Source organism: Ranitomeya variabilis, chromosome 5, assembly GCF_051348905.1.
Source record: "Ranitomeya variabilis isolate aRanVar5 chromosome 5, aRanVar5.hap1, whole genome shotgun sequence".
NCBI classification, from domain to species: domain Eukaryota; kingdom Metazoa; phylum Chordata; class Amphibia; order Anura; family Dendrobatidae; genus Ranitomeya; species Ranitomeya variabilis.
In genome coordinates, this window is record NC_135236.1 from 637,370,326 (window position 1) to 637,514,504 (window position 144,179).

A 144,179-nucleotide genomic window follows, 5' to 3' on the forward strand; every position below is an offset into this window, starting at 1 on the left:
TTAATTTCAAGACGGCCTGTTGATTTTTGGCCACAGCTGTGCTCATGTCGGTCGTAACAGGTAAATGTTCACGGGTCCATGTGGAGGTGGACTGTGATGGCTCCTGCAGCGATGATTCTGAGGAACTTGTGTATGAGGAGGAGTTAGTGCGTACAGACTGGATTCCTGCAATCCTTGGAGTTGGCAGAACACGTCCTGCGCCACTCGCACGATCTGTACCCAGCTCAACAACATTAACCCAATGGGCAGTGAGGGAAAGGTATCGCCCCTGTCCATGGTGACTGGTCCACTCATCGGTGGTGAGGTGGACCTTGCTACTGACGGCGTTCAGTAGCACGTGTTTTATGTGTCCCTCCACATGCTTGTGCAGGGCAGGGACGGCTTGCCTGCTGAAATAAAAGTGGCTGGGCACATTGTATTGTGGGACTGCCAATGCCATCAAGTTACGGAAGCTGTCAGTCTTCCCCAGCCTGAATGACAGCATTTCAAGGGACAGTAGTTTTGCAATGCCAGCATTCAGAGCCTGTGCTCGGGGGTGGTTTGCCAAGAATGGCTGCCTTTTATCCCATGCCTGTGCTACCAATGGCTGTAGACTGGGCTGGGAGTGTGAGGATGACTGGGAACGTGGTGCTGTGGGTGGAATTACAGTGGGTCTCTGGACAACAGTGCCAGAGGTTCTTCCATGGCGTTCCTCTGAGGAAGCCGAACCAGATGTGTGTGAACTGGAGGAAGAGGCAACAACACGAGCTGAAGAGGTTGTAGGTGCTGCTGTTGGTTGGCCTAGGTCTTCAGTGTGTTTTTGTAACTCCACCGCGTGCTTGGTCCCCACATGTTTCCACATATTTGTGGTATTGAGGTTGCTGACATTTTTCCCTTTTTTGACTTTCTGATGACACACCTTGCATTTGACAAAGCAAATGTCATCTGCAACTGTGTCAAAAAAGGACCAGGCACTGCAAGTCTTGGGAGCGCCCGTTTTGGCTTTTGGCAGAGGCATGCTCCTAACGGGTGCCGAAGTAGAGGCTACAGGAACCGCAGTCTTCCCCCTCCCTCTCCCTCTTTGGCCCGTTCGGGGAATCTCTTCTACAGAGCTGCTCCTACCACCTTCCTGTACCTCACGCCATGATGGGTCAAGGACCTCATCATCTACACTACCCTCTGCCACCAACTGCTTCTCCTGGGTAGTCTCGGCAGCACAGTACGCACCAGAAAGTGGCACCTGAGTCTCATCATCAGATGCATACTGCGGTGTGGTGACCGGAGGCACTGGCCCACCCGTCTCTTCAGAGTCAGAGAGACAAAGCTGTTGGGCATAACTGCATACTGCCTCTTCTTCCATTTCTCCAATGTTGCTTGTTTTTCCACAATCTAGCAGGATAAGGAGGGAAAGCCACTAATAGGATAAATTTGACAAAATGTGCAACAGGCTGCACTAATTGAGAAACAGACAATGGAATGGGGTGAGGCAGTCACGCACCCTGAGCTGACTACAAACGGCTGTGGCTGCCGACAGACTACAGAGCAATGTGCACTCACACAGAGACCGTGCAGACAGCTGTAAATGGTGCTGCAAGGCCAAAAAGAGCTTCTCTATGTAATCCTGTGTAGTGTTTTTCCACAATTTATCTGGATATGGATGGAAAGCCACTAATAGGAAATATTTGAAAAAATGTGCAGCAGGCTGCACTAATTGCAAAAAAGGACAATGGATTGAACGGTATGAGGTAGTCACGCACCCTGAGCTGACTGCAACCAGCTGTGGCCGCCGACAGACTACAGAGCGATGTGCACTCACACAGAGACCGTGCAGACAGCCGTAAATGGTGCTGCAAGGCCAAAAAAAGCTGCTCTATGTAATCCTATGTAGTGTTTTTCCACAATTTTGCTGGATACGGATGGAAAGCCACTAATAGGAAATATTTGAAAAAATGTGCAGCAGGCTGCACTAATTGCAAAAAAGGACAATGGATAGAACAGTATGAGGCAGTGACGCGCTCTGAGCTGACTACAACCGGCTGTGGCTGCAGACAGACTACAGACCGATGTGCACTCACACACACAGAGACCTTGCAGACAGCTGTGAACAGCGCTGCAAGGTAAAAGCAAGGATCTCACACAGCGGTTGCTAAATTAGCCTGGGTAAAGCACAATGAAGCAAATCGCTATCTCTAAACTGGCCCTCAGTCAGAACGCAGCATCCTGTCCCTAACTGAATTCACAGCAGGGTGAGCCCTAAATGGCAGCAGCGACTTTTATAGTGCATCATGACATCATTTCAGCAGCCAATCACAGCCATGCCAGTACTTCCATGCCCACCATGCAGAACAGGATGTGCCCACAACTAATCATTCCTCATTGGCTGAATTAGGGCACTTTGAATTGTGGGAACTTCCGATTCCGGTATCCGATATACTGAAAATATCGGAACTCGGTATCGAAATTCCGATACCGCAAATATCGGCCGATACCCGATACTTGCGGTATCAGAATGCATATCACTAGTATTGAAACAATGCAAAAAACCCACAGAAACAAAGCCAGATTGGACATGATTTCACTCAAAAAAAACCAAATGGGCTGGACAAAATTGTTAGCAACCTCAATTTAATATTTAGTTGTACACCCTTTGGAATAAATAACTGCAATCAATCACTTCCTATAATCATAAAAAAAAGCTTCTTACACCTCTCATCTCAACTGGAATTTTGATCCTTTGATAATCTTCACATTTATTGATGCCTTGCATAAAATCAAGGCACCCATTGCCAAAGGCAGCAAAACAACCTCAAAACATCTTTGAACCTCCACCATATTTGACTGTAGGTACTGTGTTTTTTTCCTTGTAGACCTCATTCCTTTTTCGTTTAATAGTAGAATGATGGGCTTTACCAAAAAAGCTGTTTCTAGATCTCATCTATCCACAAGATGGTTTTTTAGAAGGATTTTGGCATAGTAATGTACATTTTGGCAAACAGCAGTCTAGCTTTTTATGTATCTGTGTCAACAGTGAGGTCCTCTTGGGTCTCCTGCCATCGCGTTTCATTTCATTCAAATGTTGATGGATTGTTCACTGATGCACCCTGAGCTTTCAAGACAGCTTGAATTTCTTTGGAACTTAATTGGTACTGCTAATTCACTATCCAGACTATCCTGCGTTTTAACCTTTCATCAATTATTCTTTGCTGTACACTTCCCGTCCAGGGAGATCAGCTACAGTGCTACTTGAAATAAAGCTGTCTATCCACAATGTTGGAAAGGTGCCAACAATTGTTAGATATATGTACTGTATAACACAACAGTGTACTTGCAACAATTTTCTGGGAGAAACATTTCATTTTCATGGGACAATTTCTGGTGCCAACATTTTTGGCTATGAATGTATGCTAACCATTCAGAAGGGATTATAAAAGTCTGCATAAAATTTGAGGAAAGGAATTCAGCAGCCATTACTCCAGAAGTAATGTGTTGTACAACTGCAGCACTGAAGATCTTGTGTGTGATTTAACCCCTTTCAGACATCCGGTAAATTAGTACGCTGATGTCAGACTCCCTTCCTTTGATGTGGGCTCAGGCGGTGAGCCCACAACTTTCTCATCAGCTGACATGTTCCCACAATAGCTGCGATTCACTCAAGGCTATAACCCAGATAAATGCCGCTGTCAATAGCTATTAAATTGTGCTTTTAGCAATCGTGCCTGAAATACGCACACCGGTGAAACCCGTCACGTGATCGCGGGTCACTGGTGTGTTGGCATGACAACCGAGGTCTTCTGGAGACCTCTATGGTTGTCAGTGCTGGCTTAGTGTGAGCACCACCCAATAGTCGGCGCTCATAGCAAGTGAGCAATTCTGCTATATACAGGCGATCTGAACATCTATCAATAAAAAAATTAACCTGATCCCTAAACGGCGTAGCGAGAAAAAAAGTCAAAACGCCAGAATTACGTTTTTTGGGCAGCTGCCACATTGCATTAAAATGCAGTAATGGACTATCAAAAGATCGGATCTGCACCAAAATGGTATCATTAAAAAGTCAGCTCGGCGTGCAAAAATTACGCCCTCACCCAACCCGAGATCATGAAAAATGGAGACTCTACGGGCATCGGAAAATGGCACCATTTAATTAAGTTAATTAGAAACAGTTTGATCATTATGCCTGTAGGATGATGCATCTGAAACGCTGTCCCCTGCTTGTGGCGTGATCTCTGCCTGCTCTGCATCACCCCACCCTCACTCTACACACTGACTACTGGAGAATTGTGTCCAATGTCTTCCTCCTCCTTTGACTCCTCCTCATCCTCTTCACAAAGTGTCCCCTGCCTAGGCCTTTGTGAGGACCCACGTAGCGATGACTGTCCAGAAGCTGATGGAATTGGTGACTCCTCATCCTCCACCTCTTCCACAACATCATCCCTTAGTGCTTGCAGTGTTTGTTGAAGCAGGCAGATAAGGGGGACAGTCATGCTGACTAGTGCATCATCTGCCCTCGCCATCTGCGTGGAATCATCGAAGGAACGCAAAACCTGGCAGATGTCCTTCATAGTGGCCCACTCAGTGGTTGTGAAGTCTGAACGGCGCGGAGTGCGATTTCTTTGTGCCTGATGCAGCTGGTACTCCATTACTGCTGGCTGCTGCTCACACAACCGCTCCAACATATGTAACGTGGAATTCCACCTGGTGGGTAGGTCACATATGATGCGATGTTCCAGAAGGCAGAATCGGCGCTGCAGAGCCGCAATGCGTGATCTTGCCATGCTGGAACGCCGCAAGTGAGCACACTCTAGGCGGACCTTGTGCAGCAGTGCATCAAGATCCGGATAGTCCCTCAAAAACCTCTGCACAACCAAGTTGAGCACATGTGCCAGACATGGGATGTGAGTGAGGTTGCCTAGGGCAAGAGCTGCCACCAGATTTCGGCCATTGTCACACACTACCATGCCAGGCTGGAGATTTGCTGGCACAAACCACACGTCGCTCTCCTGCTTGATGGCATTCCAGAGCTCCTGCGCTGTGTGGCTTCGATTCCCCAAAGAAATTAATTTCAAGACGGCCTGTTGATGTTTGGCCACAGCTGTGCTCATGTCGGTCGTAACAGGTAAATGTTCACGGGTCCATGTGGAGGTGGACTGTGATGGCTCCTGCAGCGATGATTCTGAGGAACTTGTGTATGAGGAGGAGTTAGTGCGTACAGACTGGATTCCTGCAATCCTTGGAGTTGGCAGAACACGTCCTGTGCCACTCACACGATCTGTACCCAGCTCAACAACATTAACCCAATGGGCAGTGAGGGAAAGGTATCGCCCCTGTCCATGGTGACTGGTCCACTTATCGGTGGTGAGGTGGACCTTGCTACTGACGGCGTTCAGTAGCACGTGTTTTATGTGTCCCTCCTCATGCTTGTGCAGGGCAGGGACGGCTTGCCTGCTGAAATAAAAGCGGCTGGGCACATTGTATTGTGGGACTGCCAATGCCATCAAGTTACAGAAGCTGTCAGTCTCCACCAGCCTGAATGACAGAATTTCAAGGGACAGTAGTTTTGCAATGCCAGCATTCAGAGCCTGTGCTCGGGGGTGGTTTGCCAAGAATGGCTGCCTTTTATCCCATGCCTCTGCTACCGATGGCTGTAGACTGGGCTGGGAGTGTGAGGATGACTGGGAACGTGGTGCTGTGGGTGGAATTACAGTGGGTCTCTGGACAACAGTGCCAAAGGTTCTTCCATGGCGTTCCTCTGAGGAAGCAGAACCAGCTGTGTGTGAGCTGGAGGAAGAGGCAACAACACGAGCTGAAGAGGTTGTAGGTGCCGCTGTTGGTTGGCCTAGGTCTTCAGTGTGTTTTTGTAACTCCACCGCGTGCTTGGTCCCCACATGTTTCCACATATTTGTGGTATTGAGGTTGCTGACATTTTTCCCTTTTTTGACTTTCTGATGACACACTTTGCATTTGACAAAGCAATTGTCATCTGCAACTGTGTCAAAAAAGGACCAGGCACTGCAAGTCTTGGGAGCGCCCGTTTTGGCTTTTGGCAGAGGCATGCTCCTAACGGGTGCCGAAGTAGAGCCTACAGGAACCGCAGTCTTCCCCCTCCCTCTCTCTCTTTGGCCCATTCGGGGAATCTCTTCTACAGAGCTGCTCCCACCACCTTCCTGTACCTCACGCCATGATGGGTCAAGGACCTCATCATCTACACTACCCTCTGCCACCAACTGCTTCTCCTGGGTAGTCTCGGCAGCACAGTATGCACCAGAAAGTGGCACCTGAGTCTCATCATCAGATGCGTACTGCGTTGTGGTGACCGGAGGCACTGGCCCACCCATCTCTTCAGAGTCAGAGAGACAAAGCTGTTGGGCATAACTGCATACTGCCTCTTCTTCCATTTCTCCAATGCTGCTTGGCTGGCCCCCTGTTTCCAAGCCAAGAGATTCAGAGAACAGAAGTAGAGATGGCTCCTGTCCTGGGCTCTCTGACTGCCTGGGTAATTTGGCAGGTGGTGAAGAGACAGATGGGTGCTCTCCAGTGCTCTGTGCCTGAGAGGATGTGGCACTAATTGAAGTCGATGCATTAGCTGCGATCCATCCGACAATGGCTTCAATTTGTTCTTCACGCAGCAGTGGTGTACGGCGATCTCCTACAAAGCTGCGCATGATCGCGGGTCACTGGTGTGTTGGTATGACAACCGAGGTCTTCTGGAGACCTCTATGGTTGTCAGTGCTGGCTTAGTGTGAGCACCACCCAATAGTCGGCGCTCATAGCAAGTGAGCAATTCTGCTATATACAGGCGATCTGAACATCTATCAATAAAAAAAATTAACCTGATCCCTAAACGGCGTAGCGAGAAAAAAAGTAAAAACGCCAGAATTACGTTTTTTGGGCAGCTGCCACATTGCATTAAAATGCAGTAATGGACTATCAAAAGTTCGGATCTGCACCAAAATGGTATAATTAAAAAGTCAGCTCGGCGTGCAAAAATTACGCCCTCACCCAACCCGAGATCATGAAAATTGGAGACTCTACGGGCATCGGAAAATGACACCATTTAATTAAGTTAATTAGAAACAGTTTGATCATTATGCCTGTAGGATGATGCATCTGGAAAAGCTCAAACATTCCAGAGGGTGGATTTATTGCCTGGCCACAATAGTATAGTATGGGATAGTATAGTATAGCATTGCATGGTATAGTATAATATAGTATAGTATGACATACTGTAGATTAAATCTAATTTATTGTTTGAGAATTATTCCCCAAATGCAATAAGTACTTAGTACTTAGCACTTGGGCATATTTCTCAGGCACGTTGAGGCTGGACTCTGACACACCAAGATGTTATAATAAGGCCAAGTGCTCCAAAATGTATGTCCTTTGGACACCCTTTTTCAAACTGTAAAACAAACTCAACAATCTACACTGTTATGGCCCATCAATAAATCCACATTTTAGAAAATGTGCACCTTTCAATCTCCATCATCCACCAGGATCAGAACTATTTCAAGTCACAAACCAGGTCAAGGCATTTTCCCTATTTCAGATACTGTACACAAAAGGACAGTTTTATAAGAAGGAGGATCACCTACCCTAAGTAGGTTAACCTTAAACCGCCATCCAAAAATAATCCCAATTATTTTTAATTTCCATTTTTACATTTTCGGCAAGTGATTTTTTAATTTCAGGTGAGAATGAGGAATGGGGTAAGAAGACTAAATGAAAAAATGATCCAAAACAATTATGAACTTGTACATTTATTTTGTTTAATAAAAGCCTGCTAATAATAGTGCTGCTACCCCCTATCCCTGTCAGCTCCTCGCTCTGTTGTGCTGCAGACTTCAGTACATTAGAAATTGGCTTCCATTCACAAGTCTATTTTTGTCATGTAGTGATATTCCATCACAAGATTTGCATAGTACGTACTTTGGGACATATGCCATTTTACCTCTACAGTGTTCGAATTATTCTCAAGGTTCCTTGTTCCTTGCTCTCTCACTTGCAAAGCCATGCAGAAAAGCACTATACATGAGATATAAAATTCACTGGGACTTTCTCTATTCTGACAATTTTCTTTAGAAAGGTGTCTAATTTTCTGTTAGTAACTAGTTTTAGGTTCAAAATACAATATATAAATTTTTTAGTTGTACAGATTTTGAAGTTTGTACAATTCATGTCTGTGCCACTCCACCAAATCTTTTGGTGCCCAAAAATATTGACTTCGCTTTATGCATGATATAACCCTTTTGGTATGTAGATTTGGATAATCAGTTTGCCCTCAAGTCTTTAAAAACTATCTGGATGATAATGCTAAAGAGGTTGCCCACTACTTCAACATTGATGACCTATCTTTAGGATCAGGCGAAGCTTCTCCATCTACTGATTGTGGCCAAGTCCGGATACTGCACATCCGCCCCTCAGAACAGCTGATTGTTTGGGTGCCAGGTGATGCACCCCACACAGATCAGATATTGATGACCTATCCTAAGCAGAATATACCCATACAGAAGTCAACTAGAAAGTAGTGGAAGGGGGATTATACAAACCAAGGTTGTACAGTAAGAGTACACAAGCTTACATAGCCTGGTCTCCTCAGTAGTAACCTACAGATGCAAAACCTGGCTGATAAAGAAACAAGGCAGAAGAAGAATCAATACCTTCAAAATGGGGTGCTTGAGAAGAATTAGCAATACCTTGGATGGCAAAAAGAACAAACAAATTAAGCCAGACTTGTCACTTGAAGCAAGGATCACCAAGCTACGACTTGCCCACTTTGGACACATTGTAGGAAGAGAGTAATCCCTAGAGAAGGACATCATAGTTGGAAGAATAGAAGGAACAAGATGAAGAGTAAGACAAGAATCTAGATGGCTTTATACAATCAAAATAACAGGGAAGACTGGTCTCTCATATGACCCGTCTCTGGAAGGCAACTCTGTCTTGTCAGTCACATTATCTCAGGATCACGCTTTCCCTTCTTCTTTTGGTCTCACTCCTCTCACTCAGGGTCACTCATTAGTTGCAGCACTGCTCACTTCATGCTCCAAATCCTATCTCACTAACTAGCAGAAAGCAGTCACTTTTTCATAACACTAACCTCTCCCACTGTGGGCTAGTCTCAAACATTCACTCTCATCATACTCTCTAGTCAACTATATACATCACTATTCCTTATACTACCTATCTTATAACACTATACTATGCACTATTCATTACATCAGCATACATTGTATTAACTTACATTATACTAACAATAGTTACTCTGCACCTTACATTGCAACTCAAACAATATGATATTTACAAAACACGCAGGACATTTTTCACATTACAATACAACACAAAATGCGATTGATGTCTTCTGAGGTAGGTACAAAACAGCAGAATTATCCACCCTTACAAATTAGGCTGGAGTCACACTAAACATGAAAAATTGGTCTAAATCTCTCTGTCAACTGTCGCACAAGTGTTTTCCGTACGGTCATACGTGTGTAATGCGTTTGCAATACAATTATGCGGTTTTACACGTACGTCGAATAAGCCTGAGAAAAAATACAGTGATTTGAGCTGCCCCATAGATTAACACTGGTCCGAGTGCTACGCAATGTTTTCGACGGTAGTGTGACTTCGGCCTTACTCAAACTATAAACATATAGGCACAAACGTATTTTAAACAACATCAGAAAAAGATTTATTAATTTGTTAAAAACTTATAACCATTAAAAAGTAGCCAATCTACTATATAATTGTCTAAGGGTCACTTCCATCTGTCTGTCTGTCACAGTTATTCGTTCGCTGATTGGTCTCGCCAGCTGCCTGTCATGGCTGCCGCGACCAATCAGCAATGGGCACAGTCCGGAAGAAAATGGCCGCTCCTTCCTCACCGCAGTCAGCGCCCGCTCCGTACTCCCCTCCAGTCAGCGCTCACACATAGTTAATGGCAGCGTTAACCGACCGCGCTATGCCGCGGTCGGTTAACGCTGCTATTAACCCTGTGTGACCAACGTTTTACTATTGATGCTGCCTATGCAGCGTCAATAGTAAACATATCTAATGTTAAAAATAATAATAAAAAAAAAAATAGTTATATACTCACCGTCCGTCGGACCCTCGGATCCACAACAAGCCTTCCCTGCTCACGACGCTCCGGTAACAGGTCCATGCTGTGATCTCGCGAGATGATGACGTAGTGGTCTAGCGAGACCGCTACGTCATCATCTCGTGAGACCGCAATGCAATCTTCAGACCAGAGCGCGCGAGGAGTGGTAACCGGCTGCTTCAATCCTGAGGCTCTGGAAGGTGAGTATATAACTATTTTTTATTTTATTTCTTTTTTTTAACAGGGATATGATGCATACTACGTGGCTCAGCAATATACTACGTGACTGGGCAGTATACTATGTGGCTGGGCACTATACTGGCACTATACTACGTGACTGGGCAATATACTACGTGACTGGGCAGTATACTATGTGTCTGGGCACTGTACTGGCACTATACTACATGACTGGGCAGTATACTATGTGGCTTGGCACTATAGTGGCACTATACTATGTGACTGGGCAGTATACTACGTGACTGGGCACTATACTATGTGGCTGGGCACTATACTATGTGACTGGGCAGTATACTACGTGGCTGGGCACTATTCTACGTGGCTGGGCAATATACTATGTGGCTGGCCACTATACTACATCACTGGGCAATAAACTACGTGACTGAGTAATATACTATGAGGCTGGCCAATAAACTACGTGACTGGGCAGTATACTATGTGGCTGGGCACTATACTACGTGACTGGGCAGTATACTATGTGGCTGTGCACTATACTACGTGGCTGGGCACTATACTACATGGCTGGGCAATATACTACATGACTGGGCAGTATAATATGTGGCTGGGCAATATACCACTACGTGACTGGGCAGTATACTATGTGGCTGGGCACTATACTATGTTGACTGGGCACTATACTACATCACTGGGCAATATACTACGTGACTGGGCAATATACTATGTGGCTGGCCAATAAACTACGTGACTGGGCAGTATACTATGTGGCTGGGCAGTATACTATGTGGCTGGGCAGTATACTACGTGACTGGGCAATATACTACGTGGCTGGGCAATATACTACGTGGCTGGGCAAAATACTACGTGGCTGAGCAATAGCATATTCTAGAATACCCGATGCGCTAGAATCGGGCCACCATCTAGTAGTGCTTATAATGAGCCAAAAGAACACAAAGGTGGCATCACCATAGGGTTGGCAGAACTATCACATCAATAAGTCTGTCAATACATAGTGCAACGTATCCATACATTTATAATAGAGCCAGGGACAGGAAGAGGGCACTGCTTAATACCTCAAACTCTATAGGATCAATTATGCCATATTGCATGCCCAAATCCCATGACTCTGTATCGCTAGTCCTCACTTAATACATAGACAATTTGCACAAGCAGTAAAGTATGAAATAAGTATAGATTTACCTTGCCAAAGCCCAAATGATGGTGCCACAGCCCCTATGCGCGTTTCGGCAGTGTGCCTTCGTCAGGGGAAGTCAAACTACTATTCTCATCTTTTTTATTGCTGCAGTTGCAAAACTAGAGTATTTGCATAATGTTTTATAGCTCTGTCTTCCTATATCTATTGCTGAGCTCTGAAATCCTCTCACTATTTTAAATTAACCTAAATAAGCTGCATTCCCTGCCAAAGCTTTTATTTAGGCTATGATGATCCCTCCTGATTGGCTGCACTGTTGTATGGCAGATGCAATCTTATGCAATGTGTAAAAGTTCGGCAGGCATTTTTTTTTTACGATTGCGCAAATTGAATCTCAAATTGTTTAAATTTTATAAAATTCGACACAAATTTGATGTGCATATAATACTATTGCTAATCTTTAGCCTTTTCAATTTTCAAATGAGATTGTGTATAGTAATTAGAAACTTTAACATTTTTAAACTTTGAGAAAATCGACCATATTATTATCATAGACATCTATTTCTGAGTTGATGTTCTGTATTCCTCCATAATTATAATGTTTAATGCTGTATAGCTTCATTATGTGTTTGAATAGAAAAATTAAGTTACTTAAAATACCATCTATAGGCTAAGTGAGCGACTAGCATGTTAAATTACAGCTTCTCCGCACATCTTCTATTATCCTCTATGACTGCAAACAATGTGCTCCTCAAACAAAATGTTCTATGCTGCATAACTCGTGTTTTTTGTCAGTAAAAATGGGATATTTTTATACAAAAATTAATTTTAGTAACACGTAACACTCCATGCAAAACTAATTTGCATACCTTTTTCAACAGGAGCTTATAAAACATGCTACGCCAGCTGGCAGTCTGAACAAGAAGAAGCAGAACCGTCTAGACTCACATCAAAGGACCTTCACTCGGCCAACCAGTATTCTGCTCTGCACTGATGAGGATCAAGAAACATGAAACATCTGTTTGCAGATGTTCGGGCTTATATGATCACTGATCAGTGATATTGCATGGCACTTTAAAGGGTCGAACATTCACTTTTATGATAGTCAATTCTTTAGATGGCACTAGAAAGACAGAAGAGAAGGTTCTACCTTCAAAGTCACCTCTTCATCACAGATTCTCTTACGTATATCCAAAATCAGAGTCCATTGTATTTTGCAAGGCCTAAGTTCAGTGTCAAAGGAACATACTGTACACCTAGAACACTATATGACCTGATTAGAGACTCTTTTGTGTGATTTGCCTTCACTTTTCTTAAAATCAAATGACATCGCTTACTTTATCAATGACTACAGTCTCATCGCAGCCCTAATGGTTGTGTTCACAGGCAAAAATTCAAGTGGAGAACTAGAAGAGAACGCGGAATGTAGGTTTTACCCATGAAGACAGAAGCCAAAGTGTTAGATGACTCCCAGGTCAGGAATATATTTAGTGGTTTGGTTTGCTAGGTTAATGGTAATTTTGTGAGATAAATTTACTTTAGAGAAACCTGGAATAAGAACTGATATACAGTATGGAAGTCTGGCCATTATAACTATACAAGCTTGTTGGATTTTTCATTTCAGAGTCAAGCGTGAAAAATGTTGACTTGGGTACTCTTTTGCGCTGTGTTAGACTTCACAACCATTTATAGCAGTTTGTATGACTTTTTATTGAGCAGAATAGAGTATGCTAACATCTTCCCATATGCCGTATGAGCCCACATACAGCCTCTCTATATACTGTATGAGCCCGCATACAGCACCATGTATACTGTAATAGCCCATGCACAGCACCCAATATATACAGTATGAACCGCCACATTGCCTCGCTATATTTAATATGAGCCCTTACATAGCCTTAAATATTGTATGAGCCCCATATAGCTTTCTATAAAGAGTATGAGCCCCCACATAGCCCCCTATAAACAGTATGATCCCCAACATAGCCTCCTATGTATAGTATGAGCCTCGTATATACAGTATCAGCACCCACAAAGCCTTCTATATACGGTATGAGCATCTCACATAGCCTTTCATATAAAGTATGATCCCCCTTCATAGCCTATTTACAGTATGAACCAGACACATAACCTCCATATATACAGTTTAAGCATCACATAGCCTCCATATACACTGTGATCCCACATTGCCTCCATATATGCAGTATGAGCCCCACATAGCCTTCATATATACACTGTGAGCCCCACATAGCATCCATATACAAAGTGTGAATTCTACATAGCCTCCATATACACACTGTGAACCCCACATAGCCCCCATATCTATATATATATATATATATATATATATATATATATATATATATTTATATTTATATATACTGTGATCCCCAAATAGCCTCCATACATATAGTGAAAGTCTCACATAGCCTCCATATATTAAGTGTGAGCCTCACATAGTCTCCATATAAACAGTTTGATCCCCATGTAGTCTCCAAATATACAATTTGATCCCCACATAGCCTCCATTTATACAGTGAGAGCTCCACATAACCTCTTATAAACATACAAATATCCCATACACATAAAAAACAACAAATACTAATCTTGCTCCCGTGCCCCCTGTGCTCTGCTTCTGTTTCCTGTGCACTGAGTCTCAGCTGCAGTGTGATGAAAGGACATCATTGTGTCTGCTGTTTCACACTCTGATTAGTGGGAGATGAAATTGGCGGCCCCGACCTCCAATGTATTCACCACTGTCTGCATCCTGTAAATGCAGATAGCGATGACAGCAGGCGGCGATGACAGGTAGGGAAGGGCATGGTGTGGCCCTTGAACCACTGTTTTAGTCCTTCGACTTTCTCAGTTCGCAGGCCAGACTGTTACAGTTAGAAGAATTGATGTTTGCCCAGGTCTGATTTAAAGAGTGTTTTAATGGAAATTGGGCTGAGGTAGTCTAGCAAAGCCAGGTAGGCTAGGGTTCAATCCTAACTCTACAGGTTTTGATTAGACCACCTGGCTAGCCTTGCTAGCTGCTTTCCTTAGTCAGCATTTTGAAGCTATTTTCGGTGAATTACATGCTTCTTGGAAAAGAGCGCTCAGTCCCAAGTTTTGCTGTATGGCGAAGCAGTATAGTTATACAAGAGGCTTCCTTGGGTGCAGAATTTTCTCTGATAGTTTGAAGACTCCATATACAGAGCACCTAAGTACTAGAAGAGCAGAATCCTGTTTCAAGTGACCCCATTTTGGAAATGATACACCTTTGTGAAATTATCTACAGGTGTATCGATGATTTTGAATCAATGGGTGTTTTCCAGAAACTAGCAGCAATGGATGTTGCTAAGTGAAAATTGCAAAACTGTCATTGTAGTGAGCAGTACACATTGTAGTGCCCGTACATTGTGCCCAGCTCATGCACATGTAAATTAGGCGGGCTCTCATCGCTACAGAAATGCCAAACCTTAAGGTACAAAAAACTGGAACATATCAACAACCAAGAGAAGGCATCTTGGCACCGTCCAGGTTAAAAACTATTAATTCCCCAGACATGGATTACGGCGTGTGACAGAATGACAGACAGGTATTGTATATTGTTGTTTTTTAATTTTAGTTTTATTACAAGAGAATGAGGGGTTCGGGGGAATAGATGTTAGGTGAGTACACATGTGTTTGTTATTTTTAAATAATATGGAAAACTGTGAGTAGTCTTATTTCTAATAAAGAACTTTATTCTGGCTATGTGTCTATTTACCATACAATTATAGGATTAATAATGGATAGGTGTCTTATAGACGCCTCTCCATTACTAATCCATGGGCTTGATGTCACCTGACAATGCAAAGGTGACATTAACCCCACAAATATGAACTCCACTTGCCACCGCTACAGGGCAAGTGGGAAGAGCCGGGCAAAGCGCAAGAATTGGCACATCTAATAGATGTGCCTTTTATGGGCAGTTGCGGCTGCTATTTTTAGGCTGGGGGCAATATTCATGGCCCTTACCAGACTGAGAATACCAGCCCCCAGCTGTCTGCTTTAGCAAGGCTGGTTGTCAAAAATGAGGGACCCCACACTGTTTCTTTAAAATTATTTAAATAATTAAATTTACGGCATGGGGACCCCTTTATTCTTGATAACCAACCTTGCTGAAGCTGACAGCTGAGGGTTGCAGCCCACAGCTGTGAGTTTTGCCTGGCTGGTTATCAAAAATACAGGGGAACCCAAGCAGGTGTTTTCTTTAAGTTACTTATTTACAGCGCAGAAGCGGCTGATGAATACTCCCATCCTGCTCCTGCTATCACTGTTATTAGCAGCAGCAAGTGTCATCTGATGGGAGCTGTAGTCCCATCAGCTGACACCAGCGACCGGAGGTAAATTTATACCTCTGATCACAGCTGAGCACTCACGTTGTCTTCTCACAGCATGGGAACCATGGCTCTCTGACCGGCGGGGATGATTTCACTGCCGATCAGAAGTGCTACGCCCATGTTTCCCACACTGTCACACAAGGTGGGAAACACCAGCTTTTGTGCTGTGTATGTTCGGCTACATTTGGTGATTTAATCGATAATTAAATCTGCAAATAGTGCAAATTTGTTGATTGTGAGTGAAACCGAAATTGAAATTTTCGCCATAAAAACGAAAAATAAAATGTATTTTTTAAATTAATTGTTATTTATTATTATTTTTTTTTTATTTTATTTACATTTTATTTTTTATAGTGATTCTTTAACTTTCTATTTTTACTGATTGAGGGAGCACTTATTAACTGGTTCCTTCACTCCCAATCATTCACTGCCAGGACTCTTCTTGGAGGCAGTTCCTACAGCATACCAGGTCGGCTGCGCTCATTTGATACGCTTCTCACATACATGTACATGGAGTTGTGCCCTACATGCACAACTTTGCCAGACGAAAAGTTTCCTTTTTTATCGTCACATCAATTTTAATCATACTACGCTGAGAATGCATTTCTGTCTGTCTCAATAGGGTAGGTACACACAACCGTTTTCTCTCCAACCAAGAAAAATGATTCGATTAATCTGATCAGGCTGTTTAAAAAAATCTGTCCAATTTTCATTGAGGAGAGCGGGACAATTTTATCTCACTTTTCATCTGTGAGATGTCTGTTTTTTTACTCAGCAGATTTTAATCATTTACCATTTACAGTTTCCTATGTCAAAGAATTGCAATGTATCCGTAAAAATCGGATGCTGCACTGATGGTCAGAATAGCATGTTTTATCGGATAGCGCTCGGCTCCTTGTTATACTATGGGTCAATGCAGATCTGTGATGTTTTTTTGGATAACGCTTGGCCCAATGTTATACTCTGGGACAGATCTGTGATTATTTTCTTATTCGGATTCGGCATGAGAAAACAATCACAGCATGTTACGAGTGCATGCCTGAAGAGGATCACACGCACCCATACAAGCTGGATCACAAGCACCCATGTAGAGTTTGAGTCAAGAGTCTTTTGCCTTCTCTCGGAGAATCGACAACTGTTTGACCATGGATAACGCTCATCCAATATAATGGATTGTGAGCACGAGCCCTAAGGGAATTTCAAATTTGATATAAGTAATTAAAAAGTAGATGAGTTATGGAAGGGTGTACTGTATCTAATACAAAGAAAGGGTTTCCTTATAGTCACAATCCATTGGCTCACATTGATCTGCATAGGAGTTTTAGTCACAAAAGTTTTGCTTTCTTTATACTGTTTTAAAAGTTTCTTCATTTTCTTAGATTTTTCAAGGAAGTTTTACAATATAAAAACATTTTTCAAAGACACAGCATTTCCCATCTTTGTCAGTAACTTTAATTATTGCTTCTTTTGGCAAACATGGAGCATCAAAGATGACACCTGATCCCTTTTTTGGAGCTGGACCAAGTCCCCAGAGGCAGATTAAAGTCACTATAAATACAAAATCACATTGTTCTGATTTTCCTTAGTAAAATCATTGAACGTTTTGATGGTTACCCCGTCAGACATAAAAGAGTACTCCTGTTGTCAAAAAACTATCATGTTACAAAACGACTAATGAGTTTAATCCACACATAAAAATGCACTTTGCATAGATTCAGATTCCCCACAAGCGTGCAGTATATAAAGGAGTCTCCGCACTTCCTTCCCGGATTAACTCTGCCCAATCTGTATGTTTGCCTGCGTTTGTGTCTGGAGTGCCTTCATTTGAAGTATATGTGTCAGCTGTGCCTTGAAGATCCTTAGCTGTGATCCTCTTTCTGTTTGCTAAGACTAACCCTTTTCTGCCAGGACTTTCATCATTTATTTTGCTCTTGGCATCTCACAGGGAGTCTATAAGTTTTCTCTGCAACTCGAATAGCATTGTCTGTAAGAGAGGATTATATTAAAAAATAAGGCTGAAATAAAATCTAATGCACTGGTTTTAAAATAAAATGTAGGTGATACTGTGTTGGCACAATGGAAATAATTTCATTTATTTTTTATTATTTAAAAATGTAATGAAGTTTGGTTTCAAAAGAAGAAATAGAAGTTCATTCACATAACCATATTATCACTCCATATGAGCCACATAAGCCTTCCTCCAAGCTAAAAGGTGGCCTTATTGACTGGATTCTAACTCTATCTACTCACTCAAATGTCATCCCCTTGACCGTTCACCCCATCCAACCATCTTTTCCAGACCGAATATATTTAGACCTAAGCTGGATTCTATCTCTTCCAAACATTACTCGAGGCCTGGTTAGGTACATAGCATTAGGTTGGTCTCAAATGGACCATAAGGTATATTGGATGGATGTCGTTGATTAGGATTGCTCGTGCAAGGATGGATTCACACGAAGACAGATTGCATCTGCATAAGAAGCCATAAAAGTTTATTGAACAGGGTCTGTCCTTATATACCCCTTTTAGAATGGGCGTACATATTCCTACTGTGTGCATACTATTGATTATCCAAAGTCTTTATTCATGTGAAATGTAGATAATTAATATAATTAATATGGACAATGATCGTTATTCATTGCTACCTGATTGTTCCCAGCACCAACACCCATATAAGCCTCCCTTTTGAGCAATACAGCACTTGGCAACAATTTTAGTCACGTGACCTTATGCAAGATCACAGTGATTCAGCAAGGGAGATGAAAAAGTGCTGCCTTCTATTGAACGCAGGTAAATCCGCATGTGTTCATCCAATACATTTCTATTGATGTAATTTCTCTTGGGAAGACTAGTGTTTCCACAAAAGAAATTGACATGCTGCGGTCTGGAAAGACGTGCCACATGTCGGTGTCCGTAGGTGATCTGCGGGCGTCTGTGGATGCATAGTGGACATGGGATTTCTTGAAATCCCAACCACTACGCTGTCACATCTGGCCACTGCAGGTTTTCAGTTCCTGATTTTGGGTACGTACCCAAAACTCTAATCAATGTGATCAAAGTGTGATGAACATAATGTGACCAATTTTCTCAGATGAGAGAAAACACTGTTGTGTGACCCTAGTCTTACTTTTGGTCTCAATTGGGAAAATAATTCAGGATTTGTACTGATTATGAGTGACATTAAATGTGGAAAAAATTCTGAAATGATTCTTCTTGGTATGTTTTTTACATGACGAAAACCTAACATTTTAATAGGGGCATGTAGACTTTTTATATCCACTGTATACAAAACAAGTAATTAATGTCCAATAGATTCATGTCACTCCTTTTGGACCAGCATTAACCGAAATGGGGTCTCAGAAATTGAAAGGTGGCTGTGCACATGCAACTCTCTCCATTTCTGTGGGAGATCGGAAAAAATGATGTTGGGATTTTTGATATTCTATCTACATGCTATAAATGCCCTGGATGGGAACACCCCTTTAATGTTCACCAAAGAAATAATATAATTTCTAAATAAACTTATATAATTTAACAGGAAGCTTTTTAACACATGGTCAGATTAAGACCACCAGCAGGAGGATCATTTATCTGTTCTGTCTCATAGGGGGATCCCTATGGAGGATCTTGTCCTTATAGGGCTCATGGACAGGGGTGTCTTAATTATTTTTTCCTAATATCAGAAGAATTGGACAATATGGTTCTGATTTATAAGAGTCTTCTTCTCCATAAAATATACTGTAGAACCGAAATCGACAGTCAAATCCCCGTAACCTTCCATTGCACGTGTAAAGTCTGGTAATGAGAAGGTTAACACTTTCGCTTGATGAAAATAAGAAAAGAGTACATTTTGTAAGAACATACAATTAGGGGTCAGTTCTTGTTTTAAAGGTAATCTTTCTGCGGCTAATGTGATAATCTATGGATAAACTCTAACTAATTGACCTGGAAAGCAGTTTGTTTAAGTGTTTTCCAATATCCTCTTGTGCTTTCTTAGGTGAGCACCGTGCCGAACAGATGACATATGGTTGCTAGGCCTCATTACTGGACAAGCAAGCTGACAAATACAAGATGGACACAGGCCTTTGCACCTCCTATGGGGCCTAGAGAAATGGCAAGGTGCCTCAAGTGGGACTTACTTAATCATGGCTAATGGCCTACAGGCTTGCCCATTTAGTTACATCTCTAATGAGAAAACAGATCTTTAAAAGTATAGACAGATCAAAGAGACCATGCTGCAGAGGCTCCTTAATGAAAGACTTATTGTTATCATCAATCTATAGGGTAAAATAATGTGTAAAGGAACCTAATGGATTATTGTATTCCTTATGGCTCATTTACTAGTTAGGCTGGAGGCAGCTGAATGTAGTGTCTTGCTTTATCTAGGACTGGAATGGAACAAAATATTTTTCTATACTTTAAAATACAAAACAATTAGAAACAATCCCAACGAACCCCCCCAAAATATTTCTGTCGACATGGCCATATGAGGGCTAGGTTTTTGCTGAATGAGTTTGTATTAGTTATAATTTTGACTCCCACCATTCATCATATAATGTGCTGGAAAAAACGTAGAAAAATTATTTGTTGGGTGAAATTGATAAAATAGAAAATTATTCTACTATTGTTGATCAGGTTTCATTTTTACGATGATTATTGTGCTGTTAAAACTTGCCCACAGTATCTTTCTTTCTTCCCTTCTTTCTCTTTCTTCCTATCTTTCTTTCTTCCTTTCTTCCATTCTCTTTCTTTCAGTCTTTCTTTCTTTCTTTCATTCTTTCGCTTACTCTTTCTTTCCTTCTTTCTTTCTTTCTTTCTCTCTTTCTTTCTTTCTTTCTTTCTTTCTTTCTTTCTTTCTTTCTTTCTTTCTTTCTCTTTCTTTCTTTCTTTCTTTCTTTCTTTCTTCCATTCTTTCTTTCTTTCTCTCTTTTGTTCACTCTTTCTTTCCTTCTTTCTTTCTTTCTTTCTTTCTTTATTTCTTTCTTTCTTTCCTTCTTTCTTTCATTCTTTCTCTCGCTTTCTTTTTTCTTTCTTCCTATTGTTTGTCTTCATTTGTATCCTCCTTTCTTTCTCTCATTCTTTCTGTCTTCCTATTTTTCTTTCTTTCTTCCTTTCTTCCTATTTTTCTTTCTTCATTTCTATCTTCCTTTCTTTCTCTTTTTCTTATTTTCTCTCTTTCTTTCTTTCTTTCTTTCTTTCTTTCTTTCTTTCTTTCTTTCTCTCTTTCTTTCTTTCTTTCTTTCTTTCTCTCTTTCTCTCTTTCTTTCTTCCTTCCTTTCTTTCTTTCTCTTATCCTTCTTTCTTTCTTTCATTCTTTTTTGGGTTCAACTGAAATTTATTGACTCCTATTTGAATTTTTGACAGAAATTCGACATAGCTATTGAATTTGAGTTTCCAATAATCAGTTTATCTGTAATATTAACATTATACTTTGGGTCAGTAAAAAAATAATAACCTGAAGATATGGGGTTAATCCCGTTAATACCGTTTTGACGCCGTGCGACGCCCACACTGTGAGACCCCTGTTGGGAGGAAATGTACTGCACTCTTTTCAGTCATAGGGATAGCGCCAGCACTGATTTGTCACATATTTATTGCCCCCAAAATTCGACAGTCTCATAAATACCTGTGAGGCTGTCGAGGTCGGAGACCGTCATGCACTGTAATCTGCAGCATAATCTTTACTTCACAGATTTCCTCCAGTGTTTTGATCTCTATGTCAAACTATTTTATTTCTTGCCCCAAATTACACACAACATATGTAAATTTTGCAGCAAATATTATTTTATCTTTAAGGACAAGTCCAAATGGAATAAAACAAGTGTGAATAGGAGCAAGCTGCTGTGACTGCATTGCATACAAACCAAATCTGTTAAAGGGAATCTGTCACCCCAAAAATTGTATATGAGATAAGGCCACCGGCATCAGTGCTTATCTACAACATTCTGTAATGCTGTAGATAAGCCCCCGATGTAACCTGAATGGTAAGAAAAACAAGTTATATTATACTCACCCAGGGGTGGTCCCGCTGCGGCCAGGGTCCGATGGGTGTCGCAGAGCAAAGTACTGCAGTGCGCAGGCGCCGGGAAAGGTCAGAGAGGCCCGGCGCCTGGGCATTGCAGTACTTTGCTCTGCTCGCAACAGGGCAGACAAAGTACGCCTGCGCCGGAGCCGCGGCAGGAAGTCAAGAAGAGGACGTCATTGTATGAAGATAGGAGGCGCCGGACCCGGACCGCGACGCCCATCGGACCCGAAGCGAACCGGGACCGCCCCTGGGTGAGTATAATGTAACCTGTTTTTCTTACCTTTCAGGTTACATCCGGGGCTTATCTACAGCATTACAGAATGCTGTAGATAAGACCCTGATGCCGGTGGCCTAATCTCATATGCTATTTTTGGGGTGACAGATTCCCTTTAAGAGGTGCTGGGCTTTTTCTTTTTTTGTGTAGTGTACCTACTATGCTGAGCTCTTCTCCAATGAGCATAAGGCTCTTTTGGAGGATTCAACCTGTGCTTTAACCCCTTTACCCCCAGAGCTTTTTTCGATTTTGCGTTTTTGTTTTTCGCTCCCCTTCTTCCCAGAGCCATAACTTTTTTATTTTTCCATCAATATGGCCATGTGAGGGCCTGTTTTTTGTGGGACGAGTTGTCCTTTTGAATGACACCATTGGTTTTATCGTGTTGTGTACTAGAAAATGGGAAAAAAATTCCAAGTGCTGAGAAATTGCAAAAAAAGGGCAATCCCACACTTGTTTTTTGCTTGGCTTTTTTTTTACTAGGTTCACTAAATGCTAAAACTGACCTGCCATTGTGATTCTCCAGGTCATTACATATTCATGGATACCGAATATGTCTAGGTTCTTTTTTCATCTAAGTGGTGAAAAAAATCCAAACTTTGTTAAAAAAAATAACTAAATCATTTGCCTCATTTTCTGATACCCATAGCGTCTCCATTTTTCTTGATCTGGGGTTGGGTGGGGGCTTATTTTTTACACACTGAGCTGATGTTTGATACCATTTTGATGCAGATACATTGTTTTTGATTGCCCGCATTTTTCAATGCAATCTTGCGGCAACCACAAAACGTAATTTTGGCATTTAGACTTTTTTCTAGCAACGCCGTTTAGCGATCAGGTTAATCCTTTTTTTATTGATAGATCGGGCGATCGCCTCTATGTAGTAGAATTGCTGACTTGCTGTGAGTGCCGACCACTGTGTGGCACTCACAGCAATCCTGCACTGACAACCATAGATTTCTCCAGGAGACCTTGGGTTGTCATGCCGACACAGTCCATCTAATCTGTGTAACTCCACCCATACCAGTGATTAGCAGCTTGCTCATTACTCACAATGCACACAGGAAGCCTCAAATCAGAGGTGTGGGTGGGTTTATACACAGCTTAGCATTAATAGCACTGCTACATCTACTGCAGAGAAAACAGGTATTCTATCAAAACTGTACCATGCAGTACAGTGATACAGACACATACAGGCACATCACTGGAATCAGTAGCTCTGCCTCTACAACATGCAGGTCTAGGGTCCTACCAGAAAAAGGTCACCTTGTCATGGCTGGAGGGAACATATGAATTGGTCAATTTGTGATCTAAGTACGTGTCAGGACTCGAACCTCTGTGTTGTTTCTGATTGACTCCACCCTGTGTTTCTGATTGGCTACACTCTGAGTTCCTGACTAGCTTCACCCTGATTGAAAACTCTATTTAAATCTGGGATAGCACTCCCTTCCTTGCAATATTATTGAGCTACCTGACTCTAGTCAAGCTTCCTTTCACCTGCTGCTTATCCTCAAGATTCTACTGCAGCTCTGTGTACCAACCCCTGGCTATCCCTGACTACACTATGTGCTGCTCATTTGAACTATATTACTTCCCCTGTGTACCGACTCCTTGACTATCACTGACTATGCTAATTGCTGCTCATTTAAACAACATTGCTGCTTTTGTGTACCAACTCCTTGACTTTCCCTGAGTATGCTACCTGCCGGCACTGCCCTAGTGGTTGCAAGACCACTACTCCAACCCATGTCAGTCCATAATAGTACCTTCATTTTATAAATGTATGTTAAATAGCAGTTATGCCATTTTCTTTTTTTCTTTTTAATTGTTGAATACATCTTTGAATAAACGGAGTGCTGCTGTATCCTTTGGTTTGTATATTATGCGGTCACAACGGTTTGCACCTGTTCACACTTGCTTTATTTAGGAACTGATGGTACGTTTTGGTTATTTATTTTTATTTTGTCTTTCTCAAGTTTGCCAACTTTATCCTTAACCTGTCCGGTGTGTTCCTTGGCTTTCTTGATGCTGATTGATCATTAATGTTCTCAAACAAATCTCGAGGCCTTCACAGCACAACTGTAGTTATACTGAATATAAATTACACATAAGTGGATTCAGTTTACTAATTATGTGGTTATGGAGGCAATTGGTGGAGAAGGATTTTATTTAGGGGTATCAAAATACAGAGGGCTGAATACAAATTCACATCATAATTTTCAGATTTATATTTCTAAAACAATAAGTAAACCATATATAATTTCCTTTACACTTTACTAATACATGTTTTCTTTGTGTTTATTTCTCACTTAAAATCCCAATAAAATATATTTAAGTTTGTGTATCTGACATGAAAAAAAATGTGGAAAGTTCACGAGATATGAATACTGTATATTAGAGAAAGAGCAAAGGGAGAGCAAGGGTCTATACCCTATGAGATAGGGACTATTTTTTAATAATTTCTCCATTTCTAACGAATATAGATATTGTTCCTGATGTAACTCAGTGAAGCAACAAATTCCTTACAACTTTGCATAAATTTGATTATTTGCTTACCTACTCTGACTATTATCGCCTTGACATCTAAAACTTTCCAGTAAAATTACACATAATTAGCGTGAAGTAGAAGAGTTTGGTCGTTCTCGTTTCCATGATTGTATCTCGGCTGATTTTCTTCCTTGTGTTATCACCTTTCTTGTCTCTCTCTCTCACCATTGCAAAGCTAACCAGTTAAGCGAAGAATTGGAAATTATTTTTAGTTTGAAAAGACAAGTGTTGCTTTCTTAAGGATTGTACCCAGCCCTACATTTTACCTTTAATTATGTATCTGTAACCAATTCGGAAGGAAAGCCAATTTAAAAAGCATGTGATTAATGGCCCACGCATTTTCACAGGCACCTAATTTAAATGTCTATATAATATATATCCGTACTTTGAATCTACTTTACTTCCTATTACGCCTGTTTGGGCCAAGTAGGAGGTTAAAAACAGATTTGTATGAAAATTTGAGCATTAAATTATTATTATTTTTTGCTCAGATTACTTTTTCTGCCACATAATACAAAGTGTAGCTTTCACCTACATTTTTTTACCATATGTCAACAGCAAATGCAAACTTAAAAAAAACTTAATTATGCTTGTTGTTCAGGAAAAATACATCTTTTCCCCTACATTTGGCTATGTATATGTCAGGACTAGTGATGAGCGAGTGTGCTCGTTTCTCGAGTTTTCCGAGCATGCTCGGGTGTTGTTCGAGTATCTTGGGTGAGCTCATAGATTATGTTTATGTCCCCACAGCTACATGATTTGCAGCTGTTAGACAACCTGAACACATGCAGGGATTGCCTGTTTGTTAGGGAATCCCCACATGTATTCAGGCTGTCTAGCAGCCGCAAATCATGAAGCTGCGGGGACTCAAACATAATCTATGAGCATGCCCAAGATACTTGAAGAACACCCAAGCATGCTCGGAAAACTCAAGTAACGAGCACACTCGCTCATCACTAGTAAGGACATATTGCCAAAAATTAACCCCTTTCTGACCTCGGACGGGATAGTACGTCAGAGGTCAGATCCTCCTCTTTGATGCAGGGCTCCGGCGGTGAGCCCGCATCAAAGCCGGGACATGTCAGCTGTTTTAAACAGCTGATATGTGCCCGCAATAGCGGCGGGTGAAATTGCGATTCACCCGCTGCTATTATCTAGTTAAATGCCGCTGTCAAATGCTGACAGCGGCATTTAACCGGTGCTTCCGGCCATCCAGCCGGAAATGAGCGCATCGCTGACCCCGTCACATGATCGGTGATCAACGAAGCATCAGAATGGTAACCATAGAGGTCCTTGAGACCTCTATGGTTACTGATGCCGGCCTTCTGTGAGCACCACCCTGTGGTCGGCGCTCATAGCACACCTGCAATTCAGCTACATAGCAGCGATCTGATGATCGCTGCTATTTAGCAGAGCCGATCGCGTTGTGCCAGCTTCTAGCCTCCTATAGAGGCTATTGAAGCATGGAAAAAGTAAAAAAAAGTTTAAAAAATGTGAAAAAATAAAAAAATATAAAAGTTCAAATCACCCCACTTTCGCCCCATTCAAAATAAATCAATAAAAAAAAAATCAAACCTACACATATTTGGTATCGCCGAGTTCAGAATTGCCCGATCTATCAATAAAAAAAGCATTAATCTGATCGCTAAACAGCATAGCGAGAAAAAAAATTGGAACGCCAGAATTACGTTTTTTTTGGTCGCCGCGACATTGCATTAAAGTGCAATAATGGGCGATTAAAAGAACGTATCTGCACCAAAATGGGCATGAGTAAGATCCATAGTGATCGAAACGCGTTGCCATAATCTGTGCAATCACCTGTTTTGTCTACAATCTGTAAGGATTATCCTGTTATGACTACGTTGGATCAATAAAGAATTTCATCATTTTACTGAAGCTGGAGTACCCACGTTTTTTGTATTTGCTGCTGCTTGGTGTCCGGGTCAGGACGAACTCTCGTGCTCCACTTCTGATGGCCTGGTTGGTGAGAAGGCTGCGGCTTTTAGCCATTTTTTTTCTTGTTTATCATTAAAAATGCCAGCTCGGCACGCAAAAAAAATAAGCCCTCACCTGACCCCAGATCACGAAAAATGAAGATGCTACGGGTATCTGAAAATGACGCTTTTTTTTTTAAGCAAAGTTTGGAATTTTTTTTCACCACTTAGATAAAAAATAACCTAGACATGCTAGGTGTCTATGAACTCGTACTGACCTGGAGAATCATAATGGCAGGTCAGTTTTAGCAGTTAGTAAACCCAGCAAAAAAGCCAAACAAAAAACAAGTGTGGATTGCACTTTTTTTGAAATTTCACCGCACTTGGAATTTTTTTCCTGTTTTCTAGTACATGACATGCTAAAAGCAATGATGTTGTTTAAAATTACAACTTGTTTCGCAAAAAATAAGCCCTCACATGGCTATATTGACGGAAAAATAAAAAAGTTATGGCTCTGGGAAGGAGGGGAGTGAAAAACGAACACGGAAAAATGGAAAATCCCAAGGTCATGAAGGGGTTAATATGTACATCACAGGAGAGGATCAACACCATTAAGATTTTGAGAGTAAGAGATGGAGTCAAAATGATGGTTAAGAAGAACTACAAAGGAAGTATTAGATAGTTTGAAAAAGCAAAGTAGGAGCTAAGGTCAAACTAGAAATCAACGCAAATCTTTGGCAAATTGTGCTTTCTTTCGAGTTAGTATTGCGTGTCCTAAAGGACCTGTTTCCTTATGTCCGCTCATCACTGACAATGGCACTGGCCTATCCGAATCCATTAAATGCCTCTGACCCGGCAAATCAGCATCCTCCTATACACTGACAAGGGACAGGACCTTCAAAATATTAATTTGCAGATTAAGGTCTTTCCTTTGGAAAGGATTAAAATCTTAAGTCACGTGCTGAAGTGAAGACTGTTATAAGGTAACACAGGAAAGACCATTTTCTCAGTCTTCAAAGAAAGCTAAATTGCAGGTTGCTTGGCTAAAAGTTTCCCCAGGAAAGCATGGCACTCGTTAACTGAAACAAACAATTACTCCCTAAGGCCTGTTTCACACGTCAGTGGCTCCGGTACATGTGGTGTCAGTTTTCTCACGTACCGGAGACACTGACACACGTAGACACATTAAAATCAATCTGTCTCTGCACATGTCAGCGTGTTTTCACGGACCGTGTGTCCGTTTGAAAAACACGGAGACATGTCAGTGTTCGTGGGAGCGCACAGATCACACGGACCCATTAAAGTCAATGGGTCCGTGTAAAACATGTACCGCACACGGATACTGTCCGTGTGCAGTCCGTGTGCCGTGCAGGAGACAGCGCTACAGTAAGTGCTGTCCCCCCAGTATGGTGCTGAAGCCGCCATTCATTTCTTCTCTCCAGCAGCGTTCGCTGGAGAGAAGGAATGAAAAATCATTGTTTTTTTATTTTTTTGTGTTTAAAATAAAGATCCTTGTCACCACCCTCCTCCCACCCCCTGTGCGCCTGCCCTCTGGAAATAAAATTCTTACCCGGCTCCCTCGATGCTTCCTCTCAGCATCACAGCTCTTCCTGTATGAGCGGTCACGTGGTGCTGCTCATTACAGTGATGAATATGCGGCTCCACCTCCCATAGGGGTGGAGCCGCATATTCATCACTGTAATGAGCGGTGCCACGTGACCACTCATACAGGATGAAGCTGCGGTGCTGAGAGGAAGCATCGAGGGAGCCGGGTGAGTATTTTATTTCCAGCGGGCGGGCGCACAGGGGTGGGAGGGGGGAGGTGACAAGGATCTTTATTTTAAACACAAAAAAATAAAAAAAACAATGATTTTTCATTCCTTCTCTCCAGCGAACGCTGCTGGGAAGAAGGAATGAATTCCGGCTTCAGCACCAGATGCAGGGGACAGCGCTGTCTCCTGCATGGTCCGTGTGGTACCCAGTCGGCACACTGATGTGCCAAGTGAGCACACGGACACGGATAACTCCGGTACCGATTTTTCCGGTACCGGAATTATCTGGACGTGTGAGACTGGCCTAAAGAGGAGGAAAGAACTGCAGATGGAGGTCTTTCCTTTTTGGGAAGATTCTGTTTTGACATAATATCCGAAATCATGTGGCAAGGCTTGTTTTAGGATCCATATTGACTTAAAGCATGGTTTTGGATTAGGGTAAGTTCATACTAGGCATTATTTCAGCGGGTTTTTTTTCTGCAGCAAATCCTGATCTCTTTGCAGGAAATAACCTGCAGAATAAAACATATTTTTGTTGTTTTATCTTGCTTTTTTTGTGGTGTTATTTTTGTGCAGCGGTTTTGGCATGCTAGATTTGTATCTTGTGCATGCTGATAAAGTTTAGTGCTGATAAAAAAAAAGTCCTATTCCATAGAATCAGGTTTTGGCACAAAAACGCAGGAAAACATAATACCTGCATTATTAGTGCATTTTTTTTCACCACCCATTCAAGTCAATGGCTGAAAAATGCTGAAAAACACTGAAAAAACGCTGAAAGAAGTGACATGCTCTATGTCCAAAAACCATGCAAAACACAAAATCCTGATGACATAAAAGCACTGTGTGCAGGAGATTTCTGAAATCTCATAGGCTTTGCTGGTACTGTACGGTACTTTGCTGAAAATTAGAATTAAAAAAATAATTATAAAATACAGCAAAAATGCCTAGTGTGAACTTAGCCTTAATATCTTATGGCATGAAATAGAATAAAGCTTACTTTATATTGACTTAGAAAATTTTGATCAAAGAATGTTTATAGCGTTTGAATCATGTTGATAATCAGAATACACTAAGCAATTTTCTAAAGACTTCGGATGTTTGAACTAATTTTGAGCTATTTGTATCGAGCTGAATAAACCCACCTCCTTTTTCCAATTGATCCCTCCTTGCAACTGCTTCTATTCCAAACTCTCCAAAATCTACAGTTAGAAACACAGTTGATTTGATGATTTCACGTTTCACTTAATATTGACTTAGGGTACGTTCACACAGGACTTTTTTGCTGCTTTTTTTTGCTGCTTTTTTTTATGCTAATTTTCAGCTGCTTATAGGTGCGTTTTTGGTGCGTTTTTTTGGTGCGTTTTTGGTGCGTTTTTTGGTGCGTTTTTTCATGCGTTTTTTGTGGTATATGGTGAATCAAACATGTTTGATGACTACACCAAAGACACTCAGTTAGTACTGAAGCACGCTCACATAACACGTTATCAGAGCACGTTCACATCACTAGTATTTACCTACTACCTGGTCATTTAATTTGTTAGAAAAGGACATATGTTAAGTTTTTTATTTACCAATCTCCCAGTGGAGCTTAGCATCGCCTTCATCCCAGCGGGGGAACAATTTACGGCAGATTACATGCCATGCATCTGCCTTTTTTTGACGATCACTGTAGTTTGGGCAAGCTAAATCCCAAATTACAGGCATTGTTTCCACCTTGCAAAAATAAATGAAAAAGTAATTACCAAATGCAAGATGAAATGAAGCCAACATTCATGACAAGGAAGATACAGACATACACATGCAGAACACATGAACATGTACATAACAGCACATGAGCATCGCAAAGTGTACCATTGCAAACAATCGGATAGATAGATATATCACAAATTAAAAAAAATATTACCTCCATGATTAGTTGGGAAACATTAATGCCCATCCTCCTATACCAAGACATGGCTAACACCTCACTACCAGAAACTCCCTCACAATAGATCACAATCAGGACACCTCACAATGGCTCTTCACACCTCACAATGGCTCACAATGGCTCTTCACACCTCACTACCAGGAACTCCCTCACAATACATCACTATCAGGACACCTCACAATGGCTCACAATGGCTCTTCACACCTCACTAACCACACCCCTAAGCTCTTGGCTGTGAGATCCCTTCCTGCTGGCCATGATTTTCTGCACAAAAAAAGCAGCAAATAATGCTACATGCGTTTTTTCAGCGTTTTTGCAGCGTTTTTTTCATCACCCATTCAAGTCAATGGGTGAAAAAACGCTGCAAAAACGCAGCAAAAACGCTGAAAGAAGTGACATGCCCTATGTCCAAAAAAAGCAGCAAAGCAGAAAAAACTGATCAAACAAAAAACCAACGTGTGTGCATGAGATTTCTGAAATCTCATAGGCTTTACTGGTACTGTAAAAAGCAGCTGAAAATTAGCATAAAAAAAGCAGCAAAAAAAAGCAGCAAAAAAGTCCTGTGTGAACGTACCCTTAATTGTTGGCTACATCAAACAGGTGGCACTAAGGAGCTAGCGTTTCTTCTTTTAGAGGAAGGCCAATTTTGTTCTCCCTGACTTATAGGTTCTTTATGCAAGCTCAGCACTTTTCAGAAAGAATTGAGTCAAAATTAAAGTCAGATTCCAAGTAAAGAAAGTATAACATGTACATCTGACAGAGCAAAGTAAGAACAAAGGTCTAGATGTAGTAACGAGAAATCTAGTCTAGGGGATAAAGTTACTCCTTGTGTAGGGTCCATATTGACCTATGGAGTGGCTAACTCCAATAGTTGATGTTAAAGACACAACCTTTTTCCTCTTGAAAGATGGGATGGCTAAATTGCTTGACCAAAAATGAGGAAATGCAAAGTATAAGGAAACGGTGGAACCCCCCCCCCCCACAAGTGACCCCATCTTGGAAACTAAACCCTTCAAGAAATTCATCTAGATGTGTGGTGAGGACATTAAACCCACAGGCACTTCACAGAACAGAATGAGGACAAATATTTTTTAAAAAACATGTTGTTTTAGCCCCAAATGTTTAGCAGGAGAAAATGAACGCCAACATTTGTTGTACAATTTCTCCTGAATACACCGATTCCCCATATGTGGTTTAAAACTCATTTTGAGGCACAGTGCAATGCGCAGAAGGGATGAAGCGCCATACTGAAGTTTAGATTTTGCTGGACTGGTTTGAGGGTGCCATATTACATTTGTAGAGCCCGTGAGATGCCAGAACAGCAGAACCCCCAATAACTGATCTCATTTTACAAACTACACCTCAATTAATTCATCTAGGGGTGCAGGAATCATATTGACACCACAGGTGTGTCATAGAATCGCAGACCATTCAGCAGTCCAGAAAAAATAATTACATTATTTACATTTTTACCACCAAAATTTTGTTTTAGCTCCTGATTTTACATTTTCACATGGAGAAATTGGTAAAAATGACACCAAAATTTGTCCCACAATTTTTGCTGAATGTAGAAGTACCATATATGTGGCTGTACGGTACTGATTAGCCATACAGCAAGACTCATGAGGGACAGAGCGCTATTTGCCTCCAGGAGCGCAGATTTTCCTAGAACAGTTTTTGGACTCCATATACAGAGCCCTTAAGTGTTAGAGGAGCAGAATCCACCCTCAAGTGACCCCATTTTGGAAATGATACCCTTTTGGGAATTTATATACAGGTGTAGTGACAATTTTGACTCCATGGGTGTCTTCCAGAAACAAGCAGCAATGGACGTTGTTGAGTAAAAATTGGTATAATTTTTCTATATTTCAAAGTCATGTGAGGGCTTATTTTTTGACATTTTTATTTGTATCATTTTAGGGCAAATTTCATTTTTTGATTGCTTTCTATTTCTAATTTTGGCAGGCAGAATGAACAAAAACCAGCAATTCAGGATTTTTTTATTTATTTTTTATTTATGATAAGGCAGGTATATTCTTTGGGTCAGTACAATTACAGCAAAACCACATTTATATAGTTGTTTCATGTTTTGGTGTTTTTGCACAATAAAGACTATTTTATAGAAAAAAAGAATTATTGTTGCATCGCTTTATTCTGAAAGCTATGACTTTTTTTATTTTTCAGCTTATGGAGCTGTTTGACAGCTTGTTTTTTTGCGGCACATGATGATTTCAGAAATACAGTTTTATTTACATTCATCTTTTTGATCGCATATTATTGCACTTTTTGTTCGGCGGTATGATTATAAAGCATAGTTTTTATTTATTTTTTTATGTTGAGCACTGAAGAGTTTTACTAGTGGGACAGTTTTATAGGTCGGGTCGTCCCTGATGCGGCATTATTAAATATATGTACTTTTTTGGCTTATTTTTTGTTTTACATAAGCAAATGTAATTATTGGATTAATATTTTCTCTTTTCTTTGTTCGTTTGTGATTTTTAAAGAAATACTTTTACAATTTTTAACAACTTTTTTTTTTGCTTTTTTACATTGTCCCAGGATGGGACATCAACTGTATAATGGCAGATTGCTGATCTAATACTCTGCCTTGCTTCTGTACTGCAGAGCATCAGATCAGCGTCTCAGAGGAAGGGAGGAGGCATGTCAGCTTCTGCTCAGAGCAGGACCTTACGGGCCACCATCCCAGGGTGACCCCATGGCCATCTTTTTGCCTGAGGTCACCATGGAGACCATAGGTACAACGTGATCACAATTGCATTGTACAGATGAAAGCAAAGAGGGAGCTCCCTCCCTCTGCGATGCCCCTTGAGGTCGCTGTCACTATTGACAGCGGCATCAGAGGGGATAAATGCCCATAATCAGTGCTAGCACTGATTGTGGGTGTTGCTGCACATAGCTTTCATATAGAGCTGACACCTGAGCCCACGTGATCATTAAGAAGTACATGTATGGTGGTTTGCAGGAAAGCAGTGCCCGCAGCTCCGTACATATACATCAAACTAGATTGTGGCCCGATTCTAACGCATCGGGTATTCTAGAATATGCATGTCCCCGTAGTATATGGACAATGATGATTCCAGAATTCGCGGCAGACTGTGCCCGTCGCTGATTGGTCGAGGCAACCTTTATGACATCATCGTCGCCATGGCAACCATTATGACATCTACGTCGATACTGTGCCCGTCGCTGATTGGTCGAGGCCTGGCGGCCTCGACCAATCAGACGTGGGATTTCCATTATGACATCATCGTCGCCATGCTGTGCCCGTCGCTGATTGGTCGAGGCCTGGCGGCCTCGACCAATCAGAGATGCGGGATTTCCAGGACAGACAGACAGACAGACAGACAGACGGAAAAACCCTTAGACAATTATATATATAGATGTCATGAAGGGGTTAATGTAGTAGGACAGGAGCTCTACTGTGATAAGAATATATGAGGAATACTGTTTCTACTCTTTTAGGATTCATTCCGACATCCATTTTTTACATGTATAAGAAAAACGGTCCAATTGCATCTTTGAATTTGTTCAGAGTTTCATGAGATTTTCATTAGAATGTCATCTGAGTCTGGCCTGAATTTAAGCATATTTTTTCACAAAAAAATAAAATGTTTTTCTACCTTCTATCTAGCAATTTGTTAAAAATGGACAACATTCAAATGGCATCCAAGTGCTGTCCATTTTGAATTAATATTGGATGTATCTCCGCAGTTTTGCAACAGTTTCTCGGTCCGCAAAAAAAACCTGGACATGTGGACAGCACCATAGAATATACTAGGTAAGAGTGCTATCCAGAAAATATGCAAATTGCCTCTTCAGAGAGTTCTTGAACTTTAGTGCCGCTTATTGAATATTTAATATAAGACTTAGGACCATCCCGATTAGGGTCACCGTGAAGTGATGGGATGGCTTTTGCATTTTTTTAATTAAAAAAACTTGTTAAACAAGTACCCTATATTATTTTCATGCACTATGCTGTTTATTTATTTAGTGCAGGGTATTGAATCATTATGTTTCTGCCTTTGCTTTTTTTCTGTTCAGTGGCCAATGTGAACGTGTACTTACATGCTGCATGCACATCATTCTGTATCCCAGTTCATATATTTGGAAGTAGCAATCCTAAAAGTCACTATTGACCTTTTAACGAACCATGCCACATGACTTAGAAAAAAAGTCAATTTGCAGAAACGTGTTTCAGGGTGTTGCCCCTCCTCAGTGCAAAGCATGAGATCTGATTTGACTGTACGAAAGGCCTCTGACCCTATCTGTGGAAAGCAAGGATAGAACTTATGCACGTAAAATGGATGTCTGTTCAGATATTTAGGTTTCTTGACAACTATTAGAAGCAACAATCCTAAAAGTCACTATTGACCCTTTAACGAGCCATGCCACATGGCTTAGGAAAAAAATGTCAATGTCACCTGTTTCAGGCGGTTGCCCCTACTCAGTGCAAAGCAAGAGATCTGATTTGACTGTACGAGAGGCATCTGACCCCCTCTGTGGAAAGCACAGTATAAGGTAGCGCTTACTGCATGTGTTGGGGGACACTCAGTTAGCAACGGGATTCAGTCACACATGCACGATTTTTTCCATTACACAGTTCATGCGGTTTATTTGCACGTCATAAACCGCCATGTTACATATCACACACATATAGTTCATAGTACACAGCTACCTTCATTTGACAGACACTACACCCGCCAGTCCTCTTCTGACCAGTTCCCGAGGTTGTCCGTGCACCGTGTCAATGTCTCTACTCACATAGCATTACACGACATTAGGTTGCAGTCTCTAAACACACCGGACCACACTCCATCCAGTTACCATGGGTGACCACACAGTTCAAAAACATCCATGGAACATCATAGGCACTAACAGTCTGTTCCACTGGCAGATACTCATCTGCACATGACCCCCTTTATCTGGAATTACCTTACAGGAGCTCCTGATCCACATGCTAACTCCTAGTTAGTCCTCTCTCCTAGGGAAGCTGCCTAACTGGGATCATCGATCTGGCAATGCCTTGCTCACCAGGCCACCCGACAGTTCCAGACCCACAGGGCGGTAGCTTCCCCAACACAGTAGCCATCACAGGCTCTGCAGGACCATTGTTGTGAATTTGCTTTTTGCTCCCTCTAGTGGTTACTAGTTTTTTGACTCTGGTTTTTCTGTCATTCCTTTTATCCGCACCTGGGTCGTTAGTTAGGGGTGTTGCTATATAAGCTCCCTGGACCTTCAGTTCAATGCCTGGCAACGTAGTTATCAGAGCTAGTCTGCTGTGCTCTTGTCTACTGATCCTGGTTCCAGTTATATCAGCTAAGTCTGCCTTTTGCTTTTTGCTATTTGTTTTGGTTTTGTATTTTTGTCCAGCTTGTTCCAAATCTATATCCTGACCTTTGCTGGAAGCTCTAGGGGGCTGGTGTTCTCCCCCCGGACCGTTAGACGGTTCGGGGGTTCTTGAATTTCCAGTGTGGATTTTGATAGGGTTTTTGTTGACCATATAAGTTACCTTTCTTTATTCTGCTATCAGTAAGCGGGCCTCTCTGTGCTAAACCTGGTTCATTTCTGTGTTTGTCATTTCCTCTTACCTCACCGTCATTATTTGTGGGGGGCTTCTATCCAGCTTTGGGGTCCCCTTCTCTGGAGGCAAGAAAGGTCTTTGTTTTCCTCTACTAGGGGTAGCTAGATTCTCCGGCTGGCGCGTGTCATCTAGAATCAACGTAGGAATGATCCCCGGCTACTTCTAGTGTTGGCGTTAGGAGTAGATATATGGTCAACCCAGTTACCACTGCCCTATGAGCTGGATTTTTGTATTCTGCAGACTTCCACGTTCCTCTGAGACCCTCGCCATTGGGGTCATAACAGTTTGCCAGGCCAGTATTAAATGTTTAATGCATTGCAGAAGAGGGATTATAAGAAAGAAGATTCTGAGTTTTTTTTTTTTTCTCCTTCCCCTTTACCTCAGAGTGGCTATGCTTGCTGCAGACATGAATGTCCAGACCTTGATTACAAGTGTGGACCAGCTGGCTACTCGTGTGCAGGGCATACAAGACTATGTTATCAGAAATCCTAGGTCAGAACCTAAAATACCGATTCCTGAACTGTTTTCCGGAGACAGGTTTAAGTTTAGGAATTTCGTGAATAATTGTAAATTGTTTTTGTCCCTGAGACCCTGTTCATCAGGAGATTCTGCTCAGCAAGTAAAAATTGTTATATCGTTCTTATGGGGCGACCCTCAGGATTGGGCTTTTTCGCTGGCGCCAGGAGATCCGGCATTGGCTGATCTTGATGCGTTTTTTCTGGCGCTCGGTTTACTTTATGAGGAACCCAATCTTGAGATTCAGGCAGAAAAGGCCTTGCTGTCTATGTCTCAGGGGCAGGACGAGGCTGAAGTGTATTGCCAAAAATTTCGGAAATGGTCCGTGCTGACACATTGGAACGAGTGTGCACTGGCCGCTAATTTTAGAAATGGCCTTTCTGAAGCCATTAAGAATGTTATGGTGGGTTTTCCCATTTCCACAGGTCTGAATGATACTATGGCACTGGCTATTCAAATTGACCGGCGGTTGCGGGAGCGCAAAACCGCAAATTCCCTCATGGTGTTGTCTGAACAGACACCTAATTCGGTGCAATGTGATAGAAAAACCGCAAATTCCCTCATGGTGTTGTCTGAACAGACACCTGATTTAATGCAATGTGATAGAATCCTGACTAGAAATGAGCGGAAAATTCATAGACGCCGGAATGGCTTGTGCTACTACTGTGGTGATTCTACACATGTTATCTCAGCATGCTCTAAACGTATAGCTAAGGTTGTTAGTCCTGTCACCGTTGGTAATTTGCAACCTAAATTTATTCTGTCTGTAACTTTGATTTGCTCACTGTCATCTTATCCTGTCATGGCGTTTGTAGATTCAGGTGCTGCCCTGAGTCTCATGGATCTCTCATTTGCTAAGCGCTGTGGATTTACTCTTGAACCATTAGAAAATCCTATTCCTCTTAGGGGTATTGATGCTACACCATTGGCAGCAAATAAACCGCAGTATTGGACTCAGGTTACCATGTGCATGACTCCTGAACACCGCGAGGTGATACGTTTCCTGGTTTTACATAAAATGCATGATTTGGTCGTTTTAGGGCTGCCATGGTTACAGACCCATAATCCAGTCCTGGACTGGAAGGCTATGTCAGTCTCAAGTTGGGGCTGTCGTGGTATTCATGAGGATTCCCTGCCTGTGTCTATTGCTTCTTCTACGCCTTCGGAAGTTCCAGAGTATTTGTCTGATTATCAGGATGTCTTCAGTGAGTCTGAGTCCAGTGCACTGCCTCCTCATAGGGACTGTGACTGTGCTATAGATTTGATCCCAGGCAGTAAATTTCCTAAGGGAAGACTGTTTAATCTGTCGGTACCTGAACATACCGCTATGCGTTCATATATCAAGGAGTCTCTGGAAAAAGGACATATTCGTCCATCTTCTTCCCCTCTTGGTGCGGGATTCTTTTTTGTGGCAAAAAAGGACGGATCTTTGAGACCTTGTATTGATTATCGGCTTTTAAATAAGATCACTGTCAAATTTCAGTATCCTTTACCGCTGTTGTCTGACTTGTTTGCCCGGATTAAGGGTGCCAAGTGGTTCACCAAGATAGACCTTCGTGGTGCGTACAACCTTGTGCGCATTAAGCAAGGTGATGAATGGAAAACCGCATTCAATACGCCCGAAGGTCATTTTGAGTACTTGGTGATGCCTTTTGGGCTCTCCAATGCGCCTTCAGTTTTTCAGTCCTTTATGCATGACATTTTCCGGAAGTATCTGGATAAATTTTTGATTGTTTATCTGGATGATATTTTGGTTTTTTCTGATAATTGGGATTCGCATGTGGAGCAGGTCAGGTTGGTCTTTAAAATTTTGCGTGAAAATTCTTTGTTTGTCAAGGGCTCAAAGTGTCTCTTTGGTGTACAGAAGGTTCCCTTTTTGGGGTTCATTTTTTCCCCTTCTGCTGTGGAGATGGACCCAGTCAAGGTCCGAGCTATTCTTGATTGGACTCAGCCCTCGTCAGTTAAGAGTCTTCAGAAGTTCTTGGGCTTCGCTAACTTCTACCGTCGTTTTATCGCTAATTTTTCTAGCATTGTGAAACCTTTGACGGATATGACCAAGAAGGGCTCCGATGTAGCTAACTGGGCTCCTGCTGCCGTGGAGGCTTTCCAGGAGTTGAAACGCCGGTTTACTTCGGCGCCTGTTTTGTGCCAGCCTGACGTCTCACTTCCCTTTCAGGTTGAGGTGGATGCTTCGGAGATTGGGGCAGGGGCCGTTTTGTCGCAGAGAGGCCCTGGTTGCTCTGTTATGAAGCCTTGTGCCTTTTTCTCTAGGAAATTTTCACCTGCCGAGCGAAATTATGATGTGGGCAATCGGGAGTTGTTGGCCATGAAATGGGCATTTGAGGAGTGGCGTCATTGGCTCGAGGGTGCTAAGCATCGTGTGGTGGTCTTGACTGATCACAAAAATCTGATGTATCTCGAGTCTGCTAAACGCCTTAATCCGAGACAGGCCCGCTGGTCATTGTTTTTCTCCCGCTTTGATTTTGTTGTCTCGTATTTACCAGGTTCAAAGAATGTGAAGGCCGATGCTCTTTCTAGGAGCTTTGTGCCTGATGCTCCTGGAGTCGCTGATCCTGTTGGTATTCTTAAAGATGGAGTTATCTTGTCAGCTATTTCTCCGGATCTGCGACGTGTGTTGCAGAGATTTCAGGCTGATAGGCCTGAGTCTTGTCCACCTGACAGACTGTTTGTCCCGGATAAGTGGACCAGCAGAGTCATTTCCGAGGTTCATTCCTCGGTGTTGGCAGGTCACCCGGGAATTTTTGGCACCAGAGATCTGGTGGCCAGGTCCTTTTGGTGGCCTTCCTTGTCAAGGGATGTGCGGTCATTTGTGCAGTCCTGTGGGACTTGTGCTCGAGCTAAGCCTTGCTGTTCTCGTGCCAGCGGTTTGCTCTTGCCCTTGCCTGTCCCGAAGAGACCTTGGACACATATCTCCATGGATTTCATTTCTGATCTTCCGCTATCTCAGGGCATGTCCGTTATCTGGGTGATATGTGATCGCTTCTCCAAGATGGTCCATTTGGTTCCTTTGCCTAAGCTGCCTTCCTCTTCCGATCTGGTTCCTGTGTTTTTCCAGAACGTGGTTCGTTTGCACGGCATCCCTGAGAATATTGTGTCAGACAGAGGATCCCAGTTCGTTTCCAGGTTCTGGCGATCCTTTTGTAGTAGGATGGGCATTGATTTGTCGTTTTCGTCTGCTTTCCATCCTCAGACTAATGGACAGACGGAGCGAACCAATCAGACTTTGGAGGCTTATTTGAGGTGTTTTGTCTCTGCTGATCAGGACGATTGGGTGACATTCTTGCCGTTGGCTGAGTTTGCCCTTAATAATCGGGCTAGTTCCGCCACCTTGGTTTCGCCTTTTTTCTGCAACTCTGGGTTCCATCCTCGCTTTTCTTCGGGTCATGTGGAGCCTTCTGACTGTCCTGGGGTGGATTCTGTGGTGGATAGGTTGCAGCAGATCTGGAATCATGTGGTGGACAACTTGAAGTTGTCACAGGAGAAGGCTCAGCGCTTTGCCAACCGCCGCCGCGGTGTGGGTCCCCGACTACGCGTTGGGGATTTGGTGTGGCTTTCTTCTCGCTTTGTTCCTATGAAGGTCTCCTCTCCCAAATTTAAACCTCGTTTTATTGGGCCTTACAAGATATTGGAAATCCTTAATCCTGTATCTTTTCGTCTGGATCTTCCTGTGTCGTTTGCTATTCACAATGTATTTCATAGGTCCTTGTTGCGGCGGTACATTGTGCCTGTAGTTCCTTCTGCTGAGCCTCCTGCTCCGGTGTTGGTTGAGGGCGAGTTGGAGTACGTGGTGGAGAAGATCTTGGATTCTCGCCTCTCCAGGCGGAGGCTTCAGTACCTGGTCAAGTGGAAGGGCTATGGTCAGGAGGATAATTCCTGGGTGGTCGCCTCTGATGTTCATGCGGCCGATTTAGTTCGTGCCTTTCATGCCGCTCATCCTGATCGCCCTGGTGGTCGTGGTGAGGGTTCGGTGACCCCTCACTAAGGGGGGGGTACTGTTGTGAATTTGCTTTTTGCTCCCTCTAGTGGTTACTAGTTTTTTGACTCTGGTTTTTCTGTCATTCCTTTTATCCGCACCTGGGTCGTTAGTTAGGGGTGTTGCTATATAAGCTCCCTGGACCTTCAGTTCAATGCCTGGCAACGTAGTTATCAGAGCTAGTCTGCTGTGCTCTTGTCTACTGATCCTGGTTCCAGTTATATCAGCTAAGTCTGCCTTTTGCTTTTTGCTATTTGTTTTGGTTTTGTATTTTTGTCCAGCTTGTTCCAAATCTATATCCTGACCTTTGCTGGAAGCTCTAGGGGGCTGGTGTTCTCCCCCCGGACCGTTAGACGGTTCGGGGGTTCTTGAATTTCCAGTGTGGATTTTGATAGGGTTTTTGTTGACCATATAAGTTACCTTTCTTTATTCTGCTATCAGTAAGCGGGCCTCTCTGTGCTAAACCTGGTTCATTTCTGTGTTTGTCATTTCCTCTTACCTCACCGTCATTATTTGTGGGGGGCTTCTATCCAGCTTTGGGGTCCCCTTCTCTGGAGGCAAGAAAGGTCTTTGTTTTCCTCTACTAGGGGTAGCTAGATTCTCCGGCTGGCGCGTGTCATCTAGAATCAACGTAGGAATGATCCCCGGCTACTTCTAGTGTTGGCGTTAGGAGTAGATATATGGTCAACCCAGTTACCACTGCCCTATGAGCTGGATTTTTGTATTCTGCAGACTTCCACGTTCCTCTGAGACCCTCGCCATTGGGGTCATAACAACCATGGCCTCACCATGTGCTTTTCAGGAATCTGATCCTACTCCCAGGATCTTCTAACACAGGCCACTCAGGTACGCGGCCTCTCCGTGTGCTATTCATGGATACGGTCCACACTCGGGATCTCCCAAAACACAGGCCTTCAGGTCCCTGGCCTCTTCATGTGCTTTTCAGGAATCCAGTCCTACTGCCAGGACATTCCAACACACACCGGGCATCCAGGACCTTACACACTTCGACCATGTGACCAGACCTCAGTCACATTATATCCCTGTAGCCACCCCCACAGGCGGGAGGTGTGTATGGTTCGTCAATCACACCCAGCTCTCCGACTAACCCTGTAAGCCACCCTTTTCAACTACACAAACACTTGTGAGACTGCAGGTCCCATAACAACAACATTACTGGTTTACAGCACAGAGGATCTCCTCTGCAACACATACTAGCCATTTACAATAATGCCGGTCACTGCCTCACCATCACAGTTACGGCTGCGACGGCCATGCACTCCCATGGCCTCAATATGCCTCCATGCGTATCCCGAGGAGAACATACAGCGCCCCCTAGCTGTAACAGGGGTCACTGCCTCAAAATGGATAGAACTCGTGCACATAAAACGGATGTCTGAATAAGCCCTTGTTCTGAAGTTTATGTTTGTAATTCTAAAGATTAAAAAAATTATCATCGATTTTCCAATAGACATTGAGTAACTGTGGTCTATTAAACCTCATTACCTTATTTTTTAGTATTTCTTTTTTTTTTTTTAATTTGGTAAGTCATTACCTGATGAATCGCTATTAGTCCCTGTGATTTTAAGGCTAGAGATTCTGAGGAGGCACATGAAAGAAGGTTCAGTCACAGACCACCTACGGAGAAGGTTTAGCGAGTGTTTACCCTATTGGATTAACAAATCCCTGCGGGGGACAGTCATTAGCATTTTACCACATTATAGATAAATTACCCCCAAAAATCATACATTCAAAAAATCCTCATGTAGAAAGTAAAAGGAAAAGAAAAAAAACAACTATGAGTCACAGCAATTTTCAAAAGTTGTAATTTGACCCAAGAATCAAAGTAGACATTTCAAAGAGAACATTTTTCTAATTTTCAGTTATCGGTGATATTTTAATTTCAATTAGGATGAAATTAAAGTCTCATGTTCCTTAAATACTCCTGTTCTACCAATTAAAATACATTTTGTAATAAAAATAAAGTGACAGTAAATGAAAAAAATAAATTGGAATAATGATTCTAATATTTAAACTATAAATGTTATTTTATGATTTTTTTTTTAGAAAAACATGGTCTTCTTATCCTTCTTGAGCTAAAATCCCTTTTGGTGCACTTACCCGATTAAAAAGTCAAGACACTTCCCCATAGCTTATGACCTCCGAATTGCTATCCACTCTTGTTCAGTGGATAATTATTTAGCATTCTGCCAGCATATTAGGTGCTGGGACTTTCTTTTGGTTACTTTTTAGCCTACATTGTACAACGACAATGCCTGATCTGTGCTGAAAACCCACCACTTTCTTACACCTGTGTACAGTTCGGAAGACTGGAGTGGAAGAGCAGGGAAACAAAGACCTGGACTCATTTCCTGTCATTTATCTCAAGATTTATGTTAAGATTGTACATTACAACAGGCAGTGGACAACAAATTAAAAGAGAGGCCCTTAGTGGTCAGAACTTTGGAGTGATTTTTTTTTTTTTTCCGAAGGGGGTAAACAGTATAATTTTTAAATAATGTGATTTGCACATTGCATACATAGCACATCATCTATTAAATGAGATGAAGATGCCTGAAAAGTACAAGGGTCACTTAAAACGGAATATTTGCCAATGATGATTGGAGAGAACAGTAGCCCTCTCTGTCATCCTAAATGGGTTCCTGTAGTCTCAAGATTAGAGAATGGTTCCTTTCAATCAATGTGCACAAGATAAGATTTTTTTTCAGAAATCTACTTAAATAAGATTTTGTTTTCAGAAATCTACCTAATTTAAGAAAAAAAAAATATCAAAAAAGTTATCAAAAATTAGCATACTAGACGCAATATCTTTATAAAGACAGGAGCAGACAGCCGTATTTTTGATCTGAAGGCAATCAGACAATACATCAGATCGCACCCGGAACCGATGTTATTTTGTGACGCCGTTGGCATTTCCTATTTTTTAAATCTATCCAATGATACAAATAACAGTATGCTCGATTTGCATCCGATATTCAGTTCGCACTCGGCCATGTAAGTCAATGAGTCCATGGAAAATATTGGACTGCGCTCGAATGGCATCTGAGTTCAGTCGGATGTTCACGGACTAATAGAATGGAGAAGTTGGAGGGTTTTTTTTTCAATCTTCAATCAGATCACACTATGATCACACTCTAATCAGAGTGTGATAAGCATGATCGGCCCAATTCTCTTGGATGAGAGGTGGTGTTGTGACCCTAACCTAGCAGCTTGTTATAGATTGAACTAAGGCCTCCTTCAGATGTCCATGTTGCACATTCGTGTTGCATCCAGTCTTTTTATGGATACCACAAGTACCCATTATAATCTATGGTGTTATTCACTTTTTTGTGTGTTTTTTGATGGATCGTATATCCATGTAAAACTCACGGAGATATGCCCAATTTTTTCCGGTATCATGAATGAAAAGGGCCAATAGAAGTCTCTGAGACCATCCGTTTACAATTCGTATTTAACATTGCAAAGGATAGGAGAAGTTTCCTAATTTATTTATTTATCCATGAAAAACACAGATAACACACTGATGGTAAAAACCAACACACGGATGACACACTGATGGTAACAATAGACACACTGATCCAAAACACTGATGACACCAGTACCATTTTTTCCCGAACATGAGAATAAGTCTTTAGAAAGAGCGTCTTAAGTGGACAGTAAGATTTCCATAAAATTTGCTCTGGAAATTATGCGTAGGGCACAGTCAGACGGCTATATAATACAGATCAACTATCGCAATGCTCGGACTGCCCGTTGACTCTCCTGACCAGACCGTGACAGCTTGTATGTCTATTCAGCTATCACGACCGGTTCAGGAAAGCCGACAACCAGTCGGAGCATTGCCATGCACTTGTCATCCATGTTATACTGCCATCTGCCTGTGCCCTTATACAGATTTGCGTAGAACAAAATCCTCAAGGAGTTTCCATGTTCTCCCCATGTTTGCGTGGGTTCCCTCCAAGTATATCGGTTTCCTCCCACACTCCAAAGATATACTGATAGGGAATTTAAATTGTGAGCCCCAATGGGGATGTAGCGCTAATGACAATGTCCCTGCATGTTCCCTCTCATTTCTCCTGGCTCGGATGCCAACATACTCACCTCCCCATTCGTGCTGCTCTTTCCTCATTCCTTGCCATGGTCCATATTATCGTTTAAGCCTTATGGGCGACTTGGATAGGTAGTCATATATTTATGCACAGTGGCACTTTAACATTGGGGATCTTCCTCTCAGGCAATTCATTAGACATATTACCCACAAATTGGTCTAACAATAATTAACAAATAAATTATTTTGGTATTTACTTTACTATAAAGTTCCTACTGTTTGGACATCTGTACTGTCACATTAAACCAGTTATTGGATTGGAGGCATTCTGTATATTAGGAAATTGCATATGTTGAAGGATGGAATTTTTTCATTTGTTATAAATAAATTTACATGTTTGAACTAAACATTCTGGCCTGGTTGTTAGCATGGGGGGCCTCTTTTGTGAACTATTGTGTTGAATGTGTTCTTTGGAGATTCAATTATTGGACTAATATGTATAAAAGGTACCTGAACCATGAAGCTGCTCCAGCGGTACCTGATCCTGACACTGCTCCTGCGTTACCTGAGCCTAACACCGATCCCACGGTAACTGAACTCTGAAGTCACTAAAGCAGTGCTGAACCTGACATTCCTCCTGCAGCTGCAATACCAGGGATGTCCTAGGAGTGGTACATGGCAGCTACCGGCAACTGAAGTCCAACTCCACCATCAGGTTCTCTGGTGAACGCCAGGTGGCTGCTTAGCTATGCCTCTCCTAGGTAAGTCCGGATCATGGCACAGTGAGTCCACAATCCACGTGTGTGACAGGGAATGGCGATATTGATGACTGTAAAAGCTGTGGAATGTAATGGTGCTACAGTGCCTTGCGAACGTATTCGGCCCCCTGGAACTTTTCAACCTTTTTCCCACATATCATGCTTCAAACATACCGATACCAAATGTTAATTTTTGGTGAAGAATCAATAACAATGGAACACAATTGTGAAGTTGAACAAAATTTATTGGTTATTTTAAATCTTTGTGGAAATTCAAAAACTGAAAAGTGGGGCGTGCAATATTATTTGGCCCCTTTACATTCAGTGCAGCAAACTCACTCCAAAAGTTCATTGTGGATCTCTGAATGTTCCAATGTTGTCCTAAATTCCTAATGATGATAAATATAATCCACCTATGTGTAATCAAGTCTCCGTATAAATGCACCTGCTCTGTGATAGTCTCAGGGTTCTGTTTGAAGCACAGAGAGCATCATGAAGACCAAGGAACACAACAGGCAGGTCCGTGATACTGTTGTAGAGAAGTTTAAAGCCGGATTTGGATACAAAATGATTTCCAAACCTTTAAACATCCCAAGGAGCACTGTGCATGCGATCATATTGAAATGGATGGAGTATCATGCCACTGCAAATCTACCAAAACCCGGCTGTCCCTCTAAACTTTCATCTTAAACAAAGAGTAGGCTGATCAGAGATGCAGCCAAGAAGCCCATGATCACTCTGGATGAACTGCAGAGATCTACAGCTGAGGTGGGACAGTCTGTCCATAGGACAACAATCAGTCGTACACTGCACAAATCTGGCCTTTATGGAAGAGTGGCAAGAAGAAAGCCATTTCTCAAAGATATCTATAAAAAGTGTTGTTTAAAGTTTGCAACAAGCCACCTGGGAGACACACTAAACATGTGGAAGAAGGTGCTCTGGTCAGATGAAACCAAAATCAAACTTTTTGGCAACAATGCCAAACGATATGTTTGGCATAAAGGCTACACAGCTCATCACCCTGAACACACCATCCCCACTGTCAAATATGGTGGTGGCAGCACCATGGTTTGAGCCTGTTTTTTTTTCAGCAGGGACAGGGAAGATGGTTAAGATTGATGGGAAGATGGATGAAGCCAAACACAGGATCATTCTTGAAGAAAACCTATTGGAGTCTGCAAAAGATCTGAGACTGGGACTCAGATTTGTCTTCCAACAAGACAATGATCCCAAACATAAAGCAAAATCTACAATTAAATGGTTCACAAATAAACGTATCAAGGTCTTAGAATGGTCAAGTCAAAGTCCAGAATGCTATCCAGTCGAGAATCTGTGGAAGAAGCTGAAAACTGCTGTTCACAAGCGATCTCCATCAAATCTCACTGAGCTCGAGCTGTTTGCCAAGGAAGAATGGGCAAGAATTTCAGTCTCTCGATGTACAAAACTGATAGAGACATACCCCAAGGGACTTGCAGCTGTAATCGCAGCAAAAGGTGGGGCAACAAAGTATTAAGTTAAAGGGACCGAATAATATTGCATGCCTCACTTTTCAGTTTTTGAATTTCCACAAAAATTTAAAATAACCAATAATTTTCGTACAACTTCACAATTGTGTTCCACTTGTTGTTGATTCTTCACCAAAAATTTACATTTGGTATCTTTATGTTTGAAGCATGATATGTGGGAGAAGGTTGAAAAGTTCCAGGGGGCTGAATACTTTTGCAAGGCACTGATATGAGTAACGTATATAAATAAGTAAGTATAGGTTCTTTAAACTTAATTATACTTTTGCTCATGTACTTCCACTAGTGCTGGGGGCAGGCAATCAGAATTTGTAATTTTAAATTTATAAATAGGTGAAGGAAAACCAAATATATGGAGTTGATTATTAGAAAATAGAGCAGCTCTATGAAGTTATTTATTTATTAGCAGAAGAAACAAACATTATATTTTTTTTGCCCCTTGTTTATTATCCTCAGGGTCTTGAGAGACCCCAGAGCATAATAATGAACATTTGATGTGTTTACCTAATTTGATTGTACTACCAAAATTCTAATTTGGCAGATTTGCTCATCATTAGTACTATCATGACCTGGTGATAAATGGAAGCTAATCATTAAAAAATTATATTTAGAACCAGAAAAAATTATTTATTGTTAAATGAAAAACCTTTCACATCGTACCTAATCTGAAAGCATATTAGAACAAAGTGATCTTAAAAGTGGTCATGCCTAAATTTAATATCGCATTTCAAAGAGTCAAAAGTATGACTTAGACTTTCAGCAAGCTTAATGTTAAGTGAATGAAAATACTTGTGGCGTAAAATTTTTCATTACCGATATCAAATTCACAGATGGTATTTAGAACCTTTCTCGGTTTTATATTAATTTGAATACATACCCTTTTAACACATTTTTTTGAAGTCACGATTGAATAGAAGCCAATGTAACAGTATGACAAGATTTAAGGGGAGTCTGTCAGCAGTTTTGCTATGAAAAACTGCCGACAGTCTCAGATAGCAGAGGTGTAGAGTTGTATAAACGGTTCTTTTTGAGCAGAAGAATCAATGGGAATATAAAGTTTTATTCCTAAAGTGTGTTATGGAAATATTAGGGTTGGATAAATATATCCCTGTGTGTGCTGTGGCCGCTCCCAATTAGACTGAGTATTTTGAGCGCTCATCAAGAATGGACTGTACACAACTGTGACAGAACAACATTCCATCAATACTGATACTTTATTGTACATACATAGTTTTATATTTTCACATAGAAAGGAGTGGTTAGGGGTTGTCAGGGGTGGTTAGTTAATTACCATATTGTCTAGCTCCTCTGTCATTGGTTATCTAAACATATATGGAATATTGTGATTAATGCTCATATGACTGCTGATTAAGCAACCGAACTCGAGTTCTGTGTCTAGGACAAAGTGGAGAGACTTGATCAGCAGTCACCAAACATCTGACTCTGTTCTGCTTTAGGGATGGAAAACCCCATATGATCTGTCTGGGTTATATCAGTTTGTCAGCCATTTTAAACCATTGATTATAATGTATATATTCGCTGTGAGCATATAAGTATATATTTGATTATAGAGGAGTATACATGCAAGTGAGATCTACATGATATATATATTTCTATCACAAGCCCCCCTTAGATATCACTTGCCCTAATCCTAGCCTCCTGTCCCAAAGCACTGCAACTCTTTTGTGCTGTCGGCGAACTGACACAAGCCTAACGCCTGTGCCCCACTCCGTACAGACTTTTCGCAAATGGGCGGTCAGGAGATCTGTCCCTAACGGGGGTTCGTTGCAATCAGTCTCTTAGTCAATAGCATGTGTAGTGAGCGATGTGTAGTCTTTATCAGGTAGGTCATCTGTTCGGTCAGGCAGGGCATCCACGACATCATTCTGGCTTGGGTGTCATCTTCTGGTAGGGGAGCTTTCTTGCCATGCGATGAGTGGATTCAAGTGGGTCTTCCCTCCAGTTTCACAGAGTTTGGTGTCATCAGCAGCACTTGAGCAGGATCATCAAATCTGGGATCGAGTGGTGTTCTCCTTACAAGCTTTTTCACCAAAACCCAGTCTCCTGGCTTCTAGGAGTGCATACCGGACACTGAATCTGGATCTGGCAATGAAGAAAAAAACTCGAGAATGGATGTTAGCAAGTTTCTTGGTGATTTCAATTACATAAGCAGACAAAGTATCATATTACATAATCAGCTGCTGAGGGAAAGGATACCCCTAACCTGGGACTAGACACAAACAAAATTTCATATAATGACAGCTTTTCTGGGCCTCTGGGAGTGTGCCTAACACTGAGTAGTGTGATTGGGAGTGTGTAGGCCTAAGTCTGACCTTACTGCTGACTAGATCTCTCATGTGAGGTCTGCTGTGAATGAAGGTCCCTGGTCACTCTCTATCACTTCTGGGACCCCATAGCTGCATATTTCATCTCTGAGAGTAGCTTCTTTGCAGTAGTCTTTGCTGACTGGTTCTTCACTGGGAAAGCTTCTGGCTGTCATCCTGAGAACATGTCAACGACCACAAGGACATATTCGAATCCTCCACTTGGCGGCATCTGGATGTGGTCTATCTGGATCCTCTGGAAGGGGGTACAGTGGTCTGGCAAGATGATGTGTGGGAACTTTCTTCATTCTTCCAGGGTTGCATTTGCCACAGGTCAGACAGCTGTTTATGAACTTGGCTGTTAGGGTGGAGATTTCTGGAGCAAACCAGTAAGCACCAATCGGATCATTCATCTGTGTCTTTAATCTGTGTGTGGGCCCAAGTGCCTACTGGACCACCATAGGGTGCATGCTTCGGGGTAAACAGGGTTTGTAGTCCATTGAGTATACCCTTCCTTTTTCATGTGTTGCTCACTTCTGCATCCAGCATTCCTTCTTGTCCTTTGGGGCTTGCTCTTGCAGCTTTTTTGAGCAGATCCCAGGATGTCATCTTGTCAGGTTTCCTGTCTTCAGCCGTCCTGTAGTAGCCGTCCAGCTCTACGACCTCTTCCACTTGTCCATATTGTCTTCCCTTGACTGTTTCTTTGGCTGCCATATCCGCCATGTTGTTGCCTCGTGCCCCTACTGTGTTCAGTTTTCCATGCGCTTTGACTTTTAGCATTGTCACCACTTTTGGAAGTTGAAGTGTGTTCAGCAGGTCCTTAATGGCTCCATTGATGCTTCACGGTTGTTCCGCTGGCTGTTATGAAGTCCCTTGCAGCCCAGATGGGTCCGAAGTCGTGTGCTATGCCATGCAAGTACCTTGAATCGGTATACATTTTCTCAGTCTTGTCTTCTGCCATCTGGTAGGCCTTCATCAGCGCTATCAGTTCTGCTTCCTGGGCTGACAGACTGGGCGGCAGACTTCTGGACCACAGGATCTCTTGATTGCTGGTCACTGCACATCCCGTGTGAAATATTCCTTCATCATCTGCGAATCTGGAGCCATCCACATAGAGGATCAACTCTGGGTTGGTCAGTGGCTCTTCTGCCACCTTGGGTAGTCCTGCTGTTTCCTCTTGCATGATGCTGAAGCAATCATGGTCATCCGTCCGGAGCAAATTCAGATCCCTGCAGAAGGTATCATGCAGATTTTGATCAGACTTTTTATCTGAGGATCCGTATCTGTATCCCCCCTTGGGAGTGGGAGTAGAGTGGGCGGATTGAGGACTGTGCATCTGGAGATGGTGACATTGTTGGGCAGGAGTAGAGAGCACTGGAGGCGAAGATGCCTGGCGGTGGAGAGATGTTTTAGCTGGGTTTGGTTGAGGATTGCTGAGATGTCATGCAGAGCCAGGATTTCCAATGGTTTTTCCACTGATGTCAGTAGTCCTGTCCAGGAGGGCGTGTGCTGCAACTGCTGCTCTCATGCGGGAGGAAGAGGCTTCCCTTGCAACTGGATCCAGGCAAGCTGAAAAGTAGTCCGAAAGTCTCTGCTTTCCCCCCTGAAGCTGTGTCAGGACTCCAGTAGCAAGGCCTTCTTTTCTCATTAAGTAGAGACGGAATGGCTTCTCGTAGTCAGATAGGCCTAGTGCTGGCAGAGACTACAGAGCCTTTTAACTTCTTGAACGAACTGAAGGCCACATCTCTCTGGAGGAACGGGGTCACGCTGACGTATTCACACAGAGGCTGCATTAGGACGGAAGCATCAGGGATCCAGGCTCTGCAATACGAAACTAGACCAAGGAAGGCCTGTAGCACCTTTGGAGTTGTTGGAGGAACCATCTTCTCCACTGTGGTCCTCCGGTCATCTGTCAGGTGTTTCGCCTGGTGAGCAATACAGTGTCTCTGGAACGTAACTTGCTTCAGACACCACTGGACTTTGTTCTTTGAGATCTTGCAGTGCTGCTCCGCCAGGTAGAGTAGGAGATACAAGGAATGGGCTTTACACGTGTCAAAGTCAACTGCACAAAGGAGTAGATTGTCCATGTATTGTAGCAGGGTTACCTCTGCTTGTTCTGTGACTCAGTTGGTGAGAACTGTGGACATTGCTTTGGTGAACTGTGAAGGGCTGTTCTGGGCCCACTGTGGCATCACTGTCCATGTGTGGTGTCCCCCCTGGTGCATTAAGGCAAACAGGAACTGGTCTTCCGGATGAAGGGGGAACACTGGAGAAAACCTTAGCCAGGTCGGTCACTGTGAACACTTTTGCTGTGGCAGACATATTTGAGAGCAGAGTGTGTGGATTCGGCATAATTGCAGTTTCAAACACCGTGGCGTCATTCACAGCTCTCAGGTTATATACCATTCTGAACTTGGCTGGCTCTCCTTTTACAGTCTTTTTCTTGACGGGGAAAAGCGGGGTATTGCAAGGCGATGTGCGAGGAACAATTATTCCTATTTCCAGGTAGACCTTCAGTTGGTCAGAGGCAGCTTGACTCTAGGCCTGGCCTGGGCCTTACGAGGGTACGGGGTACATGGCTTGAGTGACACCCGTACTGGGGCAACTTGAGGTTTTCTCACGTGCTGGGGTCCCTTAGACCATAGACTTTCTGGTACTACATCCAGTACCTCCTTGGGTAGGCCTCGATTGTTTAATGTTCTTGTAGGGCCGCCAGCATGACTCTTCTCGGGTCAGGGATGAAGAAAGTGTCACTGTCCCATCTTCCTGGAACACTGTGGTTGCCTTCAGCTTCTGCAGTAGGTTCGCTCCCAGCAGGTTGAGTGGCAGGTCCTTTACACCACAAACTGGGACAGGATAGAGTGTCCTGGCTGAGTGCACACGCTCAGTGGCTTTGTAAGCTGAGAATGTCTGACTTGACCATCAATGCCCATGCGAGACACAGAGGATTCTGATAGGCAGGTGGGATCAGCGAGTTCCACAGGTGTCATCACACTTCTGGCTGCACCACTTTGGATCTGACAACGCCATCCACTTTAAAGGTAATTTGAGGTATTGGTCCTGCAGATGAAGTTTTACATGTCAGGAGCGTAGTGTCTTGCGAACCTGGCTTGCTTGCCCCTGTCCTTTGGATGGGGTACTTCACTGCTTTCTGCACTTCCTCCTTGACCTGTTTCTCTGGACCAACTCTTGGGTTGCATGGGTCCAGTCTCTTCGGGGGCGTGGGTGCTTTGCACTGGTTCTGGTAATGGCCAAACTTGCCACAGATGTAACACTTGACACTTTTTCTGTCTTTGTAAGGTGGTTGCGCTTCCAGGTCAGTAGTCACCATGAGAGGGGCTGTCTTCTGCACCCCTGGTTGAGACTCAATCCTTTTGGCTACTGTGGACAACGGCATGATGGGTACTGTAGCGGCAGCGGGGTCCGGCCTGCTGATTGAAGCTGCAGTGGTAAGACGGGGCCTGCAGGTGCATTCGTGACGAGGCCCGGGGTGCCATGAGACCGGCGGCTGCATCCAACCCAAGGTCTTGGGGCATTACAGGGGCTGCGGCTGCATCTGCCGTCACTTCTTACCCCTGGTCTGACATAGCTTCTCCCCTTTGCTAACCTTATTGAGGTCGGTGTCTCCTCTCTGGAGTCTGCAGCGGTTCTTCCGGTGTGTTGATCGGCACTTTGCAGCATCTTCACCTCTGGCTTCCCTTCTGGCGTTCTCAGCAGCATGGCACCCTTTTCCTTCTTTGCGCTCTTTGTGGTGCTATAATGGCGGCAGTTTTGGTGACAATCGGCAATAAACAGTCTCCTAGGCGCACATAAAACATTTTGCTGGGTCAGTCCACTGCTATTGACCTGTTCTCAGGCCTAGCCACTATCAGTGGTTTCCTGATTGGCTGTCTCAGTCCATGCACAAAGACCTGTGTCAACATTTGCCTGTGTATCTGGTCATGAATGGTGAAGCCCAAGTCTTGGAATACTTGCATTACTCTGCAATGAAACTTCTTTACAGACTCTGTCTTATCTTGGCTCATGTCATGGCTTGTCCTGCCAATCTGCCTTTGGCCCACTCTCTGAGCTGTTCAATTAGCTGTGGCTCTGACTCCCAAGCGTGTACGTCTGATTCTGCTGGAGGTTTGAATTGTTCCTTCATGATTGGCCAGAGTGCATCACCTGCTTCTATTTTCATTCATGGCCCAGAGATCATTCCAGGTGGCTGCATATGTTTACTGCTTCTGCTACATTCTTCGGTAAAATGGCATGGGATGCATCCCTGGGTCTGGAAGATTGTCACCTGACTTGAAGTGCAGTGCACATAGTGTAATGGTGGTGCCTCTATCTGCCCCTGCATTCTTGGTGCCTGTGGGTTTCTTTTCTAGTACTGGACAGCATGTATGATGTTCCCTCTTCATCTTCATCAGATGAATAGTTGTGATAGCTTGTACTGGGGTCATACACTGACTGATTTTGGACTTAGAAGTTGCTTTTTTGTGTGAGGATGTCTCCCCCCTTGCTGAAGCTGTGATGGATTAGGCTTATAGTTTCATGTTGGTGTGAATGTGGATGCAGGCAGCTCTGACCGGTGCTGAAGCTGTACATTATCAATACATAGTGATATCAATGTTCATGTAAAACCTTAAGGGTTACAATATTGTTGACTGTGAAATGAGGTAACGGAGGATCTGTCAGTGAGCTCGTTCTGATATCATTCCTCCCCCCTCTGCACCCAGGGCTGAGCTGTCTGCTACCTGATGTGTCTAGGGCTGCCCACTGTAGGGGGGGGCTTTCACCTTCTTTCCCCGATATCACAACTGGCAATGGCTGGACTGTGCCAGGGGCATAGAGGGAAACCTTGTGCTGTAAGCACCATATTGTTTGAATTGGGCATTGGCCCAGCCGGCAACAAGGAGGAAAAAAGAGGAAGAAGAAGAGGGAGGGGTTGAGGAGTGAGACAAAGGAATAGTAGGAGGGGAGAGAGAGAGAGAGAATGTGGAGAGAGAGGGAGGAGAAGAGAGGAGAGAGAAGGAGGGGAGTGAGAGGGTGAGGAGAAGAGGGAGGAGAGAGAGAGAGGAGAAAGGTGTGGTGGGGGAGTGGAGAAGGAGGGAGGAGAAGATGGAGGGTATGGAGGAGAGAGATAGAGAGGGGAAGAGAGAGAGAGAGAGAGAGAATGTGGAGAGAGAGGAGTGGTGAAGAGAGGAGAAGAGAGAGAAGAGAAAAAAATGTGGAGGAAGAGGAGAGGAAAGGAGAGAGAGAATACGGAGAGAAAAGACTGACAGAGAAAAAAAAGAGGATAGATGAGAACAACAAGAATAATAGAGAGGAGCAATTATGCCTTCTCCCTGTGCAAAAAAATAACTACCTATACCATGGATTCTGCTAAAAGCAGACTGCGCAGATTCTCCCGTCTCATACCCACAAAAATCACTTCCTGGTTTGCTCACATAACTTTCTGTACCACCTAAACGATGTAAGCTCTGCTGCCACTTCATACCATGTATTAGTATTCAGCAATCTAACATCAGCTACTGTAACTTCCCTTATTTTCCTTTCTACGTCATGCCATTCCGCAGCTTGAAATCTGCCATTCTAATGAATTTCACGTACTTTATACCTTCCAAAAATCTTCACATACTTAATACCTTCGTGTCCTGCCACTATCTAGGGGCTGTTTTCTCATCAGGAAGTAAAAAGACTTTCCTGTTTCTCGGCCACTCTATTCCCCATGGCAAAAGCAAAAAAATGAAAATGAAAAACACACAAAAATGAAAAAAGAAAACAGTACTAAAAAAACTTCTAAAAATGAGTATATAAAATACTAAGAAAAACTCAAAACGATAAGAAAAACCTTCAAAAACTTAGTTCACAACCAAAAACTCAAAACTTTGATACAAGAGTAAGGAAAAAAAACTTTTTTCAAAAATAAATAAATAAAAAATAAAAAGGTAAAGAGATTGAAGATTGAGGAAAACTTAATTAAAAAAACTTTAAAATGCCGCAAAAAGAAAAAGACCCTTTAAGAGAGTAAAAAAAAAATTAAAAATTAAAAATTAAAACGGCTTTTCCTTTTTTTTTTTTTTAGAATCTCTGCGCTCAAATGCAGTCAGAGACACACTTCCTCTTAGATATCACGTATGCCATTGCAATAATATCAAATGTCACTAAAATCACGTTTCTGAAAACACTTATGTCACATCAAAAATGATAGATACAATTTAAATTTCACTTCTTCACACAAAAAACTACACATAGCCAGCATTGCAGCTGAAAACAGTCAGAAAAAAACCCAGATGTGACAGTTTGATTTACAATGCATATCTCCGCTTCAGCTGAAAAAAGAGGAAGTTCATGAGAGAAGGAAAAAAAAAACCCAAAACTTTCTTTTCACTATTTCATGCTTCTTAATGCGGCAATAGTACATGACACAAACAGAAACAGACAATCCGAGAGATGCCCTTTTTAATTCTGTGACACGTGCAGGCCGTTCTGGGAACAGACAACTGTCAATCGCACTGGCACGCATATGCCGGGAATCTACCACCCTCCGATCCGGTCGTCCTGACTGGCCGCCGGCTACGGGAATCTGTGGCAGCCCCTGTAATCTATCACCATCCGAGCCTGGATTCTGGAGCCACCTGCTCCGGAACTACCTGTTCCTTTCCTCTTGCACGGGAATCTGTGATAGCTTACTCAGCGATTTGAACTCCTGCTGTCTGTTACCCAGCCACCATAAACAAAAGTCACTTTTTCCTTCTTCTCTCGGATTTTACACAAATACATATACACGGTGCACAGCAGACACCTCCCAGGGTGGATTCGTGGCTACGGATTTTTTACACTACCTGGGAATTTGTGACCACATCTGACCGGCAAGAGGCATAGACAAGGACTGGGCACAGGGGACTTTCAGGTAAGATGATAACATTTTCTTACCTTACTTATGGAGCTGCGCAGTCTCCTGCCCCTGTGCCAGGCCACGCTACAACTTCCGTATCTCCGGTTAGAAGGATCCCGTGCGTTTCATCCGAGCCGTTGGGCGCCATTTGTTATGGAAATATTAGGGTTGGATAAATATATCCCTGTGTGTGCTGTGGCCGCTCCCAATTAGACTGAGTATTTTGAGCGCTCATCAAGAATGGACTGTACACAACTGTGACAGAACAACATTCCATCAATACTGATACTTTATTGTACATACATAGTTTTATATTTTCACATAGAAAGGAGTGGTTAGGGGTTGTCAGGGGTGGTTAGTTAATTACCATATTGTCTAGCTCCTCTGTCATTGGTTATCTAAACATATATGGAATATTGTGATTAATGCTCATATGACTGCTGATTAAGCAACCGAACTCGAGTTCTGTGTCTAGGACAAAGTGGAGAGACTTGATCAGCAGTCACCAAACATCTGACTCTGTTCTGCTTTAGGGATGGAAAACCCCATATGATCTGTCTGGGTTATATCAGTTTGTCAGCCATTTTAAACCATTGATTATAATGTATATATTCGCTGTGAGCATATAAGTATATATTTGATTATAGAGGAGTATACATGCAAGTGAGATCTACATGATATATATATTTCTATCACAGTGCTATGAAGGCATACCTAAAGCCTTATTGCTCTTGGTTTTATGCGTTAAAGGGAATCTGTCATCAAGTTTTTGCTACCTCATCTGAAAACAACATAATGTAGAGAAAGAGACCTCTGATTCCAGCAATGTGTCACCCAGTTTATTGGGTGCATACAATCAGATTTTTCTCTGCTGTGGATGTAGCAGCGCTCAAAAATCTAACCCGCGCCGACACAATATTTTCGAATATGAAATGGGCTATTTCTTAATGATTTTGACCTCATGAATTCAAATATGACAATGAAAATGTTTAGTTGGCTCTTGTTTGTATTATATCAAAGAGTTGTCCTTTTACTGCTATATATAATTAACGCATAAAAGTTTCAGTGCTTTGAAACATTATTATTTTTGCAAATATAAAGATGCAGTATATTTTTAAGTCAATTGTCTGTTATTTATTTAGAGGAAACTTAGTAACAATTCGAATAATTAAGACATTATTGTGAATTAAAAAGAGTTACAAAAAATGGATTACAATATCTGGCCCTCATTCAGTGACAACTGTAACATAGTAACATAGTAACACAGTTGTTAAGGTTGAAGGAAGACTTTAAGTCCATCTAGTCCAACCCATAGCCTAACCTAACGTGCCCTAACATGTTGATCCAGAGGAAGGCAAAAAAACCCATGTGGCAAAGGGTAAGCTCCACATTGAGGAAAAAAATGTCCATCCCGACTACACATACGGCAATCAGACTAGTTCCCTGGATCAACGCCCTATCAAGGAATCTAGTATATATCTGTATTTTGCTTGTTTCTTGTGCTCCTGCATCAAGTCATCTCTTACAATTGTCGAACAGTAATCTGCAAGCATTGGTGGATTCCATTTTCCTTCATCTTTTCTCCATAGCCACAATATCTTGGTGAAATTTCTCACTGTGCTCGTCGCTCACTGCTGAGAATGTAAGAAATGGATATTTAAGGACATGTTACCACTAATGCGAATGCTACTCATGCAGCTGGAACACCCAAAATAGGACCATGGGGTACTCGGTTGGGTCCGGTGGTACTTAAAGGGATAGTCACGGCAGGGGTGACCTGGTCTATGGCCCTGGGCTCTCCAATTAAAGGGAATGAAGTGTATAAAGTCTATGGAGAAATGTTTGTGATGCCACTTGTGGTGTTTGGTCAGTGTGACCAACGCTGCTTGTTCAGACCCTGGAACTGGTGGTATAGCAGCAAGGCTGTTTCAGCTCCCCGCAGGCAGAGCTTAGTCCCATGGCAGATGTTAAAAGGAAAAGGATAGTGATTTGAAGTGGTGCTGAGCAGATGACGCAGAAATAACCTTTAGGACACAGCAGGATGCAATTTTCCAGATTTTACTCACAGATTCCAGGGTGTGCATGCCTGCTTGGTGCCGTGTCCTCCAGGCAGGGGATCCAGCCCACTCCCAAGTAGATTGGTGACACTTGCCAAGGACTCCCCTCTATGTTCCTCTCCTGGCCGTCTCCCTTCACTGGTGTCCTCCTCTCCTGCCCAGTGTCTTCACCCACAGGGTCCCAAGCCAGCAGCCTTGAACCTGTTTGGGTGACATCCTCAGCATTCCCTGGGTCCTATCCAGCTGCCTTTTTGGCGAAGTATGGGTGGTGTTCGGGTGTAGCACTTAAAGATACTACACAGCCTCCGGCTTGCTAGCTGAACCTGATGGTACTCCACTAGTCTGGGAGTCCGGTTCCCCCCAGCTCCCTGCTCCCTCCACCCGACGGCTGTTGACATGGAACGAGCCCCACGGGTAGTTTGGTCACTACCCGTGCCTCTGGAACCCTTTTAGTCCTCCCAGGAACTTCCTTCTTTCTTCTCCCTCTTGTCTTGCTTTTATCTCAGCTCTCTAGCTGACCCATTTTGGCAGCTCTGTTCTTCTCACCCTCCTCAGAGCAACTCCTCCAGCCACCACCTCCTCCAGAAACCACTTCCTTCCTCCCCTCACCTAATAAGCTCCTCCCCTTTTCCTATCTCCTACACCCATCCCCCAAATTAACCCCCTGCTGCCTGGGAGGAGACCTTCCTCCCTTAGAGTACATCCAGGTGCCCTGACTGCAGTGCCAAATGTTGGATGCGACTGTAGAGTCCTGGGCAGTGTCCCCTCCTTATGTGAGAGTGGGATACCACACTTCTGGGTGAAGTGCAGTACCTCTGTGGTGGCTGGATCCTCAGGGGTGCCACACAGTCTTTTCCTTATCCTGCAACAAATGGAGAAACTGCTCATTTTAAAGATGAATCTGAAGTCCAATAAAGACTCCTTCCACTATCTTTGCTTCACTTAACCTTGTATATTGAATTAATGAGAATTAATTTTTATCCATTGCCTTTACAAAATTTACCATTAGACTCAAATTTATGTGCAATGTTGGTAACAAAATCTTATGTGGCTCAACAAGTAATGGATGGAGGATATTTTTACTCCCTGGCTGAAGTGAATGTCGGAGAAGCCAGTCACATTTATTGCAATGATATTCTCTTGCATGACTATCCTACTTACACAGAAAGCAGCAATACTTTGTGTATCCACCCTGGCGACCATGTAAGAGGGCAATCATCTTTATGTGCCCCACACAGGGGCCACAAATGTTGCTCATAGTTCAGGTACCTCAACAGCTGATGCGATCTCCATGGTTGCCCCTCGGAGTCCTGCCCCCCGTGCATCACACCACGCCCTCTTCAACTTCGATCTATACTTACCCTGCTCCTATGGATTCCTCCATCATCTGAGCTGCTGAACCTGATGATGCCGGATCATGTTGTCCTCCATGTGTCCCTGTCACTTCCGGAGACGCAGCATGGTTGCTATGAGCTGATTCTTGAAGCCGCACTTTGCTGTAGCCGTGACCACACCCCTGTACTGTGATTGGTACCCACATACACATCTCCATCCTCTGGGACCTCATTGATTCATCAACTGACACATTTAAACTTCCCTGTTTACCTTTGATGCCAACCCCTGACGAAGGCAGAGTGTCGAAACACGCGTTGGGGAGGATGCCATCCAAGAGAGTGAGATCCATACTACCTCTGTAAGCATTACTTATTTGTTTTCCATTTTTGGATTGACTTTCACATATTTATCATATTTATATTTGTTCTCTTGTCTATTTAACACATCACTATTGCTGTTCTAATGTGAATATATATCAACCTATAAACCATTTGTATTCACACTATGGATTTATGCTGGTTTCACACTACATACCCTCCGGACTTTTCTCCACTGGAGCTGTTTTTCTTTTTTTACATCTCAGCACTAAGCACTTTATTATATAATATTTATCCTTTACAACTCCTTATACATGCACTTTACTATTCTTTTATCCATCAGCTATTATCTATATATTTTAATTGATTTATAACTTTGTATCACATTGAGATTGGCACTTTGTAATTGGCTGGATTATATCTTCCTGTTTATTGTTTATGGCCAATTCTCTCATCTGGGTGTGCGGCCTTGTTTTTAATCAATTTTTTATAGACATTGATATATTGTTCTTATTACCTGTATATTACTGAAATTAATAAATAATATTCTTTCACCGTACTATTATTAGACTTTATGATCGGCTTTCTTTTCCTATTTTCTTTTGTTACATAGCTGCACAGTTCCTAGTGGCTGCGGCTGGGTACTGCACATCCCCCCACTATTGATTTGAAAAGGGGGTGGATGTGCAGTACCCATCCGCAGCCACTATACAGTCGATGGAGCTGTGCTGTGCAACTCCGCTGCCAAGTATCACACCCCCACCGATCAGACATTGATGACTTATCCTAAAGATATGCCCTCGGTGTTAAAGACCTGGACAACCCCTTTAATCTTCTGGCAGGGTCTTGAGGCATTATCTGACCCATTAAGCTTATGATATCCTAGGCTGCTTGTATGGGGAAAAAAAGCAGGAAAACTGAAAGAATCCAGAAAGTAATCAGAATGATAAAACTGTGAAATTATTAGTCTTTTATTTTAAATAGAAAAAAAAATAACTTAAAAAAAATCCTCTTCACTCATCAAACCTAAATGTCATCGCCCCTTGTGCATAAAATTGGTGGCGTTATTGATGACTTTAATATTTAATATTCCCCTGAAAAGCTGAAATCTATTCCCTCTGTAGTCACAGACTTTGTCAGTCCTACTGTACAATGCATGATATATGATTTCATGACAGGGAGAAATAGCGTCATTTGATAACTAGCCTTTCTTTGTCTGGCCAGCCTTCCATCTCCCTTTCTTTCCCACTATGACTAATGGGGCTGATATATGCACGGAGAGGCTAGACGTAGAATCAGGTAATAGGAAGGTGGGGATTGTTGAGATATGAATGGTAAATCCATTAATCTTTCGAAATCCAATTCAAAGAACTGAGGACAGAGAAAAAACACAGGAAAAACAGCCGACACATCATTTGTTATCGTCCGGACTGTGCAAGTCAACTGTTTAATTATCTCACCAAATTCCGCACCCCATTTATCAAGATGCCAACAGCCTGTTACAAAGATTGCCACCCACAGAAAGACTGCACCAAGGTAAAACTCTAACTGGACAGAGATAAAAAACCTCTACCGTGAAAAAACACAACACGTCGTGTGCCAGGGAGGAGATTATGGTCACCGGACCTAATCAATAACCGATAGTTAATGGTTGTATAGTAAAATTCTGCACAATGTCTGTTTATATAGAAATAATCATGATAATAATGATAATTAGAACTGTTCTAAATAGTATTTGTTATATCTTTAAATAATAATTATATATATACTGTATTCTAATTCTCAGTGCTGTACAGTGATGCTTAGTTCATATAAGAAAATGTCTGTTACAGATCACCTTTTTGGGTGGTTAGATAGATAGATAGATAGATAGATAGATAGATAGATAGATAGATAGATAGATAGACAAATAGATAATAGATAGATGATAGATAGATAGACAAATAGATGATAGATGATAGATAGATAGATAGATAGATAGATAGATAGATAGATAGATAGATAGATAGATACATGATAGATAGATAACAAATAGATACTAGATAGATAGATGACAGATGGATATATAGTGGTAGATAGATAGATAAATAGATAGATAGATAGATAGATAGATAGATAGATAGATGATGATAGATAGATCGATAGATAATAGATAGATAGATAGATAGATAGATAGATAGATAGATAGATAGATAGCAATTAAAGTGGGCAACACTCAATACCAGATTCCATCTATCTATTAATCTATCTATCGAAAAAAGATGTAAGCAGCAGTCCAAAAGCCCAAAATATAGTGGTTTATTGACCTACCATACGACATTTCACACAAGTGTGGAACTTTTTCAATGGAAAAATGGAACAGCACACTTAAAAAATGGAATGTGGGTGCAAAAGCCTCCCAAACAAAACATGAACAATTTGTAAGAGTATATAGAAGTAAAAAAGTGCTACTTTTTGTTTACAGCTATCTATCTATTATCTATCTATCCATCTATCTATTATCTATCTATTATTTATCTATCTATTATCTATCATCTATCTATAGTCTATCTATTATCCATCTATCTCTATTTATTATCTATCTATCTATCCATTAATCTATCATCTATATCTATCTATCTATCTATCTATCTATCTATCTATCTCTCTATTATCTATCTATCTATCTATCTATCTATCTATCTATCTATCTATCTATCTATCTATCTATCTATCTATGTCACATTCTTTACTTTTTTATGACCAGTGGTTGGTGGGTTGCAACCTGTGGATTGCCAACTATATATATGCATTTTTGTTTGTATTACTTCATATTTTTTTTTATTAGATAGTTTGACAGACAGACAGAAAAATACATGGATGGACAGAGAGAAAAGCAGAAAGACAGATAAGCAGACTGCCTACAGATACAGTAAAGACCAATCCTCCAAATACATAGAAAAAATGGTGGCAGCGCACAGGTTGAAAAATTTGAAAAAAAGCTGAGTTTTAATAGCTTGTAACATTAACATTTAGTATCTTAGCCTGTGGAAAGTTCACACTAAGAATTGAAACGTCTCAATTATGAGCTGTTAAAAATCAGCTTTTTATTCTAATTTTTTAACTGGTGCACCGCCACCTTGTTTCAGAGATAGATAGATAGATAGATAGATAGATAGATAGATAGATAAATAGATAATAGATAGATAGATAATAGATAGATAGATAGATACATAGATAGATAGATAGGTAGATAGAGGAGCTCGTCTCACTAATAACACTATATTGTAATTTTTACATGGCAGCATTTGGCATGTGGGTCATGTTGGTCTTGCACACTGGGTGGAATACTCACAAAAAGTGTGTCCATTGGCTGAATTGTGGGTAGGAAGAGTTCAGACACAGTGGCAGCCATCAGCGTTTGGTTAAAAAAAAATACAGTCTGGCTGTAATAATAGGCAAAATGTCCACCTGCAGTTAACTGTTAAAGGCGTGATTTTGAAGATTTAACCCCTTCACCACCTTGCAATTTTCCATTTTTGCATTCCATTTTTTGCTCTCCTTCTTAGAATAGATAACAGGAAAAAACAGGAAAAAAAATTCAAGTGCGGTGAAATTGCAAAAAAAAGTGCAATTCCATAATTTTTTTTGCATTTATTTTTTTACTATGTTCACTATATGGCAAAACTGACCTGCCATCATGATTCTCCAGGTCATTACAAGTTCATAGACACCAAACATGTATAGGTTATTTTATTCTTTAAAAGGATTAAAAAAAACAAAACAAAGTTTGTAAGGAAAAATAAGTCCCCATTTTCAGAGACTCATAATGTCACTATTTTTCGAGTTCTTGAGCTGCGTTAGGGCTTATTTTTTGAGCGCCGAGCTATTATTTTTATTGATACCATTGTTGCATACATGTGATGTTTTGGTCACGTATTATTGCATTTTATTCCAATGTTGCGGTGACCAGAAAAACGTAATTCTGGTCTTTTTTTTAGTTTTTTCTCGTTAAGTCGTTTACCGATCAAACTAACTTACTTTATATTTTAATAGATCTAAAAATATTTAGGAAAGCAGCGATACCAAATATGTGTATTTTTTATTATTGTTTTATGTTGAAAAAGGCAAAAGGGGGGTGATTTGAACTTTTTTATTTTTTATATTTTGTAAAACATTTTTTAATTTCTTTCTTGCTTCAAAAGTCCGTTTGGGAGACTTGAAGCTGCGATCATCCGATCGCCTGTGCTGCACATAGCCATATTTCAGTGCTTCTATGTGTAGCATAAATCATGACCTACTATGAACAGGAGCCTTGGTGTTCATAGGAGATTTACAATGACAGGCACGGGGGGGTCTTCTTAAGACCTCCAACTGTCATGACAACACATCGACAACTCAAGATCATGTTGAAAACTATTAATCTCGAGACATGGATTATGGCATGAGACAGAACGACGAACAGGTTACGTAAATGGAACTTGAGGCTCTCCTTGGGTCGCCATAATTTATATCTTCCAGAAGCGGCTGCCTCACAGATGCTTCTGGAAGATATAAACTATGGCAGCCCAAGGAGAGCCTCAAGTTCAGTTTAAGATTGTTCTGCTTGGTGATGGTGGTACAGGCAAAAGAAACTTTGCAAAACGTCACTTGTCTGGTGAATTTGAGAAGAAATATGTAGCCACACTTGGTGTTGAAGTCCACCCACTAGTGTTCCATACTAACAGAGCTCCTGGCTGCCTCACAGACGCTTCTGGAAGATATAAACTATGGCAGCCCAAGGAGAGCCTCAAGTTCAGTTTAAGCTTGTTCTTGTTGGTGATGGTGGTACAGTCAAAACAACCTTTGTAAAACATCACTTGACTGGTGAATTTGAGAAGAAATATGTAGCCACACTTGGTGTTGAGGTTAAGGAAATGGTTGCTTTTAATTTTATTTTATTGCAAGTGACGATGGCTTCAATTTAATGAGTGACGATATAAGTATGGCTTAATTTAGAATCATTGAAGAAGTCAGTGTCATTATTTCAATTAAAGAACTTTATTCTGGCTGTGTGTTTATTTACAACTAGCTGTACTACCCGGCTTCGCCCGGGTTAATGACTGCTGTTAGCAAAATAGAATGTGTTAACAAAAATTTATTCTGCACACAAAAACCACAAAACAAATAGATAGAAATGTAATTATTAAAAGGCAAAAACTAAGCTAATAGAAGAATTTCACAACATATATTAGCTTTGTTATACTGAGAATGTCTTTGTTGCCTATATTAACCAATCAGACCTCAGGTTAATTAACTGTAGCAAAATAGAAGCTAAGCTGTGATTGGTTGCTATTGGCAGCCTGATAAATCCCCAGCCAACAGGAAGCCCTCCCCCCTGGCAGTATATATTAGCTCACACATACACATAATAGACAGGTCATGTGACTGAAAGCTGCCGTATTTCTTATATGGTACATTTGTTGCTCTTGTAGTTTGTCTGCTTATTAATCAGATTTTTATTTTTGAAGGACAATACCAGACTGGTGTGTGTTTTAGGGCGAGTTTCATGTGTCAAGTTGTGTGTGTTGAGTTGCGTGTGGCGACATGCATGTAGCGACTTTTGTGAGATGAGTTTTGTGTGGCGACATGCGTGTAGCAACATTTTGTGTGTCGAGTTGCATGTGACAGGTTAGTGTAGCAAGTTGTGTGCAGCAAGTTTTGCGCATGGCGAGTTTTGCGCGTGGCGAGTTTTATGTGTGGTGCCTTTTGAGTATGTGCAAGTTTTGTGTGAGGCAACTTTTGCATGTGTTGCAACTTTTGTGCATGTGGCAATTTTTCTGCGTGTGGCAATTTTTCTGCGTGTGCAAGTTTTGCGTGTGGCGAGTTTTCCATGAGGTGACTTTTGCACGTGTGGCGAGTTTTGCATGTGGAGAGTTTTGCGCGTGGCGAGTTTTGAACGGCGACTTTTGTGTTTCTACTTTTATGTGGCGAGGTTGGTGTATGTGTGGTGAAATGTGCGCTGAGGGTGGTATATGTGTTCGAGCACGTGGTAGTGTGTGGCGCATTTTGTGTGTGTGTTCATATCCCCGTGGTGGTGTGGTGATTATCCCATGTCGGGGCCCCACCTTAGCAACTGTACAGTATATACTCTTTGGCGCCATCGCTGTCATTCTTTAAGTCCCCCTTGTTCACATCTGGCAGCTGTTAATTTGCCTCCAACACTTTTCCTTTAATTTTTTCCCCATTATGTAGATAGGGGCAAAATTGTTTGGTGAATTGGAAAGCGCGGGGTTAAAATTTCACCTCACAACATAGCTTTGACGCTCTCGGGGTCCAGACGTGTGACTGTGCAAAATTTTGTGCCTGTAGCTGCGACGCCTCCAACACTTTTCCTTTCACTTTTTCCCCATTATGTAGATAGGGGCAAAATTGTATGGTGAATTGGAAAGCGCGGGGTTAAAATTTCACCTCACAACATAGCCTATGACGCTCTCGGGGTCCAGACGTGTGACTGTGCAAAATTTTGTGGCTGTAGCTGCGACGGTTCAGATGCCAATCCCGGACATACATACATACATACACACATACACACATTCAGCTTTATATATTAGATATAACTATAGGATTAGCAATGGATAGCTTTCTTATAGATGCCTCTCCATTAGTGATGGGCAAACCCGAACAGTAAAGTTTGGCGTCCACACCGAACACCTACTATTCGGGCACGGACACCGAATACTGACTTCATCAGAAAGTCCAAGTTAATGTTCGGGTTCAGCTGCCCGAACACCGGGTGTTTGTCATGTGCATGACAGTGCAGCAAACATCACTGCCAGTCAGATAGCCACGGTTCGCATGCTGTCAAAAGACAGTATGAGCGCAGCTGTGATCGAAGGTATAAAGGTCTCCTCCAGTCACTGGTGTCAACTGATGGCACTACAGCTCTCATAAGCCGATGCCTGCTGCAGCTAATAACATTGAGAGCAGGAGTGTCTGATAGGAGAATTCATCAGCGGGCTCTTGCACTATAAATAAATAATTATAAAAAAAACTGCTTGGGTTCCCCCATATTTTTGATAATCAGACAGGCAAAACTCACATTTGGGGGCTGCAACCATCAGCTGTCAGCTCGGGGCTGGTATTCTTGGGCTGGTAAGCGACCATGGATATTACCCCCCAGCTTAAAAATAGCAGCCCGCAACTGCCCCGGAAAGGGAGATCTATTAGATGCTCCAATTCTGGCACTTTGCCAGGCTCTTCCCACTTTCCCTGTAGCAGTGGCAAGTGGGGTTCATATTTGATGTCACCTTTGTCTTGTCCGGTGATGTCAAGTCCAGAGATTAGTAATGGAGAAGCGTCTATAAAACGTCAGAGCCTTCTGCAGCCAGGTTATGTATTATTTAGTACTTTTTCTCTCCTCTGTCACTAATGATTGAATAGCACTATGCACCTTAAACTTGTTTATACACTGGTACAAATACTACATAGAACTATATGCAGCACTAGCAAGCACTGAAAACAGCACTATTAGTATGTGAAGGGTGCATAAGGTTTTTGTATGAGGAGTGTGCCTTTTAGTTCTTTGGTTCTCTCACTACTATGTGATTCATCTTGCTTTGTTGGAAATTATTTGGTGAATAGACTAGCACAAATGGCTTACTGACCCTCCTTTAATATCATTAAATCACTTGAACTTATGGCTTTAAGAAGTCTAGCGATGTAGGGAGTTATTATTTATTGGAAAATCCTATGTTGAATTTTACAAGCACTAACCGCATTAATTTTCAAAAATTGGATTTTATTAATGGTGATTCCTCCTGTCTGTCCTAACTTAGCATCAAGAGACCAACTTATCTAAAAGAAAATAATATGGTACACATATATTTTGGCAAGAACATTCCTGTGTTTGCAGATCCATTTGGTGTATACCCACTGAAAAATATATAAAAATGTTTTTTTTTTTAAGTGTTTGTTCTACAGTGTTTAATAAAGATTCTTGTAATGTTTCACTTGGCATCTGCTTCCTATGTATTAATAGTTATTGTATTTAATGTGGAAGTGCCATTGATGGCTAGGCCAACTTTTGCTTTTTTTGTTTGCAGAGAATCGAGGGGTCTGCCCATCTCTAATTTAATCACAACTGCCAACATAACCAGAACACAAGTAGACAGATAGCCTAGAATTACAACATATAAGACTAATTTCATACAGCATTATTTTCAAAGGGGTATCAACGTCTGGCATGGTAGTCTGCAATATATTTACCAAAGTGATTAACTGAGATGCTTTGTGAAGGTATGAAACAATGAGGCATTTCAGTTTAATAAAAATGTTTCATATTTTGCATGGCTTCGAGTCGACAATCATTTGCTATGGTCACTTGAGGTCTAAATTACTGTATATAATTGCTTATTTGTAGTGTTTTACTGTTATGACCTACCAGTTCATTATGTTGATTACTGCAGAGATTTTGTACCCACAGGTTAATATCATGGCTATCTCTTACAGCAGTGTCACAGTTTAGTCACATCTTTTTTTGCATTGAAAAAAAAAACAGAATCTTTTGTAAGAAAACATTTCATTTAGATTCAGGTTTAGTCAATGAAAGACAATGATTTAACCAAATGAATAGCATCATGGTGTAACTACTGGGGATGCAGAGGTGGTGGTGTCATCCGGGTCTTCCTCACAATGACATATTGATATTATGAAGATAGTATGAGAAGCGCCCTTTTTTTATCTAACAATGGGGCTCAGAACCTGCCCCAATCCAATAGAATCAGGTATTTGCTAGAGATGAGCTTCCCACTAGCTACATTGAAGGAAATAAGTATTTGATCCACTGCTGATTTTGTAAGTTTGGCCACTGACAAAGACATGAACAGTCTATAATGTTGAGGGTAGGCTAATTTTAACATCAAAAATCAAATCCAGAAAATCACATTGTATAAATGATATAAATTTATTTGCATTTTGTAGTGAGAAATAAGTATTTGATCCCCCTGGCAAACAAGACTTAATACTTGGTGGCAAAACCCTTGTTGGCAAGCGCAGCAGTCAGACTTTTTTGTAGTTGATGATGAGGTTTGCGCACATGTCAGGAGGAATTTTGGTCCACTCCTCTTTGCAGATTATCTCTAAATCATTAAGATTTTGAGGCTGTTGCTTGGCAACTCAGAGCTTCAACTCTCTCCATAAGCTTTCTATTTGATTAAGGTCTGGAGACTGGCTAGGCCACTCCATGACCTCAATGTGGTTCTTTTCGAGCCACTCCTTTGTTGCCTTGGCTGCATGTTTTGGGTCATTGTCTTGCTGGAAGACCCAGGCATGACTCCTATCTAATGTTCTGGCGCAGGGAGGGAGGTTGTCTCTCAGGATTTTATGGTACATGGCTCCATCCATTCTCCCATTGATGCAGTGAAGTAGTCCTGTGTCCTTAGCAGAGAAACACCCCCCAAAACATAATGTTTCCACCTCCATGCTTGACAGTGGGGACAGTGTTCTTTGAGTCATAGGCAGCATTTGTCTTCCTCCAAACACGGCGAGTTGAGTAATTGCCAAAGACCTCAATTTTTGTCACAGCACCTTCTCCCAATCACTCACAGAAACATCCAGGTGTTCACTGGCAAACTTCAGACGGGCCTGCACATGCCAGTTAGTTTGACATACCCTGCCCCTCAAACACAGTGTGATTATAATTAATTCATTAGTTTTTAATTTATTTTAGTCTAATTATTTTTAATAAAAGGTCTTATGCTTTTAATATATGTTGTGTCATTATGCCTTTTATATATTAATAAAGTATTATATTAATTGAAATTTTGTTGAATGCTATTTCTTTGGGATTATATATTTATGTATAGCATTCTTTGTTAAAAAAAAATGGTGATCATTTTTGGTATTTCTTTTCTATATAGGATTTTTTTTAGGCCTGCACATGTACCTTCTTGAGCAGGGGGACCTTGCAGGCACTACAGGATTTTAAACCTTTATGGCGCAATGTGTTACCAATTGTTTTCTTGGTGACTGTGGTCCCAGCTGCCTTGAGATCATTAACAAGTTCCCCCTATGTAGTTTTAGGCTGATCTCTCACCTTCCTCATAATCAATGATACCCCACAAGGTGATATTTTGCATGGTGCCCCAGATCGATGTCGATTGAAAGTAATTTTGAATTTCTTCCATTTTCTTATTATTGCACCAACAGTTGTCTCCTTCTCCCTCAGAGTCTTACTTATGGTTTTGTAGCCAATTCCAGATTTATGCAGGTCTATGATCTCATCCCTAGTAAATATAGGAAAACTGACTGAACAGCAATCTAGTCTGAACTGGTGCAAAACCAAAAAAAGTCTTATATAGCAAATAGATAATGGCTGCACTCAATTTTGCTGTGCTAAAGCAAGGAAATGTGCGATACATTAAATTTGAATAGCATAATGGCTTGTGAAATCTATGAAAAAACACATGAGATGCTTAGCACAAGATTTGGCCAAAAATTGTGAGCCCATCCATCGGATGAGATCTGAGATTACCTTGACGTTTGGTGGATGGGCTCACAATTTTTGGCCAAATCTTGTGCTAAGCATCTCATGTGTTTTTTCATAGATTTCTCAAGCCAGTATGCTATTCACATTTCATGTATCGCACATTTCCTTGCTTTAGCACAATAAAATTGAGTGCAGCCATTATCTATTTGCTATATAAGACTTTTTTTGGTTATGCACCAGTTCAGACTAGATTGCTGTTCAGTCAGTTTTCCTATATTTGCTATGTACTGTTTTTTCTGACTTGAACGCCCCGCCCTTCACCATGCTGTGATTTTAATTACATCCAAACACAGTTGGTTCTGACCTTCCTATAAATGCAGGCTTTACTGTTATGATCCTTAGTGGTTGAGGATCACAAATTACTCCAGATAAGCAACATACATAGGACAAGCTCTAGGGAGGTGGCAAACTGGACTGACCGCAAATCTGAACCTATTTAAACACACTAGAAGTAGCCGGTGAACGTGCCTAAAAAAATCCTAGACGTCTCGAGCCAGCCGGAGGAACTAACTACCCCTAGAGAGAAAGAAAGACCTCTCTTGCCTCCAGAGAAATAATCCCCAAAGAAATAGAAGCCCCCAACATATAATAACGGTGAGGTAAGAGGAAGGCACATACACAGGGGTGAAAACAGATTTAGCAAATGAGGCCCACTAATACTAGATAGCAGAAAATAGTAAAGGGGTCTGTGCGGTCAGTAAAAAACCCTTACAAAATATCCACACTGAGATTACAAGAACCTCGCACCAACTAACGGTGTGGGGGGAAGAAACTCAGTCCCCTAGAGCAACCAGCAAGCGAGGAAATCACATTTTAGCGAGCTGGACTAAAAACATAATAAATGCTGATAATCAAAAATGATCAAACAAAAACTTAGCTTGTCTTGGAGAGACTGGGAACAAGGTAGTCACAAGGAATCTGAAGAGCACTGAATACATTGAGAGCAGGCAAGGAACTGAGCATCCAGGTGAACTAAATAGGAAACCAACCAAGGATAACGAACCAGCAGATGTTGCCCACCTGCAGAAAGACAACACTACACAGTACCGCTTGTGACCACTAGAGGGAGCCCAAAAACAGAGTTCACAACAGTATCCCCCCCTTGAGGAGGGGTCACCGAACCCTCATCAAGACCCCCAGGGCGATCAGGACGAGCCGCGTGGAAGGCACGATCCAAATCGGCCGCATGAACATCAGAGGCGACAACCCAGGAATTATCCTCCTGACCATAGCCCTTCCACTTCACCAAATACTGAAGCCTCCGTCTAGCGATACGAGAATCCAAAATCTTCTCCACCACGTACTCCAATTCGCCCTCGACCAGCACCGGAGCAGGAGGCTCAACAGAAGGAACCACAGGTACCACATACCTCCGCAACAAAGACCTATGGAACACATTATGAATGGCAAACGATGCTGGGAGATCCAAACGAAAAGACACCGGGTTAAGCATTTCCAAGATCTTATAAGGACCGATGAAGCGAGGCTTGAATTTAGGAGAGGAAACCTTCATAGGAACATACCGAGAAGACAGCCACACCAAATCCCCAACAAGAAGTCGGGGACCCACACCGCGGCGGTGGTTGGCAAAGCGCTGAGCCTTCTCTTGTGACAACCTCAAATTGTCCACCACATGGTTCCAAATCTGCTGCAACCTATCCACCACAGAATCCACCCCAGGACAGTCAGAAGGCTCAACCTGACCCGAGGAAAGACGAGGATGGAAACCAGAATTGCAGAAAAAAGGCGAAACCAAAGTAGCAGAACTAGCCCGATTATTAAGGGCAAACTCGGCCAATGGCAAAAAAGTCACCCAATCATCCTGATCAGCAGAAACAAAACATCTCAAATAAGTTTCCAACGTCTGATTAGTGCGCTCGGTTTGGCCATTAGTCTGAGGATGGAAGGCCGATGAGAAAGACAAATCAATGCGCATCTTAGCACAAAAAGTCCGCCAAAACCTGGACACAAACTGGGATCCTCTATCAGACACAATATTTTCAGGAATGCCGTGCAAGCGAACCACATTCTGAAAAAATAGAGGAACCAAATCGGAGGAAGAAGGCAACTTAGGCAAGGGCACCAAATGGACCATCTTGGAAAAACGATCACACACCACCCAGATGACAGACATTTTCTGAGATACCAGAAGATCCGAAATAAAATCCATGGAAATGTGCGTCCAAGGCCTTTTCGGAATAGGCAAAGGCAAAAGCAAACCGCTGGCACGAGAACAGCAAGGCTTAGCCCGAGCACAAATCCCACAAGACTGCACAAAGGAACGCACATCCCGCGACAAGGAAGGCCACCATAAGGACCTAGCCACCAAATCTCTGGTACCAAAAATCCCAGGATGACCCGCCAACACCGAAGAATGAACCTCGGAAATAACTCTGCTGGTCCATCTATCCGGGACAAACAGTCTCTCTGGTGGACAACGGTCAGGTCTATCCACCTGAAATTTCTGCAGCACTCGTCGCAAATCTGGGGAAATGGCAGACAAAATCACTCCCTCTCTGAGAATACCAGCCGGCTCAGAAACTCCCGGAGAGTCAGGCACAAAACTCCTAGAAAGTGCTTCAGCTTTCACGTTCTTCGAACCAGGCAGATATGAGACCACGAAGTTGAAATGGGAGAAAAACAACGACCAATGAGCCTGTCTAGGATTCAGACACTTGGCAGATTCAAGGTAAATCAGATTTTTGTGATCAGTCAAGACCACCACACGATGTTTAGCTCCTTCAAGCCAATGTCGCCACTCCTCAAATGCCCACTTCATAGCCAACAACTCCCGATTACCAACATCATAATTCCGCTCGGCAGGCGAAAACTTTCTTGAAAAGAAAGCACATGGTTTCATCACAGAGCCATCAGAGCTTCTCTGCGACAAAACAGCCCCTGCTCCAATCTCAGAAGCATCAACCTCGACCTGGAAGGGGAGAGAGACATCTGGCTGACATAAGACTGGAGCTGAAGAAAACCGGTGCTTCAGCTCCCGAAAGGCCTCCACGGCCGCAGGAGACCAATTAGTCACATCGGAACCCTTCTTGGTCAAATCCGCAAAGGTTTAACCACGCTAGAAAAATTAGCGATGAAAAAACCCAAGAACTTCTGAAGACTCTTAACAGACGTGGGCTGAGTCCAGTCATGAATAGCCTGGACCTTGACTGGGTCCATCTCCACAGTAGAAGGAGAAAAAATAAAACCCAAAAAGGAGACCTTCTGTACTCCGAAGAGGCATTTTGAGCCCTTCACAAATAAAGCATTAGCATGCAGGACCTGAAACACCATCCTGACCTGCTTCACATGGGACTCCCAATCATCAGAAATGACCAAAATGTCATCCAGATAAACAATCATAAATTTATCCAGATATTCTTGGAAGATGTCATGCATGAAAGACTGAAACACAGAAGGAGCATTAGAGAGTCCAAAAGGCATCACCAAGTACTCAAAATGGCCTTCAGGCGTATTAAATGCCGTCTTCCATTCATCTCCCTGCTTAATGCGCACAAGGTTATACGCACCACGGAGATCTATCTTGGTGAACCAACTGGCACCCTTAATCCGAGCAAACAAATCAGACAATAATGGCAGAGGATACTGAAATTTGACTGTGATTTTATTCAGAAGACGATAATCTATACAAGGTCTCAAAGAACCGTCCTTTTTGGCCACAAAAAAAAACCTGCACCAAGAGGGGAAGAGGATGGGCGAATATGTCCCTTCTCCAAAGACTCCTTTATATAACTCCGCATCGCAGCATGCTCTGGTACAGACAAATTAAAAAGTCGTCCCTTAGGGAATTTACTACCAGGAATTAAATTTATAGCACAGTCACAATCCCTATGAGGGGGCAGGGCACTGGACCTGGGCTCATCAAATACATCCTGGTAGTCAGACAAAAACTCAGGGACCTCAGAAGGAGTGGAAGAAGCAATAGACACCAACGGAGTATCGCCATGAATTCCCTGACAACCCCAACCCCAACTGGTAGAGGAGAGACGAGCTCTAACAGCCCTACAAAACAATAAGGAATTTACCATCAAAGAAGCAGATAAGGGTGGTAATGTGGTGTTATGGTCCATTCAACTGTATGAGGCTGAGGCCAAGAGACAGCTTAATAATACCCAATATTATCAAAGGCTTCCATCTGACCCTACTTCTCTTTTCCTTTCCAAATTTGAACAACTTCTTTGTAGGGCCTTACAGTTCTCCATCATAACCCAACAAGAAAAACAATATCTATGGGTAACCAACCCGATTACAGCCACATTCTACATGCTACCGAAAATCCACAAGGACAGCCATAGACCTCCTGGCAGACCGATTGTCTCTAGTGTTGGCAGCATGTGTGAAAAGGCAGGTGAGTATCTGGACTTTTTCCTGCAGCCAATTGCCTCGTCTCTTCCTTCATTTGTCCGCGATTCTGCACACTTCATTGATCTATGTGGGCATATAGAACTCCCGGAGAATTTGCTCCTAATAACATGTGACGTAGAATCGTTATATTCTAACATTGGACATAAGGAGGGGACTGAGGCGGTAGCTTATTTCCTGAACCAGAATAGCTCCATTGACAGGGGCCACGACTCTTTTCTGTTGGACTTGCTGACATTCGTCCTCCATCATAACTTTTTTCTTTTTGATAGGGCATATTATCTGCAGAGGTCAGGCGTGGCAATGGGCGCAAAATGTGCACCAGCCTACGCGAACATCTTTCTTGGCTGGTGGGAGGAGAAGTATGTTTACCCATCACCAGCGTTTGCGGCCCATGTCCACGCCTGGCTTCGTTTCATAGATGATGTCTTTATTTTATGGAGGGGGACGGAGGAGGACTGTGTCGAGTTTTTTAGTTTTCTAAACTCTAACCCTTATAATATCTACCTCACCTATTCTTTTTCTGCCAGAGAGATCACATTTCTGGATCTGAGGATTTACCGTCATGGGAATAGCTTGGCAACAGATCTTTATCGTAAACCGACAGCAACAAACTCACTTCTGGAATTTACGAGTTTCCATCCCTGGCATACCAAGGTGGGTGTACCCACAGGACAGTTCCTACGCGTGAGACACAACTGCACTCGTGATAGTGATTTTTCGGTCCAAGCTCGTGATCTCATGGACCGTTTCCACCAGAGGGGTTATCCAAAATGCATTATCTCCACGGCCTACCAAAGGGCGAGGAACCAGGATCAGAGATCAATTCTGTCCCCCAGGAGACGGTGTCAGGATACACAAACTCGGTTCATTACAGATTACAACAGTGGCTGGAAACAGGTCAGTGACATCCTGTCTAAACATTGGCAGATTTTACGGGTGGATCTTCAAACAGCGGGCATTACTAGTGAGAGACCCCTCATGGTAGCTAGACGAGCACCAAACCTAAGAGATCTTCTCACTAGAAGTCACTTTCAAAGACCCACAACGAGATTGAACAGGGGTGTTATTCTTAGGGGTTCATTCCCATGTGGGGACTGTAACATCTGTCCCCACATGACTGTAACACGAGATTTTTTCATTCACCCTATCCGTTCCTGTAGACATTCACTCAAGACCTACATTAATTGTAAGTCTAGGAACGTAATCTATGCTCTTATCTGTCCCTGCAAATTATTGTATGTGGGACAGACGTCGCACGAACTTAGAAAACGTGTCCAGAAACACATCTCCACTATACATCTAGCGGCCTCCGATTCTAGGAAGGGTAAAGCCCTTACCCCGGTGTCCGAACATTTTTTGGCACATCATGGTGGTACTTCTTCTGGTCTTCAGGTAGTGGGCCTGCAAAAACTGGGCTATAACGAAAGAGGAGGGGACAAGCGTAGGTTCCTATTACAAGTAGAATCTAGGTGGATTTTTTAACTGCAAACGGTGGCCCCATGCGGACTAAACGAGGAGCTTCTCTTCACGGGATTTTTAGGTTGATGTTTAATAAATGGTGTGCTCTGTATCCTTTTTTGTCTTTTTTGTATTGGGTTACAATTTCTTTTATATCATTCCTGCAGTTTCCTGATAGCTGATTTTTGCACAGAAGGCTGTACATTAACCCTTTTACAACTCGAATAAGGAAGCACCATCTCTGCACCTCCTCTGGGTATCCGCAGAGTTGCAAGGAAGCATACGTTACACTTGGAGATTTCTTTTATCTTGCCATGGGGATCCACTCCATCCATTTGGACACTATGCTGTTGGACTTAGGCCAATTTGGACTCGGTGGGCTCTGTTTACATGACCTGATTGTCAACACCTTTCATCATGGACATTTATGTCTTATGGCGTCACCGTGGTATATGGAGGGGTTGTTGGAGCATTGCTCGTATGAGATTCCTGCGGACCTCCTTAGCATTACTATATGCATCTAATTTCCAACGGACACCCAAGAATAAAGAAACATCCTTTATGGATTTATGGTGTTTATACGCCATCACGACGTTACTATATTATTACTGTTTGTCTTTAGTGGGTGTCGATTTTTCACCCGTGGACGTCACTTTAAATCATTTGCTGTGATAGGTATTTGCATGTATTAGGTCATGTTATGCAGGTGACTCTGGATGTCATTTTCACGGGCACTGGTTATCTCTACCTGTCCCCATTTATACCCATGTGTACTTTTATTAACATTGATTCCTTTGTTCCTTGCTCTAGGTACATCACGTTTGTTCTTATGCTGCGCTTTTTTGTCTCCGTTGTGTTCCCCTCCCTCGCCCGTTCTTTTGGCTCGCTCCTAGCGCAAATTTTTTGGTCTTACCTTCAGGCGCTTGCGCAATGCGACTCAACTGTGAGTCGGTGTTGCGCAGCCGCCACACATCTCCATGGAGATCGTTTATACTTCCGGTCTGCCTTTATTATACTGAACCGGCGCATGTCACTTCCGTCTCCTGTCCCATGGCGTTCCAGCTGTCTGCACACCGGACGGTATTTGCTAAGTATATATATATGTGGATTAATCATCATTCTCTACACTTTCCATGACGAAGCCGCTGCGGCGGCGATACGCGTGGGATTTTCTTTGCCCACTCCATTTCTTGTCCTGATGCCGGATTTCTAGGCACGGACTTCACTTAGGATCGTATGGCCTAATTAGGTATGGGTTTGAGCACAGCTGCTTATCGTTCTAGCTTAGTACTAATTTTTTGCTAGGGCTCCACTAGGATTCTTATGGGCTACATGCTTCTAGCTGTGTCAGATCTTTTTGTGGACACGTACCCATTCATTTCCTCTATTGTGTATATTAGTTATATGGCCATATGTTTCCATCTCTTATTACCATTACTCTTTTGGGGTGTGTTTTTGTATATGATGTTGTATTTTAAATGTTTTTATCATTGGTTTTGTTTGTGGTGTTTAATAAACAATATTGTATCTCTCTAACTTAATTGGTTGTGCGGGCCCTCTGTATAGTCCATTCTTTTCTTCGCTTTGTTCTATATCCATTGTATTGGACTTGGCTCTGCACACCTTTGATTTTTACTTTTTCACAGCTAGAGTGCACCCTTATATATACTATTGACAACCCCAACTTGACACAGACATAGCTTTCCAATCTAAAACTGGATTATGAGCCTGCAGCCATGGCAGACCCAAAATGACAACATCATGCAAATTATGCAAAACTAGAAAGCGAATCACCTCCTGATGTACGGGAGTCATGCACATGGTCATTTGCGTCCAATACTGAGGTTTATTCTCAGCCAATGGCGTAGCATCAATTCCCCTCAGAGGAATAGGAAATTCCAAAGGCTCCAGGACAAAACCACAGCGCCTGGCAAACGACAAATCCATCAGATTCAGGGCAGCACCCGAATCCACAAAAGCCATAACCGGGTAAGACGACAAAGAACAAATCAAAGTAAGAGACAAAATAAATTTAGGCTGTATAGTACCAATGGTGACAGTTTTAGCGATTTTCTTTAAACGTTTAGAGCATGCTGAGAGAACATGAGTAGAATCACCACAGTAAAAGCACAACCCATTTTGATGTCTATGACTTTGTCGCTCAATTCTGGTCAGAGTTCGGTCACATTGCATAGACTCAGGTCTCTGTTCAGAAAATACCACCAAAGGATGAGCAGATTTGCGCTCCCGCAAACGCCGATCAACCTGAATGGCTAAAGCCATAGAATCACTCAGACTTGTAGGGGTGGGAAACCCCACCATAACATTCTTAATGGCTTCAGAAAGACCTTCTCTGAAATTTGCAGCCAGGGCACACTCATTCCATTGAGTAAGCACCGACCATTTCCGAAATTTTTGACAATATACCTCTGCTTCATCCTGACCTTGAGAGATAGCCAGCAACGCTTTTTCTGCCTGATTCTCAAGATTAGGCTCCTCAAAAAGCAGTCCAAGAGCCAGAAAAAATGCATCTATATTAAGCAATGCAGGATCTCCTGGCGCCAGAGAGAAGGCCCAATCTTGAGGGTCGCCACGCAACAAGGAGATAACAATTTTAACTTGCTGAGCGGAATCACCAGAGGAACGAGGTCTCAGAGATAGAAATAACTTACAATTATTCTTAAAATTCATAAACCTAGATCTATCTCCAGAAAACAACTCGGGAATGGGTATCTTTGGTTCTGACATAGGGCTATGAATAACAAAATCCTGAATACTTTGCACCCGTGCAGTAAGATGATCCACACTAGAAGTCAGAGTCTGAACATTCATGTCTGCAGCTGAGCTCAAAACCACCCAGAGTTCAAGGGGATGAAAGAAGCTAAACAGACTGGAGCAAAGGAAAAGCGGGAGGAAAAAAAAAAAAAATGTACTCAGGTCTTCTTTTTATCCCACTTCTGCGATGCATTAAACACTTTTTGGCCTGCTCTACTGCTATGATCCTTAGTGGTTGAGGATCACAAATTACTCCAGCTAAGTAACATACATAGGACAAGCTCTAGGGAGGTGGCAAACTGGACTGACCGCAAATCTGAACCTATCCAAACACACTAGAAGTAGCCGGTGAACGTGCCTAAAAAAATCCTAGACGTCTCGAGCCAGCTTGAGGAACTAACTACCCCTAGAGAGAAAGAAAGACCTCACTTGCCTCCAGAGAAATAATCCCCAAAGAAATAGAAGCCCCCAACATATAATAACGGTGAGGTAAGAGGAAGGCACATACACAGGGGTGAAAACAGATTTAGCAAATGAGGCCCACTAATACTAGATAGCAGAAAATAGTAAAGGGGTCTGTGCGGTCAGTAAAAAACCCTTACAAAATATCCACACTGAGATTACAAGAACCCCCGCACCAACTAACGGTGTGGGGGGAAGAAACTCAGTCCCCTAGAGCAACCAGCAAGCGAGGAAATCACATTTTAGCGAGCTGGACTAAAAACATAATAAATGCTGATAATCAAAAAATGATCAAACAAAAACTTAGCTTGTCTTGGAGAGACTGGGAGCAAGGTAGTCACAAGGAATCTGAAGAGCACTGAATACATTGAGAGCAGGCAAGGAACTGAGCATCCAGGTGAACTAAATAGGAAACCAACCAAGGATAACGAACCAGCAGATGTTGCCCACCTGCAGAAAGACAACACTACACAGTACCGCTTGTGACCACTAGAGGGAGCCCAAAAACAGAGTTCACAACACTTTACCATGTTATTAGCCATAGGTAAGTGTTCACACTGGGCAGACAGGTTACCCATCCGATCTGAGATTACCTTGACGTTTGGTGGATGGGCTCACAATTTTTGGCCAAATCTTGTGCTAAGCATCTCATGTGTTTTTTCATAGATTTCACAAGCCAGTATGCTATTCACATTTCATGTATCGCACATTTCCTTGCTTTAGCACAGTAAAATTGAGTGCAGCCATTATATATTTGCTATGATCTCGTCCCTGACATAATTACAAAGCTCTTTGGTCTTGCCCATGTTGTAGAGGATAGAGTCTGACTAATTAATTGAGTCTGTGGACAGTGGTCTTTTATAAAGGTGAGTATTTCAGACAGCTGTCTTTAATGCAGGTAATGAGTTGATTAGGAGCATCTAACTGGTCATTAGGAGCCAGAACTCTTAATGGCTGGTAGGGGATCAAATACTTATTTCTCACTGCAAAATGCAAATAAATTTATATAATTTATACAATGCATTTTCTGGATTTTATTTTTGATATTCTATCTCTCAATGTTAAAATTAACCTATGCTTAAAATTATAGATGTTCATGTGTTTGTCAGTGGACAAACTTACAAAATCAGCAAAGGATTAAATGCTTATTTCCCCACATATACATCCTAATATATTTTACTGCAGGTTGCTTTGTTGGCTCTTATTCCTTTAAATCTAAAACTTCAGAGACTGCAGGCTATTGAAATTAATTCTGCTGATTGGCAAATCAAATTGGCGAGGTACATCATTAAATAAAAGTAAATAGGATCTCATATTGTAATAGCTTTTATAGTATGGATCGAAATTATGAAATGCATTCTAATGAACATTGCAGTCGCTGTCCAAGTGCTGAATTTTGTTGGCACGTTGACTCATGAATAGAAGTCAGTTGTTCAGTAGTATGACACTCAAGTAGATTGCTATACTAATTTTAGATTTCTTAGCAGAATGCACTGTAAAATTCAGCAAATTTACAAACGTAGTCATGCGGGAGTGGCAACTTCTTTGCCAAACATTAAACTTCAAAAGCATTAAAAATACATCGAAGCTGCAGAACGATTTCTTCTCGTTCAGTAAAGCACATTTCAGATATTGACTTTTTAATGTAACAACTATATTAATACATCATTTAAATGACCAATAAACCTAAAATACAGTTTGACTTTTATGAATCACCAACTAATAACATTTACAAATGTTCACTTAAGAACTGTCATATCTTTAAAGTATTGGACATGTGGCCATTTAGGTATGAGGACGTTATTCCTTAATATGCACCTTCCCAGGACAGATATACATCTTTTCATAAAGGGTTAAGCCAGTGTATGCAACTTATGTGCCCAATTGGTATAGGTAATTTAGAATTTAATATGTTAGTATCATCAACAACTATTTTATATTTCCCATAATTAGATATATGGATGTCAATAAGAAGGATAGCTCACTCAGGACCCTCATGTATGAAACCGAGCAGAACGCTGCAAGCATTGGCCACTTCATGTTAAGTAAGACCTAACCTGTCCATGTGTGGCACCCCAGGAGTCTGTTTGCCACAGTGGCATTGCCTCATTCACAGGGAGTAATGCCATGCCTGGAAGCAATGAGGGGTCCCCTTACCAGGTTTCAGTAAGAGAAAAGTAGAGCAGAACCTAGGGAGTGGAGCTGTGATTAAACTCGCCCCAGAGCTGAGCACTAGGAACCGGATACCGGCGTCCATGGGTTGTGTGGGTACTGAAGTCCCAGCATCTAAATCTGGAGTGCAGGGGACTGCAGGTCTCCTGGCCCAATTTAATACCTGGCGGCACAGAAGCATACCACAGCCTGGAGCCGACACAAAGAAGCTGCACCTGTAATAGGCTTGAGCTGCCTGCCATGCGGGCAACAGTTTGTTTTTAAAAACAGAGAGTGACAGCTGCAGGAGGATGAGCGGTGAGGCAGCAAGGAAAAAGGGAGGACAGCACAGAAGGAAGGGCTCCATACCTCCTGGCCAGGTGTATCCAAAATTGCTTCCAGGCTGCCTGGCTCTCCATCACGATCTGTTACCAGTGCCCCAGTCTGTACTATTAACCATCAAGTAAAGGAAAAGAAAACTACAGTCCTTGTGTCCTACAGTGATCTCTAGCATCCTTAGTCCTGCACTAGAAAGTACGCGAAGCTTGACATAAACAGAACTGGTAGCCCTGGGGCCCCGCTCCACCTGTGGGGAGCAGAACCATTCCAGCTGAGTCACAATAAGCCCCAGTGGTCTCCTTTAGCAGCATAGGCCATCTGTTGCCAAACACCACAGGTGGTGTCACGTTAAATCTCATATACATATTCCCCATTTTATGGCACAGCCAGGGTTACGGAGTTGGGTCATGCCCCCTTGACTTCCCCAAAGAACTGTCCGACCCGATTCCGAGTACCCCACGGCCCTGGTGGGCATCACATGTTTTACATCATAGCCAGTTATTTGAATAGACGTCGTGTAAAGGATATAAGGACATCATTTACTGTGATGGATGGAGGTCCTGTGTGATCTCCCTTAAAGGGAATCTCTCAGCAGGATTTCACCACCCAAAATAATTTATATGTACATGTAGCTCACTCAAGGAAAAGTCCAATAATATCTTCACATGGACAGTCCTTTCCTCCCCTAATGAAAAATCAGCCTTTGAATTTATACAAAAATGAGGCAGTAGGTCTGGAGCCTGTGTCACTCCAGCTTTGTTCCCTGCTCAGTACCGCTTTCTCCAGCTTGTTTAATTGCTACTTTGCCTGAAGTCACATAGCATAAAGACTGTCAGTGAAGCAGAAGGTGGTGGCACAGGGCGGGGAATAAAGCTGGAGTGACAGAGTCTTCAGATCTCAAACCTTATTTGCATATTCATTCAAATGGTGATTTATCAGTAATGCAGGAACAAACTGTCCATGTAAAGGTATTATTGGACTTTTCCTTGAGTGAGCTACATAAATTGTTTTGGGGAGTGAAATCCTGCTGACAGATTCCCTTTTAGAGAGATCACATGGGATCTCCATCCATCAGACCTAGCAAAGAGCTACTACTTTTGACCAGTTCTTGTTTTGAAAGACCCACCTTATCCATGGATTATAAGTATAGCTAGTTAGTCATTTAAATGTATGGGGTGTACTACTACATGTAATGGATATGTAGATGTCAGTATGAAGAGTTGCTAACTCAGTAACCTCATATATAGAACAAAGCAGAGTGCTGTTGCCATTGTCAATGTCACTCTAGTCTCCTCTCACGGCCAAGCCTTGTGTCAGAAAAGTCAAGGAGTCCAAGGTTAGAAAACAGGAGGGTACCTGTTGTGAATTCCGTTCTGGAGCTCCCGCCTGTGGTTGCTAATGGTATTTTTGTGAGTTCTGCCCTTGGGCTCCCTCTGATGGTTTTGAGTGGAACTGCTGCTCCTTTAGGTAGCTGTAGCAGCTGCCTTCACTGATCGCCTTGCCTGGGTTTGTTATTTAAACCTGCTCTGGGCTTTAGTTCATGCCAGCTGTCAATGTTCTTGGTTGGATTTGGTTCTCTCCTTCGATTTCTCACATGGCCTGTCCTTGTCAGCAAAAGATAAGTTTTTGCTAGTTCTTGTTTGTCCATTTGTTTTGGACTCTATTGCTCTGCAAATATGTCTCTTTTTGTCCAGCTTGTCTCTATGTCATATTCAGGCTAGCTGGAAGCTCTGGGGTTGCAGATTTGCCCCTCCACACCGTGAGTCGGTGTGGAGTTCATTTTTGTAAACTCTGCGTGGATTTTGTAGTTTTTATACTGACCGCACAGTATCCTTTTCTCTCTGTCTATCAAGTTTAGTATTGGCCTCCTTTGCTGAAATCTGATTTCATTTCTGTGTACGTCATTTCCCTCTCCACTCACAGTCAATATTTGTGGGGGGCTGTCTTTCCTTTTGGGGTTTTCTCTGAGGCAAGATAGCTTTCTATTTCCTGCTTTAGGGGTAGTTAGTTCTTAGGCTGTGAAGAGGTGTCTAGGGAAAGTCAGGAACATCCCACGGCTATTACTAGTGTTGTTGTTAAGATTAGGGACTGCGGTCAGTAGAGATACCACCTCCTCAGAGCTCATCCCATGTTGCGTTTTAGCCACCAGGTCATATCAGTGTGGCCTCTTAACCACCAGGTCATAACAGTACAGCTGGCCAACAATGTGTTAAATGCATCTCAAAAGAGGGAAAAGAAAGTTCTTTCCTTTGTAGCTTGTTTTGTCTTTTTTTCCCCTTAATCTCTGGGTGGTTCAGGATTTTGGTGCTGATATGGAGGTTCAGGGTCTGTCCTTGCGTGTGGATCAACTCGCTGCAAGGGTACAGAGTATCCAAGATTATGTTGTCCAGACTCCGGTATTAGAGCCTAGAATTCCTATTTCTGATTTGTTTTCTGGGGATAGATCTAAATTTTTTAACTTTAAAAATAATTTGCATGATGTTGTGCTGGGTTTTCCATGGTTACAGGTACATAATCCAGTGCTGGATTGGAGATCTATGTCTGTAACTGGTTGGGGTTGTCAGGGGATACATAGTGATATTCCTTTGATGTCAATTTCCTCGTCCCCTTCTTCTGAAGTTCTTGAGTTTTTGTCGGATTTCCAGGATATATTTGATGAGCCCAAGTCCAGTTCCCTGCCTCCTCATAGGGACTGCGATTGTGCCATTAATTTGATTCCTGGCTGTAAGTTCCCTAAGGGCCGACTTTTCAATCTGTCTGTGCCAGAGCATGCCGCTATGCGGAGTTATGTAAAAGAGTCCTTGGAGAAGGGGCATATTCGCCCGTCTTCGTCACCGTTGGGAGCGGGATTTTTTTTTGTTGCCAAGAAGGATGGCTCCTTGAGACCCTGTATAGATTATCGCCTTCTCAATAAGATCACGGTCAAATTCCAGTACCCTTTACCTTTACTTTCTGATTTGTTTGCTCAGATTAAGGGTGCCAGTTGGTTTACTAAAATCGACCTTCGAGGGGCGTATAATCTCGTGCGTATTAAACAAGGTGATGAATGGAAAACAGCATTTAATACGCCCAAAGGCCATTTTGAATATCTTGTGATGCCATTCGGGCTCTCTAATGCTCCATCGGTATTTCAGTCCTTTATGCATGATATCTTCCGGAATTATCTGGATAAATTCATGATTGTGTATTTGGATGATATTTTGTTTTTTTCCGATGATTGGGAGTCTCATGTGAAGCAGGTTAGGATGGTATTTCAGGTCCTTCGTGCTAATGCATTGTTTGTGAAGGGGTCTAAGTGCCTCTTTGGAGTTCAGAAGGTTTCTTTTTTGGGTTTCATTTTTTCTCCCTCGGCTATTGAAATGGACCCTGTTAAAGTTCAGGCCATTCATGATTAGACTCAACCCACATCTGTAAAGAGCCTTCAGAAATTTGAAGGGCTTTGCTAATTTTTATCGCCGCTTTATTGCTAATTTTTCTAGTGTGGTGAAGCCTCTGACCGATTTGACCAAGAAAGGCGATGATGTGATGAATTGGTCCTCAGCGGCTGTTGAGGCCTTTCAGGAGCTTAAACGTCGTTTTACTTCTGCCCCTGTGTTGCGTCAGCCAGATCTTTCTCTCCCTTTTCAGGTTGAGGTTGATGCTTCTGAGATTGGGGCCGGGGCCGTTTTGTCTCAGAGAAATTCTGATGGCTCTTTGATGAAACCATGTGCTTTCTTCTCCAGAAAGCTTTCGCCTGCTGAGCGTAATTATGATGTCGGCAATCGGGAGTTGTTGGCTATGAAGTGGGCATTTGAGGAGTGGCGACATTGGCTTGAGGGAGCCAAGCATCGCGTGGTGGTCTTGACTGATCATAAGAATCTGATTTACCTCGAGTCTGCTAAGCGGTTGAATCCTAGACAAGCTCGGTGGTCTCTGTTTTTCTCCCGTTTTGATTTTGTGGTCTCGTATATTCCGGGATCTAAGAATGTGAAGGCTGATGCCCTTTCTAGGAGTTTTTTGCCTTATTCTCCGGGAGTTCTTGAGCCGGCTGGGATCCTCAAGGAGGGGGTGATTCTTTCTGCCATCTCCCCTGATTTGCGGCGGGTACTTCAGGAGTTTCAGGCTGATAAACCTGACCGCTGTCCAGTGGGGAAATTGTTTGTTCCTGATAGATGGACTAGCAGGGTAATTTCTGAGGTTCATTGTTCAGTGTTGGCTGGTCACCCTGGGATTTTCGGTACCAGAGATTTGGTGGCTAGGTCCTTTTGGTGGCCTTCCTTGTCGCGGGATGTGCGTTCGTTTGTGCAGTCCTGTGGGACCTGTGCTCGGGCTAAGCCTTGCTGTTCCCGTGCCAGTGGGTTGCTTTTGCCTTTGCCTATTCCTGAGAGGCCCTGGACGCATATTTCCATGGATTTTATTTCTGATCTTCCTGTTTCTCAGAAGATGTCTGTCATCTGGGTGGTTTGTGACCGGTTTTCTAAGATGGTCCATTTGGTACCGTTGCCTAAGTTGCCTTCCTCCTCTGATTTGGTTCCATTATTTTTTCAGCATGTGGTTCGTTTGCATGGTATTCCGGAGAATATTGTGTCTGACAGAGGTTCCCAGTTCGTTTTTAGGTTTTGGCGGTCCTTTTGTGCTAGAATGGGCATTGATTTGTCTTTTTCTTCAGCATTCCATCCTCAGACAAGTGGCCAAACGTAGCAAACCAATCAGACCTTGGAAACCTATTTGAGATGCTTCGTGTCTGCTGATCAGGATGATTGGGTGACCTTTTTGCCGTTGGCCAAGTTTGCCCTTAATAATCGGGCTAGTTCGGCTACCTTGGTTTCGCCTTTCTTTTGTAACTTTGGTTTTCATCCTCGTTTTTCTTCGGGGCAGCTTGAGCCTTCTGACTGTCCTGGTGTGGATTCTGTGGTGGACAGGTTGCAGCAAATTTGGACTCATGTGGTGGACAATTTGACGTTGTCTCAGGAAAAGGCTCAACGTTTTGCTAACCGTCGTCGGTGGGTTGGTCCCCTGTTGTGAAATTGGATTTTGGGCTCCCCCGGTGGCCACTGGTGGAATTGAACTGGTGTGCATCATCCCCTCTGTTCACCTGTTTCCATCAGGATGTGGGAGTCGCTATTTAACCTTGCTCCTCTGTCACTTCCATGCCGGTCATCATTGTAATCAGAAGCCTTTCTGTGCATGTTCCTGCTTCTAGACAACTCCCAGCTAAGTTGGACTTTAGTCCTCGTTTGTTTTTGCATTTTGTTCCAGTTCACAGCTGTAGTTTCGTTTCTGTGTCTGGAAAGCTCTTGTGATCTGAAATTGCCACTCTGATGTTATGAGTTAATACTAGAGTCTTAAAGTAATTTCAGGATGGTATTTTGATAGGGTTTTCAGCTGACCATGAAAGTGCCCTTTCTGTCTTCCTGCTATCTAGTAAGCGTACCTCAATTTTGCTAAACCTATTTTCATACTACGTTTGTCATTTCATCTAAAATCACCGCCAATATATGTGGGGGCCTCTGTCTGCCTATCGGGGAAATTTCTCTAGAGGTGAGCCAGGACTATATTTTCCTCTGCCAGGATTAGTTAGTCCTCCGGCCGGCGCTGGGCGTCTAGGGATAAAAAACTTAGGCAACGCTACCCGGCTACTGTTAGTTGTGCGGCAGGTTTAGTTCATGGTCAGTTTAGTTTCCATCCTTCCAAGAGCTAGGACTTATGTTTGCTGGGCTATGTTCTCTTGCCATTGAGAACCATAACAGTTTGACCGGACGGAAAGGGTTAAATTAATTGACAGAGAAAGGAGAGAAAAGAGAAGTCTGCTGAAGATTTTTTTTTTTTTTTTTTTTCCTTTCCCTTCAGTTCTGAGTGTGCTTGTAATTGAATCTCTTGCAAGTCTGCCTATATTGCAGCCTTTCTCTCTCTCTCTCTCCTTCTAATCCTGGAATGGCTCTGTGTTCACCTGTTTAAAATGGATATTCAGAGTTTAGCTGCAGGTTTGAATAATCTCACCACGAAAGTTCAAAATTTACAAGATTTTGTTGTTCATGTTCCTATATCTGAACCTAGAATTCCTTTGCCTGAATTTTTCTCGGGGAATAGATCTTGCTTTCAAAATTTTAAAAATAATTGCAAGTTGTTTTTGTCCCTGAAATCTCGCTCTGCTGGAGATCCTGCTCAGCAGGTCAGGATTGTGATTTCCTTGCTCCGGGGCGACCCTCAGGATTGGGCTTTTGCATTGGCTCCAGGGGATCCTGCGTTGCTCAATGTGGATGCGTTTTTTCTGGCCTTGGGGTTGCTTTATGAGGAACCTCAGTTAGAGCTTCAGGCGGAAAAGGCCTTGATGTCCCTATCTCAGGGGCAAGACGAAGCTGAAATATACTGCCAGAAATTCCGTAAATGGGCTGTGCTTACTCAGTGGAATGAGTGCGCCCTGGCGGCGAATTTCAGAGAGGGTCTCTCTGATGCCATTAAGGATGTTATGGTGGGGTTCCCTGTGCCTGCGGGTCTGAATGAGTCCATGACAATGGCTATCCAGATCGATAGGCGTCTGCGGGAGCGCAAACCTGTGCACCATTTGGCGGTGTCTACTGAGAAGACGCCAGAGAATATGCAATGTGATAGAATTCTGTCCAGAAGTGAACGGCAGAATTTAAGACGAAAAAATGGGTTGTGCTTCTATTGCGGTGATTCAACTCATGTTATATCAGCATGCTCTAAGCGTACTAAGAAGCTTGATAAGTCTGTTTCAATTGGCACTTTACAGTCTAAGTTTATTCTATCTGTGACCCTGATTTGTTCTTTATCATCTATTACCGCGGATGCCTATGTCGACTCTGGCGCCGCTTTGAGTCTTATGGATTGGTCCTTTGCCAAACGCTGTGGGTATGATTTGGAGCCTCTTGAAACTCCTATACCCCTGAAGGGGATTGACTCCACCCCATTGGCTAGTAATAAACCACAATACTGGACACAAGTAACTATGCGGATTAATCCGGATCATCAGGAGATTATTCGCTTTCTTGTGCTGTATAACCTACATGATGTGTTGGTGCTTGGATTGCCATGGCTGCAATCTCATAACCCAGTCCTTGACTGGAAAGCTATGTCTGTGTTAAGCTGGGGATGTAAGGGGAAGCATGGGGACGTACCTGTGGTTTCCATTTCATCATCTATTCCCTCTGAGATTCCTGAATTCTTGACTGAATTTCGTGACGTTTTTGAAGAACCTAAGCTTGGTTCATTACCTCCGCACCGGGAGTGCGATTGTGCCATAGATTTGATTCCGGGTAGTAAATACCCTAAGGGTCGTTTATTTAATCTGTCTGTGCCTGAACATGCTGCTATGCGAGAATATATAAAGGAGTCCTTGGAAAAGGGACATATTCGTCCTTCGTCATCTCCCTTAGGAGCCGGTTTTTTCTTTGTGGCTAAGAAAGATGGCTCTTTGAGACCGTGTATTGATTATCGGCTTTTGAATAAAATCACAGTTAAATATCAATATCCGTTGCCACTGCTGACTGATTTGTTTGCTCGCATAAAGGGGGCCAAGTGGTTCTCTAAGATAGATCTCCGTGGGGCGTATAATTTGGTGCAAATTAAGCAGGGGGATGAGTGGAAGACCGCATTTAATACGCCCGAGGGCCACTTTGAGTATTTGGTGATGCCTTTTGGTCTTTCAAATGCCCCTTCAGTCTTTCAGTCCTTTATGCATGACATTTTCCGTGATTATTTGGATAAATTTATGATTGTGTATCTGGATGATATTTTGATTTTTTCGGATGACTGGGACTCTCATGTCCAGCAGGTCAGGAGGGTTTTTCAGGTTTTGCGGTCTAATTCCTTGTGTGTGAAGGGTTCTAAGTGCGTTTTTGGGGTTCAAAAGATTTCCTTTTTGGGATATATTTTTTCCCCCTCTTCCATTGAGATGGATCCTGTCAAGGTTCAGGCTATTTGTGATTGGACGCAACCCTCTTCTCTTAAGAGTCTTCAGAAATTTTTGGGCTTTGCTAACTTTTATCGTCGATTTATTGCTGTTTTTTCTGATGTTGTTAAACCATTGACTGATTTGACTAAGAAGGGTGCTGATGTTGCTGATTGGTCCCCTGCTGCTGTGGAGGCCTTTCGGGAGCTTAAGCGCCGCTTTTCTTCCGCCCCTGTGTTGCGTCAGCCTGATGTTGCTCTTCCTTTTCAGGTTGAGGTCGACGCTTCTGAAATCGGAGCTGGGGCAGTTTTGTCGCAGAGAAGTTCCGATTGTTCCGTGATGAGACCTTGTGCCTTTTTCTCGCGTAAATTTTCGCCCGCCGAGTGGAATTATGATGTTGGGAATCGGGAGCTTTTGGCCATGAAGTGGGCTTTTGAGGAGTGGCGTCATTGGCTTGAGGGGGCTAGACATCAGGTGGTGGTATTGACTGACCACAAAAATCTAATTTATCTTGAGTCCGCCAGACGCCTGAATCCTAGACAGGCGCGCTGGTCATTGTTTTTCTCTCGGTTTAATTTTGTGGTGTCCTACCTGCCGGGTTCTAAGAATGTTAAGGCGGAAGCCCTTTCTAGGAGTTTTGAGCCTGACTCACCTGGTAACTCTGAACCTACAGGTATCCTTAAGGATGGAGTGATATTGTCTGCCGTTTCTCCAGACCTGCGGCGGGCCTTGCAGGAGTTTCAGGCGGATAGACCTGATCGTTGCCCACCTGGTAGACTGTTTGTTCCTGATGATTGGACCAGTAAAGTCATTTCTGAGGTTCATTCTTCTGCGTTGACAGGTCATCCTGGAATCTTTGGTACCAGGGATTTGGTGGCAAGGTCCTTCTGGTGGCCTTCCCTGTCTCGAGATGTGCGAGGCTTTGTGCAGTCTTGTGACGTTTGTGCTCGGGCCAAGCCTTGTTGTTCTCGGGCTAGTGGATTGTTGTTGCCCTTGCCTATCCCGAAGAGGCCCTGGACGCACATCTCGATGGATTTTATTTCGGATCTTCCTGTTTCTCAGAAGATGTCTGTCATCTGGGTGGTGTGTGACCGTTTCTCTAAGATGGTCCATTTGGTTCCCCTGCCTAAGTTGCCTTCTTCTTCCGAGTTGGTTCCTCTGTTTTTTCAAAATGTGGTCCGTTTGCATGGTATTCCGGAGAATATCGTTTCTGACAGAGGAACCCAGTTCGTGTCTAGATTTTGGCGAGCATTCTGTGCTAGGATGGGCATAGATTTGTCTTTCTCGTCTGCTTTCCATCCTCAGACTAATGGCCAGACCGAGCGGACGAATCAGACCTTGGAGACATATTTGAGGTGTTTTGTGTCTGCAGATCAGGATGATTGGGTTGCTTTTTTGCCTTTAGCGGAGTTTGCCCTCAATAATCGGGCCAGCTCTGCCACCTTGGTGTCTCCCTTTTTCTGTAATTCGGGGTTTCATCCTCGATTTTCTTCTGGTCAGGTGGAATCTTCGGATTGTCCTGGAGTGGATGCTGTGGTGGAGAGGTTGCATCAGATTTGGGGGCAGGTAGTGGACAATTTGAAGTTGTCCCAGGAGAAGACTCAGCTTTTTGCCAACCGCCGGCGTCGGGTTGGTCCTCGGCTTTGTGTTGGGGACTTGGTGTGGTTGTCTTCTCGTTTTGTCCCTATGAGGGTTTCTTCTCCTAAGTTTAAGCCTCGGTTCATCGGCCCGTACAAGATATTGGAGATTCTTAACCCTGTGTCCTTCCGTTTGGACCTCCCTGCATCTTTTTCTATTCATAATGTTTTTCATCGGTCATTGTTGCGCAGGTATGAGGTACCGGTTGTGCCTTCCGTTGAGCCTCCTGCTCCGGTGTTGGTTGAGGGCGAGTTGGAGTACGTTGTGGAAAAAATCTTGGACTCCCGTGTTTCCAGACGGAAACTCCAGTATCTGGTCAAATGGAAGGGATACGGTCAGGAGGATAATTCTTGGGTGACTGCCTCTGATGTTCATGCCTCCGATCTGGTCCGTGCCTTTCATAGGGCTCATCCTGATCGCCCTGGTGGTTCTGGTGAGGGTTCGGTGCCCCCTCCTTGAGGGGGGGGTACTGTTGTGAAATTGGATTTTGGGCTCCCCCGGTGGCCACTGGTGGAATTGAACTGGTGTGCATCATCCCCTCTGTTCACCTGTTTCCATCAGGATGTGGGAGTCGCTATTTAACCTTGCTCCTCTGTCACTTCCATGCCGGTCATCATTGTAATCAGAAGCCTTTCTGTGCATGTTCCTGCTTCTAGACAACTCCCAGCTAAGTTGGACTTTAGTCCTCGTTTGTTTTTGCATTTTGTTCCAGTTCACAGCTGTAGTTTCGTTTCTGTGTCTGGAAAGCTCTTGTGATCTGAAATTGCCACTCTGATGTTATGAGTTAATACTAGAGTCTTAAAGTAATTTCAGGATGGTATTTTGATAGGGTTTTCAGCTGACCATGAAAGTGCCCTTTCTGTCTTCCTGCTATCTAGTAAGCGTACCTCAATTTTGCTAAACCTATTTTCATACTACGTTTGTCATTTCATCTAAAATCACCGCCAATATATGTGGGGGCCTCTGTCTGCCTATCGGGGAAATTTCTCTAGAGGTGAGCCAGGACTATATTTTCCTCTGCCAGGATTAGTTAGTCCTCCGGCCGGCGCTGGGCGTCTAGGGATAAAAAACGTAGGCAACGCTACCCGGCTACTGTTAGTTGTGCGGCAGGTTTAGTTCATGGTCAGTTTAGTTTCCATCCTTCCAAGAGCTAGGACTTATGTTTGCTGGGCTATGTTCTCTTGCCATTGAGAACCATAACAGTCCCCGGCTTCGTGTTGGGGATTTGGTCTGGTTGTCTTCTCGTCATGTTCCTATGAAGGTCTCTTCCCCTAAGTTCAAACCTCGCTTTATTGGGCCTTATAAGATTTCTGAAATTATCAATCCGGTGTCTTTTCGTTTGGCCCTTCCAGCTTCTTTTTCCATTCATAATGTGTTTCATAGATCCTTGTTGCGGAGATATGTGGTACCTATGGTTCCCTCCGTTGATCCTCCTGCTCCGGTGTTGGTTGAGGGGGAATTTTTAATATGTGGTGGAGAAGATTTTGGATTCTCGTTTTTCGAGGCGGAAGCTTCAATATCTGGTCAAGTGGAAGGGTTATGGCCAGGAGGATAATTCTTGGGTTGTTGCCTCCGATGTTCATGCTGCCGATTTGGTTCGTGCTTTCCTGTTGTGAATTTGCTTTTTGCTCCCTCTAGTGGTTACTAGTTTTTTGACTCTGGTTTTTCTGTCATTCCTTTTATCCGCACCTGGGTCGTTAGTTAGGGGTGTTGCTATATAAGCTCCCTGGACCTTCAGTTCTATGCCTGGCAACGTAGTTATCAGAGCTAGTCTGCTGTGCTCTTGTCTACTGATCCTGGTTCCAGTTATATCAGCTAAGTCTGCCTTTTGCTTTTTGCTATTTGTTTTGGTTTTGTATTTTTGTCCAGCTTGTTCCAAATCTATATCCTGACCTTTGCTGGAAGCTCTAGGGGGCTGGTGTTCTCCCCCCGGACCGTTAGACGGTTCGGGGGTTCTTGAATTTCCAGTGTGGATTTTGATAGGGTTTTTGTTGACCATATAAGTTACCTTTCTTTATTCTGCTATCAGTAAGCGGGCCTCTCTGTGCTAAACCTGGTTCATTTCTGTGTTTGTCATTTCCTCTTACCTAATCGTCAGTATTTGTGGGGGGCTTCTATCCAGCTTTGGGGTCCCCTTCTCTGGAGGCAAGAAAGGTCTTTGTTTTCCTCTACTAGGGGTAGCTAGATTCTCCGGCTGGCGCGTGTCATCTAGAATCAACGTAGGAATGATCCCCGGCTACTTCTAGTGTTGGCGTTAGGAGTAGATATATGGTCAACCCAGTTACCACTGCCCTATGAGCTGGATTTTTGTACTCTGCAGACTTCCACGTTCTTCTGAGACCCTCGCCATTGGGGTCATAACAGTTTGCCAGGCCAGTATTAAATGTTTAATGCATTGCAGAAGAGGGATTATAAGAAAGAAGATTCTGAGTTTTTTTTTTCTTCTTCCCCTTTACCTCAGAGTGGCTATGCTTGCTGCAGACATGAATGTCCAGACCTTGATTACAAGTGTGGACCAGCTGGCTACTCGTGTGCAGGGCATACAAGACTATGTTATCAGAAATCCTAGGTCAGAACCTAAAATACCGATTCCTGAACTGTTTTCCGGAGATAGGTTTAAGTTTAGGAATTTCGTGAATAATTGTAAATTGTTTTTGTCCCTGAGACCCTGTTCATCTGGAGATTCTGCTCAGCAAGTAAAAATTGTTATTTCGTTCTTACGGGGCGACCCTCAGGATTGGGCTTTTTCGCTGGCGCCAGGAGATCCGGCATTGGCTGATCTTGATGCGTTTTTTCTGGCGCTCGGTTTACTTTATGAGGAACCCAATCTTGAGATTCAGGCAGAAAAGGCCTTGCTGGCTATGTCTCAGGGGCAGGACGAGGCTGAAGTGTATTGCCAAAAATGTCGGAAATGGTCCGTGCTGACACATTGGAACGAGTGTGCACTGGCCGCTAATTTTAGAAATGGCCTTTCTGAAGCCATTAAGAATGTTATGGTGGGTTTTCCCATTCCCACAGGTCTGAATGATACTATGGCACTGGCTATTCAAATTGACCGGCGGTTGCGGGAGCGCAAAACCGCAAATTCCCTCATGGTGTTGTCTGAACAGACACCTAATTCGGTGCAATGTGATAGAAAAACCGCAAATTCCCTCATGGTGTTGTCTGAACAGACACCTGATTTAATGCAATGTGATAGAATCCTGACTAGAAATGAGCGGAAAATTCATAGACGCCGGAATGGCTTGTGCTACTACTGTGGTGATTCTACACATGTTATCTCAGCATGCTCTAAACGTATAGCTAAGGTTGTTAGTCCTGTCACCGTTGGTAATTTGCAACCTAAATTTATTCTGTCTGTAACTTTGATTTGCTCACTGTCATCTTATCCTGTCATGGCGTTTGTAGATTCAGGTGCTGCCCTGAGTCTCATGGATCTCTCATTTGCTAAGCGCTGTGGTTTTACTCTTGAACCATTAGAAAATCCTATTCCTCTTAGGGGTATTGATGCTACACCATTGGCAGCTAATAAACCGCAGTATTGGACACAGGTTACCATGTGCATGACTCCTGAACACCGCGAGGTGATACGTTTCCTGGTTTTACATAAAATGCATGATTTGGTTGTTTTAGGGCTGCCATGGTTACAGACCCATAATCCAGTCCTGGACTGGAAGGCTATGTCTGTCTCTAGTTGGGGCTGTCGTGGTATTCATGGGGATTCCCTGCCTGTGTCTATTGCTTCTTCTACGCCTTCGGAAGTTCCGGAGTATTTGTCTGATTATCAGGATGTCTTCAGTGAGTCTGAGTCCAGTGCACTGCCTCCTCATAGGGACTGTGACTGTGCTATAGATTTGATCCCAGGCAGTAAATTTCCTAAGGGAAGACTGTTTAATCTGTCGGTACCTGAACATACCGCTATGCGTTCATATATCAAGGAGTCTCTGGAGAAAGGACATATTCGTCCGTCTTCTTCCCCTCTTGGTGCGGGATTCTTTTTTGTGGCAAAAAAGGACGGATCTCTGAGACCTTGTATTGATTATCGGCTTTTAAATAAGATCACTGTCAAATTTCAGTATCCTTTACCGCTGTTGTCTGACTTGTTTGCCCGGATTAAGGGTGCCAAGTGGTTCACCAAGATAGACCTTCGTGGTGCGTACAACCTTGTGCGCATTAAGCAAGGTGATGAATGGAAAACCGCATTCAATACGCCCGAAGGTCATTTTGAGTACTTGGTGATGCCTTTTGGGCTCTCCAATGCGCCTTCAGTTTTTCAGTCCTTTATGCATGACATTTTCCGGAAGTATCTGGATAAATTTTTGATTGTTTATCTGGATGATATTTTGGTTTTTTCTGATAATTGGGATTCGCATGTGGAGCAGGTCAGGTTGGTCTTTAAAATTTTGCGTGAAAATTCTTTGTTTGTCAAGGGCTCAAAGTGTCTCTTTGGTGTACAGAAGGTTCCCTTTTTGGGGTTCATTTTTTCCCCTTCTGCTGTGGAGATGGACCCAGTCAAGGTCCGAGCTATTCTTGATTGGACTCAGCCCTCGTCAGTTAAGAGTCTTCAGAAGTTCTTGGGCTTCGCTAACTTCTACCGTCGTTTTATCGCTAATTTTTCTAGCATTGTGAAACCTTTGACGGATATGACCAAGAAGGGCTCCGATGTAGCTAACTGGGCTCCTGCTGCCGTGGAGGCTTTCCAGGAGTTGAAACGCCGGTTTACTTCGGCGCCTGTTTTGTGCCAGCCTGACGTCTCACTTCCCTTTCAGGTTGAGGTGGATGCTTCGGAGATTGGGGCAGGGGCCGTTTTGTCGCAGAGAGGCCCTGGTTGCTCTGTTATGAAACCGTGTGCCTTTTTCTCTAGGAAGTTTTCGCCTGCCGAGCGAAATTATGATGTGGGCAATCGGGAGTTGTTGGCCATGAAATGGGCATTTGAGGAGTGGCGTCATTGGCTCGAGGGTGCTAAGCATCGTGTGGTGGTCTTGACTGATCACAAAAATCTGATGTATCTCGAGTCTGCTAAACGCCTTAATCCGAGACAGGCCCGCTGGTCATTGTTTTTCTCCCGCTTTGATTTTGTTGTCTCGTATTTACCAGGTTCAAAGAATGTGAAGGCCGATGCTCTTTCTAGGAGCTTTGTGCCTGATGCTCCTGGAGTCGCTGATCCTGTTGGTATTCTTAAAGATGGAGTTATCTTGTCAGCTATTTCTCCGGATCTGCGACGTGTGTTGCAGAGATTTCAGGCTGATAGGCCTGAGTCTTGTCCACCTGACAGACTGTTTGTCCCGGATAAGTGGACCAGCAGAGTAATTTCCGAGGTTCATTCCTCGGTGTTGGCAGGTCACCCGGGAATTTTTGGCACCAGAGATCTGGTGGCCAGGTCCTTTTGGTGGCCTTCCTTGTCAAGGGATGTGCGGTCATTTGTGCAGTCCTGTGGGACTTGTGCTCGAGCTAAGCCTTGCTGTTCTCGTGCCAGCGGTTTGCTCTTGCCCTTGCCTGTCCCGAAGAGACCTTGGACACATATCTCCATGGATTTCATTTCTGATCTTCCGCTATCTCAGGGCATGTCCGTTATCTGGGTGATATGTGATCACTTCTCCAAGATGGTCCATTTGGTTCCTTTGCCTAAGCTGCCTTCCTCTTCCGATCTGGTTCCTGTGTTTTTCCAGAACGTGGTTCGTTTGCACGGCATCCCTGAGAATATTGTGTCAGACAGAGGATCCCAGTTCGTTTCCAGGTTCTGGCGATCCTTTTGTAGTAGGATGGGCATTGATTTGTCGTTTTCGTCTGCTTTCCATCCTCAGACTAATGGACAGACGGAGCGAACCAATCAGACTTTGGAGGCTTATTTGAGGTGTTTTGTCTCTGCTGATCAGGACGATTGGGTGACATTCTTGCCGTTGGCTGAGTTTGCCCTTAATAATCGGGCTAGTTCCGCCACCTTGGTTTCGCCTTTTTTCTGCAACTCTGGGTTCCATCCTCGCTTTTCTTCGGGTCATGTGGAGCCTTCTGACTGTCCTGGGGTGGATTCTGTGGTGGATAGGTTGCAGCAGATCTGGAATCATGTGGTGGACAACTTGAAGTTGTCACAGGAGAAGGCTCAGCGCTTTGCCAACCGCCGCCGCGGTGTGGGTCCCCGACTACGCGTTGGGGATTTGGTATGGCTTTCTTCCCGCTTTGTTCCTATGAAGGTCTCCTCTCCCAAATTTAAACCTCGTTTTATTGGGCCTTACAAGATATTGGAAATCCTTAATCCTGTATCTTTTCGTCTGGATCTTCCTGTGTCGTTTGCTATTCACAATGTATTTCATAGGTCCTTGTTGCGGCGGTACATTGTGCCTGTAGTTCCTTCTGTTGAGCCTCCTGCTCCGGTGTTGGTTGAGGGCGAGTTGGAGTACGTGGTGGAGAAGATCTTGGATTCTCGCCTCTCCAGGCGGAGGCTTCAGTACCTGGTCAAGTGGAAGGGCTATGGTCAGGAGGATAATTCCTGGGTGGTCGCCTCTGATGTTCATGCGGCCGATTTAGTTCATGCCTTTCATGCCGCTCATCCTGATCGCCCTGGTGGTCGTGGTGAGGGTTCGGTGACCCCTCACTAAGGGGGGGGTACTGTTGTGAATTTGCTTTTTGCTCCCTCTAGTGGTTACTAGTTTTTTGACTCTGGTTTTTCTGTCATTCCTTTTATCCGCACCTGGGTCGTTAGTTAGGGGTGTTGCTATATAAGCTCCCTGGACCTTCAGTTCTATGCCTGGCAACGTAGTTATCAGAGCTAGTCTGCTGTGCTCTTGTCTACTGATCCTGGTTCCAGTTATATCAGCTAAGTCTGCCTTTTGCTTTTTGCTATTTGTTTTGGTTTTGTATTTTTGTCCAGCTTGTTCCAAATCTATATCCTGACCTTTGCTGGAAGCTCTAGGGGGCTGGTGTTCTCCCCCCGGACCGTTAGACGGTTCGGGGGTTCTTGAATTTCCAGTGTGGATTTTGATAGGGTTTTTGTTGACCATATAAGTTACCTTTCTTTATTCTGCTATCAGTAAGCGGGCCTCTCTGTGCTAAACCTGGTTCATTTCTGTGTTTGTCATTTCCTCTTACCTAATCGTCATTATTTGTGGGGGGCTTCTATCCAGCTTTGGGGTCCCCTTCTCTGGAGGCAAGAAAGGTCTTTGTTTTCCTCTACTAGGGGTAGCTAGATTCTCCGGCTGGCGCGTGTCATCTAGAATCAACGTAGGAATGATCCCCGGCTACTTCTAGTGTTGGCGTTAGGAGTAGATATATGGTCAACCCAGTTACCACTGCCCTATGAGCTGGATTTTTGTACTCTGCAGACTTCCACGTTCTTCTGAGACCCTCGCCATTGGGGTCATAACACTTTCCATTTGGCTCGTCCTGATTGGCCTGGGAGCTCTGGTGAGGGTTCGGTGACCCCTCCTCAAGGGGGGGGGTACTGTTGTGAATTCCGTTCTGGAGCTCCCTCCTGTGGTTGCTAATGGTATTTTTGTGAGTTCTGCCCTTGGGCTCCCTCTGGTGGTTTCGAGTGGAACTGCTGCTCCTTTAGGTAGCTGTAGCAGCTGCCTTCACTGATCGCCTTGCCTGGGTTTGTTATTTAAACCTGCTCTGGGCTTTAGTTCATGCCAGCTGTCAATGTTCTTGGTTGGATTTGGTTCTCTCCTTGGATTTCTCACATGGCCTGTCCTTGTCAGCAAAAGATAAGTTTTTGCTAGTTCTTGTTTGTCCATTTGTTTTGGACTCTATTGCTCTGCAAATATGTCTCTTTTTGTCCAGCTTGTCACTATGTCATATTCAGGCTAGCTGGAAGCTCTGGGGTTGCAGATTTGCCCCTCCACACTGTGAGTCGGTGTGGAGTTCATTTTTGTAAACTCTGCGTGGATTTTGTAGTTTTTTATACTGACCACACAGTATCCTTTTCTCTCTGTCTATCAAGTTTAGTATTGGCCTCCTTTGCTGAAATCTGATTTCATTTCTGTGTACGTCATTTCCCTCTCCACTCACAGTCAATATTTGTGGGGGGCTGTCTTTCCTTTTGGGGTTTTCTCTGAGGCAAGATAGCTTTCTATTTCCTACTTTAGGGGTAGTTAGTTCTTAGGCTGTGAAGAGGTGTCTAGGGAGAGTCAGGAACATCCCACGGCTATTACTAGTGTTGTTGTTAGGATTAGGGACTGCGGTCAGTAGAGATACCACCTCCTCAGAGCTCGTCCCATGTTGTGTTTTAGCCACCAGGTCATATCAGTGTGGCCTCTTAACCACCAGGTCATAACAGGTACCTCATAAACAGGGAAGAGACAAAAGCGTAGCCAGATAATGTTGCAAGCTTAGAATACCAGGAGGATAGTGGATCAGGATGATCAGAGTGAGGTCCAAGGTCAGGCAACGAAAGATCAACATATAGAACGTAAGCACCAAGGAAAAAAACACACTTCGCTGAATGTGCAAAAACAGAATGGAGCAACCCTTAATTTACCAGGTTGAGAAATTGCTAGAATAAGGGTGCAGTGCACCGAGACTTCAAGCTGGTTTCCTGAGTTAGTGAACCATGAAAAAATTGGGAAAATCCAGCAACCACAAAAGTCAGAAAACATCACATTTATTAAGAGCAAGTGTAGCTCAAAATGCATCACTGTTATCATGTTTTAAATTTTTTTCCCTTTCATGTTTTAATCTACTAATTAATGTGATGTTTTATGACTTTTGCAGTTGCTGGATTTTCCCATTTTTTTCACAGTTAGCTGAATGTGCATCTATCAGAGGTCTGGAAGAAACAGCTCAGTTAAGTACCATGGCAATCACCTAGGATAATGAACACTTGGAGACAGGCGGCGCCTTGCAGTCTCAAATTGGCCAGTCTAGCTGTCAATCAACATGCTGACAGCTCAGCACACCCCTGTACCAGACTGGATCACTGAGCTGGTAATCAAAGCACCGACAGTTTCAGCACACCTGTGTACCAGATTGGATAGCTGAGCTGTCAATAACGTCTAGGGGGGCCACTGAACCCACAAACTTCCCAGGAAATTTTAGTTGGAAGGCCCTGACTAACCTATCAGCCTTTATATCTTGAGCAGGGATCCAGGAACTCTCCTCTGGTCCATATCCCCTCTAGTGGATGAGGTCTTGGAGGAAATTATGGACCCTTTGAGAATTATCAACCCTCTGAACCTCATATTTCAGGCCACCGTCTACTGAAACCGGAGGAGGCAAGGATGAAAGAGACAATGCATGCAGAAGGGATAAACCCTTTAAATAGGGATTTATGGAACACGCTAGAGATGTGAAGAGATGGAGGAAGCTTCAATATAAATGCAACAGGATTGACCACCTCTGGGATCTCATATGGACACATAAACTTTAGACCCAACTTCGCTGATGGCACTTTAAGTTTAATGTTCCTAGACGACAACTAAACCTTATCCCCAATCTTAAAAACAGAACCCAACAAACGGCTTCAATCAACTTTCTGTTTTTGGCGAATCTGAGCAGTCCCAATATTTTTTGAATCTCCCTCCAGACATTCCTAAGTCTCTGTATGTGACCTCCACCCCAGGACATACAGAACTAATCCTTGAAAATTCAAAAAAATGGGGATGAAAACCATAATTACAGAAGAATAGTGAGGTTCCCATAGAGTGATTTACTCGACTGTTAAAAGCAAACTCAGCGAGAGGTGAAAATGAAGACGAGTCCTCCTGCTGAACTGACACAAAGAACCTTAAAATTTGTTCCAAAGATCCAGATCAAAATGACAACTCATTCCCGAGTTTACTACAAAAAGCTCTCCAGAATTTAGAGACAAATTGTACTCCTCTATAAACACAATGTTCAATGTTCACAATGTCCCATGTAACCTTATAATATGAGAAATAAACATCCTGGAGAGTTTCTCTGCATTAGGTAACCCTGGAAAAGGAACAAAATGAGCTTATGTGATGAATCTGTCAACTACTTTACAGATAGCAGTGTTTCCACCAGACAGAGGCAAATTAGTAATAAAATCCATGAAGAAAAGAGTTCATGGTCTTTCTGGAATTGGCAATGGAGCCAATTCCCCAGCTAGCCAGCTATGATTGCATGCGCAGACTTCACAAGCAGAGACAAAATCTTAATATCACTATGCATGGATTGCCACTAGTGTTGAGCATTCCGATACCGCAAGTATCGGGTATCGGCAGATATTTGCTGTATCGGAATTCCGATACCGAGATCCGATACTTTTGTGGTATCGGGTATCGGTATCGAAACAACATTAATGTGTAAAAGAAAGAATTAAAATAAAAAATATTGCTATACTCACCTCTCCGACGCAGCCTGGACCTCACCGAGGGAACCGGCAGCGTTCTTTGCTTAAAATGCGCGCTTTTCCTTCCTTCCGTGACGTCACGGCTTCTGATTGGTCGCGTGCCGCCCATGTGGCCGCGACGCGACCAATCACAGCAAGCCGTGACGTAATTTTCAGGTCCTTCTAGGCATTCAGTATTTTAAAATTACGTTCCGGCTTTGTGATTGGTCGTGTCGCGGTGTCTGTCCCCCGGCGTTCTGCGTCTCTCCACTGTGTCTGTGCCAGCCGGAAAGCACAGCGGTGACGTCACCGCTGTGCTCGCTTTCCGGCTGGCCGGCGCTCACAGTGCAGAGAAGCAGAACGCCGGGGGACAGACACCGGAATGTGAGTATGTATTGTTTTTTTTTTTTTTCTTTTACGCTTGTAACCACGGTAAACATCGGGTTACTAATCGCGGCCCTGCGCTTAGTAACCCGATGTTTACCCTGGTTACAATCGAACGCATCGCTGGATCACTGTCACACACAACGATCCAGCGATGACAGCGGGAGATCCAGCGACGAAAGAAAGTTCCAAACGATCTGCTACGACATACGATTCTCAGCAGGGTCCCTGATCGCTGCTGCGTGTCAGACACAGCGATATTGTATGGATATCGCTGGAACGTCACGGATCATACCGTCGTAGCGACAAAAGTGCCACTGTGTGACAGTACCCTTAGATTATACTCACCTGGGGGGTGGTCTGATCCGATGGGTGTCACGGTCCGGTCCGGGGCCTCCTTTCTTCATAGGATGACATCCTCTTCTGGTCTTCACGCTGTGGCTCCGGTGCAGGCGTACTTTGTCTCTGACCTTTCCCAGCACCTGCGCACTGCAGTACTTTGCTCTGTCCTCAACAGGGCAGACAAAGTACACCTGCGCCTGAGCAGCAGCGTGATGACAAGAAGAGGACGTCATCGTAAGAAGATAGGAGGCCCCGGACCGGACCGCCCATCGGAACGTACCGTAGTGGGACAGCCCCTGGGTGAGTATAATCTAACCTGTTTTTCTCATCTTTCAGGATACATCGGGGGCTTATCTACAGCATTACAGAATGCTGTAGATAAGCCCTGATGCCGGTAGGCTTAGCTCATCTTAGATTTTGGGGGTGACAGGTTCATTTTAAATGAGGCAGGAAGACAATTTTCTAACTCTATTAACCTGCAGATCAACAAAATATATTATTCTTCCAGTCTCTCTTTCACTTTCTCTGTCTATTTCTTCTCCAACATCCCATTTTCAGTATTGAGATCCAAGCTAATTTTTTCACTGCACATCGAATTTTTGTGCAAAATTCAGAGAAGCCGGTAAATTCAAATGTCAAACAATCTGCTCATTTCTAGTAATACTCTCATTAGAAGAGTAATAAAATCATGTACTCAACACATTTGTAAAATAAAGATAATGTCCAACCCCTTCTAACAGCAGAAATATGATTTTACGCATTGCATGGCTAGTTGTAACTTGCCCTAGCGATCAAAACCAGATCTTGACCCTTTAGAGACAGCGTTAATTTCATAACCTCATGTGACAAGTTAAAATCCCTATTTTTTTAATAGAATTTTCAGACTTATTTTGAATATTTCCTAAACTTACAAATCCTAACAGATGCTTGGATCATAATATGCACCAGCAGCCATGATTTCTTTGAAAAGAATTTCAGAAATGATTGGTGGAATATGTTTTATGTTTGAAGGTTTGCCTGGTCAGTAAAGGATATTCTACAAACCTATAAAAATTTCTTCTCTATTATCATAATTCCTATCCTGCAATGCAGCGCGTTTGTTTCAAGATATTACCCTGGCGATAAATGTCCTGTGTGATTTAAATTCATTTTTAAAATGTCATATAACAATTTTATTCTCCGAAGAAAACCAGATAGGTTCCTTTACCCGCCAAGTAGTAATGCTTATCTTAAAGAGCATGAGATATGTTAATTTTAATGTATTATTTTTTATATTACTTCAGCTTTAATTATCATTAGGCTTATTGAGCCTATCTCTTTGCAAGGTGGTGGCAAGCTAGCTATAAAATGTACATATGAGGTGTACCATTAACCTATACTTAAAATGAAAATAAAAAGTTTAAGTAAGGTGAATTTAGCAGTTCTTTTCTTATGGTCTTATTGCTCTTACAATAAGAGGTGATGAAATGTTTTATCTGTTGTTATTATAATTTTTAATGTATTCCTAGGTATTAATGATGGTTAATGATTAATGATGAGTCTGGAAGGATGTAATGTAACAACCGTAGCTAACATACCTTCAAGTGCAAATGCAAAAGACTGTTGGTCCAGAAATATATTGGATCGCACCCGGACTAATGGTACGCTTTGTGGGAAATTTTGTACTCGGACTGAGTCAGTTCTAGGAACAAAACACTTAATGCCCGAGTTTGATCAGATATCAAGATCACACTCAGCCATGCATGTCAATGAGTCTGTAGAAACCATTAGACTGCACTCAAGTGAAATCTGCACATGCATGTGGATGTATTTTTGGTCTGAGTGCATTGAAACCATTGGATTGCACTCAGATGACAATCGGAGTCTAGTCCAGTTTCCGCGGAATGACAGAATGAAAAATGAAAAAGATGGAAAAATTTTGCACATCTTCTCATCCAAGAGAATTGTATCACACTATGTACATACTTCGCTAAAACTCTGATCAGAGTTTGATCACAGTGTGATTCGTTTTATTGACCCTAGTCTCTCGTATGAGAGAATATATGCTCTCCTGACCTTAGCCTAAAGAAGTCTTATATCACAGCCATTTAAAGCAGAATACAATAAGATTTAAATTGGCTAAAGTTGACAATTTTGTCAGAATCACCCAAACATGTATACAGTGTCGGATTGGGATGCCACCAATAACATTAACTTTGGGGGTCCATTACTACATGGAAAAATTGCATGACCATGGTTTGTTTGCTAAATCCATGATGAAATGCTACTTCTGTCTATACAGAGTGACTCAAGTGTATTGTGCTAATTACTGGTCATACAAGGTAGTGGGAGGCCAACACCTGCACAGCGGCCCACCAGGTGATTCACCTGTTCTTCTGTGGACTAGTCTGAGCCTGAATGTGCATTAGGTCCTCATGATTCTTCACCTAAAGATGATCTTAAAGTTTAATGGTCAGCACTCAAACTTAAAGTAAAGGTGCTAGTAAGGAGTATCCACTCAACAATAGTTTCCAAAATACAGCAGTATCCAAAAACGAAGGTTTCTTAATGATTTTTGAACTTTATTTGGCAAAATAATCAAGGAACAATTATACTCATGTGACATGTGTAATATTTGACATTTCGGCTTATCCTGATCCTTGATCTCACAGTCTCAATTCAGCACACTGAACGGGGTGATTCTCGTGGAGATGCTGCAGCAGCTGGATTTTGTAAGGGTGTAAGAGGGTGGTGCTATTATGGACAGTAAGGAACACGCGGTCACTTTAAGAGGCGCACCCCCTTGTCTGGCGTGATGGAATGTTCTGCTTCTCCCCTGCAATAATCATTGTAATGAACTAGTCTGTGCAGAGAGGAGGTGTGGAGCTGGAGCAGCGTGTGTGAGCTGAGGCTGCTGCAGAGAGGACTTTTTGTGCTGAAGAGAAGAACTGTGTCCTGATATAGCTGCAAGAGAGCCACGGAGATACAGAGAAAGGGATTTACAGTTTCCAGGAGCATCCCTAGGATTCAGAAGCAAGGAGAAGACCACTTTTCACAGAGCTGACAGAAAGCCGTGCGCACCACTGTAATAGACTGCTGGGGACCCCCCTGGGACTGGACCTGATTCTCCAACATCACCGTGAGTTTGTTCCTGTTTGGTGCACCTGTTAGGGCCTAGTGTAGGCTTCAATAGTCAGTACACGGGAGCCGTGTGTTGTGAATTCCGTTCTCGAACTCCCTCCTATGGTCATGAATGGTACTTCGGCGAGTTCTGTCTGTGGACTCCCTCTGGTGGCTGTGAGTGGAACTGCTGGTTCTGAGGTTGCCTCCTCAGCTGCCCACGTTTGCAGCTGGGCTGGCTTCTCTATTTAACTCCACTCAGATCGTTACTCCATGCCAGCTGTCAATGTATCAGTACTGGTTAAGATCTCTCTTGGATCTTTCTGATGACCTGTCTACTCCAGCAGAAGCTACGTCCCTGCTAGTTTATTTGTTGTTCATTTTGTACTGAATATATTTCTTAGTTCTTGCTAAGTTCTAGTCCAGCTTGCTTATATGATATTGCCTTGCTAGCTGGAAGCTCTGGGGTGCAGAGTGGCACCTCCGCACCGTGAGTTGGTGCGGGGGTCTTTTTGCACACTCTGCGTGGCTTTTTGTAGTTTTTTGTGCTGACCGCATAGATCCCTTTCCTATCCTCAGTCTATTTAGTGAGTCTGGCCTCCTTTGCTGAAACCTGTTTCATCCCTGTGTTTGTGACTTTCCTCTTAACTCACAGTTAATATATGTGGGGGGCTGCCTTTACCTTTGGGGGAATTTCTCTGAGGCAAGGTAAGGCTTTATTTCCTATCTTTAGGGGTAGTTAGCTCTTAGGCTGTGAAGAGGCATCTAGGAAGAGTTAGGTACGCTCCACAGCTATTTCTAGTGTGTGTTATAGGATTAGGGTTTGCGGTCAGCAGAGTTCCCACTTCCCAGAGCTTGTCCTGACATCTAGTTTAACCATCAGGTCATTCCAGGTGCACCTAACCACCAGATCCATAACAGTACAGCTGGCCATAAAGTGTTAATGCATCTCAATAGAGGGATAAGAGAAGTTCTGAGACCATTTTTTTTTCTCTTTAGCGTGTTTTGCCTTTCTTTTCCCCTTAACCTCTGGGTGGTTCAGGACTCAGGTGTAGATATGGACATTCAAGGTCTGTCCTCTTGTGTTGATCAACTCACTGCAAGGGTACAAAGCATTCAAGATTATGTAGTTCAGAATCCTATGTTAGAGCCTAGAATTCCAATTCCTGATTTGTTTTCTGGGGATAGATCTAAATTTCTGAATTTCAAAAATAATTGTAGACTGTTTCTTGCTTTGAAACCCCGCTCCTCTGGTGACCCCATTCAGCAAGTAAAAATCATTATTTCTTTGTTACGTGGCGACCCTCAAGACTGGGCATTCTCCCTTGCGCCAGAAGATCCTGCATTGCTTAATGTAGATGCATTTTTTCTGGCGCTTGGATTGCTTTATGATGAACCTAACTCTGTGGATCAGGCAAAAAAGATCTTGCTGGCTTTGTGTCAGGGTCAGGATGAAGCGGAGGTATATTGCCAGAAGTTTAGAAAGTGGTCTGTGCTTACTCAATGGAATGAGTGTGCCCTTGCAGCAATTTTCAGAAAAGGTCTTTCTGAAACCCTTAAGGATGTTATGGTAGGGTTCCCCACACCTGCTGGTCTGAATGAATCAATATCCTTGGCCATTCAGATCGATCGGCGCTTGCGTGAGCGCAAGGTTGTGCGCCATTTGGCGGTATCCTCTGAGCAGAGGCCTGAGCCTATGCAATGTGATAGCACTTTGACCAGAGCTGAACGGCAAGAACACAGATGTCAGAATGGGCTGTGTTTTTACTGTGGTGACTCCACTCATGCTATCTCTGATTGTCCTAAGCGCACTAAGCGGTTCGCTAGGTCTGTCACCATTGGTACTGTACAGCCTAACTTTATTTTGTCCGTTAGTCTGATTTGCTCTTTGTCGTCCTACTCTGTTATGGCATTTGTGGACTCAGGCGCTGCCCTGAATTTGATGGGCTTGGAGTTTGCCAGGCGCTGTGGTTTTTTCTTGGAGCCCTTGCAGTATCCTATTCCATTAAGGGGAATTGATGCTACGCCTTTGGCCAAGAATAAGCCTCAGTACTGGACTCAGTTGACCATGTGCATGGCTCCTGCACATCAGGAAGATATTTGCTTTTTGGTGTTGCATAATTTGCATGATGTGGTCGTGTTGGGTCTGCCATGGCTACAGGTCCATAATCCAGTATTGGATTGGAAATCAATGTCTGTGTCCAGTTGGGGTTGTCAAGGGGTACATGGTGACGTTCCGCTGTTGTCAATTTCTCCTTCTACTCCTTCTGAAGTCCCTGAGTTTTTGTCGGATTACCGAGATGTACTTGATGAGCCCAAATCCAGTGCCCTACCTCCTCATAGGGATTGTGATTGTGCTATTAATTTGATTCCTGGTAGTAAATTTCCTAAAGGACGACTTTTCAATTTATCTGTGCCGGAGCACGCCGCTATGCGGAGTTATATAAAGGAGTCCTTGGAGAAAGGGCATATTCGCCCGTCGTCGTCACTGTTGGGAGCAGGGTTCTTTTTTGTGGCCAAGAAGGATGGTTCTCTGAGACCTTGTATAGATTACCGCCTTCTCAATAAAATCACGGTCAAATTTCAGTACCCTTTGCCTCTACTGTCTGATTTGTTTGCTAGGATTAATGGGGCTAGTTGGTTCACCAAGATAGATCTTCGAGGGGCGTATAATCTTGTGCGTATTAAACAGGGCGATGAATGGAAAACAGCATTTAATACGCCCGAGGGCCATTTTGAGTACCTGGTGATGCCATTCGGGCTTTCTAATGCTCCATCTGTGTTTCAGTCCTTTATGCATGACATCTTCCGAAAGTATTTGGATAGATTCATGATTGTATATTTGGATGATATTTTGGTCTTTTCGGATGATTGGGAGTCTCATGTGAAGCAGGTCAGAATGGTGTTCCAGGTCCTTCGTGCTAATTCTTTGTTTGTGAAGGGGTCTAAATGTCTCTTCGGAGTTCAGAAGGTTTCCTTTTTGGGCTTCATTTTTTCCCCTTCTACTATTGAGATGGATCCTGTTAAAGTTCAGGCCATTTATGATTGGACTCAGCCTACATCTGTGAAGAGCCTTCAGAAATTCCTGGGCTTTGCTAATTTTTACCGTCGCTTCATCGCTAATTTTTCTAGTGTTGTTAAACCATTGACTGATTTGACCAAGAAAGGTGCTGATGTGGTGAATTGGTCCTCTGCGGCCGTTGAGGCTTTTCGGGAGTTGAAACGTCGTTTATCTTCGGCCCCTGTGTTGTGTCAGCCAGATGTTTCGCTCCCTTTTCAGGTCGAGGTTGATGCTTCTGAGATTGGAGCAGGGGCTGTTTTGTCTCAAAGAAGTTCTGATGGCTCTGTGATGAAGCCATGTGCTTTCTTTTCTAGAAAGTTTTTGCCTGCTGAGCGTAATTATGATGTTGGCAATCGGGAGTTGTTGGCTATGAAGTGGGCGTTCGAGGAGTGGCAACATTGGCTTGAGGGAGCCAAGCATCGCGTGGTGGTCTTAACGGATCACAAGAATCTGACTTATCTCGAGTCTGCCAAGCGGTTGAATCCTAGACAGGCTCGATGGTCGCTGTTTTTCTCCCATTTCAATTTTGTGGTTTCATACCTTCCGGGTTCTAAGAATGTGAAGGCCGATGCCCTTTCAAGGAGTTTTGTGCCTGATTCTCCGGGAGTTCCTGAGCCGGCTGGTATTCTCAAAGAGGGGGTAATTCTGTCTGCCATCTCACCTGATTTGCAGCGGGCACTGCAGGAGTTTCAGGCTGATAGACCTGACCGTTGTCCAGCGGAGAAACTGTTTGTCCCTGACAGATGGACTAGTAGAGTTATCTCTGAGGTTCATTGTTCGGTGTTGGCTGGTCATCCTGGGATTTTTGGTACCAGAGATTTGGTGGCTAGGTCCTTTTGGTGGCTTTCCTTGTCACGGGATGTGCGTTCTTTTGTGCAGTCCTGTGGGACTTGTGCTCGGGCCAAGCCCTGCTGTTCTCGTGCCAGTGGGTTACTTTTGCCCTTGCCAGTCCCGAAAAGGCCTTGGACGCATGTTTCCATGGATTTTATTTCAGATCTCCCTGTCTTTCAAAGGATGTCGGTCATCTGGGTGGTTTGTGATCGCTTCTCTAAGATGGTCCATTTGGTACCCTTGCCTAAATTACCTTCCTCCTCTGATTTGGTTCCATTATTTTTCCAGCATGTGCTTCGTTTGCATGGCATTCCGGAGAACATCGTGTCGGACAGAAGTTCCCAGTTTGTTTCAAGGTTCTGGCGGTCCTTTTGTGCTAAGATGGGCATTGATTTGTCTTTTTCTTCGGCTTTCCATCCTCAGACAAATGGCCAAACCGATCGAACTAATCAGACTTTGGAGACCTATCTGGGATGCTTTGTTTCTGCTGATCAGGATGATTGGGTGACCTTCTTGCCATTGGCTGAGTTCGCCCTTAATAATCGGGCCAGTTCGGCTACTTTGGTTTCGCCTTTTTTTTGTAATTCTGGTTTTCATCCTCGTTTTTCTTCAGGGCAGGTTGAGCCTTCGGACTGTCCTGGTGTAGATTCTGTGGTGGACAGGTTGCAGCAAATTTGGACTCATGTAGTGGACAATTTGACATTGTCCCAGGAGAAGGCTCAACGTTTCGCCAACCTCCGTCGCTGTGTTGGTCCCCGACTTCGTGTTGGGGATTTGGTTTGGTTGTCGTCTCGTCATGTCCCTATGAAGGTTTCTTCTCCTAAGTTTAAGCCTCGTTTCATTGGTCCTTATAAGATTTCTGAAATTCTCAATCCTGTGTCGTTTCGTTTGGCCCTTCCAGCTTCTTTTGCCATCCATAATGTGTTCCATAGGTCGTTGTTGCGGAAATATGTGGCGCCTATGGTTCCCTCCGTTGACCCTCCTGCTCCGGTGTTGGTCGAGGGGGAGTTGGAGTATGTGGTGGAGAAAATTTTAGATTCTCGTATGTCGAGACGGAAACTTCAGTACCTGGTCAAATGGAAGGGCTATGGTCAGGAGGATAACTCCTGGATTGTTGCCTCCGATGTCCATGCTGCCGATTTGGTTCTTGCCTTTCATTTGGCTCGTCCTGATCGGCCTGGGGACTCTGGTGAGGGTTCGTTGACCCCTCCTCAAGGGGGGGGGTAATGTTGTGAATTCCGTTCTCGAACTCCCTCCTGTGGTCATGAATGGTACTTTGGCGAGTTCTGTCCGTGGACTCCCTCTGGTGGCTGTGAGTGGAACTGCTGGTTCTGAGGTTGCCTCCTCAGCTGCCCTCGTTTGCGGCTGGGCTGGCTTCTCTATTTAACTCCACTCAGATCGTTACTCCATGCCAGCTGTCAATGTATCAGTACTGGTTCAGATCTCTCTTGGATCTTTCTGATGACCTGTCTACTCCAGCAGAAGCTACGTCCCTGCTAGTTTATTTGTTGTTCATTTTGTACTGAATATATTTCTTAGTTCTTGCTAAGTTCTAGTCCAGCTTGCTTATATGATATTGCCTTGCTAGCTGGAAGCTCTGGGGTGCAGAGTGGCACCTCCGCACCGTGAGTTGGTGCGGGGGTCTTTTTGCACACTCTGCGTGGCTTTTTGTAGTTTTTTGTGCTGACCGCATAGATCCCTTTCCTATCTTCAGTCTATTTAGTGAGTCTGGCCTCCTTTGCTGAAACCTGTTTCATCCCTGTGTTTGTGACTTTCCTCTTAACTAACAGTTAATATATGTGGAGGGCTGCCTTTACCTTTGGGGGAATTTCTCTGAGGCAAGGTAAGGCTTTATTTCCTATCTTTAGGGGTAGTTAGCTCTTAGGCTGTGAAGAGGCATCTAGGAAGAGTTAGGTACGCTCCACAGCTATTTCTAGTGTGTGTTATAGGATTAGGGTTTGCGGTCAGCAGAGTTCCCACTTCCCAGAGCTTGTCCTATCATCTAGTTTAACCATCAGGTCATTCCAGGTGCACCTAACCACCAGGTCCATAACACCGTGTGGCCTGCTTAGTAAAGGCCAGGGAGGTTATATGTAGAGTAGCATCATCACTCGTTTACTGTTTACATTTGCCTGTTAGACATATATTGAGTCTGCAATAGTTGGAGCACCGTGCTGTTTTACGGAAAAGTTAAAGTTCATAACTCTTTTAAATTGTCTGTTGCCATTGTATACCCCTGTTTGCATCTTCCTCATTCCCTTCATTCCTTGCCTTCCAATAAATCTACCCTTTGTTGTTTGCACCTCATCTTGTGTACAGTAGTCTTCCTGCACAGTGGTGGTCCCCCGGCCATCACTTCAAGGGTGCCATTTGTGAGTAGCTAATATCTGCCAAAGGTATGTTCGACTGATGCCAGATCGGCTCTCTGAATTTGCAGAATGGGCAAAATTAAAATTGGAACTGGACCCTCAGTTTACAGAGAACATTATGTTCAGTGATGAGGCAAACTTTTTTGGGTAGGGCATTTATATGGATACACCTAAATAACGTGGGAATAGTGACAATTTTCTTGCGCAGGGTGTCTTGCATTGAAATCTGCTGCAATGACCCGGGTACTGTGCTCACCAGACATGAACACAATTTCTGTCCACTCCTCACGTGTTAACCTCTGAGACATGTCAATGGCTTGACATGTTGCAGAGGCAAGCATCCAGAATTGCAGAACGGCGATGGAAGAAAACTCAATTTCACTGCACTCAAACAAGCAGCACACACATTCAAATCAGCTCTCACCTCTGCTCAAAAGGCCTATTTCACATCCCTTGTATCTTTCTTATCTCACAACCCCAAACAGTTGTTCAACACCTTTAACTCCCTCCTCTGCCAACCACTGCCCCCTCCAACTTCCTTAATCTCTGCTGAGGACTTTGCCACGCACTTCAAAAATAAGATAGACCAAACAAGGCAAGTCTTTGTTGTCCGACACCACAACCCCTTTGTATGCCAGACCAATTCCCTAACCCCATAATTTTTGTTAGGACTGGCGGAACTCACCAAATAATAATTAGAGGAGATATAAGGTGCGTTCGCAGTCCGGGGTCCACCGTGCAGGAAAGACACCTGCTGCTCGGTAATGACGGACTATATGGCGGTGTAATGTGAATACACATACGGGTTAGCTTCCCCCGGTATGAAGGAAGAGAACCCTGTTACAAAACAGGGCCGCAATACCGCACATAGAGGGCAAGCAAGGAGTCACAGAACTCTGCTTCAAGACTCAGGGTAAGAATCCCTCTAGACCTCTTGCACTCGACACTGCTATGGAGGTGCCAGGGAATGAACTAAACTAGTAATTTACCGCACAAGAGTGCGTGCAACGCCGCTCAGGCGGACGTCACTAACCACCCTAACTTGGGCCAGGAAAGCGCACTATTTGCGCACGGCACCCCACTGGCGGTCGCTGTGAATTAGACACAGTATCTAGTGCTAGTGTGCAGGATAGCACTGTCAGGCCACTAGGGATGGTTACTTGCACAATCATGAAGCACTAAAGTCAACTGTGACCGAGAGTGAAAAACCTCAGCTCTCCCAGAACACCCACGGGGTGTCCAATCACTAGGACCACTTCAAACAGAGATCAACACAAATAAATAGAGCGAAAAAGTCCACAAATGCATAGTTATGTATAAAAGATATAAATGACGTTTTATTACAATTAATCAATAATACAATACAACAACAAAGTCATAGGTCAAAAAACTGCAGAGATGTGCTGTATGCACTATGCAGAATAGGAAGGGACAATAAGGAGGAAACATGACAGAAAATTGAGTGGAGGGAAGGCACTATTAGTAAATCCTTTTGTCAATGGAAATAAGCCAGAAAAACATTATTCTGCACAGGGTCCCACAGGTATCCTATAGGCACAACCAAAATGTTATATATAACATATCACAGGCTTACCCATGTCAATTGTCAGAGAGAGTGCCCCCTCCTTCTCAACGCCCCCGAACGCATGTTTCGCCAGATGGCTTTTTCAACAGGGTTCACTAGGGATGGGAATGATTCGAAGCTTTCATCCATCGACAGGCATATATCCACAGACACACATTAGAAAGTTTACACTAGCGCATGGCCTGGCGGCCATGTAAACCTTTTATAGTAGTAGCACTCCGGGACCTTCCTGATGGTCCAATAGGAGCCGCAAACAGGACCTGATCATGTGACCCCCGACCTCCAATGGGAGGTCGTCCCGTGGGCATGCTCAGTATGGGAAAAGCAGGACTTAGTCCCTGAAATGCTTGCTTGCTGCTGATAAGTGCTGGCTACTAAGGCAGGGCCTGGAAAGGCAGCAGTAACCAAGCACACAGTATGAGCTTGAGCCAGACGCTGGGATCGATGTCTCTGCTGAGCAGGTTCCACTGCAGCAGGAGGAGAATGGGAGACCACAGTGGACATGGTTTGAGATTCCCTCTGTGCAATGGCGGGAACTCAACACCTAACAACAACAAAAGCCTTCTCTGCTATTGCCCCATATCTTTGCTTCCATTTGCTTTCAAACTACTTGAGCAGCATGTCCACCCTGAACTTTCCTGTCACCTTGCATCTAACTCTTTCTTCGACAACCTACAATCTGGCTTCCGTCCCCACCATTCCACTGAAACTGCCCTGACCAAATTTATGAATAACTTACTTACAGCCAAAACTATCAGACAATTCTCTATACTCTTCCTTCTAGACCTGTCCTCTGCCTTCGACACAGTTGACCACTGACTCCAACTACAGATCCTCTCTTCCTTTGCTTTCAAAGACCTTGCCCTATCCTGGATCTCCTCATACCTCACCAACCGCACATTTAGCGTTTCCTACTCCCATACTACCTCTTCATCTCACCCCCTCTCTGTTAGTGTCCCTCAAGGCTCTGTCCTAGGACCCTTTCTCTTCTCAATCTATACCCTTGGCCTGGGATAACTCATAAAGTCCTATGGCTTCCACTGCCATCTATATGCTGATGACACTCAGATCTACCTCTCTGGCCCAGATGTCACCTCTCTGCTCTCCAGAATCCCAGAATGTCTATCAGCCATATCTTCTTCTCCTCTCGCTTCCTCAAACTCAATATGGACAAAACTGAACTAATTATCTTTCCTCCATCTTGCACACCTTACCTACCTGATCTATTTATCACAGTAAATTAATTCACACTTTCCCCCATCCTGGTAATCAGCTGCCTTGACTCTGCCATGTCCTTTAAAATAGCACATCCAAGCTCTCGCCACCTCCTGTCACTTCCAGCTCCAAAATATTTCCAGAATCCATCCTTTCCTCAACCCTAATCATCTCCCTCCTCGACTACTGTGACATCCTCCTTTGTGGCCTAACTTCTAACACTCTCGCACCCCTCCAGTCCGTCCTTAACTCTTCTGCCTGTCTAGTTCATCTCTCTCCTTGCTACACTCCTGCTTGCCCTCTTTGCAAATCCCTTCACTGGCTCCCAATTTCCCAGAGTATCCAGTTTAAACTACTTACACTGACCTACAAAGCCATCCATAACCTTTCTCCTCCATATATTTCCGAACTAATCTCTCAATATCTTCCCTCACATAATATCCGGTCCTCCCAAGACCTCCTTCTCTCCTCGATGTTTATTTGCTCTTCACTCAATCGCCTCCCGAATATCCCCCATCATCTGGAATTCTGTGCCCCAACATGTCCAGTTATCCACCACATTTGGATCCTTCAAACAGAACCTGAAAACCCATCTCTTCAAAGAAGCTTACAACCTGTAATGACCACACGACCACCTCAACACCATTGTAGCTACTGCAACCCCCGACCTACTGTCTCCTTCCCCACAATCCTGTAGAATGTAAGCCAGCAAGGGCAGGGTCCTCTTCCTGCTATACCATTCTGTCATTGTTAGTTTTGTTTACTGCAAGTGATATTTGTATTTTGATGTAACCCTGTCTCATGTACAGCACCATGGAATTAATGGTGCTATATAAATAATAATAATAATAATAATAATAATAATAATAATAATAAGAATAATGGCTGTAAACAAAGAGAAACTTGTAAATAACTCAAGAAAGAATAAAGTTACATTAAAATAAAGCACACCATTGTCTTTCTTGTGAAATTCTCAATAAGTTTGATGTGGCACATGACCCTCTTCCCATTGGAAAAAAATAAAGTTGGATCCAAAATGGCCAACGTCAAAATGGCCGCCATGGTCACCACCCATCTTGAAAAGTTTTCCCCCTCCCATATACTTATGTGCCACAAGCAGGAAGTTGATATCAGCAACTATTCCCATTTTATTTAGATGTATCCATATACATCACCCTCCCTGTATTATGTCCCCCACCGTATGATGCCCTCAGTCACCCCCCAGTATGATGCCCACACACAACAATCCCCTTCACAGATCTCTACACAGTATGATTTATCCACTGTACCTCATACACAGCATGATGACCCCCACAAGCCCCCCCAGACCCGATTCATACAGCTTCTTGACCCCGCAGCTACCTACTCAATATCATGCCCCCAAAATGCTGCCCACACAGTTTCATTGCCATGACAGCCTCCCCCCAGATAATTGGGTCTTGCACACATTATCATGGTCTTCACTTACTACCTTTCTAGCACACAGTGTATGATGGTAAAAAAAACATTTGCCTATTCTCGTGATGCATTGTACACTGTGATCTTGTGACGCTATTGTGCCTGATGTGCTGGGACACAGAGTCAGACGCACAGGCCAGAAGAGTCCAATTATAGTGCTCAACTGTATCCACATCATGAGCATCAGCGTTTTTAGAAGGTGTTGCCCAATCCATTTAACAAACAGATATACAAATCCGGATAATTACAACATTTACAATTTATTTCGGTCTCTCATATCTCATATACGAGATGGTCATGCTGTGATGTCTGTCTAACACGCTAACGTCAGCAAGATAATTTTCTCAATCACTTTGCTTTGTAGAATTAATTATTAATTCTTGGCGTATTCCCAATGAAATGTTTTATTCTCACTTCATAGTGAGTGTTGAATTTGAGTCTAAAAATATTTTATTTTCATATCTTGCTAATAGGTATTTCAAACATTTCACCACCTTAAAGTAAAAGGTAACTTCTCGATGTCACTCTTAAGAAGAAATATCCTCCATTCTTTATTCCTATTAAATTGGTGTCAGTGGACTTAAAAGTAACAAACGTCTTAAAATACTTTGCTTTGACAGTACAAACATTTCATTGATCCCGCTCATACTTCCCTCTTTAGGATGTCCTAACTTTTTTTATTACAAACTTTTTTACTTATCCAAACCTGGAAAATTATGGAATCAACCAGAAATGCTAGGTAGGATATATGTGAAATCTAAAATGATAATGCAACAACAGCCTTCCTGTAATATCAGTTTCGTGTGTATGTGTCTCCATTTTGACAACATTGGGTATGTGTCTTTAGGGTTTTCTTTCTTTATCTATAATGATCAGTTGAACACCCTGATCTGTTATCCCCAGGTTGAAAAATCATAAAATATCCACAACTTTCCCTGCCCCATCTATTATACTGCCTGTTATAGTTACCTCTGATTGGCTGCACAAAAACATGTGATGTGATAGATGGAAGACATACTGGGGAATCCTGCATTATGGAGAAGCCACATCTCATATCATATGAGTACATGTCCTCTTCAGCAATGTGTGAAATTGTACCAGACATTGTTTTTTAGGGATCTGGGAAAATTGAAAGCAGTCTAAATTTTCAGGAACCTGAAAATTTAGGGAATTTCAACTCAATTTCAAATCACATTAGATCGATTTGCTGATGTCTAATCATTAGAAACCTTGGAGAGAGAAAAAAATCAAAATCTTCTATTATGGTAGCACTCACCTTTTCTTCTCTACACATTAATTATTCCACATGCACCAAATGTTCTGAAGGGGGCTTCATCAGTGAAAATAACCTTGTAAGAAATACAAGGATTGGACTGCTGAGGACGTAAATAGATTTTCTCTGATGAAGTCCCCTTCAGAATGGGACATCAGGAACAGTGTCCAGATAAACAGTGTCCCTTTCATGAATTCTGTTAAACGATCAAAGACCAATCATGTGTTTGGTTGCTTTTCATTCAAGGAAATGGGCATAATCACTACTTTCACTAAGAACACTGCCATAACTACAGAGTGGTAATTATACATACGCCAAGAGCAACTTGTCCCAACGATCCATAAATTTGATGATGAAAAATTGTTCAAAATTATTCTAGCACCATGTCCCAAAGTAAAGGTGATAGCTTTGTGGCTTGGTACACAAAACATTGAAATTTGAGGTTCATGTAAGCTACCCAGATCCCAATCCCATTGAGTACCTGTGGTCATTTCTCAAAATGGAAGACAAAACACAGAAATTATGATAAACTCCAAGCACTGCTTAAGGAAGATTGAGTTGTCAGTAGTAATGGGCGAACTCGAACAGTAAAGTTTGGGCTCCGTACTGAACACTTAGTGTTTATGCATGGACCCTGAACACGCACTTCCACTGGAAGTCTGTTACTGTTTGGGTTCGGCTGCCCAAACATCGGGTGTTTCCCACCCTGTCATATGTGCGACAGATTAAGAAACACAGGCTGCTCTGATATAACTAACTACCAGATGACAGTGTGGCAAACAACAGATGTTTGGACCAACCAGTCATCTGAATGGGGTCCGGGTTTGGGTTCGAGGTCAGGTGGTGTTCTGGTACCAGAACTGAACTTTTTTAAATGATCGAAAAAGAACCCATCGCACCCAAACGTCAATGGGTTCACCCATCGCAAGTCAGGATTTGGCTAAGAAACGAAAATCCTACTTCCGGACGAAGCGCAATAGACTTACAAAATAAGGGTCAACACTGAAAATATTAAGTCTTTACATAAAAGTTTAACAATATATGAATTATTTGATATTGTACCCCAGTAGCCATGAAACAATCTGACTAAAAGATCTAAAAAGACTAAAGTAGAATACTTTATGAAAACCAAAATTTGTGTCAATCTCAAATTTTCTGGACCATGAGTGTACAAGCATCATACCTCTTTTCATTTACCAAACCTATAGTATGTAATTTGAGCAACCTACTGTTGGTTCAAATAAAAAAAAAACACAGGTCACGTAGTCTGGAAGAGAATTTTTCATAACTTTTTACTTTGAAAGGCTTCTATGAGAACTGTATGCCACGAGGGTGTCGTTTTCCATCATGTGTGTTAGGAAAGTATAAACACTTACTTAACTTCGGAGTTTTCTGCTGTATTATGCTCCAGTCAGTCAGCAAAGCTCTCTATCAAGAAAAAGAGATCAAAAGTTAATTTCTGCCAATGACAAAAGAAAAATAGAGGAAATAAATGCTGTTTTCCCTCTATCACTCATCTGTGAGTGATTGCGGCAGCAGAAAGCAACAATCATACTGAGAGACTAGTGATTGCTTGTCTGGCTCATTTACAATGCTAGCTCCAAACACAGATATTTCACTAACATAATGAAATAGAGCCACGATTTACAGTACAGCTAGCAAATCAAATATAGGTTTGTTAGTCACCGGGGGACTTATTAACATTGTTCTTACAATGTTTTATATAGTTCAGTGGTCACCGCTCTCAAATCAAATTTATTTATTAATTTTTGCATGTTCAATTCAAGGTTTTATAGGTTCGGTAATGAGCAAAGGTCAAAAGAATAATTTGTCTACAATATCGAGAAGAGAAAATTGTTTACTTATTTCAGACATAATTAATGTTCCCGGAATTTTTCAGATTTGCATTTTTTCCTACATTTTTCCAAGAGCCATTTATTTTTTTTCAATGATCGGGGACTTCTTTTCTGGTGGGATGAGTTAATGTTCTGAATGACTCCATTCACTTTAGCATGAAAAAAAGTCCAGGCTGATTGAAATGGTGGAAAACATGCAATTCTTGAATTGTTTATTGGGTTTCATTATTAAAATATTCAAAGTATGGTAAAAACGACCTGGCAACATCACCATAAAGGTTACAACAATTATGGAAATAAAAAAAACTTGTATGTTTTGTTTTTATTTTTTTATCTTTAAGACCTCGTTCAGACAGGCATTTTTTTCATGTAAGAGAAAAATGAAAAAGGGTGGTCCGAATGTCTTCAGTTTTTCTCATATGTGGAGAAAAAAAAATTCTCCACCTTCTTCTTTCTGAGAGTCAGTGAAAATCGGACCGCATTCAGGTGTCAACCGAGTGCAGTCCAATATTTTTCTCGGAGTCATAGATTTGCGTTGCCATTTTTGATAGGACATGTCACCACCATTTTCCGTGGTCAACTCAGTCCGCGAAAAACCAGACATGTGAATTGCCCCGTAGGCTATCACTGGTACAATCCATGAAGACCATGGATAGCACTCAGACTAGAATATTGCAGGTCTAAATGAATCCTAAAAGGTTAAAAAAATACTTTGTAAAAAATATTTGATTTGTGTCCCTATTTTCTCAGACACTTACTTTCTCTTTTTTATTAGTGGACCTTTTTGAGGGTTTATTCTTTTTCTCTTCTACATTGCGAACTGATGTGTAATTGATACCATTTTGTACGTACAGTGATCTGATTGTGTTTCATTTTTTTCCCTTTAAGAAGGTTAATAATTAACCCCTTAATGACCAAAGGTCAGTTTTTTGCATTTTTATTATATGCTCCCTTTCTTCCCAAAGCCATACAATTTTTATTTTTATGTCAAAATGGCCATGTGAGGGATTGATTTTTGGTGGACAAGTTGTATGTTTTTGAACGACACCATTGTTTTAACATATCGTGTACTGAAAAATGGGAAAAATATTCCAAGTGCGGTGAAATTGTAAAAAAAGTGCAATTCCACAGTTGTTTTTATTTTTTTTAACATATTCACTGAATGCTAAAACTGACCTTCCATTATGATTCTCCAGGTCATTATGAGTTTGTAGATACCAAACATGTCTAGGTTCTTTTTTATTTAAGTGGAGGAAAAAAAATCCAGAATTTGGTAAAAAAAAAAATATGCCTTTTCCAAGTTCTGCAGTGTCTCCATTTTTCGCGATCTTGGGCTTAGTAAGGGCATATTTTTTGCACGCCGAGCTCATGTTTGTATTTATACAATTTTGGTGTACATACGATATTTTGGTTGCCCGTTATTGCATTTTTTTGCAATGTAGAGGCAACCAAGATAACATAATTCTGGAATTTTTAATTTTTTTCATGTTACGTCTTTTAGTGATTGGGTTAATTATTTTCTTATATTGATAGATCAGGCAATACCAAATATGTGATTTTTTTTGTTTGTTTGTTTTTTATTTTGAATGGGACAAAAGGGGGGTGATTCGAACTTTATTTTTTTTTTACTTTTTTGTATTTTTCAATACTTTTTTTTACTTTTTGCATGCTTCAATAGTCTCCATGGGAGACAAAAAGCTGTGATAATCTGATCGTCTTTGCTACACAGACGATGATCAGTTTGCCTTTATGTAGCAGAAAATCTCTGTGCCAACCACAGTGTGGTGCTCACAGCAATCTGGCAGTAACAACAATAGAGGTCTGCTGGAAACCTCTGGTCGTCATGCCGACCGATCGGTGACCCATGATATCATGTGATGGGGTCACCGATGGACGGGATTAGCAACGTGCTTCTGGTGGGCGTGGGTTAAATGCCATTGTAAGAGATTGATAGTGGCATTTAACTAGTCAACAGCCACGGGTGGATTGCTGTTCCACCCGTGGCTGTTGCATGCACATGTCAGCTATATAGATCAGCTGTCATGTGCCCAGAAAAGTGCGGGCTCAGCATCGGAGTCTGCACCAAACAGTGGGAGTCCGGCATCGGTGTACTATTACATCCAATGTCAGAAAGGGGTTAATTTGATAGATCATGCTTTTACAGATGCAGCAATACTAAATATGTTTAGTTTTAATTTACTTTGCTCCTCAGTTTTTGAATCAGGAATGGGGGGATTTAAATGTTTACTTTGTTTTTTATGTTCTTTCAAACTATTTTTTTTCAATTCATTTTTATTTTATATTTTAGTCCCCCTAGGGAACTTAAGATTAAAATTGTGTTACGGAGATTTTTTGGCTCTGGAAACAATGATGTCATATAATCAAGCCACTTAAATGCCATAGAGATTGACAGTAGCATTTAAAGGGACCCTGTCAGCACGGAATGACTCTTCAAATCAAGTACAAGAGCTCAGTGCACAAAGGTATAGCTAATCATTTAAATTCATCTTCCGACCTGCTTGCTTTCCCTCAGTATCCTCCCCCTATTTTTGATTGACAGCTCTGGCTTCATAAAGTGAGAGCAGTGTAGTGATAGATGGAAAAGAAGCAGTTGGGAAGATGCATCTAAATATTTCCCGTTGTACACCGAGCACCAGTATTTGGTTGGAACAGTTATTCTGTGTCAACAGAGTCCATTTAAGTTGTTAAACATCAGCAAATTGGTCAAGGGTCATCATAAGCTGAATATTGTGAGCTTCATTGTGAACACCTTAGCTGCTACAGAACCTGACAACACACACCTCACTCGAGCTGCTTCAGAACCTCAAAATTCACATCTCCCTCAACTTCTACAGAACATCATAATATACACCTCACTCAACTGCTACAGAACCTGTTAATGGACAGCTCAGCTGCTGCAGAACCTCAAAATTGGGTGATGGGGGGTGGTGAGAAGCCTAGGGTCCAGAGAAGTGAGTATAAGGATTTTTTAAATCTTTTAACCATTTAATGCGTCTTTACAGTCCAGAAAAATGGCGTCCAGTGGCTGCTGAATACAGGTGAAAGAGAATTATCAAAAAATCCGCATTTTGGCAAATGCAGATTTTTGTAAAATTTGAGTAGTGATCAATTCCACATATATATGCTCTCCTCTACCTGACCAATATCAGAAACAGAGGACACCATGAAGAAAGCTTGACATAATGAGTTTATGGGAAGACTAAATGGCTAGGTGAATCTCAGACAAAAAAAACCCTTTTAATTTTCTTGATTTCACATGACAGTTACTTGAGAATCCTAAAAGTTTTCTTGTACTTTTAGTTTATCACTGCATACATTCACAAACAAGCTACGTTTACATATACTACCTTACTTTGCCACTTCACATCATCAACACTCAACTGGAGCTCGATAAAGATATTTTTACATTAACTATAACACATACTCAAAATTCCAAAGAGTTTTATTGATGCAACATTTCCTGTAACGAATAACACCAAATACAGTTACCATTTGAAAAAAGGAGGTGGTGATCACACATGCTCGTAAACAATCTGTCACTACGCATTCCATTTTTTCTTATATTTCATAATCTGTTTAAAATAAAATAATTTTACATTTTATACCTTACTATGAGTTATATTTAGCTTTCTATTGCTAAAACTATAAAATTACACCATGAAAACAGCAAAGTTTATGTCTCTTTAGTGTTCATTTTAAACTAAAATCATCTCAACGGCTTGGCTCAAAGCCGACGGAAGAGGTTATGTGAGCTTTAGGATTTGTGACTGCATAAGATGATCATAGTCAAAAAAAGGCAGCTGGAAGCTCCTTCATCAATTATATTAATTGGCTTAAAAGGGGTACTACGCTGGAGCAGTCACATCATTGGTGCAACAGGTGTCCAAGAAGGACCTACTTCCCACTCCAAAGCAGCTTCGGTTTCAGGCACTTTGGACTGCAAAGAGCTTATATTTTGTTCTTGCACAGGAAATCTTTTCTGTTGGTATCCAGCCACCATGATTCTTCGTAAGACTTGCTGCTCCCTGACATCTCCTAGCATGGCACATCCATGCCCAATATAGTCTCATCTACCATTATTGTAGAACTATATAGCATTTAGGAAGCAGCCCCACTTTATGTAGTTTTTTTTACACCAGGTTTATTTTCTCTCAATGCTCAGTCCAAGTCTACACCAGACTCTTCACTACGCAAAAGTTATTGAATAGGGAAAGCTCCTGCAGACACCTCCTATATCTCAATGTATGCCTTCTGAGGAACAGAAGATCTCCAGATATAGGTTTATTAAAGTCCAATATATGCCATGTTTGATGCTCCCTGATTGTCTTCTTCTGAAAGTGGCTGCAGACATCACAAATAGTGTACTCAGTGTAATGTCTAAAGCCAATCGAAGGCCTCATGGAGACTGTGATGTCTTCAACTAATGTAAGGAAAAGAGCAGCAAGCAACATCATGGACACGGAGCTGAAACATTCAGAAATAAAGTAGCATACATACAGTGTATATACTGTATACAGTATACTGTATATACAGTTGTGCTCAAAAGTTTACATACCCCGGCAGAATTTTTGCTTTCTGGGCCTTTTTTCAGAGAACATGAATGATAACACCAAAACTTTTTCTCCACTTACGGTTAGTGGTTGAGTGAAACCATTTATTGTCAAATTACTGTGTTTTCTCTTTCTAAATCATAGTGACAACCAAAAACATCCAAATGACCCTGATCAAAAGATCACATACCCTGGTGATTTTGGCCTGATAACATGCACAGAAGTTGACACAAATGGGTTTGAATGTCTACTAAAGGTAACATCCTCACCTGTGACCTGTTTGCTTGCAATCAGTGTGTGCATAAAAGCTGGTTTTCTGGGATTCAGACAGATTCTTGCATCTTTCATCCGGCCACTGACATTTCTGGATTGTGAGTCATGGGGAAAGCAAAAGAATTGTCAACGAATCTATGGGAAAAGGTAGTTGAACTGTATAAAACAGGAAAGCGATACAAAAAGACATCCAAAGAATTGATAGTGCCAGTCAGCAGGGTTCAAACTGTGATTATCAAATGGAAAATCAGGGGCACTGTAAAGACAAAAACACGGTCAGGTAGACCACACGACCAACAAAAATGTTGTCCACAACTATATAGGTCTGGAGACCTTCTGTTACTCAGAACATACAGTATATACTGTATAAATACACTATTTTGTTGTGTTTTACATGTATTGATGTCTGTGTGTAACTTTTCCTCTATATTTGACAAACCTTTCAAGCACAGCTCCTACCAAATTACTAAATACATTATGGGGAAAGGTGCATATGCTGCTGCCCTATACTGCTATCAACGACTTATCTTCTGCAAGAACAAAAGGATAAGACAAGTCAAAATCCAATGTGAACAATCTTTCTTTTGACATCTGAAACCAGAGAAAAGTTGTAAGTTCATAATTTAATCTCTTGATCGGCCATTACTACCATCTTTATGAGCCTCGAATCAAATCACAAATCGAATTCAGAAAAATTCTGGTCAATCAAGATTTTGGGGAAAAATCATAGCAAATTTGATTATATACAAATCGATTTGCTCATCTGTAGATATTACTGCACCAGATATTTCTGAAACAAATCTGGGCACAATTGAATTTATTTTTACTCCACTACATATTAAAGACAACCTGTCATTACTTATAATATTAATCGGAGGACCATGAGTCAAAAGAAGTAGCCAATCGTATTAACATCAAATAGTACCAATTTTTATTAAAGATACAATCAAATAGCATAATAAAATGTTTACCACTTATAATAAAATGACATAGTGACTAAATCACTGGATGCAGTGGTGAACTGGGAATATCGGTACGAGACATGTAGATTCCTATGGTGTATATATGTGAAGATCGTATATTATCACAAAAATAGAGTGTGCAGACAGCTGACTGCTGAGGAAGCGGCAACGTTCAAACGCGAAACGCGCGTTGGGGTATGTGACTGGGTGCCGGACGAGACCTCCCCACCATCCCACATGGGTAAATAACGTTTTCTACTTATTCTGTGTGCTTTGCAGCCTCCGGCTTGTTTTTACAGCACGTATTGCACTTTATATTTATCTCTTGCTGGACTGCCGGTTCTCGGAAGTCAGCTGTCTGCACACTCTATTTTTGTGATAATATACGATCTTCACATATATACACCATAGGAATCTACATGTCTCGTACCGATATTCCCAGTTCACCACTGCATCCAGTGATTTAGTCACTATGTCATTTTATTATAAGTGGTAAACATTTTATTATGCTATTTGATTGTATCTTTAATAAAAATTGGTACTATTTGATGTTAATACGATTGGCTACTTCTTTTGACTCATGGTCCTCCGATTAATATTATATCTATGATTGAGTCGCCTATTTTTTGGTTTAGTAATACACGGCTGATGTTCTTGTAAACCTGTCATTACTTGTTGAGTTTCTGAATAAATGTCACCACCTTTATCTCCTCCTGCACTTCATTCCCCCTAAATGTCTACCGTCTCCTGACTCCTCATTTTAATTGCTTCCACGCTGAACGTAATAAAGATTTTTTGGCTCAATGGGCATTCTCGCTGCAGTGTCAGTGCTTGCTTTCTGCTCCTAATCGCCATCCTCCAATTTAACATAGTAACATAGTTATTAAGGTTGAAGGAAGACTTTAAGTCCATCTAGTTCAACCCATAGCCTAACCTAACATGCCCTAACATGTTGATCCAGAGGAAGGCAAAAAAAAACATGTGGCAAAGAGTAAGCTCCACATTGGGGAAAAAAATTCCTTCCCGACTCCACATACTGCAATCAGACTAGTTCCCTGGATCTAAACCCTATCAAGGAATCTAGTATATATACCCTGTAACATTATATTTTTCAAGAAAGGTATCCAGTCCCCTCTTAAATTTAAGTAATGAATCACTCATTACAACATCATACGGCAGAGAGTTCCATAGTCTCACTGCTCTTACAGTAAAGAATCTGCGTCTGTTATTATGCTTAAACCTTCTTTCCTCCAGACGTAGAGGATGCCCCCTTGTCCCTGTCTCAGGTTTATGATTAAAAAGATCATCAGAAAGGTTTTTGTACTGTCCCCTCATATATTTATACATTAACATAAGATCACCCCTTAGCCTTCGCTTTTCCAAACTAAATAGCCCCAAGTGTAATAACCTATCTTGGTATTGCAGACCACCCAGTCCTCCAATAACCTTGGTCGCTCTTCTCTGCACCCGCTCCAGTTCAACTATGTCTTTCTTATACACCGGAGACCAGAACAGTACACAGTATTCTAAGTGTGGTCGAACTAGTGACTTGTATAGAGGTAAAATTATGTTCTCCTCATGAGCATCTATACCTCTTTTAATGCATCCCATTATTTTATTTGCCTTTGTAGCAGCTGCCTGACACTGGCCACTAAATGTGAGTTTGTCATCCACCCATACTCCCAGGTCTTTTTCATTGATGGTTTTGCCCAGAGATATAGAATTAAGCACATAGTTATACATCTTATTACTTCTACCCAAGTGCATGACCTTACATTTATCCCCATTAAAGCTCATTTGCCATTAATCATCCCAAGCTTCTAGTTTACATAAATCATCCTATAATATAAAATTGTCCTCTGCATTGATTACCCTGCAGAGCTTAGTGTCATCTGCAAACATTGATATTCTACTCTGTATGCCATCTACAAGGTCATTAATAAATATTCTAAAAAGAAGAGGGCCCAATACTGACCCCTGTGGTACCCCACTGCTAACCGCGACCCAGTCCGAGTGTGCTCCATTAATAACCACTCTTTGTTTTTTATCCCTGAGCCAGCTCTTAACCCACTTACACATATTTTCCCCTATCCCCATTATTCTCATTTTATGTATCAACATTTTGTGTGGCACCGTATCAAAAGCTTTTGAAAAGTCCATATACACTATGTCCACTGGGTTCCCTTGGTCCAGTGACTGACATAGTTGACATGTCCCGCATCAAAAGAAAGTCTGGACAGTAGGCCAATGGGCATCCTTGCTGCATTGTCTTTGCCTCCTCTCTTCTCCTAATTGCCATCCTCCGGCTCTGATTGATGTGGATGACAGCATTATCCACATGGTGAAAAGAAATAATGTGCTGGGGCAGTAGCCTTGCAGGCCCTTCACAGAGATTGGTCTGCCTTACTGTGGGCAAAGCATAACACATCATTGCACCAGCGCCGAGTGATGAAATTTGGGCTACAATGTCCCAGAAGCTCTTGCCCTCATTATTTTTTTCTGCCACCAGAAATAACTGGAATGACGTCACTCAGCACTTGCACAGTGATGTTTTGTGCTCTTCTTGCAGTAGGGTACAGCAAAGTATGCCTGTGCGCGACTGAAAAACTACTGAGGTTTTTGTTTCTCTTTCTGGATGATGCAGGATGTGCCCTTTATGGATGACGCAGGATGCCTCATCCGTGTCAATCAAATCCGGAAGGTGGCGATTAGGAGCAGAGAGGAGGCATAGACGCCACGATGACACCCATCGGATCAGACCACCCTCTCTTAAATAGCGTCCGGGAGCAATTAAAATGATATTTTTGAAGGTATATAGGGGAGACAGGAGATAATAGACGCATTTGTGGTATGCAGTACAGGAGCAAATAAAGGTCGTGGCATTTGTTTGGAAACTGTAGAACTGGTTTCAGGATACCTTTTAAGCTACGTAGGAGATATTTCAGAATTGGAAATATATGTATCATTTTAATAAAAAATTAAATTAGTATTGTTCTACACAGTCAAATTATATCCATTGTTCTGCTGAGTCTAAGCAGAATTTCATAACTCAACATAAGATTCTTAGTTATCATCTTAATAAACGTCTGACAGGTCATAGTGACACGGTTTTGAGGATGCAAGCATCTATACGTTTATCATATTCTTCATTTATCTTAATTTGGTATGCTGTTTTTTTTATTATGTCTTTTACTTTTAAGTCTTTCAACATGCCATAGGGATGGTCTCGTGTGGCTCTGTGTATTAATGCAATTACGGCTACAGAATAAGCATTCATTTTGCCGTTTAACAGATGTGAAATGCTATTAATTGAATGCAACAAGTCGCTGGCAGATCAGGCCTACCAATGTTAGACTTTGCATAATGAATTCTCCGCTATATTCCCCCGCTCAGACAGGATCAAAATCACGGATATGAAAAAGAAGAAATTCATGCACACTCATGTTCAGTGGCTCGGAGCCTATCCTCTATTCAACCATTCATTTAACCCCTCGGTTCTGTGCTAAATTGCAATCTACAGTTTCTTCTTTAGCTAACAAGGAAATATTTTTCACTTTATGCGAAAACTGTACTTACACTTCTTCTATCAGTGAATACATCAGTGCAGTATATGTGCTGGGAATGCTATTTTTACTGCTAAAGCAACACGTAAAAGACAAATTACAAATGTAAATACAACAAATGGAATGTATAAAATGTAATGATAGAAAAACTTAACATGTCTGATTTCTTCTTTTTCTATATTTTATGTTATAATATGTAAAGTAAACTCAGATGCTTATTTATTACCATTTGTGGTACCTTTATATACATTTCTGTTTATTAATATGATTGGTGCCGGTGACATGACTACCAATTTACAGGTATACATGTTTATTGGATTTTACTGGAAGAATAGCTTACAGTTGCCAAAAGTTAACACTTGTTGATTGTTCTAAATTTTAAGAAACAATTCCAACAAATTCTGGCATGCCCTGGTCAAAAAATTGGAAGGGTTTATGTATTTTTCACCATCATATAAGCACTTCTTCCATTTTAGTCCATGTTTTTTAATTTGCAACTAAAGTCCTATTTTCTTGCTCTCAGTTTAAAGTGTGAGTTCACATTGAAGGTGAGTTTTGAGATCATTTCACTTGTTGTCGGTGCTGTGTCAGTAGGGTGGTGTAGCCCAGGATCTGGGGAAAGCTTTGCTTAGGAGCAAGGGTGCTGATGGAAGGCTTGGTGGCGATACATGTTAGTGTGTTGGTGCAGCAGCCGCCTTACAGCGCTACATTTACTAGAGTAGGGACCAAGTACAGTGGTTGCCTTAATACGGCAGTGGGCTTATACACTTTGATCAAAATGTTAACTAAGAACCTCATGTTCATTTTTGAAAAATGTTGTCTAGCCTCAATAGATCCATGCATATTATTTGGATGTGCGATCCATGTCTTTTCTACAGTTAAGATATATTTTGTGATCGGATTAGGGAATTAGCTCCCGGGGTCGATTTATCTTGGGCTAGATAAGCATTTCAGCTATTTCAATGAACTCTTCCCACGAGGCAAGTTTGATGCCAGGTTTATTGGTTTAGTGCAACAGCAAAAAAAAAAAAAATTCAAAATAAATCCTAGGCTGGCTGGCCTCTAACTAAACAGGTAAAATCCTGACTCACTAGAGTGGTGCCTAGCGCACAGCTCCTAATCTAACAATGGCATTACTTACAGCAGCTTTCTGAGGAAAGTAGAGGAGAGGAGGGGTAGAGAGAGGGAGAGAGAAAAGTATTGCTATCTGGCTAGCTGCCATCACGGGGGTAACTGGTATGCTTTCCTGCCACTGTGCAACTCAATATGTTCACCATTCTGCTTGTCCCTCATATCTGTCGCCCTCAACTAGTCCATACAGTACTTCCTACTCTGCTGCTTATCCCTGATGTCTCCACATGGCTATAAGGGAGTACGCCAGATCCTGCAGGAATTTAATCCTGCTGTGTCCTGCAGGGATTGGACTCCCTTGCCAATCACCCACTAGCAGGTGTTATTGCTATATCAGGCACTGCTGCCCTCCACACCTGACCTGGGCTTATGGTCAAATTTGCTGTGAGCATTTAGTTCCCAGTCAAGGTAGTTTATTGTTTATCCTTCCCGTTACGGACCCAACTTGTCTTCTTGTCCTGTAGCCCTGACCTCGGCTACACATTCTGAACCCGTGCTGCCTTTTCTGACCCCGGACCATCAGACTATGCTTTTGTCTCACCCCTTTGTACCTCACATACCTGCTCTGACCTGTGGGTCATCTGCTGTAGGTCCAGACACTGCCCTGGGGTGGTAGCTGGTGGCTATTTTGTGGCCCAAACCTATCCGCACCATCAGAGGCACAAGTGAAGACCAGGTACCCACTTATTTATACCCCTCCAGAGTAAGTACGGCCAGAGGTGCAATGGCTCCATACTCACCAGTGTTACTTCTGCTAGCTAAGCTGACAAACACTTGTCTCACCAGAGCTGGGCCTAGTGCACAACTCCTAACTAAACAATTGCTTTACTCACAATTATTTTCCTAGGTATTGTGAGAGATTTGTGCATCTTAGAAGCTAAGAGAACACATTACTGTTTTTGTGTACAAACTACTTTACCACTTCCACCTAAGAACCTGATAACACGCCTGGCATTATTACTGAAGGGACAATAGAAATTCAAAAAACTTCATCATGAATACTGTACAGTGCTACCTTCAGCATCCTGAATGGTTTTATCAGATTCCCATGATTAATTTGATAGGGCTTTCACCTCCCTAACTGATACTCCTGGTAATTGTCATTTCCCTTCTTCTTCTCCATCATTTTATAAGGCTCTCTGTTATGACCCCAATGGCAGAGGGTCTCAGGAATAATGCTAAGTCAGTAAATACAGAAAACCAGCTCATAGGGCAGTGGTAACTGGGCTGACCATATAACTAATCCTAGCACCACAAATACCAGCAGCCGGGGAACGTTCCTACGTTGATCCTAGACGTCTCGCGCCAGCCGGAGAGCTAACTACCCCTAGAAGGGAAAAGAAAGACCTTTCTTGCCTCCAGAGGAAATACCCCAAAAAGTTGGATAGAAGCCCCCCACAAATAATAACGGTGAGGTAAGAGGAAAAGACAAACATAAGAATGAGCTAGGAATTTAGCAAAGAGAGGCCCACTAGCTAATAGCAGAATATGGAAAGATAACTTATATGGTCAGCAAAAAATCCTATCAAAAATATCCACACTGGAAATTCAAGAACCCCCGAACCATCTAACGGCCCGGGGGGAGAACACCAGCCCCCTAGAGCTTCCAGCAAGGTCAGGAATCACATTTAGTACAAGCTGGACAAAAATGATAGCAAACAAATAACCCAAAAAACAAAGAAGCAAGACTTAGCTTAATTTAGCACGAACCAGGACCAGCAAACAGGAGCAAACAGAATGTGTCTGATAACACCGATGCCAGGCACTGGACTGTTGTGAATTTACATTTTGGCTCCCTCTAGTGGCTACTAGTGATTTTACTCTGGGTATGTCATTCATCCCTTGTATGCTCACCTGGGTCGTTAGGTCAGGGGTGTTGCTATATAAGCTCCCTGGACCTTCAGTTCAATGCCTGGCAACGTTGATATCAGAGCTAATCTGTAGTGCTCTGGTCTTCTGATCCTGGTTCCTGCTTGATTAAGCTAAGTCTGCTTTCTTGCTTTTTGCTATTTGTTTTTGTTTGCATTTTTGTCCAGCTTGTATATAATCTGTTTCCTGACCTTGCTGGAAGCTCTAGGGTGGCTGGTGTTCTCCCCCCGGGCCGTTAGACGGTTCGGGGGTTCTTGAATCTCCAGCGTGGATTTTGATAGGGTTTTTGTTGACCATATAAGTTATCTTACTACATTCTGCTATTAGTAAAGTGGGCCTCTCTTTGTTAAAATCTAGTTCATCTCTGTGTTTGTCATTTCCTCTTACCTCACCGTTATTATTTGTGGGGGGCTACTATCCTACTTTTGGGGTCTATTCTCTGGAGGCAAGAGAGGTCTTTGTTTTCCTCTTCTAGGGGTAGTTAGTCCTCTGGCTGGCGCGAGACATCTAGCGACCAACGTAGGCATGTTCCCCGGCTACTGCTAGTGTTGGCGTTAGGAGTAGATATATGGTCAACCCAGTTACCACTGCCCTATGAGCTGGATATTTGTACGTCGCAGACTTACTTGTTTCTCTGAGACCCTCACCATTGGGGTCATAACAGTTTGCCAGGCCCAAATTAAATGTTAAATGCATTGCAGAAGCGGGATTATAAGAAAGAAAGTTCTGAGTTTTTTTTTTCTCTCTCTCTCATTTTTTTTTTCTTTTCCCCTTTACCTCTGAGTGGCTTGTGTTTGCTGCAGACATGAATGTCCAGACCTTGATTACAAGTGTGGACCAGCTTGCTGCTCGTGTGCAGGGCATACAAGATTATGTTATCAGAAGTCCTATGTCAGAACCTAAGATACCGATTCCTGAACCGTTTTCCGGAGACCGATTTAAATTTAGAAATTTCAGGAATAATTGTAAATTGTTTTTGTCCCTGAAACCCTGTTCATCGGGAGACTCCGCTCAGCAAGTAAAAATTGTTATTTCTTTTTTACGGGGCGACCCTCAGGATTGGGCCTTCTCGCTGGCGCCAGGAGATCCGGCATTGGCTGACATTGATGCGTTTTTTCTGGCGCTCGGTTTGCTTTATGAGGAACCCAATCTTGAGATTCAGGCAGAAAAGGCCTTGCTGGCTATGTCTCAGGGCCAGTACGAGGCTGAAGTGTATTGCCAAAAATTTCGGAAATGGTCCGTGCTGACCCAGTGGAACGAGTGTGCTTTGGCTGCTAATTTTAGAAATGGCCTTTCTGAAGCCATTAAGAATGTGATGGTGGGTTTTCCCATTCCCACAGGTCTGAATGATTCTATGGCCCTGGCTATTCAAATCGACCGGCGGTTGCGGGAGCGCAAAACCGCTAATTCCCTCATGGTGTTGTCTGAACAGACACCTGATTTAATGCAATGTGATAGAATCCTGACTAGAAATGAGCGGAAAATTCATAGATGCCAGAATGGCTTGTGTTACTACTGTGGTGATTCTACACATGTTATCTCAGCATGCTCTAAACGTCTTACTAAGGTTGTTAGTCCGGTCGCCATTGGTAATTTGCAACCTAAATTTATTCTATCTGTAACTTTGATTTGCTCACTGTCATCTTATCCTGTCATGGCGTTTGTGGACTCGGGTGCTGCTCTGAGCCTTATGGATCTGTCATTTGCCAAGCGCTGCGGATTTGTTCTTGAGCCATTGGAAAATCCTATCCCTCTTAGGGGTATTGATTCTACGCCATTGGCAAAAAATAAACCGCAGTTTTGGACACAGGTTACCATGTGCATGACTCCCGAACATCGGGAGGTAATACGTTTTCTTGTTCTGCATAAAATGCATGATTTGGTTGTTTTGGGTTTGCCATGGTTACAGACCCATAATCCAGTCTTGGACTGGAAGGCTATGTCAGTGTCAAGTTGGGGCTGCCATGGAATTCATGGAGATTCCCTGCCCTTGTCTATTGCTTCTTCTACGCCTTCGGAAGTTCCGGCGTATTTGTCTGATTATCAGGATGTCTTCAGCGAGTCTAAGTCCAGTGCACTGCCTCCTCATAGGGAATGTGACTGTGCAATAGATTTGATTCCTGGCAGTAAGTTTCCAAAGGGGAGACTGTTTAATCTGTCGGTACCTGAACATACCGCGATGCGTTCATATATCAAGGAGTCTCTTGAGAAGGGGCATATCCGTCCTTCTTCTTCCCTTCTTGGTGCGGGATTCTTTTTTGTGGCCAAAAAGGACGGATCTTTGAGGCCTTGTATTGACTATCGGCTTTTAAATAAGATCACTGTTAAATTTCAGTATCCTTTGCCGCTGTTGTCAGATTTGTTTGCCCGGATTAAAGGTGCCAAGTGGTTCACCAAGATAGACCTTCGTGGTGCGTACAACCTTGTGCGCATTAGGCAGGGCGATGAATGGAAAACCGCATTCAATACGCCCGAAGGTCATTTTGAGTTCTTGGTGATGCCATTCGGTCTCTCTAATGCACCTTCAGTTTTTCAGTCCTTCATGCATGACATTTTCCGGAAGTATCTGGATAAATTTTTGATTGTTTATCTGGATGATATTCTGGTTTTTTCTGATGATTGGGACTCGCATGTGGAGTAGGTCAGGATGGTTTTTGAGATTCTGCGTGAAAATTCTTTGTTTGTAAAAGGCTCAAAGTGTCTCTTTGGTGTACAGAAGGTTCCCTTTTTGGGGTTCATTTTTTCCCCTTCTGCTGTGGAGATGGATCCAGTCAAGGTCCGAGCTATTCATGATTGGACTCAACCCTCGTCAGTTAAGAGTCTTCAGAAGTTCTTGGGTTTTGCTAACTTCTACCGTCGTTTTATTGCAAATTTCTCTAGCGTTGTTAAACCGCTGACGGATATGACCAAGAAAGGCTCTGATGTACCTAACTGGGCTCCTGCTGCCGTGGAGGCTTTCCAGGAGTTAAAACGCCGGTTTACTTCGGCGCCTGTTTTGTGCCAGCCTGACATCTCACTTCCTTTTCAGGTTGAGGTGGATGCTTCGGAGATTGGGGCAGGGGCCGTTTTGTCACAGAGAGGCCCTGGTTGCTCTACTATGAGACCTTGTGCCTTTTTCTCTAGGAAGTTTTCGCCGGCAGAGCGAAATTATGATGTGGGCAATCGGGAGTTGTTGGCCATGAAGTGGGCATTTGAGGAGTGGCGTCATTGGCTCGAGGGTGCTAAGCATCATGTGGTGGTCTTGACTGATCACAAAAATCTGATGTATCTCGAGTCTGCTAAACGCCTGAATCCTAGACAGGCCCGCTGGTCATTGTTTTTCTCCCGTTTTGACTTTGTGGTCTCGTATTTACCAGGGTCTAAGAATGTGAAGGCCGACGCTCTGTCTAGGAGCTTTGTGCCTGATGCTCCTGGAGTCGCTGAACCTGTGGGTATTCTTAAGGAAGGAGTTATCGTGTCTGCTATTTCTCCAGATCTGCGACGTGTGTTGCAGAGATTTCAGGCTGGTAGGCCTGACTCTTGTCCACCTGACAGATTGTTTGTGCCTGCTAGATGGACCAGCAGAGTCATTTCCGAGGTTCATTCCTCGGTGTTGGCAGGGCACCCGGGAATTTTTGGCACCAGAGATCTGGTGGCCAGGTCCTTTTGGTGGCCTTCCTTGTCAAGGGATGTGCGGTCATTTGTACAGTCCTGTGGTACTTGTGCTCGAGCTAAGCCTTGCTGCTTTCGTGCCAGCGGGTTGCTCTTGCCCTTGCCTGTCCCGAAGAGACCTTGGACACACATCTCTATGGATTTCATTTCTGATCTTCCGGTGTCTCAGGGCATGTCTGTCATCTGGGTGATATGTGATCGTTTCTCCAAGATGGTCCATTTGGTTCCTTTGCCTAAGCTGCCCTCTTCTTCTGATCTGGTTCCTGTGTTCTTCCAGAACGTGGTTCGTTTGCACGGCATTCCTGAGAATATTGTGTCGGACAGAGGATCCCAGTTTGTTTCCAGGTTCTGGCGATCCTTTTGTGGTAGGATGGGCATTGAGTTGTCGTTTTCATCCGCTTTCCATCCCCAGACTAACGGACAAACGGAGCGAACTAATCAGACTCTGGAGGCTTATTTGAGGTGTTTTGTCTCTTCTGATCAGGATGATTGGGTGACCTTCTTGCCGTTGGCTGAATTTGCCCTTAATAATCGGGCTAGTTCCGCCACCTTGGTTTCGCCATTTTTCTGCAACTCTGGTTTCCATCCTCGTTTTTCCTCGGGACATGTAGAGCCTTCTGACTGTCCTGGGGTGGATTCCGTGGTGGATAGGTTGCAGCGGATCTGGGGGCATGTGGTGGACAACTTGAAGTTGTCACAGGAGAAGGCTCAGCGTTTTGCCAACCGCCGCCGCGGTGTGGGTCCCCGACTTCGCGTTGGGGATTTGGTATGGCTGTCTTCTCGATTTGTTCCTATGAAGGTCTCCTCTCCCAAATTTAAGCCTCGCTTCATTGGTCCTTACAAGATATTGGAAATCATTAATCCTGTATCCTTTCGCCTGGATCTTCCGGTGTCGTTTGCCATCCACAACGTATTTCATAGGTCCTTGTTGCGGCGGTACGTTGTGACTGTGGTTCCTTCTGCTGAGCCTCCTGCTCCGGTGTTGGTTGAGGGCGAGTTGGAGTACGTGGTGGAGAAGATCTTAGATTCTCGTCTCTCCAGGCGGAGGCTTCAGTACCTGGTCAAGTGGAAGGGCTATGGTCAGGAGGATAATTCCTGGGTGGTCGCCTCTGATGTGCATGCGGCCGATTTAGTTCATGCCTTTCACGCCGCTCATCCTGATCGCCCTGGTGGTCTTGGTGAGGGTTCGGTGACCCCTCACTAAGGGGGGGGTACTGTTGTGAATTAGACTTTTTTGGCTCCCTCTAGTGGTTACTAGTGATATGACTCTGGGATTTCCTTCCCTCTGTTTGCACCCAGCTGGGTCGTTACTTCAGGGGTGTTGCTATATAAACACCATCCTGACCTGCTCCACATGTGAGTCCCAATCTTCAGAGAAAACCAGAATATCGTCCAGATAAACAATCATAAATTTATCCAGATACTTCCGGAAAATATCATGCATAAAGGACTGAAATACTGAGGGAGAATTAGAAAGCCCAAAAGGCATCACCAAGTACTCAAAATGACCTTCGGCGTATTAAATGCAGTCTTCCATTCATCACCTTGCTTAATGCGCACAAGGTTGTATGCACCACGAAGATCTATCTTGGTGAACCACTTGGCACCCTTAATCCGGGCAAACAAGTCCGACAAGAGAGGCAAAGGATACTGAAATTTTACAGTGATTTTATTCAGTAGCCGATAGTCAATACAAGGTCTCAAAGATCCGTCCTTCTTAGCCACAAAAAATAATCCCGCACCAAGAGGGGAAGAGGATGGACGGATATGCCCCTTCTCCAGAGACTCCTTGATATATGAACGCATTGCGGCATGCTCAGGTACTGACAGATTAAATAATCTTCCCTTAGGAAATTTACTGCCTGGAATCAAATCTATGGCGCAGTCACAGTCCCTATGAGGAGGCAGAGCACTGGATCTGGACTCACTGAATACATCCTGATAATCAGACAAATACTCAGGAACTTCCGAAGGAGTAGAGGAAGCAATAGACACCGGCGGGGAATCAGCATGAATTCCCTGACAGCCCCAACTTGACACAGACATTGCCTTCCAATCCAGGACTGGATTGTGGGTCTGTAACTATGGCAGACCCAAAACGACCAAATCATGCATTTTATGCAGAACAAGAAAACGAATCACCTCCCGATGTTCAGGAGTCATGCACATGGTCACCTGCGTCCAAAACTGCGGTTTATTTTCCGCCAATGGCGTAGCATCAATACCTCTAAGAGGAATAGGATTTACTAACGGTTCAAGAACAAAACCACAGCGCTTGGCAAATGACAGATCCATAAGACTCAGGGCGGCACCTGAATCCACAAACGCCATAACAGGGTAAGAAGACAAAGAGCAAATTAAAGTCACAGACAAAATAAATTTAGGTTGCAAATTACCAATGGCGACAGGACTAACAACCCTTGTTAGGCGTTTAGAGCATACTGATATAACATGTGTAGAATCACCACAGTAAAAACACAACCCATTCTGACGTCTATGATTTTTCCGTTCATTTCTAGTCTGAATTCTATCACATTGCATTAAATCAGGTGTTTGTTCAGACAACACCACCAGAGGATTAGCGGTTTTGTGCTCCCGCAAACGCCGGTCAATTTGAATTGCAAGCGCCATAGAATCATTCAGACTTGTAGGAATGGGGAAACCCACCATCACATTCTTAATGGCTTCAGAAAGGCCATTTCTGAAATTTGCGGCCAGAGCACACTCATTCCACTGAGTAAGCACGGACCATTTCCGAAATTTTTGGCAATACACTTCAGCTTCATCCTGACCCTGAGAAATAGCCAGCAAGGCTTTTTCTGCCTGAATTTCAAGATTGGGTTCCTCGTAAAGCAATCCGAGCGCCAGAAAAAACGCATCAATATTCGCCAATGCCGGATCTCCTGGCGCTAGCGAGAAAGCCCAATCCTGAGGGTCGCCCCGTAAAAAAGAAATAACAATTTTAACTTGCTGAGCAGAATCTCCAGATGAACGGGGTCTCAGAGAAAGAAACAATTTACAATTATTCTTGAAATTCCTAAACCTAAATCGATCTCCAGAAAACAATTCCGGAAAAGGTATTTTAGGTTCAGACATAGGACTACTGGTAACAAAATCTTGAATACCCTGCACACGAGCTGCCAGCTGGTCAACACTTGTAATCAAGGTCTGCACATTCATGTCTGCAGCAAGCACACGCCACTCAAAGGTAAAGGGCAGGAAGAGAAGGAAGGAAAAAAAAACTCAAAATTTCCTTTCTTATTATCCCGCTTCTGCAATGCTTTAAACATTCAATATTGGCCTGGCATACTGTTATGACCCCAATGGCAGAGGGTCTCAGGAATAATGCTAAGTCAGTAAATACAGAAAACCAGCTCATAGGGCAGTGGTAACTGGGCTGACCATATAACTAATCCTAGCACCACAAATACCAGCAGCCGGGGAACGTTCCTATGTTGATCCTAGACGTCTTGCGCCAGCCGGAGAGCTAACTACCCCTAGAAGGGAAAAGAAAGACCTTTCTTGCCTCCAGAGGAAATACCCCAAAAAGTTGGATAGAAGCCCCCCACAAATAATAACGGTGAGGTAAGAGGAAAAGACAAACATAAGAATGAGCTAGGAATTTAGCAAAGAGAGGCCCACTAGCTAATAGCAGAATATAGAAAGATAACTTATATGGTCAGCAAAAAATCCTATCAAAAATATCCACACTGGAAATTCAAGAACCCCCGAACCGTCTAACGGCCCGGGGGGAGAACACCAGCCCCCTAGAGCTTCCAGCAAGGTCAGGAATCACATTTAGTACAAGCTGGACAAAAATGATAGCAAACAAATAACCCAAAAAACAAAGAAGCAAGACTTAGCTTAATTTAGCACGAACCAGGACCAGCAAACAGGAGCAAACAGAATGTGTCTGATAACACCGATGCCAGGCACTGGACTAAGGTTCCAGGAGGTTTATATAGCAACACCCCTGAAGTAACGACCCAGCTGGGTGCAAACAGAGGGAAGGAAATCCCAGAGTCATATCACTAGTAACCACTAGAGGGAGCCAAAAAAGTCTAATTCACAACAGCTCTCCCATTTAGCCAGAAATTTTTCTTTGCACTGTGAGAATACGGATCAAGACTCTCCTGGGCTTGCTGTAAGTGGTCCTTTACCATGGGCATCACGTTTGTTACTTTTACCCTTTCTCATGCATCGGTTAATGTAGGGTTCCTAAGTTGGGCTATCCAAAGTGATCATTGAAGATTGACAAGTAAAGCAGACCAATTTTAGGTGGGAATTCACCAATAATTCCACCATAAGAATCTAAGGCAGAACTCTCCCTTTCACACAGTATCACCCCAATAGTTTGCACTAGGGTTGAGCGACTTTCATTTTTTTAAGATCGAGTAGGGTTTTGGGAAACCCGATTTTGTCCAGAGTCGAGTCGAGTGCAGTCGGCCGATTATCGCTAAAAGTCGGGGATCGACCGAAACACGAAACCCAATGCAAGTCAATGGGGAAGCATAGTCGGCAGTGAGTGGAGGCCAGGAAAACACCTACAGTGCCCATTTTAATGCCAAAAACATCCATTCTTGTTTCTGAAGCTTGCCAATCTTAATTAACTGTATAATAATAGTTGGGCATAGGGAATTGGGGGAAAGTTGTGGGGGGAGTAGGGCTGGCTCAAGTTTTTCGTGGGCCCAGGAAATGCGGACTACGTCACGGCGGTGTTGCAGGGAAAGGTAAGTATTTAAAAGTTGCAAGTGCTGTGATCCTGAGCAAGCAGGGGGGGCCCACTCGTTCGCATTGCCACTGGCACAGGGCCCCTCAAAGTACGGCGGTGTGTTTGCATGGCGGGGGCGCCTCCCACCAGCAGCGACACTTTTGCGTACTCTGAGGGGCCCTGTGCCAGTGACGTCGCCAACGAGTATGCCCCCCCACCTGATGAAGGAACCTGCACTTTCATCTGCACCTTCCTCTTTGTCCCTGTGTAAGGTGGTATAACATGCGGGAAGGGGAACCTTACTTTCAGCAGGGACAGATTCTGGCTGTGTAGAGTACAAGGGGAATGTAGTGGTCTAGGTCAATGTACCAGCAGACTCATTTAGCAGTGGCTGGGCAATGGGCAGGATGAGGAGGAAACAGATATAGGGCCAAAGAATAAAGTAGGCTACATGCAGTTCAAAATTGGTAACAGGACTAAACAGGCGGCATTGCTTTGTTCAGTGGAGTAGCAAACCCAAGAGCAGCAGACACTGTTTCAAGGGCCTAACCACACTAGTAGGCCAAATGCAGTTTAATATCTGATAGTATAGGGCGAAAGCCAGAATGTGGAAGCTCAGCTTTGTTCAGTTGAGGACAACACCAGGGAGGGGCAGACACCTTTAGTAGGCCGGAAAAGCCTATTGCATTTTTTAAAATGGTAATTTGGAGCAGAAGGTTGAAGCTCAGCTTTATTTAGTTGAGGGCAACACCAGGCAGGGGCACACAGACAGACACCTTTAGTAGGCCGGAAAAGCCTATTGCATTTTTCAAAATGGTAATTTGGAGCAGAAGGTTGAAGCTCAGCTTTATTTAGTTGAGGGCAACACCAGGGAGGGGCAGAAGCCGTTAGTAGGCCCTAACCACCATTTTTTTTTTTAAAAACCACTTAATGAGAGCCGGAAGGTTGAAGCTCAGCTTTATTTAGTTGAGGACAACACCAGGGAGGGGCAGAAGCCGTTAGTAGGCCCTAACCACCATTTTTTTTTTTAAAACCACTTAATGAGAGCCGGAAGGTTGAAGCTCAGCTTTATTTAGTTGAGGACAACACCAGGGAGGGGCAGAAGCCGTTAGTAGGCCCTAACCACCATTTTTTTTTTTAAAACCACTTAATGAGAGCCGGAAGGTTGAAGCTCAGCTTTATTTAGTTGAGGACAACACCAGGGAGGGGCAGAAGCCGTTAGTAGGCCCTAACCACCATTTTTTTTTTTAAAACCACTTAATGAGAGCCGGAAGGTTGAAGCTCAGCTTTATTTAGTTGAGGACAACACCAGGGAGGGGCAGAAGCCGTTAGTAGGCCCTAACCACCATTTTTTTTTTTAAAACCACTTAATGAGAGCCGGAAGGTTGAAGCTCAGCTTTATTTAGTTGAGGACAACACCAGGGAGGGGCAGAAGCCGTTAGTAGGCCCTAACCACCATTTTTTTTTTTTAAAACCACTTAATGAGAGCCGGAAGGTTGAAGCTCAGCTTTATTTAGTTGAGGACAACACCAGGCAGGGGCACACAGACAGACACCTTTAGTAGGCCGGAAAAGCCTATTGCATTTTTCAAAATGGTAATTTAGAGCAGAAGGTTGAAGCTCAGCTTTATTTAGTTGAGGGCAACACCAGGCAGTGGCACACAGACAGACACCTTTAGTAGGCCGGAAAAGCCTATTGCATTTTTTAAAATGGTAATTTGGAGCAGAAGGTTGAAGCTCAGCTTTATTTAGTTGAGGACAACACCAGGCAGGGGCACACAGACAGACACCTTTAGTAGGCCGGAAAAGCCTATTGCATTTTTTAAAATGGTAATTTGGAGCAGAAGGTTGAAGCTCAGCTTTATTTAGTTGAGGACAACACCAGGCAGGGGCACACAGACAGACACCTTTAGTAGGCCGGAAAAGCCTATTGCATTTTTCAAAATGGTAATTTGGAGCAGAAGGTTGAAGCTCAGCTTTATTTAGTTGAGGGCAACACCAGGGAGGGGCAGAAGCCGTTAGTAGGCCCTAACCACCATTTTTTTTTTTTAAAACCACTTAATGAGAGCCGGAAGGTTGAAGCTCAGCTTTATTTAGTTGAGGACAACACCAGGCAGGGGCACACAGACAGACACCTTTAGTAGGCCGGAAAAGCCTATTGCATTTTTCAAAATGGTAATTTGGAGCAGAAGGTTGAAGCTCAGCTTTATTTAGTTGAGGGCAACACCAGGGAGGGGCAGAAGCCGTTAGTAGGCCCTAACCAAAGTTGAAGGCCAAATGCAGTTTAATTTCTGATACTATAGGCCGAAAGCCAGAAGGTGGAAGCTCCGATTTAGACAGTGGAGGACAATTTGAATTAGGGACTGCAGACAGACTTAGTAGGCTGTCCCCTGTGGACCATGCATCCACCACATTAACCCATTGCGCCGTAATGGACACGTAATCTTCCGTGGCCATGCCTACAGGTCCATGCGTCTGTTGTCAGGTGCACCTTTGTACTCACAGATTGCCAGAGTGCATGGACAATGCGGTCTTCTACATGCTGGTGGAGGGTTGGGATGGCTTTTCTCGCAAAAGAAGTGTCGACTGGTTAGCTTGTAGCGTGGTACAGCGTAGTCCATCATGGCCTTATTAATAGTAAATAAAATATATAACTAGGCTCTATGAACTTTTAAATAGGTTCCAGGGGTACACGGGCAGCATTGGTGTGGTCAGTGGAGGAGTATTGCAAGTAGGGGCTGCAGACAGGCTATCAAAGGCCTAAAATAACAAACAGTAGGCAGTCATGGCAGTTTTACATCGGTTACATGGATACACAGGCAGGCACTCCAGGCAGCATTGTGGTCAGTGGAGGAGTATTGCAAGTAGGGGCCGCAGACAGGCTATCAAAGGCCTAAAATAACAAACAATAGGCTCATTGCAGTTTTACAGCGGTTACATGGATACACAGGCAGCTTGGTGGTGAGTGGAGGAGTATTTAAAGTAGGGACCGCAGACAGGCTATCAAAGGCCTAACATAACAAACAATAGGCTCATGGCAGTTTTACAGCGGTTACATGGATACACGGGCAGGCAACTTGGTGGTGGTGAGTGGAGGAGTATTTAAAGTAGGGACCACAGACAGGCTATCAAAGGCCTAACATAACAAACAATAGGCTCATGGCAGTTTTACAGCGGTTACATGGATACACGGGCAGGCAACTTGGTGGTTGTGAGTGGAGGAGTATTTAAAGTAGGGACCGCAGACAGGCTATCAAAGGCCTAACATAACAAACAATAGGCTCATGGCAGTTTTACAGCGGTTACATGGATACACGGGCAGGCAGCTTGGTGGTCAGTGGAGGAGTATTTAAAGTAGGGACCGCAGACAGGCTATCAAAGGCCTAACATAACAAACAATAGGCTCATGGCAGTTTTACAGCGGTTACATGGATAGACGGGCAGGCAGCTTGGTGGTGAGTGGAGGAGTATTTAAAGTAGGGACCGCAGACAGGCTTCAAAGGCCTAACATAAGAAAATGGGCTGGCTGTAGGCACTTTATAATTGGTTCCAGGGGTACACGGGCAGCAGTGGTCTGGTCAGTGGAGGAGTATTTAAAGTAGGGACCGCAGACAGGCTATCAAAGGCCTAACATAACAAACAATAGGCTCATGGCAGTTTTACAGCGGTTACATGGATACACGGGCAGGCAACTTGGTGGTGGTGAGTGGAGGAGTATTTAAAGTAGGGACCGCAGACAGGCTATCAAAGGCCTAACATAACAAACAATAGGCTCATGGCAGTTTTACAGCGGTTACATGGATACACGGGCAGGCAGCTTGGTGGTCAGTGGAGGAGTATTTAAAGTAGGGACCGCAGACAGGCTTCAAAGGCCTAACATAAGAAAATGGGCTGGCTGTAGGCACTTTATAATTGGTTCCAGGGGTACACGGGCAGCAGTGGTCTGGTCAGTGGAGGACTAGTGGAAGGAGGGACCGCAGACAGGCTTCAAAGGCCTAAAATAACAAACAATAGGCTCATGGCAGCTTTACAGCGGTTACATGGATACACAGGCAGCTTGGTGGTGAGTGGAGGAGTAGTGCAAGGAGTGTCTGTCCCAGTACTCCCAAAATATAAATAGATGTTAATGTCTCGCAAAACAACCACAACAAAAAAAAAGGTGGCATACTTAGGTACAGGGGTGGGCTCATCTACTGAGTTTCTGACATAGTAATTTGGCAGTAACTATTTAATGGTGCCAATATAGGACACAGACACAGACTACTTTAAGTTGCATCATAGATGTCTACAAATTTGTATTGTCAGTGCCAGACATTGAATGATGTCAGCGAATAGACTAAAGATTGGTGGAGCTGTGCGACATAATTTTGGACGTGGTAGAGCACATTTTGAGCTGGGGTAGGGGGGAACTCTCTTGAGGCCGGCGGGACCGCCCCAGGGCCC